Raw genomic sequence first — 144,179 nt, 5'->3', positions numbered from 1 at the left:
TTTTCTGGTCCAGGCTGGCTTTGAACTGAGATCCTCACGTCTTAGCCTTCTGAGTAGCTAGGATTACACATGTAAGCCACCAGCACCCAGCTTGTCTCAATCATTTTTAAAATAATATCGTCTTTGGAATTTTTACTCATTCATTAGGAAGGATGATATTATGTCATTTGCAAGGAAATGAATGGACCTGGGAAAAAATATGTTAAATGAAGTCAGTCACAAAGAGACAAAGGACACATATTTTTCTTTTGTATGTGGAAGATAGACCTAAATTATAAATATGTATATGTAAACTATATGGGGTCATATTCATATATATACAAATGAATTACTGAAGTATCTGCAGGGGTAGATTCCAATGGTGTAACTCCTTTGAACATTAACTTTACAGTTTAAAAAGGTACATGTGTTTAGAGAGTAAAGTCAAGGTAACAGGGTAGATGGATGGAGAGAGGAAGAGTAGGTAAAATGAAATAATAATCATACATTATGTGTGTGCAGAATATACACCATGCATACATGTAAAAATGGAACTAGGAAAACTGAAGGGATGACTGGGGTTGGGAGAGATGGGGAGAATAATGAAAGAAATGATGTTAATCAAGCTGCATTGTATTCACAAGCTGACATGTTAAATCAAAACCCCTTTGTACAACTATAAACAATAAGATAATAAAATAGTTCTTTAAGGATATTCAAAACAAAAACAAAAAAAACAGATATTCAAAATGAATATTTTTAAAGAGAAAAATCTTCTAAATTCATTGAAGAAGTCTAGTGTCACCCTTGTAACAAAACCAGACTACCAATCTAGGATACAATAATGTAAGGAAATTACAGGTCAATATCCCTGATGAATGTGAATATGGAAATCATTAATAAACTATGAGCAAACCAATTTAATAAGCTATCAAAAAGGCAATTCACCACAATCAAGAGAGATTCCTCCAAGGAAGGCATGGATGGTTCAATAAATGTTAACTAATAAATGCAATACATCACATTAACAGAAGCAAGCACAAAATCATATGATCGCTCTAAGAGATGTAGGAAATGGCTTTGATAAAATTCAACATTCCCTTGAAGTAAAAACTTAACCCCTTAGGTATAGCAGAAATATATCACAACATAATAAAAGAAATGAGATACACTGTACATGTATAATTATAGAATTAGTCTTATTTCTAAGATGTTTCTATTTAACTTGTATTTAAAATAGCCTTTTCATTCTCTCTCAAGTACTTACATAACTGGATTTGAACTGTAAAATAGTGGAATTGGCCTCAGAGAAAAGAAATGTACTGAAAGTCAGAGGGGATTTTTTAAAGTGTCATTTCCTACAAATAAAAAGTATGTAGTTACCCATTTTGTCATATAATTTAGCTTCTGATCCCATGATCTTGACGTTAGAGCATTATCTTAAAGTTTCAGCATGTTTCAAATTTTTCCTAAACAAGATACTTAAACAGCTTTGTATTCCTGTTTTTGCTGAAGTAGGCCCTATTGTCAAGAACAAGTTTACTCTATATTATTTATTTCTAAAGTTGAAGCAGCTGGGAGAGGTATATACATGTTTTCTTGAACGTTATTTAAATAGAAACCCCTGCTTCGGCTTTTTCCCCCCCATCTATGAAGCACATGGTGAATAGTTTGTTTTCTTAGCCATTTGGAATAGAAAGTAGGCTTTGAATCTTTTGACATCATTTCTCATGAACAATAGTCCCTGAACAGCTTTCTAAAGAAATGAGGTATGCAGAGTTATGTAGAGCTCAACTAGAGACTTTTTTTTAAAGATATGAAAAATGAGGCACTTGGGCAGGGGATCAAGAATTTGGCAAACAAAGGTTATATTGTTTTTCTGTGTGGTATGTAATAGAAATGGTCTGTATAGAAAGGAGTTACCACAGCAGGCCTGACTTCTATCCTCTGAAAGGCCTCCTTACATAAAGCTGCCTGTTATCTGACTGGGAACTTTGGTTTCTGGAAGGATTCCCTCTTAACCCCAGACTGATAAAAATGTCCCACTGTGCTTGAATTGTACAAATAGTGTGGCTGATCCTTAGCATCTGCTTTCCTTCTGGGAGGTTGGAATTCAGGTGCCAGGCAGAGGATGTTTACATAATCAGCTACCAGTTTAAAAAAAAAAAAATCCTGAGGATTGAGTTTATATAGCATGTTCTCCTGGTGGGCTACATCCAGCAAGAGTTGGCAAACCTATTTCTAAGAGATCTGTCTGTGGGATTCTCTAGGAGAGGACTCTTAAAAGCCAATGTCTGATTTTCCCAAGACTTCATCCTCTGTGCTTTTTTTCCTTTTGCTGGCTGCACCTTGCTGCCTCTTGTGTGAATAAATCAGAATCTTGAGTCTAGCAACTACATGTTGAATCCTGTACCCTACAAGTAAATCACTAAACATTAGAGGTGATCGTGGGGGGCTCCTATCCAACTTACTATTATTATTAAACATCTTCAGCCAGGTGCCTGATTCTCATGTCTATAACATTATCTACTCAACAGGATTTGAAACCAGTTCAAGCAGACAAATCTGGGAGACTCATCTCCAGTTACCTAGGGGGAAAAAGAAAGAAAAGAAGTGGGCTTAACTAGACAGGCACCAACCTTGAGCAGGAAAAAAAGCTTAGCAAGAATGAATGCAAGGCTCACTCATGTAATCATACCTACTCAGGAAGTTCAATTCGAAGTCAGTCAGGGCAGAAAAGTCCATGAGACTTTTATTTCCAATCAACTACTCAGAAAAAGTAGAAGTGGCATTGTGGGTCAAGTGGTAGAGTGCTACCACTCTACCAAAGAGGTTCAGGGAAAATGCTCAGGTCCTGAGTTCAAGCCCCAGGACTGAAAAAAATGATAATAATGAATAATAAGAATGAATACGGGGCCAGGAGTTTGGTCTAGTGGTAGAGTGCTTGCCTAGCATGCATGAAGACCCGGGTTCAATTCCTCGGTACCACATACATAGAAAAAAGCCGGAAATGGTGCTGAGGCTCAAGTGGTAGAGCTCTAGCCTTGAGAAAGTCCAAGGACAGTGCTCAGGCCCTGAGCTCAAACCCAGGACTGGCAAAAAAAAAAAAAAAAAAAAAAAGAATGAATACAAGGGCTTGAGTTCAAGTTCCAACATCAGCATAAACAAAACTTCATTTTATTACATAATATTATCTTTTACTACATGCCCAAGGATGACTTAGGTACAGACTCTAAGAATCCTGTGAACTAATGCAGTGATTCTTACCCAAGAGATGGACATGTGTATATATGTTTATAAATGCACAAATCCATATACACATACACAATCATTGTCTTTCAAGAGACATTTGGCAGTGTGTGGCATTTCTTTTGATTGTTGGTCTGCCAGGACAATGTACTGTTATCAAGTATGTAGAAGGTACAACGCTGGTTTCCCATGCTATAAAGAAATAGAACAAACTTCCTCTACCAGCATCCACCCCACAATTCCCTTGACGAGGTTGTTGCTGTTGTTGTTTCTAAGTCTGAGACCAAAACTCTAACTTGTTACCTGCTGCTTCCACTCATTGGCTAGTGCTCTGCCACCTGAGCAATGCCTGGAACCTGTATATCAGGTTTAGGGAGCAATGTAAAGGCCTCATAAAATGAGTTTGGAAGGAATCCCTCCTATTCAATTCTTTGGAATAGTTTGAGAATAATTGGTATTAATTCTTTAAAAGCCTAGTTAAAAAAATAAAGCAGTAATGACATATGGCTCTGGACATTTTGGGGGATTTTATTATTGATATATTCTGGTTATTTTGGGGGTATTTTTAATATTCTCTTGATTCAATTATGGTATATTATACATGTCTGGAAATTTGTTTATTTCTGCTGAATATTTCAGCTTGTTAGCGTATAGTTTTTCAAAATAAACCACAAAGATACAGTTGTAGCATCTTCTTTCCATACCCAATACCATTTGTGTTGACCCTGTCTCTCAGGTTACTGTTACTACTGGTAGTTTAGCTAAAATGTTTTATGCATTTTATTCATCTTTTTATAAAAACTCTACTTCATTCTTCTTAATTTTTTTTCTTTTTTGTTGATCATGAGGCTTCAACTCAGAACCTGGGAGCTCTTTGTGCTCAAGGCAAGTACCCTACCACTTTGAGCTACAGTGCTACTTCCAGTTTTCTGGAGGTTAATTAGAGATAAGAATCTCACAGTCTTTCCTGCCCAGGATGGCTCTGAACTGTACCTCAGATCTCAGCCTCTTGAGTAGCTAGAATTTAGGAGTGAGCTCCCAGCTCCCAGCCTTGTTTCATTGATCTTTTATGGAATTGTTATATTATATTTCACATATTTCTTCTCTAATACTCTTTCTTTCCATTAATTTTTGAGTTTTTAAGTCCTTTTAAAACTATATGAACTCATTATACATTTTTTATGTAGGCACACATTGCTATGTATTTCTGTCTTAGTATCGCTTTACTGGACTACATGTTCTGCCAAATAATAATAATAATAATAATAATATCCATTTTTGTCAAATATGACAAATGGGTGACTTTGGGTTCTATTTGTCAGAAATATCCTCTTCTGTTCCCCTGTGTGTGTTTTCTTTTTTTTTTAATTTTTTTATTGTAATTAGTAAAAGGGTTACATGATATTTGCCAGATAGAAGGTGCATTAATTCACATACATTGATACCCTTTCACATGTCTTGGTACCCATTTTGTGTGTGTTTTCTAATGAAATGAGTTTCATGTGGGCAGGATATGTCTTGTTTCTTATCCATTCAGCCTGTCAGTATCTTTTAATCAGAAAATTTACTTTATTTATATTCATAGCCATTATTGAAAACATAAAATTACACCTGTTATTTTTGTTGATTTTCTTATAAGTTGTTTTAAATATGCTTTGCACTTCCTTTCTTGTTCATATTTGTAGTTTGGTCGTTTATTATATTAATAATGTTTAATTGTTTTGCATTTTTTTCTTTGTATTCACTCTTTAAGTGTTCAAAGAAACTCAGATGTTTTCATGATAGTGATTGTCTTTCACTTCAGGACATAGGACTACATGAAGCATCCTTTCTCAGGTTTTTGCTTATCTCAAGAGGCCTTTATTTCTTGAAGGACCTTCCATTCTAAAGGTATCATAATCAAGTTGAACAGTTATTTTCTTTTTTTAATATTTTTATTGTGATTAATAGAAGGGTTACATTATATTCACAAGATAGAAGGTGCATAACTTCACAAAAATTGATACCCTTTCTCATGACATGGTCCCCATTTCCCTCCCACCCTCCCCCCGCTTATCTTGATTTACCCCCTTCCCTATCCAATTTCAAATAACCAATTAAGCACATATAAAATATATCAGATAACAAGATGAAATATTGTAACAATATGAGATAACCAAGGGATGGCAAAAGAGATAACATAGTACATTAAGGATAACAGTCACTCATTATATGGCTTTTGTTTCTTTTTCCTGGAGGTCCTTACATTTAGTGTCATACTATTTGGCCTAATGTCTCTAGATTTTGTTCTACTGTAAATCTCTGCTAGGAGAGCCCAAGGTTCCTACTGATTATGACAAATGAGGGAGACTATTGGGCCTGTGTTCCTTTGAGTTTGGCTTACTTCACTTAATATGATTTTTTTCTAAGTCTTTCCATTTCCTTACAAGTGAGGTGATGTCGTTCTTTCTGACAGCAGCATAGAATTCCATTGTGTATAAATACCACATCTTGTTGATCAACTGAAGGACATCTGGGTTGGTTCCATATCTTTGCTATGGTAAATAGTGCTGCAATGAACATTGTTGTGCTAGTGGATTTAGTATGCCCTTGTTTATGGACGAGAACATAACTAGTAAATTAATTAGGAAGCCTACAGAATGGGAGAAGATCTTCACTAACCATACAACAGACAAAGGTCTCATATCTAAAATATATCAACAGCTCAAAAAATTGAATCACTCCAAAACTAATCTCCAAAGTAACAACCATCCCATTAAAAGATGGGCCAAAGACTTAAAGAGAGTCTTCTCTGCTGAAGAAATAAAAAGGGCCTATAGACACATGAAGAAATGCTCAACATCTCCGGTCATAAAAGAAATGCAAATCCAAACAACTCTAAGATTCCACCTCACTCCAGTTAGAATGGCCAGGATCAGGAAAACGAATAATAACAGATTCTGGAGGGGATGTGGCCAGGAGGGATCACTACTACACTGTTGGTGGGAGTACAAACACGTTCAACCACTGTGGAAAGCAGTATGGCAGTTGCTCAAAAGATTAAATATAGAGCTCCCCTATGACCTAGCAATTCCACTACTTGGCATGGACAGTTATTTTCTTATTAGGAGTTAGAATAAGTTATTCCATTATCTCTTGGCAATCCACACAATGGCCTATGCCTCTCATTCCCAGACTTGGAAGGTGAGGTAAGGGGATTATTTCAAGCTGTTGGCTGGGAGTTTGGCCTAGTGGTAGAGTGCTTGCCTGGCTTACATGAAGACCAGGGTTCAATTCCTAGTTACTACATACATAGAAAAAAGCTGGAAGTGTTTCTGAGTGGTAGAGCTCTAGCCTTGAGAAAGTCCAAGGACAGTGCTCAGGCCCTGAGCTTAAGCCCAGGACTGGCAAAAAAAAAAGTTCAAGCTGGAAACAATGGCTCACACCTGTAATCCTGACCACTCAAGAGACTAAGATCTGAGAATCAAGGTTCAAAGCCAGCCTTGGCACAAAAGGACATGAGACTCATCTCCAATTAACCTCTAGAAAACGGGAAGTGGGGCTTCGCTCAAGGGTAGGGCAGTAGTCTTGAGCTGATGCGCTCAGGGACAGCACCCAGGCCAAGTTCAAGGCCCATGACCCACCCCACCCCCCCACCCCCCCAAAAAAAAGAGTTCAAGACTAGCCAGGTGAATATGGTGAGACCCTGTATATAAAAATAAGTAAGTAAACGAAAAGAGTTCCCTCATTGTTGGAAATACACTGTTCATTTAATACTCACTGTTTAATAATACCCATTGTCCATTGAGAATTGTTGCACTTTCCATTCTGAACGAGTATCCTTTTTTTTTTTTTTTTTTGCTAGTCCTGGGCTTGAGCTCAGGGCCTGGGCATTTTCCTTGGGTTTTCTCAAGGCTGGAGCTCCACCACTTGAGCCTCAGCACCATTTCTGGCTTTTTCTATGTATGTGGTACCGAGGAACAGAACCCAAGTCTTCATGCATGCTAGGCAAGCACTCTACCCCTAGGCCAAACTCTTGGCCTGAACACGTATATTTACCCCAGCAAAAAGGAGGGTTCTTCCCCTACAGTGTGGCAGGGGGTTGGATATATTGTTTTTCTTCCTATGCTTTTGTCCCATGAATCTAAATCTTACAAGGTTCCAGTCTCCTCTTCCCCTACCATAACTCATTCCAAACTGCAGCTTTGCACCTGTTACTTGATTGTTTTGCGGGGTAAGGAACAGATAAGTTCTGGTTATCCCCATATAGTTATCTTAAAAACCTCACATCTATTAATGAAATGGTTTGTGTTGGTAGCTTTTTGAAAATGGATGAAGGGATAGCAGGCTAAAAAAAAAAAAACAATGAATATACATGAAGCATGGAAGTGATTTGTGTGGAATTCCCTTATCAGGGGTACCCCCAATTGTATATCCAATGAAGCCATGGAAGTCAGCCACAGTATTCTCTATGTGGGAGGCCAGTTTATGTAGCTAGAAGAAGGAACACACACACACACACACACACACACACACACACACACTTTCAGCATGGAGTATTTTGCATGTTCTGGACTGAAGCTGGTAGAGGGAGAGATGGGATGGAAATGAGCCAGAAGACTGAATTGCACACATGTTAGAACTGAAGGTGCTGCTGGCAAGCTGTAAGTTATGAGAGCCATTTATAAGACAGTCTATAATTGCTAGAGGAATTTCTGTGTTAATCATCAGGAGACAGATCCAATAAATAAAAATCAGTGCCAGCTAAAACTCTTCCCCCTGCCTTCCCAAGTCGATTATTAGCTATTCTCTGCAGAAGATCGAGGAATGATAGCAACTTAATTAGCTATTTTTCCATTTCAGAAAACCCATATTGCTTTGATTCAAGTATGTCTGTATAAGTTATCCAGAGATGTATCTTGAATGTAGATCTTAAAAATATTAAAGCCAGCCCCTTTGGTTTAAATAGAGTGACAAAAAATACCCATATTTTGAGATTTTTATCTAAAAAATAAATAAATAAATTCTGAGTTTGGAAGATACCTTAGTGATAGAGTGTTAGCCTAGCATGAATGAAGCCCTGGGTTCAATTCCCTGGTACCATATACACAGAAAAGGCCAGAAGTGGTGCTATGATTCAGGTGGTAGAGTGCTTGCCTTGAGAAAGCTCAAGCACAATGCCGAGGCCCTGATTTCAAGCCTTAGGACCTGCAAAAAACAAAAACAAAAAACAAAAAAGCCCACTATAATAAGCATTGTAGAGATATTCAGAGTGTACCTAAACAAGTGTTTTGCCCCCAGGAATTTTATATTCTAAGAAGAACGAATTGTGGCTACTTAAAAAACTAAAAAGCAAGATATATAGAAGTTACTGCCCTACTCCTTCAGCCACAGCACCACTTCCTGTTTTCTAGTGATTAATTGGAGATGAGTCTCACCGTCTTTAGTGGTGGCTTTGAACCTCGATCCTCTGATCTCAGCCTCCTGAGTAGCTAGGATTACAGTATGAGCTCTCTATATATTTTTAAGGTCAGGGCCAGCTCTACCTTGACCAACTTAAAATATAGCTAAAAATTAGTCTTAACTTTTCAGAAGTTATGAAGGAAAACAGACCCCAAATAATTCCATGTCATGGATCTGTTATCCAAAAGAATGGATATCTCACTGGAGGTGTTGAAGAGCTACACTTTCTACAGAGAAAAGTTTAATCCCTGCACATCTTCTGTGACACATGGACAGCATAGAGTGTGGGCTCCCATGAACCTTAACATAATCTTCCAGGCTGCCTGGTTTTATCTTTTCTATAACGAATGATTTGCTTCCATACCTGAGACTAGAAACACTAGCACTTTGTCATCTTCTTGCAGCAGATCTTTTCAATTCCCTGCAACCCTACCCTTCCTCTCTCCTTTTAAAAATTCAAGAGTTTACTTGAGCAGTTTTAACTCAATAAACACTTAACAATGGAACCCTTGCTGTGAGGAATGTTTAGACTCCAGGCTGACCCAAAATTCCCACTAAAACCAATTGTGGCTGGAATTGATTTAGTGTATTGTTTTCCTTTGAATTGATCTATTTTCACTGCCTGTGCATCTTGCCTTCCACCAGCTTCCTCCTCTTCTGACTTCTCTGCTGCTTCTGGTCCTCCCTCTCCCTTCCTCTACTGTTCAGTATGGCTCTGGGAGCCAAAACACAACTTAAGTTTCAGTATGGAAAATTTATTTTATAGACTTCATTGGGAAAAATAACCCATACACAAACACAAAGAAATCACAATTGTAATTGTTCCTTATTATGTCAGACAACTTTTCATGGATTTATAAAGAAAAAGGAAATTTTTTTAAGAGGTGCTGGGAACATGGCTTAGTGGTAGAGTACGCGCCTAGCATGCATAAAGTCCTGGGTTAGTTTCCTCTGTACAATATGAACAGAAAAGCCTGGAAGTGGTGCTTCCAGATCCAGTGGTAAAGTACTAGCCTTGAGCAAAAGACACTCAGGGCCAGGGCCCAGGCTCTGAGTTCAAGCCACGGGACTGGCTTGAAGAAAAAGTAAATAAATAAAACAAAGAAATCAAGAGAAGAGAATCAGGAGGAAAGCTTTACTTTGCTGGATGACTTCGAGGTTTCAGTCCATGGTACACTGGTTTCATGGTGTGCCTTGGTAAGGCAGCTCATGGTGGCAGAGTACGGAGAGAACTACTCATTCAGTAAAAGTCGGGAGCAGGGACAGACAGACAGGAGAGGGAGGCAGGAGGAGGAGAAAAGAATGAGTGAGGAAGGGAGAACACATGGATCTGGAGACAAGACAGTTCCACTTCCCAGGACCTACTTCCTCCAACTATGCTCCATTTCCTAGTAGCCCGTTCCACAGTGGACCCATCACTAATGGATGATTCCATTGATTCAGTTAGCTGTATCAGGATCCAATGACCTCTCAGGAGCAACACTAGCTGGGGAATAAGCCTTCAGTAAAAGCTTTCTGTGAATGTGGAGCTGTGGCTCACAGTGGCAGAATGCTAGCCTTGAAGCACAAAAGCTCAGGGACAGCACCTGGTTTCCCTAGTTCAAGCTCCACAACCTACAAAAAGACAAAAGGAAAAAAAGAGTTTTTTTATAAGGATATTTTACATAACCACTCACCTTCCTGGTTTCAGCCTGGCGCAGAAGAGAAAGAGAACATATGTACTTGCTCTCTTTCATCTTGTAGGACCTAGGTCTGCATATGTTGCCTCCTGCAAACAAAAGGCCTCTTTAATATGATCATTATCTCCTATGAAATTATTAGAGACATCCTGTTAGTCTGGGAGATGTTATCTATACCACAGCATAAATAACCCTTTGTTCCTATGCACATTTTTCTTCCCTTTTCCAGCCATCCCTTGGCCAATGCAGTATAACTCAAAGCAATGAATCTTTAAGTCATCCTCAAGTGACTCCAAGTTCTAGCTGGGCTGGGGGGGACAGGTGTGTGGGAAATGGAGACGCCTGATAGATGGCTTTTTCATCTTGTACTGTTTTTATATCATTCAGATATGAAGCAGGATGGATGGGTGTATGATCAGATGACTGGGGATTCAAAAATTATCTGTTAGCTTTCTCAGGACTATTAAAGAGAAAGAGACCCCAAAAGGTCTTCCTGCTTTGCAGGAAGAGGAAGGGTTGGCAGACGAGATGTATAGATTAAATAGGCAACTGGCTTATTTTTACTTACAACACAATCAAATTAGAGATTAAGACATGACCATATGTAAATTAGGACATATGAGAATGATATTTGCTATTGCCTATTTTTAATCTAATGACTTAACTTAGCTAAGAGGTTGCTGCACACTAGAAATTCTGTAACTTATGAGACAAAAACCTGTCAAATTCTCCTCAAAATGAAAACAGGAGCTGGAAAAGCAAAAATTAGATCTAAAAGCAGCAGGTCAAGAGCTCAAAGATTGAAAATGTATAACCAGAAGGGGGAGAGGAATTCTAGAAATTACTTTCTTTTGAGAAAAGTGATGGAGCAATTACATGAAGTTACTGTGAGAAAAATTGTGATTGGATATTGTCAGGTGCTGATTATAATTGATAAAACAATGGTGTAAAAATCCATTTTATTCCTTCCTCCTCCCCTCACTTTCTGCCTTCCTCTTTCCTTTTTTAATTCCCTTATACTGAGGATCAAACTCAAGGCCTGTGGATGCTCTTTTTTAAAGATATGTAGATTGGAAAATTACACGACAATATAAAATGATGCTAAGCAAAATGAACTCCAAGATATGAAAACAAGAGGGTTGTCATTGTTTTTTACTTTGGTACCCTGTGTCTTATATATACATTTATGCAATTTGGGGAGGGGCAGTGATACAAAAGACACGATGTTACAAACGAACTTTACATGGGGGAGGGGGGAGAGAAGAGGGGAGGCACGGGAAGGAAAGAGGGAGAAAAATCCAGGAAGGAAATAACAATGTTTGACAAGAAAAGTACTCCTTACCTTACTAATGTAGCACAGCTCCCAAGCCCAGAGTTCAAGCCCCACAACCGACAAGAAAAAGAAAAGAAAAAGCAAATAGATGACAAGAGATCTGGTGCTTCGTAAGCCTGTAATCCTAGCTACTGAGAAAGCTAAATCTGAGGATGGTAGTTTGAAGCCAGCCCAGCCAGGGAAGTCCATGAGACTCAATCTCTCAGCCACCAAGAAGATGGAAGTGGACTTGTGGCTCAAGAGGTAGAGCATGAGCCTTCAATGAAAAAGCTAAAGAGCAGTGCCCAGGCGCTGAGTTCAAGCCCCAGGACCCACAGCAAAAAAAAAGAGGAAAAACAAAAAATGAGAAGAGCTTGCTCAACAGCACTTGGCTGATTTGGGGTTTATCTCTTTGCAGTGCTAGCATTTTGTTTTTAAGAAAATGTTAATTACGTTCAGATGTTGATCATTTGGGGAACTTCAATCTGACGGAAAGCCACTAAGCATAGGAGAGATTTCTATTTCCTTATTCCCTGAACTTTCTATCTTCCTAAAGGAGTATCTATTAATATCTTTCTTTCTTCAGAAGACTGTCGTGAAAACAGACTTTTTTTTTTAAGAATCACATCCATTTGATCATAATTTGTTTTCTCCTCATCTCCTCTTCCCCCCTCCCAGAGAGCAGAGTTGTGTTTTTGGAAGTATTTTACATTAATTATTTTTTTTATCTAGACTTAATCCCTTATAAAAGCAGGAAGTGCCTGTATGCTCAAACAAATATGCATTTGAATGCACAATTGATTAGCCAATTTTCAAATAATTAACTTTTTCAGAGTTTGCATGTGCATTTGTTGCTCATTTGACCATATAATAATTCATTAGCCTTAATTATAATAAATTGAACCTTGAAATCCTGCATGCATATTTTAATACAATGACAACATTTTATATCACATTTTATATTTTAGTCAAATAGACAAGCATCCAAGAAACAAAATGAATTTTTAAGGTGGGGGGCATTTTACTCCTTTGGAAGTCAACATTTTGATTAATGAAGTGTAACAATTGTTTTTAATGTATTTATTTGATGGTGCATTCAGCAAAATTAATCCTGATAGATGAAATGTGTTTATAGTGCTGCTTACAAAATGAATGGTGTCTCTAAACTAATAGAGTTATAAATGAACAGAAGGAACAAATGAAGGAGACTTTAAAAATGAGTCAAGGAAAATAAATGCCAGATTAAAATACAATTTAGTATGTCTAGAGAGCCTATGGGAGTTCAGCTGCCAAAAAAAAAAAAACAATTAAACAACAATAACAACAAAAGTTGACTTATGGACTAAGTAAGCAGCTGAAATGTTTAATGCTATTGAGTCTTTGCAGTGGAAGGTCTTGGAGTTGGGCTTTTTTCCTGTCATGAGGTGCATAGATCTGAAAAGTGGGAGCAGAAACCATGTCGTATGGATCATCTCAAACTTAAGTCAGCCAGATGTGATGGTGTGCACCAGAGATCCGAGAACTTAGAAGGCTGACCGGAAGGACTGGGAGTTTTAGGCTAGTGAGACTCTATCTCAATAAAAGGGTGGAGGGACACAAAGGTACAGTGCATTTGATCATAGAAAATAATATTCATCAAGGGCCGGGAGTTTGGTCTAGTGGTAGAGTGCTTGCCTAGCATGCACAAAGACAGGGGTTCTATTTCTTGGTACCACGTACATAGGAAAAGCCAAAAGGGGTGCTGTGGCACAAGTGGTAGAGGCTCTAGCCTTGAGAAAGCCCAAGGACAGTGCTCAGGTCCTGAGTTCAAGCCCCAGGACTGGCAAATCATCATCATCATCATCATCATCATCATCATCATCATCATCATCATCATCAAAAGGAACTCCAGGAACTAGAAGCAAGAGGTTTGGGTTTTTTTCTCCTTTGTTGCTATTTTTTGTCTCGTTTGTTCATTTATCTGTTTGGGGGGATAAAGGGAGGAATCACAGAAATGCAGAGACACAGCGGGTGAACAAATGCAGTGTGGTACTCACTAAACATTATGTTGGAAACAAATTATGGAACTTGTGAGTGGGAACAGGAGGGAAAATCTGGGAGAGAGCTGGACAAGGTGTGACATTGTCCAGAAAGAAACATTCTCTTTACCTGACTTATGTAACTGTAACCCCATTGTACATCAGTTTTATAATAACAATTTTAATATTTTAACAAAAAGGGGAAGGGGAGGATATGGAACAAAATTTGACTCTGAAGTTAGGGTGTTAAGTATCAAAGGAATAAAGGAATCCATGGATTATAACTTGGAAAGTTCATTTTTTTTTGAGAAAGTCTCAGAATGAACCCACGCTGCCCTGAAACTCATGATGCTCCTGCCACCAACCCTGAGCACAAAGTTTTCGCTCATGAGCTGCCATGCATAACAAACATATCCATGGGCTACCAGAGTCCCATAAAAGGAGAAAGCTTGAGAAAATCTGCAACACACTCTTTTGTGAGAATAAGTACTAATATATTTATTGGTAGGGATTGCCTGCCAGGGAAGAGGGAGGAGAAGCCAGATGCTGGGGGCTCCCAGCCATAATCCTAGCTACTCATGAGGCTGAATATGGTTCAAAGCCAGCCCCGGCAAGAAAGTCCATGAGACTTTTATTTCCAGTTAACCACCAGAAAACCAGAAGTGGAGCTGTGACTCAGGGATAGAATGTTAGCCTTGAGCAAAAGTGCCCAGACCCTAAGTTCAAGAGAGAGAAAAGGAAGGAAGTGGTATCCTGGGTGTCCTCAAATTATACTCCATAAGTGGTACTTACTCAATGCACCATTAAGGCAAATTCCCCTTGTAAAATGCAATGCTTACATACATTCTCAAGCTTAGAGATCTCAGCTGTGTGGTTTAACCTATAATGTTTCTCATTAGTTTACCAAGCATAAGTTTTCTTTCCTAAAGACATAGAAATGGAATTTCCGAGCTCCATGCTATTCCTCACGTCACAAAGCAGGTAAAATCCATTCATTGACTAATGTACCCCAGGTAGTAAATGCCTACCATGTGAGCAGATCTATGAAAAACTGCATAGGGAAAAACAAATGTGACTCAGAAGTATCTGATTAGCATATTGAAGCCAGAAGGGTAGGTATTTGCCCTTTGTATTTCCCAGCCACTGTCTCTAGAAATCAGCAAAGGCTTTACAAATAGATCTAACTTAGTTGTGTCTGACTTTCTCAAACTGCAGAGAATATAATACATAGGGTAAATAACCTGAAACACATTTGAAGTCTTCACTTTGAAGATGTTGGCTTACATTATTTTATTTTTAGCTTTTGTGCTGGTCCTGGGACTTGAGCTTGGGGCCAGAGCATTGTCCTTAGCTTTTTCACTTAAGATCTATGCTCCACCACTTGAGCGAGAGCTCCACTTCCAACATCTTGGTGATTAATTGGAGATAAATGTCTCACAGATCCTCCTGTCCTGGCTGGCTTCAAAACTTGATCCTCAGATCTCAGCCCCCTGAATAGTGACATTTATAGGCATGAACCACTGGCATCCAGCTAGGCCTCAAATTGTAAGGTGATCAATACAACTACTTCATGTGAAGCAGTAAAAATAGAGTATCTTAAAACAGAAGTTCTCTTCCTTCACCCTGACAAGGAAGAGCCCAAAGTACTCAGCAGCAGAGCTTGTAGACACTCCTCAGATCTAAAAGGAGTGTCTGCATGAGTTAGGACAGAGAAAACAGATTTTCTAATCCAAACCTGAAAGCCTATGACTCATCTGAAGCAGAAGTCATTTTAAAAAAAAAAAAAGGTCTAGGCTAGGAATCTGAAATTGTGATGAGCTACAAAGAACAGTCAGAATGATTGGACTGATGAGTCATCTGGCAACTGCTTTTTAGCCAGGAAAGATAATTCATGGTACAGGTAGCCAAGCATAAAGCAATACCAAGAAAGTACAAGATAGAGAGTTCTGGAGTTCTCCAGAATACTAGTGGCAAAGATGAGGTATGTGAGAAACTACCGTTAGGAAACCAGATTGATTAAGAACTTCACTAAGCAAATAAAGACTTAATGAAAAACAAAGCAAAAAACCTATAGTAATGCCAAAGGGAAAAGAAGCCTAACAGAACTGAAAGACAAGAAACTCAATAGGAGAGTTCCAGTTTATCAACTTGTTCTTCTCATGCCACTTTAACTTAGAATAGTTCTATTAGAGATCCCAGTGAAATTCCATTTAGATTTTAATGGTCCCCATTCATTCATTCATTCTACAAAAGTTTGTGGTTAGGAGCTTAGGATACATTAGTGACAAACTGATCCCTGTCCTTGTACAGCATCCGTTCAGATGAGAAGCATAGACAGAAAATAAACAGAAGAGGGTGGGGAGTGCGGTCTAGAGGTGGAGTGCTTGCCTAGCATGCAAAAAGACCTGGGTTCAATCCCTTGGTAACAGATACACAGAAAAAGCCGGAAGTGGAGCTGTGGCTCAAGTGCAGAGCACAAGGACGGTGCCTTGAGAAAGCTCAAGGACAGTGCCCAGGCCTTGAGTTCAAACCCCCAGAACTGGCCAAAAAAAAAGGAAAGGGAAGGAAAAAATGAGAGTACGGTAGGTGATTAATTCATAGAATGTATTATAGGAGATTACAGGAAGAAAACATGAGGAGACACTAGACTTTTGGACAAGATGCAGCTGCTCATGATGCTGAAAGGAAGCTCAGGGAAGACATCATGGAGGTGAGAGTTGACAAAGACTTGACATAACCAGGCTAGCCAAGTGCCTAATAAAGAACAAATGGATCTCATTTGTGGCAAATTTGCCAGGCTGCCAGGGCACTTGCTCTGACTCACACAATACATTCAGTGAGTAAGGTTTTAGTCATATTGTTACTGCTTTGTGATGTTGAGAAGGTGAGAACAGGAACAAAGAAAGGAGAAGCACTGTGCCGGAGAATGCAGTGTGGGGAGGAACGACAGGGAGTCCATCTCATCAGATTAAGGAAAGTTCTGAAATCTTGTGGGCAGAATGAAGTCCAAACCCATCCTAAATGTTCTTCTCTGTAATGAGTTTAAATTATTTAAACCTGACATAAACTCTACATGGTCTCTTTGCTGCCTCTAAAAGCTGCTTTTAACTGGGTCTTTTTCTTCCTCATGTATCTCCATGGTGACTGCCAAAGAGCAATTTCAGCTATAATTTCTGATCCAGGAGAGAAAGTTGTAGTCTTGTTGTTTTCATTCCACCTGTGTATGAGTGTTATTACATTGTATCTCCCTCTCCCTTGAGGTAGTCTCAAAGAAAACGTAACTAAGTAGGTATCATGGAACATTTCTTCAGTTTATTCAATTAAAAATGTCCCTATTTACTCTATTTCACGCAGTGACTGTTGTAATAAGGATACAGAGAAGAGGAATGGAAAGATTGAATGGTGAGGGGATGCTATCCATAACCTATTGTGCCATGCTATGCCACAGCCCAAAATAGAATAACCACATTACAAAAGAACAGCAAAGACTTGTCACCTATTCACATAAGCTAGACAAAAATAAACCTTTTTTGTTTAAGGAATAAAACTTAAGAAAAGTCACATTCTTACTATTCATTATTTCATTATTGTCATTGTCTTTTCCATAAAACCCTAACATCTCCCCTCTCCAACCTCCCCCCACCCCCGAAAAAAGATGCTTGGCCACTCCTTCTGGTTCTCGTAATAAGCCTGTTTCAGTAAATGGCCTAACAACCCACATTTACCAAATCGTCACTGTCCATGAAAGAGGAAGAAGATGGAAACTTCACAAAGTCAATAAAGAAGAACTACTAAAAGCAAAACAATGTGAAGCCTGTGGTAACAACTTAGAATGGATTGAGGTTAATGAAGGTCAAAGTGGCCTCTTGGAAGGATTTTCTGCTATAGATCTACCTGGAGACCTGCCCATCTGATGTTGATAGTGTTATTTTATGAAAAATGGAACTCAGTTGTCACAGAAATATGTACTATCTTCAGCCATATATCTCTTAAGATTATTCTAAGGGCCAGGAGTTTGGCCTGGTGGTAGAGTGCCTGCCTAACATGAACAAAGACCTGGGTTCAATTTCCTCCATACCACATACATAGAAAAAGCCAATGTGGCTCAAGTAGTGGAGCTCTAGCCTTGAGAAAGGCCAAGGACAGTGCTTAGGCCCTGAGTTCAAGTCCCAGGACTGGCAAAAAAAAAAAAAAAGATTATTCTAAAGCCAGGCACCAATGGCTCACATCTGTAATTCCATTTGCTCAGGAGGCTGAGATTTGAGGATTTCACTTCAAAACCAGCTGAGGCAGGAAAGTCTATGAGACCCGCATGGCTAATTAACAACCAAAAAGCTGGAAGGAGATGTAAATATGTAAATTAAATGTACTCATGACACAGTGTCATGTAATGAAAGGTGCATGCATGAATGAAAAGTTACTATTACCATCTTTCCTGCAGTGGGAATTGCAAGCTAGGATCTCTCTTCTACAGAGAGAATTGTAGGTACACAGAAAGGGGAGGAAAAACTAGGTAAATTTCTCCCAGAGTGCTTTCTTCATTTCTTCACCAGATTCATCATTCTAAGGAAGATTTTTATGCTATGTTAGTTTTATTGCTGTGTCTATCCTGTTTCCTTTTCCCAAATGCAATATTCCTGGAATTTATTATATCATTTTTCCAGCCTACCCACAAGTTTTCTGTTTCCTCTGCTCCCTCCACTGTTGAATAACACCTCTTTTCAGATATTAAATTGGCTATCTCTGTCATGGACCAAAGGAGTCCTCAGCTTTTACATATCTTCAAATAAAGGTAAGACACACCAACAAAGCAGCAAAATGACAGGCCCATTGTTTGAGCCCAATGCTGGGACTTCCCCTTGGGTATAAGCTGAGTCACCTTTTTCCTGTTGTCAACTTGAAGGTTGTCCGTTGATGTATGATAGGACTATCTGGCTGATATGTAAAGCCAGGCAAACAGGTTTCCTTCTATTTGTTTGCCTTTCTTTGGACCCTTACCAATTAGAAATTGTCCACTGGCCAAAAGAGATAAGCCATGGTTTATTAAAACTCGGAGTACACTGAATGAACTAATGTCTGACCATTTTCTTCTGTTAAAATGCTATCTGAGGTCCCTGCCTTGTGCAATCTTACTGATTTTCACAGAGGTCTTTGGGGATGTAGATGTACATTTTATTCTTGATATCTGTTCAGTTGACACATGCTTTAAAACCACAGATAGATTTGATTGGCTGGCAAACTGTGAAAACAGGAAGTCAAAAGGATGGACTCAACCGTGAAACAAGCTTAACCAGAACAACTCTGCCTGAAGTGCCAAGATGGGAATGACATTAGGAGAAACAAACAGAATGTAATGATAGTAGCTAGAGAATTCCAACAGAAGGTGTGAGCATCCAGATTGTATTATATCTTCAGTGCCTTGTCACCAATAAAAGGGTTTTCATACTAAATCCACAGTATTATTGTTTGCCAGACTTAAAGTATGCAAATTTAAGAGAGGAATATGATAACATTTGTGAAGTAGGAAATACTTGATGATTCTTTTCTTGTCTGCTGATCATTATTAGCAATGGGTAAAAGAAAAAGAAATATATTCCAAATTACTCCCTTTCATGTGTTCAGCAAATATCTACTAGTTTCTTAGTTTAGAGCTGCCACTGTTACAACTATTAGGGTTTTGAAGGTCAAAACACCTTATATCTTGCCTACAAAACTTTGCACATTGCACCAACATTATTGTGATTTTTGTGAGATTTCCATGCACCTGTCATCCTGTGATATTTATTTCTTCCCCAGCATATTTTCAAAAGAAGGTAATTTATCAGTAGTGTAAAGAAGAAAAGGAAATACTCTCAAATCAATGACGAGGCTGCATACCAATAATATTGTCATAAAATGAATGAGGTAGGTTCTAGACAAATACCAGGAAATACCACATCACTGCCATGTAATGAATTCAGGAAATTTATTGCTTGACATTTTTCAGAAATGTAAGTGGGTTTAAAAAGCACGTGGATATATTTTGAGTCAGGACCATTGTTGTCAGGAGCTAGGGAAGGGCAACGAATGGAAACACTCTGCCTCTGGGAATCCTGTACATCCATCTTTCAAGAATTCCTCTACAAGATACAGTGTGTAAATGATGGCATATGTCATCTATTCCCATAATTGAGTTTTGAACGTATGATCGATATCTCTCAAGGCCTGACTCTGTCAGGGAAAAAAATTAAATATTGTAATGGGACATTTTAATGTCATCTTAGTGGAGAGAGAATAACAGATTAATAATGAAGATGTAACAAAATAGAAGATGGTTGCATGCATATAGTGACCTATTTAACCTTCAAGCACATTTTTTCTTAATTTAAGAGGAAGTACTTTTGAGGCAATTGGTATTCATTTCAGTCAGCTTTAATTAAACACATCTGCTTCTAAACATTTAGAATCAAAGCTGGAGGGAATCATAAAGACAGTCTATGCTAAACTTTTCATCTTACAACAAGGGAAACTGAGTCACCAACTGATTCAGTGATTTAATATAAATGCCAGAGCAGTAATCTGAGAAAGAAGTTAAAGGAAAGAAGAGATTCCAGCTTCCAGAAATTTGCTTCAGTGCCTCTGCATGGGCAGGAGATGACAGGATTACCCAGTTTTCCTGTGGTCCCACAATGTGGCATAACTCCAGTTAGGGAACACTCCACCACTCATAAGAAGGGTTAACTGCCATAACTTTAATTCATGAATCCACCTTAAGAGGCGCTAATGTAGAGGCCAGAAGTGTGGCTTAGTTGTAGAGTGCTTGCCTCGCTCTGGGTTCAATTCATCAGTACCACATTTACAAAAAAGGCCAAAAGTGATGCTGTGGCTCAAGTGGTAGAGTGCTAGCCTTGAGAAAGCTCAAGACAGTGTTCAGGCCCTGAGTTCAAGCACCAGAACTGACACACGCACACAAAAACAAGAAGTGTTAACTTGTCAACACAGCATACCAAAATGCTTACCTTCCAACACCAACACAGCACCCTTCTCTATTGCTTTCTAAAGCTGGAAAGTAAAGAAAAAGTCAAAGTCAAAAGATTCTTCCAAAGAAAAATTCAGAATAGCAGCATAATAATAATAATAATAATAATAATGCAAAATACTCAACTCTGTAATTTCCAAGGCTTTCATTTAACTGTACAGTCAAATAATACTATTATTCATTTCACAGCCATAGATCAATTTGCTCATGTGTGAAACCTCTGATACACAGCCATTTTCTCTTCTGCTGGGTGATCCTGGCTTGAGTTTCCCATGCAATTTGATTTTAAACAATACATTTTTCCAGATGGACTCCAGTTGCTGGGCAGATGGAAATGTTTAAAGAAAAGTCTAAAACCTTTATATTCCTAAATTAGATGATCAGTGACTTAAACAAAAAACAATCCCTATGTAAAAATACATTTCACTCAAATAGTTCATCCATTTCTTGAGTTTTAAAACATTCTCTCAGATGATTGGGAGGGGGTAAGGGGAAGGAAATGGGGACAAAAACATAAGAAGGGGTATCAGTGTGTGAGAAGTAATGTACCTACTAACTGGCTAATGTAACTGTAACCCCTCTATACATTACCTTGATAATAAAAAAATAAAATGAAGAAAAAAAAGGAAAACCAAAAACAATTCTCTCAAGAGGGAAAAGGGCTTTTAAAAAGAAATAATGACATTTAAGTTTATTTAATTAATAAATTGTAGCTACAATGAATACCATAAATATATACCACTTTCTACTTTCACATCCTGAACCAAATCATTCATAAATGAAGCTGCTCTCCCCTCCCCCTCCCCCCTCTCTCTCTCCTTTACTTGATTGGGTAGAATATCCCAACTGCACAGCCAAGTATCTAGATGTGGCATTGGCATGACCAGTGGCCTGGAGACAGGACGCATCTTCTTGTGCATTCTGGACTGTCATTGTGTGTAAGATTTCTAGATGCATATTGTTACCTGCTGATAGATTGCTTGTCATCCCATACTTTCCATTTCAATATCCCCCTCATCCATATTTATGACTTAACCAGTCCCAACAGAAATTAGGTCATAATGGTGGCTCAGCTGGCACCCAGGATCAAGAGTTTCACCTCTACTAGGATTGAATACTATTCCCGAAGCTTCTTTTCAAAAACAACAACAACAAATATAACTCTCCAATACAGATGGCAGGATCTTGCTCCAGAATTTCAAAGACCTGCCTTTAAGGTCTACCCCTGGAAATTACCATAAACTCTAGACTGTACTCAATTTTTGGGGGGGGCGGGTCAGGCGTGCACCTTGAACTCTGGGCCTGGGCGCTGTCCCTGGGATCTTCAGCTCAAGGTCAGCACTCTACCACTTAAGCCTCAGCGCCCCTCTCGGTTTTCTGGTGGTTAATTGGAGTCAAGAGTCTCACGGACTCACCTGCCCCAGCTGGAACCTCGCTCCTCTGACCTCAGCCTCCTGAGTAGCTAGGATTACAGGTGTGAGCCACAGACTCCTGTGGGTTCGGATGGATCATTAGCACAAGCTCAAAGGAAGTAGCAGGAAGTCTTCAGGCGTGTGAGCTGGATAGCTCGCTGAGCGGTTAGAGGTCTACCAGAAAGCACAACTTCTTTCCTTTATAGTAGGGGTGCCAGATACGACAATGGTTGATACTGATCTACGCTATCCCTGATCATCGCATCTCCAAAATCTCCACCCAAATAGCAGATTGCACCAATTCTCTCACGCTCAGGGACTGGCACTCCAAATTCTGAATATTCAAGGATGTGTACAGAACCCAAATTCTCAGGGGACAGGTACACAAATGTCTCCTCCTGTTTCAAAAATCATACTTCGCTATGACATACAAACCCTCAGCATAATTGAATTATGTTCTAAAATCTAAGTGCCAGTGATTGTATGTAGAAATTCCCTTCTTGAATACTTGTTTGTTAAGCATAACATTTGAAATCTGATGTAAAAATCAATGTTAATAAATTCTTTAATTTTTAAAAAAAAATCGTGTTTAGGTTTTCCTTACCACACACACATAAAGGGCTTGCTTTGGTAAAATTATTTCTGGAGCTTCTGGAACTCTACTTACTAAGCCTGTCCTTTGATTGGTCACTACTTCAACTGGTCACTACTTCTTCAGTGCAGAAGATGAGATTTGGGCTCTGTATGAACTGCCTGAATGGTACTCTGGCTCTCCCAAGTACCCTGCTGTTGTTAATGATCCTGGCTCAGTTTCTCATTGTCCCACGGCAGCCATTATTATAGTAAACTAACTTAGGCTTCCCATTCCAATAGCTTTTAACTCGCTTGCAAGGTTGCTCTCCTTTGGTGGATTTCTGTGTGTTATCACTGGTGGAATGTACAGAAATCTGACTGGCCCTCCTTCGGTGAGTATCTGGTCCCAGAGTGGATGGGACTCTTCTCCTGCTGGGTAATAAATGAAACCTTCCATCCCCATCCCCCATCTTACCACCTGATCCATCAGAATGACTGTATCAATTCAGGTCAAACCAGAAGTCCATGCCAAGGTAGGATTATAGTCATAAGATGTTTATTGAGGAAAACTCTCCTATAAGATGTAGGAGAAAGGAGGAAGGGGAAGCTTTCTGACCAGGAGAGCTAACACTTATGCCCCCCCCCCAAAAAAAAAGTTTTAAATTCTGATTCAGGCAATCTGTAACTCTCTATCACCTTTATTTCCACAGCACCTGCTGTTAGAAGAACTGCAATACATAGGAAGATCTCACTCAGGATATACAGAGTTTGGTCCCTAGTAATTGCTAAATGATGTGGTAATTGCAAAGAATGTATATGTAATAAGTAGAGTACCTGAGAGTACTCTGCCCCTACCTCATTAAAACCAGAGCTAAGCATTCTATATCCTTTTTTCTTTTTATTTATTTATTTGTTTGTTTGTTTGTTTTTACCAGTCCTCAGTCCTGAGGCTTGAACTCCAGGCCTGGGCTCTGTCCCTGAGCTTCTTTTGCTCAAGGATAGCACTCTACCACTTGAGCCTCAGCACCACTTCTGGCTTTTTCTGTTTATGTGATACTGAGGAATTGAACCCCAGGCTTCATGCATGCTAGGCAAGCACTCTACCACTAAACCCCATTTCCAGCCTAAGCACTCTACTTCTTAAAACAATACATAGAACACAAGATATACTTCTCTCCTCTAGAGATGATTTCAAAATGTCTTTTCTTTTATAACTATTATTTCTAACTAAAATATATTTCTCCTCTCTTCGGAAAGGAGGAAAATGAGACAGACAGAAGAAGGTAAATGATTATAGCTACTACTGTCTTTACACATTTTTTTTACTTCAAGTTTTGAACTCTTTGGAATAGTAATTATTATCCATATCCTACCTGTGAGAAAACTGAGATCTTTGAAATTAATGTATCCATAGTAACACAATTAATTATTATTTTTCTTTTTATTGTATTTTATTGTCAGGGTGATGTATAGAGGAGCAATAGCTACATGTCAGGTAGTGGGTACATTACTTCTTGAACATTGATACCTCTTCCCATGCTTTTCTCCCACTTTCCTACCCTTATCCCCTCCCAATCATCTTCCTTTCCCTTCCCTTCCCTATTTAAAATAAACAAATTTACAACTACACAATATACCAGGTGCCAAAGTCAGATACAGTAACAACATGAGATAAATCATAAGGGGAAAAAAACAAGAAAATAAATAACATAGGACATTAAAAACAATCATAAAGATAAACCTCTTGTTTCAGTATCACAGTTAATTATAAGAAAGGATCGGGGGCTGGGAGTGTGGCCTAGTGATAGATTGCTTGCAGAATACTCACAAAGCCTTGGGTTTAGTTCCTTGGTACCACATACATAGAAAAAGTGGTGCTGTGGCTCAAGTGACAGCGTTAGACTTAAACCAAAAAAAAAAAAAAATGTTTAAGGTCAGTGCCCAGCCTCTGAGTTCAAGGTCTAGGACTGGCAAAAAAAAAAAAAGGAAGAGAGAGAGAGAAAAAGAGAGGCAGAGAGAGAGAGAGAGAAAGAGAGAGAGAGAGAGAGAGAGAGAGAGAGAGAGAGAGAGAGAGAGAGAGAAAGAGAGAATATCAATTGCACTTTCAAGAACATTATGCACAAAATGGACTTTAATTCAAGAATAAAGGAAATTTGGGGGTTGAAATAACTTGATTCCAAATGTAAAAAGATAATTGCCCCTGTGTTGTAAATTTAGAAATCTACAGTGGATTTTATTCTCCTCACACATTACCACTACCTATTTTTCTCCCCATTGAAATTTTTTTTGAAAAAAAAAATTGCAAAGGTGCCTCAAGTCTTAAAATTCCAGGCCAGGAGTTTAGCATACTGGTAGAGTGCTTGCCTAGCATGTAATGGTTCAATTCCTCAGTACCACATACATAGAAAAAGCTGCAAATAGTGCTGTGGCTCAAGTCATATAGTGCTAGCCTTGAGAAAGCCCAAGGACAGTGCTCAGGTCCTGAGTTCAAGCCCCAGGACTGGCCAAAAAAAAAAGTCTTAAGATTTTATTGCTGAGGACTTACAATGTTTACATTTTTGCTTGGCAAAAACTAAATGCGGGTTACGGACGTCAACAGGAAATTTATTTACTAGGCAGAGACATGACGGACCAGAAGCATAAATGTAAAGAGGAAACAAATTGGGGAAGCAGGTAGTAAAAATTAACATCAGGATCCATGACCTTGGCAGTGACCTTTTAATTATCTGGTTGTGAATAGCACAAGCTTAGAAGACAGACCCGTATTGGTTTTGAATCTTGCCTATGACATTAGGCCCTGCTACTTTGGATAAAGTTACCTGACCTCATAAGCCATGACTTTCTTTATATGGAAAGCAGAGATAAGGACTGTATTGTCATGAAAATTAAAAGCAAACACAGTGGAAAGCAGTTAGCACATGGCCAGCATGTGATAAATACACATTAAACAGGAACTCATCTTCATTTTTATTTGTCCTGTGTGTGCAACTAGCTGCTTCCTGTGTCTGAGCTGAGTGATAACATTCAGAAATCATCATTTCAAAGGGCTTTTATATGCCTTCAGCTCCTTTCATCTCATGGAGTAAAGCCATAGAAAATATTCTTCGTGTGTGTGTGTGTGTGTGTGTGTGTGTGTGTGTGTGTGTGTGTGTGTATGTGTGTGTGTGTAATATGTAGGACTGGGCTTGAACTCAAGCCCTCATGTTCTCACTTGGCTTTTTTGCTCAGGACTGGCATTGTACCACATAAGCCACCTTCAATTCTGGCTTTTTGCAGATTAATTAGCAATAACAGTTGTATGGATTTTCTTCCCAAGATTGGCTTTGAACCCCAGTCTTCAAATCTCAGTCCCCCAAATAGCTAGCCACCAGTCCATGGCTTCTTTTTTTCCTTTGTAATTTATTTACATTAATATAAGTGAGAACATATCTAATGGCCTAGTAAGTTAAAATCTAGGTTTTCATTTCTAGGATTCCTGGATTTTAACTGGCTCCCATTATTTCTTTCTTGTGGCCAAATATTATTTGTTGGCAATATAAATCAGTGCTGTTAAGATATTCGTCTTCCAGCAAATGTTTGTTTCATTTTGAAAATGACTCTCAAAATTTCTAAATGTGAATTTTAAAGTCTATGTGTTGATAACACAAAACAGATTGTAAATGTTACAGGAAGCAATTGAGTCAAATAAATCCAACGAGATTGCCAGAAGCTTAGTATTAGGGGTGTTCCCCTTCTCATTCTGGCTTAATGTTAGGACCGCGCTGGTTCACAAGCTTTGCTAATAACAGAACAGTTGTTTGCACTGATTTGTTACTGGCATTGATAGGCAGACAGCAACACTTTCATCTAAAATCCAACCCCCAAATTCTTTCAATTCTGCCAATGAATTTGCTGGATCTACAAAGAATAGTTCTAGAGGATCTGTCCAAATAATAAGAAATAGGAACATCCAAGCACAGTCATTAATTCTAAATCCAGAACCAGTGGCTTGTGCAACTGGAAAGAAATAATATGAGCCATTTTAACTCAAGGAATCCTAGAAAATGAGACCTAGATTCTGTGAAGATTTTACTTATGACTTTGTAAATAGGAGTTGGCTCTCTGTGCCACAAGGTCTTTTGAATGACTATTATATGTACTGTCATCTATATTAATATAATTTTTTTAAAGAGGACAAGCAGGGCTGGGAGTTTGGCCTAGTGATAGAGTGCTTGCCTAGCTTGCACAAAGACCCAGGTTCGATTCCTCGGTACCACATACATAGAAAAAAGCCAGGAGTGGTGCTGAGGCTCAAGTGGTAGAGCTCTAGCCTTGAGAAAGTTCAAGGGCAGTGCTCAGGCCCTGAGCGCAAGCCCAGGACTGGCAAAAAAAAAAAAAAAAGAGGCCACGCACCAGTGACTAGTAATTTGTAATCCTAGCTATCAGTAGGCTGAGATTTGGGGATTGTAGTCTGAAGCCAGCTCAGGCAGGAAGGTCTATGAGTCTCTTCTCTCCAACTAGCCACCAAAAAGCCAAAAGCAGAGCTGGGGTTCAACTGGTAGAACACCAGTCTTGAGAAAAGCTAAGCAACAGGCCCTAGGCCCTGAGTTCAAACCCCCAGTACTGGCTTGAACAGTAGGTAGGTAGGTAGGCAGGCAGATGGACAAGTTGGTAGATTGGTAGGCAAGCAGGTAGGCAAACAGAAAGGAAGACAGGTAGATAGGGCATATTCACTGAAATCATGCGTTGATTTTTCTCTTGGTAAGTGTTGTCATCTACTGAGAGGTTTGTGTTTTAACAAATTCTCTGAATTAATAATAGTACACGATTTTAAAACTTGGTCACTGTGAAAGGAAAATGGGTGCTGAAAGATTTGAAACATATCTGATATTTCCTTCACACACACATACACACACACACACATATTTGATGCAGAAATGTGTGTGTGTGTGTGTGTGTGTGTGTGTGTGTGTTAATCAAATAGCATCTGCGTGCCTATTCAGAGATGTCTGCATTCAAGGCTAAGTGTGAACAACAAAAGCTTCCACAGTAGTGGCGGCTGCATTATTTTCTCAGAACTTGCCATTATGTTTCTGGTCAGAGACTGAGGTTTGGTACAGAGAACAGAGCTTTTAAATATCTGGTGAATGGATATATATGAGGCTGGGAAGCTTTGGACTGTAGAGAGAGAAAAAAAGTGATGCTTTAAAAATAGTCACATTTCTTTTGTGTCCTGTAATTATCAGTGCATGACAAATCTTTTTCTTTCTTTAATGCTGTTCATGTGGACAAGAGGAAATACTTTCCACCTTTCTCAGAAGTCAAAATTTTCCTGTTCAATCCATTTCTTGAATATATATATATATATATAGTATCTATAATAATGATCCTGAAACATCACTTTCAAAGGAGAGTAAAAAGTCATTAATTTATCCATGAAGTACTATTACATGTTTGCTGTGTAAGCAGCTAATATTGAGTAAAATGGTGATTTTTCCATAGTTCCTACTGTGAAAAAGGTTGGGGGGGTGACACATTATAAAAGTGATCAAATGTCAGCATAAGAATAATCAGCACAACTGGGTGCCAGTGGCCCATGCCTCTGATCCTTGCTACTCAGAAGGCTGAGACCTGAGAGCTGAGGTCCAAAGACAACCTGGGCAGAAAAGTTCCCATGAGACTCATCTTCAATTAGCCACCAGAAAACTGGAAGTGACTCTGTGGCTCAGTGTCAGAGCACTAGTCTTGAACTGAACTGCTCAGGGACAGTGCCCAGGCCAAGAGTTCAAGCCCCCTAATCGACTAAATAATAATCAGCCTTGGAGGGGGGAGAGACAGAGACAGAGACAGAGAAATACATAAAAGTAGAAAAGTAGCCTGAACAGAGCCAAATTCTAGCAATGATGAGAGAATCCAAAAAAATTATACATTCTTCTGGGTTTCCATTTTCTCATCTGTAAGATAGCAATGATGAAATCACACACACACACACACACACACACACACACACACAGAATTGTTATGGACAGCAAATGGGAAAATGGGAAAGGTTTTGCAAATGACACACATCCTAAATGCATCAGGAACAGAAGGGGAGAGAGCAAGATAAATGGCTGAATGATGATATTGAGAATGACTATTGTCAATATTTTATTGTCAGGGTAATGTATAGAGGGGTTATGGTTACATTTGTCAGGTAGTAGATGCATTAATTCTCCCACATTGGTACCCTTCTGATGTTTTTGTCCCTGTTTCCTCCCCCTACCTCCTCCCTTAAATCGTGATTTTTATTTATTTTTTTCATAAAATTGTGATTTTTAAATGTAGCTATTGGTATTATTATTGTTGTTGAAAACAGTGAATAGTGCCTTAAAATACTGAAAAGCAGAATACAGCATATATTCTGTTCTTATGCTCTAGACTAGAAGAAATTAGACACACACCTCCTATAATCTCATAGGAAAAAAAAGTGGAACATAGATGCACACCTGTAATCCTACCTAATTAGACGGCTAACATCAGAGAATTGCAGTTCAAAGCCAGCCCAAGTAGAAAATCCATGAGACTTTTATCTCCAAATAACCACCAAAATCTGGTAGTGGGGATATGACTCAAGTAGTAGAGCACCAGACTTGAATGAAAAGGCCAAGCAAGGGCACAAGGCCCTTAATGTAGGCTCAGTACTAGCACAAAAAAGACAGGGGAGGGAGGGAAGAGGAAGGAAAATGCAAAGTCTACTCTGAGTGAAGTAGACTCCAAACTGTATCTTCGGAGGATATAATTCATTGGAAGAAATTCCATGGATTTTTTAATTAAAGGCCTTTTTTTTTTAATTGAAAAAGGTAGGTAATCTTATTCTTGGGGCCGGGAGTTTGGCCTAGTGGTAGAGTGCTTGCCTAGCATGCACGAAGACCCAGGTTCAATTCCTTGGTACCACATACATAGAAAACAATCTGGTAGTGGAGGTGTGGCTCAAGTAGTAGAGCATTAGCTTTGAGAAAAGTCCAAGGACAGTGCTCAGGCCCTGAGTTCAAGCCCCATGATTGGAAAAAAAAATGAATCTTATTCTTCATAAAGCTTGCAGGGTTTCATATGACCCTTGCCCATAGAACAGGACAGCCATGTGAAACTGACAAAGATGTGTTTCTTTTCCCATGGCTGAGCCATCCATGTTGATGGATAGCCTTACATAACTGCACCAAAGGCAACATTCATTTCTGTAGCCTTGCTACAAAATACTGTCTGTTCCCAAAATGCTTTCTATTGTTGAGGAAACTAACCATTTTTTTTAATAGGCTCCTTCAAAAGCTATAGGAAATGCGGATGGGAAAGCTGTTGTACATTTTTGGTTTCTGAAAACAACATCCCATGAAAATATATATACTTTTAACCCTCCATGCTGTGAATCTACAACTTTTCATACCATCTGGGTGAACTGTGTGGTGAGAAGACGAGTCAGGTGGTGCTCGCTTGTAATGATCCAGAAGCATGGCAGTGATGGGAGAAACATGCAGCTAATATATATACAGAGGCGATCAGATTCCCCCCTCCACTGGTGGCTGGTTGTTTACTCCACTTAGATAAGCTAAACGCCCCAGAATCTTCTTCTCTGGATAGTCCTGGTTTGTGTGAACTACAAGAGACACACACATATAATATAGGAGGAGAAGTGGATCAGCAATCCATATGCTCAGATACTCAGGGAGAGGAACAAAAAGGAGGTACAAGTAGGACTCAGTTTGTCCTGTTTATCCATTTCACATCCTACTTAATTACCAATTGGTCTATGTGCCAATTACATCAGAAAATCCCCAGATAAATATGGATGTTTGAGCTTCAAAGAAGGAGCAAGACACAGACTTCTATCCTAGTGCCAATTTTACTATAAAATATGAATGTAATCGGTTTACCGCAGGCTCTTAACTTACCCATTCTAGAACTGCTTTAAGTTATATTCACTTGTCAAAATGACCCATTTAAAAGCATTTGCGGGGCCTGGAGTTCAGCCTAGTGGTAGAGTGTTTGCCTAGCATGCACAAAGACTGGGGTTTGATTCCTCAGTACCACATACATAGAAAAATGCCAGAAGTAGTGCTATGGCTCAAGTAATAGACTTCTAGCCTTGAGAAAACCCAAGGACAGTGCTCAGATCCTGAGCCCAAGCCCAGGACTGACAAAAAAATACAAACAAACAAAGTTATTCGCTGTACAGGGAAAAAAACATGAACTATAAATATTCTTACTGATTCTCTTTCCTCTGCTAGTGTTATAACTCTTTTTTATTGTAAAGGTGATGTACAGATGGGTTGCAACTCTTTTTTATTTGGGGGGGGTGCTTGAACACTGGGCCTGGGCGCTGTCCCTCAACTCTTCAGCTCAAAACTACGGCCCTCCCCTGGAGCCACAGTGCCACTTCCGGTTTTCTAGTGGTTAATTGGAGATAAAACCTCTCATTAGACCTTGGAATTGGGGCTGGGAGTTTGGCCTAGTGGTAGAGTGCTTGCCTAGCATGCATGAAGCCCTGGGTTTGATTCCTCAGTACCACATACACATAAAAGGACAGAAGTGGCACTGTGACTCAAGTGGTAGAATGCTAGCCTTGAGAAAGCTAAAGGACAGTGCCCAGGCCCTGAGTTCAAGCCCCAGGATTGGTAACAACAATAACTGGGAATCATACATTGGTCTTTATGTATATGTAGGGCTAGAGTTCACCCCATCTAGCTATGTCAGAAAAATCCCAAGCTGAAAACTTAATTGAAAAATAAACTGTATTTGGCATAAGTAAATATAGAAACTTTCCAAAGGAAAGCACCTTAGACCTAACACATAAAAGTTTCTCCAAATAAACTTCTGAGTAACAAGAGATCTGAACTATGATCCTCACATCTCTGCCTCCTAAGTAGCTTGGGTTACTGGCATGAACCACTGGCACCAAGCTTCAAAAGTGAGTTTTGAATTCAAATGTATGCTTCCCTTGAGGAACGAGCTATTCCATAAATTAAATAATTTGTCTCGAGAGTGGGAAAAGGAGGTTTCACACCTTAATTAGGAATTCCTTCTAGACTACCAATGGCCTCCCCAGTTCTACTGAATTTGTCAGGGACATTGTCTTTTCCTATCAACCTAAATTGGCATTTGCAGCCACTTTCCTAGAAATAAAGAATGCAATGCTGTGCTTCATTTTGAATACCCACTGGTCTTGAACTCAAGTTGAAGTGTGAATGGAGTATTGTTTAAAGGTTGATAAACTTCATGAGACATTACAGACAGCAATCAATCTGAAAAACCTTGAATAGAACTTGGCTTCATGGCTGACAGTACCATAGTCAGGTTTCAGTTTAGTAATGTTGTTGGGCATTTGCAACTTTAAATGCCTTTTGTATCATGTGTACAACATAGAGCTTTTGTTATTTAACAAAACCTGGAACTTATCTATAGGTGGAGAGTGACCTTACCCAGAATGGGAAAGGAAACTTGCCTTTCCATCTACTGATGCCAACAGGAAAATTCAGATAGTTGTGTGATCACACAAGCAGAATCACACGTATCAGGGAGCAATCTAAAGTGATATCCAGGCAGGCACCAGTGCTAGCCTTGAGCAAAAGAAGCTTAGGGACAGTGCCCAGGCCCTGAGTTCAAGCCATAGGACTGACAAAAAAAATCCTGGGTCTGAGAATATGGCCTAGTGGTAGAGTACAAATCCTAATTAATCAGGAGGCTGAGAGCTAAAAATCCCAGTTTCAAGCCAACCCAGACGGGAATGTCTGTAAGATTCTTTTTACCACATAACCAACAAAAAGCCAGAAGTGGTAGAATTCCATCTTTGAGCTAAAAAGCTAAGGGACACCCAAGCTCTGAGTTCAAGCCTCAGCACTAGCACTAAATGCATGCATGCATAAATTCATATATGGATACATATGTACATGCACATACATGCATAATACATACAGTAAAGTAATGGCCAGAGTTAGAAAGTTACCTTCTTTTCTGTATCTGTGAAATTTGGGGAGATTTCAGGAAGAGAAGAGAAAGAGGAGAATGGAAGAGGAGGAGGAAAAGGAGGAGGAGGAGAGGAGAGAAAAAGGAAAAGGTAAAGGAATAGAGGAAGAGAAAAGAGGAGGAGATGGGGAGAAAAGAAGAGGAGAGAAAGGGAAAATGAACAGGGAGGAGGAAAAAAAGACCAAGAGAAGAAAAGGAGCAAGAGATGATGGGAGAAGGAGGAGAGATTGGGGAGGAGGAGGAGAGAAGAAGGAGGAGGAGAGGGAGGAGGAGGAGGAGGAGGGGGAGGAGCAGGAGGAGAGAAAGGAGAGGAGGAGGAGAGAAAGGGGAGGAGGGGGAGAGAAAGGGGAGGAGGGGGAGAGAAAGAGGAGGAGGGGGAGAGAAAGAGGAGGAGGGGGGGAGGAGGAGGAGGAGGAAGAAGAAAGAAGAGAATCCAGTAAGGCGCACAAAGCAAAGGTTAGGAAGGAAAGCAAAGTACAAGCCCAAACTTTCTCCACAGCCCTCATGGCTTTGTCCAGGAAGCACACGTAGTTAAGAGGTAAACTTTCCTGAAAATCAGGCTGTGTCAAGACAGAGCCAAGTTTACAATCCCTCCCCACAACCAGACTAGGAAATGGAACTTCCTCCATTTTGTCCTCAGGTGAACTCCCAAGGTCCATGGCTCAGGCTGTGAGTCACAGTGTGGTTGGGTGATAGGTGTCTGCTCCCCCTCTTCTGTGGTAGCACAGGTTCAAACTCCTGCCTGCCTGCAATGAAGGAGAAAATCAATGCAACAATGTGTCCGGATGATGCAAAGCTGGCAGCCAGCAAACACAGAAAATGCATTGGGCTCCTTGGCTTTTCCAGGTTTATTGTTTTAATGTTCTTGCTGTACAGAAAATTGGCCTCCCTTGAATTAAGAGAAATCCAACATTTGCTTGCTTGTCTTAAATTTGATCTCTTTGTTTCCATTTTAATGTGTCCTGGGAAGTTTCCTGTGAACATGTAAACAACCTTTGTGTTGATTTTAATCACTTTTTTCCTCCTGCTTCCAGACACTAGACTACCCCAGCCTTCACATGCATCTAGTAGTTGAAGCAGAACACAATCAAGTTATTATCTTAGTTACATTCAGTAACTTTAATTACATTCAGTAAAAGGAGGTAATGGATTATAAAGGGGGAGGGATTTCTGAAAACAGCCGTGGAGATTCCTACTAAATGACTAAAGAACTAACTCTTCAGGAAAAAAATCCGTCAATGGAACTAATCATGGAAAGAAACCTTTTGGGTAGAAGGGCAGAGTGGCCCACACCACTCTAGCTGTCTTGAGGCTGAGGGCAGAAAGAACACGATTTGAGGCCAGGCAAGGCTAAAAGTTCATGGAAACCTCATCTCAACCAATAAAAATCTGGATACAGGGGCCGGGAGTTTGGCCTAGTGGTAGAGTGCTTGCTTAGCATGCACAAAGACCAGGGTTCGATTTTTGGTAACACATACTTAGAAAAAGCCGGAAGTTGTGCTGAGGCTCAAATGGTAGAGCTCCAGCCTTGAGAAAAATCCAAGGACAGTGCTCAGGCCCTGAGCTCAAGCCCAGGACTGGCACAAAAAAAAAAAAATCTGAGTACAGTGGTATATCCCTATCATCCTGGCTAAACAAGAAATACCAATAGGAGGATTATGGTCCAGGCCCACTGGGACTAACATATAACTGAAATCAAGATGAGGGGTGGGGGAGGGGGGGAAGGGAAATGGGGACCATGACATGTGAAAGGGTATCAATGTGTAACCCTTCTATTAATTACAATGAAAAATATATTTTAAAAAATGCTCTAGATCATGTGCCTCCATAGCTAGCACAAAGCTCTTATTTCAAATCCCTACACCAACAAAGGAAGGAAGGAAGGAAGGAAGGAAGGATGGAAGGAAGGAGAAAGAAAGAGAAAGAAAATGAGAGAAAGAAAGAGAAAGAAAATGAGAGAAAGAAAGAAAGAAAGAAAGAAAGATTCTTTGGCGTGATTACCTCATGGTATTCTTTGGGGCGATTACCTAGTCAAGAATTTTCCATTCCTGTTAGTCCTAAATACTGAATCCCTGCTTCTCAGTGATCATCTTTAGTGTATCACCTCTTTTTATCTTATGTACTAATGAACTGTAATACTGGGCATAGTGATTCTTGCCTGTAATCTGAGCACTCTGGGGGACAGTCTAGGCTATGGTACAAAACTCTGTTTAAATAAATGATAGAAAAAGACATAGATATAGGATAGGAGAGAAATACGAAAAGAAAACCAAACCAGAGTCAAAGCAGAAGCTTAGTGGAGACTTGCCTAACATGTACAAGGCTCTTGGTTCCTTCCCCAGAATATAGAACAAAACAAGCAAGCAAAATCATTGTGCTTGGGCTTCCATTACTTACTGCCTTACCATACATGTAGTGCACGTTTCTTGGAACTTAGTTGGCTGAGTTTCTCTACTTACAGATGTGAGCCAGCCTCCTCTGAGAATGTTCTCCTTTATTTTCTGTGACATCCTGGTTCTGATGCCAGTGTGGTTTTACATTGTCTTTAATAAGCTCATCCAGGTTCTTCTTTGCACCTCATCTCCTCATCCTGTTCACAGCTGGAACTCGACCCTAAGCCTTTCTCTTCCACCCTTACCTCTCGTTCACTTGTCCACCTTATTCTGGTAGCAGTTATTGCCTTCAGATGGCTGCTTTTCAGTCCTTCTTTGTTCTGCCCGGAGGACCTGATCCTATAGCTGCTGACTTCCTCCCAATGACGCAAGACTAACCCACAAGGGGAGAGACAGTGAGAAACGTATGTTCTGGACTCCGACCATCTGATGTGCAATGCTGGGAGATAGTCTGTGCGTAGGGCACTGGCCTCAATAAAGGACTTTCCCAGGCCCTTCCTCCTTCCCTTTTTTGCCCTATTTGGCCACTGATGACTGTGGGAGCATTTCCCAAACTAAATACCCAAGTTCTCCTTTTTCATCAGACTTTATTTTCAGCCCAGTTTTAGGTTCAGAGCAAAATTAAACAGGAGATACAGAGAGATCCCAAACACTAAATACCCCCATCTTTGCATATCCGGCCCCTGCCCATTATCAACATCTTACACCAAAGAAGTACATTTCTTCTGGTTGATGAGCTTGCATTGACACAACGGGGTCCATCATTTACTGGCCTGCATTCTTTGCATTGTGTCCTAGGGGTTTGGATAGATTTATGACATGCATGACTATGGTTGCATCATCCGGAGTATCTTCACGCCCTGAGGATTTTTATGTTCTTCCACCTGTTCATTCCTTCCTCACATTAACCCACACAACAACACTCCTACTATTGTCTTGTTTACACCTCCAAAAAGTCATTAGTTAGGAGCCAGGAATGTGGCTTAGTGGTAATGTGCTTGCCTAGCATGCACGAAGCCCTTGGTTCAATTCCACAGTACCACATAAACAGAAAAAGCCAGAAGTGGCTCTGTGGCTCAAATGGTCCGGGACTAGCCTTGAGAAAGCTCAAGGATAATGCCTAGGCCCTGAATTCAACCCACAGAACTGGCAAAAGGATAAAGAAAGAAACAGATATCCCCAATAATGCAGATAAACAATATAGTGATCATACCTGGCATTCTGTTCCACTCTATTTTAATATTCTCATCTTCAGTGGATATGACAAAGCACAAGGAAAAGCAAAAAAATGTATGTAATGACCAATATAGGCAAGCAATCATAACTTTAGGATTAGTGGAATTTACTGACTTAATTCTTTTTTTTTTTTTTTTTTTTTGCCAGTCCTTGGGTTTGAACTCAGGGCCTGAGCTCTGTCCCTGAGATTTCTCAAGACTAGAGCTCTACCACTTAAGCCACAGCACCATTTCTGGCTTTTTCTGTGCATGTGGTACAGAAGAATGGAACCCAGGGCTTCATGCTTGCTAGGCAAGCACTCTACCACTAGGCCAAATTCCCAGCCATGACTTAATGATTAAGTGTCTTAAAAGCCTTGAAAAACTAGAGTACAGAATAGGAATAGAATACCAAGCCCAGATCTGCTGTCATACGAGTGTACATTGTGAAGATCAGAAAGGTTCCATAGGGAAAGGTCAAAGGCATCACCTAATCCTCCATTTAGACAGCAGTTTTTGTCACAGGTGAGGAGCCCTCATGTGAAGCCATGTGAAAAAACAAGTCATGTAACCTCAAGTGCTCTTCTAAGCTGAAGACATTGCCATTGTAGGAAAGCAGTCAAATCCTAAAAGTTCATGGGGGATGTCTGGCTATATTCACTGAATAAGACTGAACCTCTACCTTCTCCAGTCTGGATGACATAAACACCTTCCCCTACTAAAGATCTTGTGAAGAGTTCACCTGAGCCAATAATGCCTAGCAAGACAAGATGTTCTCCTTAAGATCTATCATCAGCTTCCATTATAGTTCCAAGACAATGACTATAGTCATAAATTAGTATTTACTGAGTGGACAAACACAATCCCTGCTCCAGAAGGAAATATCTTATTCCCAGAACATGTATAACTACTTATACACTCTGGCAGAAATTGGCTTACATAGTAGAGCATTAGCCTTCAGAAAACCCAAGGGCAGTGCCCAGGCCCTGAGTTCAAGCCCCAGGACTGGCAAAATAATAATAATATTTTTTCAACCATGTTCAACCATTATCTCTCCTTCCTAAGAAATCTGTACAGTAGACTGTGAAGTTGAATGAGTACTGATTATTCATTCTTTAGTTTTGTAGATGAAAAGCCCTGCTTCTTTGGAAGTTCATGCTCTTCTTACTATCAGAACCACAAGAGTTGTCTCCTGCCAGTGTGGACAAGAGCTGTTACATTGTGGTATCTATTGGGTAACAACGAGAGAAAGAAAAATGGGAACCTTCAAATGCAAATTAAGCTGTGGTTTTTTTAAAAATTAAAATTTAAAAAATAATAAGCTAATCTGGAGACTCTCTTTCCCTGAGGTAGCAGTGTGACACCTTGAATTTAGAAGAAAAAAAAGGAATATTTTGACAGATATGACAGTTCTCATATCTCTTAGGCAAAGATGATAGAGAGTTGATAGACTTGGACAAATCTCCTTCAACAGAAACTTCTAGATGGTTATGTCTGTTTTAACTATCACATAGCCTTTGGATAATCTCTAGACTTTTCTAACATCCAAAGGATGAAAACGATGTCAAAGAGAAAGCATGGGGACCAGGAGCATGGTCTAGTGGTAGAGTGCTTGCTTGCCATGCATGAAGCTCTGGCTTTGATTCCTCAGTACCATATACACAGAAAAAGCCTGAAGTGGTGCTGTGGCTCAAGTGGTAAAGTGCTAATCTTGAGCACAAAGGTCAGGGAGAGTGCCCAGGCTCTGAGTTCCAGCCCAGGATTGGCAAAAAAAAGAAAAAAATTGTACATTTTTTCCTAGAATACATATTTAGTGCCCTAGTTCTCTCATCATTTAAAATACTATATTAAACAATGTAATCATTAGGACTGTGGGAGATTCTTTTCAAGAAAATTATGTAAACTTATGATCAGATGTGTTACTTTAAGAGTCCTATAGAATATATGTTTGCAAGGAAGTAAAAGATTAAATGTTGATCCTCCTTAAACCAAAATTACAAGGAATTCACTGTCTTATTCCTCTTTCCCATATTCTCATTACAATAATAATTAGTAGTAGTAGTAGTGTAGTATTTGCCAGTCCTGGGGCTTGAAACTCAGGGCCTGAGCACTACCCTTGGGCTTTCTCAAGGCTAGTGCTGTGGCTACCACTTGAGCCACAGCACCACTTCCAGCTTTTCTATTTATGTGGTACCGAGGAATATAGAACCCAGGTTTTTGTGCATGCTAGGCAAGCACTCTACCACTAGGCCAAACTCCCAGCCTCTTCATATTCCCATTATTTACATCTCCTGAGGACTCTGAAATCTTTTGAGTAATCCACACTGTGTTGTTTATGTAGAGAAGCCAATCTAACCATGACAATTGAACCAAACCTCTGAGAGGAGTGGGTCCAATTTTCTTATCTGGCCATGATCAAGAAGGTGAGAGTGAACCAAGAAAACTACTGTGCTTAATTGGTTATTTGAAATTAGATAGGGAAGAGGGGAAATCAAGATAATCGGGGGGAGGGTGGGAGGGAAATGGGGACCATGTCATGAGAAAGGGTATCAATGTTTGTGAAGTTATGTACCTTCTATCTGGTGAATATAATGTAACCCTTCTATTAATCACAATAAAAAAAGAAATAACCAGAAATAATAGTGTTTAAGAAAGAAGATCCAGGAGACAGATCAGATTCTAGATTACTCACCAGGCAATCCTGAGCATTTGTAGTGAATAAGGTCGTGTTTAGGCACAGTAGAACTACTTGCACTCAAGAAGTTTACACTTCATGTGATGGATTAAAGGGGAGTGTAAACAAACTATAAAAAACTGGAAAATGGCCGGGTGCAGTGGCTCACACCTGTAATCCTAGCTACTCAAGAGGCTGAGATCTGAGGATCACAGTTCAAAGCCAGCCTAGACATGAAAGTCCATGAGACTCTTATCTCCAATTAACCACTGAAAAACTGGAAGTGACACTGTGTCTCAAGGAGTAGGGAAGTATCCTTGAGCTGAAGAGCTTAGAGTCAATGTCCAGGCCCAGGGGTATGGCAATATTCTTGAGCTGAAGAGTTCAGGGACAGTGCCCAAGTCCAGAGTTCAAACCCCACAACTGACCAAAAAAAATATCTGGAGAATGCATACAAAATAGGGTTCTATTAAAGCACAGTTGTTGATACTCTGTAAACTAAAAAATACATCATTGCAGCAAGGTCTATTCTTTTTCAGTTCTCATTAGTTCCACTGAGAAGGAAGGTCTTGAACTTTCAACACTTCATTAACAGAAAGGAGAAACTGGCAGGCACCATTGCAAACAATGTCACACTGTATTTCCATTTTCAGAAACACCAGCCAATGACATCCAAGCAGCATTTCCTGAGAGCCAATCAGGGCTCATGAAAGCTTACAATCTTGTTGTCAAGAATGCCATTAGACATTTGATGGTAGCCTTAGGTTAATTACAAAGTGAGTATCTCATTTATTACTAAATGCTGGAGCTGTTGCCCTTGCCATGAGGGAAGGCAGTACTGAATTACTTAGTCCACATGTACTGGTTGGCACTCAGTGATGCCAGCTATTTGACAGGTCAGCCTGACCTGGATTATGCCATAGAAGGCCACAGGGGCAGCTGTGAAAGCAAATCTAGGATCTTAGCCCAAGGCTAATGCTAAGAATTCTGTGCACACTTAAGAAATTCCAGCATCATATGACTGAAGATGGTTTCCCTCTGAATCTTAGAAGTAAACATGTCTTTCCAGGTTTGATTGATAAATGTCTTATTGTAGAGTAATATTTTTCTAGAAATAAGTATTTCCAAGTTTCAAGATCTTGAACAATGCGATGTTGCAGTAAAAGACTACTACTAGCTTGGTACCTGGGATTTATATACCTAATCCTAGTTACACAGAAGGCTGAGATACACAGATTAAGGTTCAAAGCCATCCCTGGCAGGCTATGACTCTCAACACACTTCCTATCATCCAATTATTATTTATAATACTAGCACATTTTAAGAACCTTTTTGGAATATACAGAATTAAATATTCTAATTTCTGTTGTGGGGAATGTGGCTTTTTTTTAGCATGCAGAAAGCCCTCAGTTCAACTTCTCAGTAGCACATAAACAGAAAAAGCAAGAAGTGGCACTGTGGCTCAGTGGTAGAGTGCTAGCCTTGAACAAGTGAAGTTCAAGGACAGTCCCCAGACTCTGAGTTCAAGCCCCAGGACTGAAAAAACAATTCAAGTTCTATAATGAAATTCACACTAACTTTAAAATAGTAACTGTTGTGAAAAGTTCCTTTTTTTAATAAACTGCCTGATCAAATTACAATTATTATTTAGAAACAGAGATTGGCCAGGTGTTGGTGACTGATGCATAGAATCATAATCATGGTTCAAAGCCAGTTTAGGCACAAAAGTCTGTGAGACCCTCATCTCCAATTAATCACCAGAAAATCAGAAGTGGTGCTGTGGCTCAAAGTGGTAGAAGACTAGCCTTGAGATGAAGAGCTCAGGGACAGCATCCAGGCCCAGAGTCCAAGCCCCAGGACTGATTTAAAAAAAGAAAATGAGTTTCTCATCACCAATTTCAGGCTAGTTCTCATTGCTGAGTGTGGTGACAGCTAAGCAGTAAGTGGCTCTGTTAACCTTGATCTATGCCACCACCACCTACAAGCTTTTCCTGAACTTAATGGTCAGAGTTCACTTCCTTCTTTGGGAGAGGAGAGACTCTTCTTTCCCTTCATCTCTATTTCTTTCCTGGAGTTCTATTTTTCCTTCTTTCACTTATGTATGAGATGAGAGTATCTTCTTAGCATTTTTCACGTAACACGAATACTCTGCCACTTCAGCCACAGCTCCACTTTGTCTCTTTTGCTGGTTAATTTAATAACCTGGCAAGCTTAGTTGCCAAAGTCTGGTTTTGTTTTTGTGAAAATGCTTAACCTGCTCGACTACCTGCCTGTGGTGTGATCCTGTCTTTGTGGCTATTGATTGTGGGCATCATAAGGTGACATCAAGCAGTGTGTAGTTATGATCACCTACATGTGGTGTTTGAAAGCTCAGCCCACTGAAGTTCAGGGCTGTTCTCTATTGGCCCTAAAGTAGGGAGTAGCCATTGCACTGCTATTAAAATGACTCCTAGCTTGGTTCACTGAGTGCTGGTGATTCTATCGATAGAGGGTTCAGGGCCCCCCAAGGTGGCTGGGAAATTACAGTTACTTGAAGATAGGAGTCTCAGCTTTAAACTGTGATCCTCACCACTCAGTCTGCTAGCTAGGATTACAGGAGTGAGTTATCTGCACCCAACATCACTCTTGGCTCTCTAGAGGAAAGCCCGTTAGAATTTTCTATCTTCATATATATCCTGCTCTCTTATGCCCTTGTGACTCATAGTTGTTTTGTTTTTCTCCCCATTAAGAGATTTCTCACCAGGTACTGGGTTTTATGCTACTGAGGAGGCTGAAATCTGAAGGTTGTGATGTGCAAACTGGGCAAGAAAGTCCTTGAGATTCCTATGTCCAATTAATTAAAGGAAAATGGGAAGTGGAGTGGAGCCTCAACGTAGTAGAGAGCTAGCCTTGAGCAGAAAAGCTCAGGAGCAGTGTCTAATGGGTCTGAAATCATTGTTCACTAAGATGTTCTCTAAGTGACTTTTCCACGTGAAGTCTTTTCCTGAGGCTGCAAGTGTGAGTTCAACACCTTTTCCCACAGCATACTAGCACACTTCCCTTCCCAACATGTAAATTGTTTTGGCAATTGCCCATTCACCTGTCCATGTTTCTCACTAAAAGAAGAGCTGTGGGGCCGGGAGTTTGGCCTAGTGGTTAAAGTGCTTGCCTAGCATGCACGAAGACCCGGGTTCGATTCCTTGGTACCACATACATAGAAAAAATGCCGGAAGTGGTGCTGAGGCTCAAGTGGTAGAGCTCTAGCCTTGAGAAAGTCCAAGGACAGTGCTCAGGCCCTGAGCTCAAGCCCAGGACTGGCAAAAAAAAAAAAAAAAAAAAAGAGCTGTGAGGGGAGAGGAACCCAGCCTGCTTCCTGTGATCATCCTGAATGAGAGAATACGTGAATAGGGGGCATATCAACTGAGAATTCTTCCATGTGTTATCACTTCAGAAATGTCACTTTAAATCTAGACTAAGACCAAGAAAACTGAGCATGGAAACTCCATCTCTACCGCAAAACAAAAGTGAAGAGCAGACACGCCACTCTCGTCCCCCCTGCTGAAGGATGTCACTTTGTGGTATTTGTAGATGCTTCTGCGCTGTGAGATTTCCTGAGCCCAGCCCTTATGATCAGTGAGCAGTTTATGATTGTGGATATACACACTGACGAATCTGCTTTTGGTCAATATGGGAACTGAAACCCACGTGACAATCCATTTCTCAACACATCACCATAAAGCGTGATAAATTAAACATTCAGAATGGAGCCACAAGTCTCCAATGGAAAATGAGACTCAATAGTCTGCAATTCTAAAGTGTTTGATGTTTCATCGGGGCTCTGATTAGACTAGTTTTCATTTATTGCAAGTCCTTTGTTAAACTATCTTCTTCTTCCAATTCATAATATATTATACCTTTTTTAAAGAAGGTTTTTGTTTTGTTTTGTCAGTCCTGGACTTGGGCTCAGGGCCTGACCACTGTCCCTGGATTTTCTCAAGTCTAGGGCTCTACCTCTTGAGCCACAGCACCTCTTCTGGCTACATATGTGGTACCAAGGAATCGAACCCGGGTCTTCATGCATGCTAGGCAAGCACTCTACTACTAGGCCAAACTCCTGGCCCAAGAAGTTTTTTTTATTATTATGGGAGCAGAGGATCACAATAGGTCAAAAGCTGTATACCTATGGCCATATAGGATGAGGCTAAGCATAATGAACTCCAGGATATAGAAATAAGAGGTTCATCTTTATGGTTGTTGTTCTTAATGTACTATGTGAAGTTATTTCTTTTCTCTTTTTTTCCCCTTTATGGTTTATCCCCTGTTGTTACTGATTTTGGTACCTGGTGTGTTCTATATACATTTATTTGTTTATTTAAAATAGGGAAAGGAAGGGGGAAAACAAGATGATGAGACAAAGGACAAAGGGAGAACCAATGTAATAGTGATATGCACAAGACAATGTGTTGGAAATTAACTTTACAAATTGGGAGAGGGAGAAGGGGGGAAGTGGAGAATAATATGGGAAGGGGTAACAATGTTCAAGAAGTAATGTACTCACTACCTGACAAATGTACATCACCCTGACAATAAAATAAAAATTTTATCCTTAAATAATCATATGAAAAGGTTTTACTTCAATATGTTAACGTGTGTGTCCAATGCATTATGCTTATGTCATTCCTTCCATCATGCCCCCTTCCACCATAGTACATATAAAGAAATTCAGAACATCCCAACTAGACTGGGAACCAGTGGTAAATGCCTATAATCCTAGCCACTCAACAAGTTGAGACCTAATGATGAAAGGTCAAACCTAGTTCAAGCAAAACAATCCATGCGACTCTTGTCCAATTAATGAGCATAGAGACAGAAGTACGTACACACACACACACACACACACACGCTAAAGAAAAATAGGGAGAATGAAGGAAGGCAACAATAATAATAAATACATTAAGCATACTTTTCGTAGGTAGTAAAACATTGTAGCATTGACTCCTGGGCTCATAGGAAGAAGTAACATAGTATCAACCTAAGATACCATGTCACTATGAGAGCTTCTTTGGCTCCACGAAGGGAAGTCATTAAAGCTGGCTTCTTTGTTTTCATTTGGTTTGTGGGAAGACTGCTAAAAGGATTTTAGTATGAGAGACCATTATCTACTCTCCAAACAATTTTTTTAGTCTCTGTGGCATATGCATGCATGTGTTACATGTGTGTTCCTTAACACAGTCCCCTAAATTCAGTAAGGCAGGGATCATAATAGTCTTACTTGCATTAAAGATTACTGTTGAGACAGGATTGAAACTCAGGGGCACTTGATGAGTACATGAAAAAGAAGAGAGAGAGGGGCTGCGAGTTTGGCCTAGTGGTAGAGTGCTTGCCCAGCATACACGAAGACCTGGGTTCGATTCCTCAGTACCACATACATAGAAAAAAAAAAGCCGGAAGTGGCAAGTGGTAGAGTGCTAGCCTTGAGTAAAATAAAGTCCAAGGACAGTGCTCAGACCCTGAGCTCAAGCCCAGGACTGGCCAAAAAAAAAAAAGAGAGAGAAAAAAAGGAGTCTTACACTACCCTGAAAATGAACTATATGTCTTGTGAGAGGGAAAACCTGGGAGAGAACAAAGGAAGGGTGCCATTGTCCCGAAAGGAATGTACTTTTAACCTGACTCTTAACACCTCTGTACCTTACCTTTATAGTAACAAGAATCTTTTCAAAGGAGTCTTTTGGGGCTTGGAGTTTGGCCTAGTGGTAGAGTTCTTGCCTAAAATGCACAAAGACCTGGGCTCAATTCCTAGGTACCACATACATAGAAAAAGGCAGAAATGGTCCTGTGGCTCAAGTGGTAGAGCTCTAACCTTCAGAAAGCCCAAGGACAGTGCCCAGGCCCTGAGTTCAAGCCCCAGGACTGGCAAGGGAAAAAAAGTCTTTTAGTGGGCTGTTGTTATTAGCAGAATCTAAACTACGATTCTGCACACTGCCACACATACTAAGAGCAAGAGTCACATTTTCAGTAAGTACAGTCAACATACTTTCATTAGTTTCTCTTTCTGAGTTTTTAATTTGTGGTGCTAAGACTAGAACCCAGGGCTTCAGACATGATAGGAAATTGTTCTCTATATGTAACTCATCATGTGTTTCTATTTTGGCAGGTGTCTGGGCTTTGAACTCAGAGCCTCACACTCGCTGACTGTTCATGGCTAATGCTCTCCCACATGAGCTACACGTTTGGCCATGCTGGTTTATTGGATGTAGATTCTCACTCTCTTTTCTGCCTGGGCTTACTTTCGACCTCAGTCCTCCAACCCTCAGCCTCTGCAATAGAAAGAATTACAGGTATGAGCTACTAGCATCTTGCTCAAAATTCTACTTTGTTTTTCCTTTCTCAAATTATTGTCTGGAGAGACTCTTCTAGTTTTTATTCTCTGGTAAACAGTGCTTATTGACATTACAGGATTTAAAGAGATCCAGGTAAAAATCTTTCCTTAAAATAAACCATTGTAACCCAACCTATGACCCCAACCTGTGCTAAACACCCTCTTTCCAACAGACCTCACTTCCAGACATTGTTCCACCCAGTATAAGCAAAGCTGATGACCTAAAACTGGGGCAAATGAAAGCTTAGAGACTCTCTGTGAAATGCTTTGGGGGTAGTGTGGTTTACTGCTTTAATTTATGTGTACATATGCTTCTTTGTACCTTCTTTCCTAACAATATTCTCAGGAACCTATGGCTTGTGGCCACTGTTGGAATCTAATCTCTTCTCTCGGGGAGAAGCATCATTGTGAAAGGCTAAGCGGTCAGCTGGCCATCAACCCATGTTCTTACAAGCAGGCCTAATTACTGACAGATCAAGAGGGGCATTGAAATGTATGAGATAAAATGAGAAAACAATTAAAGAGGTTGATAGTTCACTCCTGGGTAAGGAGCTACTTGCCCTCTCATGCTCCCATGGGCTCTGATTGGCACTGAGTCAAACCTCATTAGATCTTTACACTTAGCTCTCTAGAAGATGTGTGATACACTTAGAAGTTAGGAAAGAAATTGGATATCAAACAATACCACTTCCTTTTGTACTCCAGTAAGGGTATCTGTAGGAAAGGAAATAATTTAGCTCATGGGGACAGACTGACTAAAATTACTTTAGTCTGTATATAGCTCTTCTTTCAAGAAAAAAATCAACAATCATATTTTCCCAATGCCACATAATACATTCATTAACTATATAGCCTGACATTATTTTGGAGAAAGAAATTATGCTCAATTGCTAGAATTACAGAAATGGTTTTAAAAGTTTAGGGAAAAAATCAATCAAATCCTAGCAACCCAGGAGGCTGAGATCTGAGCAACACTATTCTAAGCTAATCTAGGCAGGAAAGGTTGTGAGACTTGTGTCTCCCATTAACCAACAAAATCCAGAAGAGGAGCTGTGGCTAAACTGGCAGAGGACTGACTAGCTTTGTGCTAAAAAGATAGCAGACAGTAGCCAGTCCTAGAAATCAAGCCCCAACATGGGCACAAAACAAATAAACACCTCAATCAATAGAATTTTCCCATGAGAACACACATCTTACCACATTCCTCACAAATTGGACTCAGACAACTTCCAACATTCTTTATCCTGCCCTGCCTTAGGATATCAGACATTTCACTCACCTTTCCTCTTCATCCAGGTAAGCCATCTTTTACCTGCTAATTACTTATCTCTTCCTTGCAGATTATTTTCAAGAGCTTGTTTTAACCATCACGCCAGGATTCAAAATGATTGAATAAAGCTGAAAAACCCCAAAGAGGGTCATATGCACTTTTGCTAGATCTTTGCCAAAGATAAGAGGGCCTCGTCATATTATAGAGATACACAGTTTGGGCTTTTCCCCGGGAATGGTCTGTAAATGAACACAGTGCGCCTATTAGCTCTGAAGAGTATGTCTGAACTCAAAGTGCGTTAATTACCCTTCACACCAATCTATCCCAGTGAGTCCTGTGCACTTTAGGAATCGTCTTCAAGTCCTTTGATCATGGTATTACTCTAGCCCCATCCCAGACCCACAAGAATTTTTCACAGGCTGCTGAGGTGAGAGCCTTCCCAATTGGAATGGAGGATCTGCGCATACACCATTTGAGCGTACATGGTCCCCCAAAGACCCAGGGCCTTCCAGCGATTTCAGTAGATGGCGCTCTTTCCACCTATCAACTTTATTGCTTGGTGAAAGGAAAATGGAAGTCAGAAGCTGATCAAAGGTCCCTGGCTAAAATGATATTCACTCCCTTGGTAATTTCTGACCACAGCAAGGACCATAAACAGCACCTGGCTACATTCCTAGAAAGATATTTTTTCTCCTTTCTCCTTTCTCCTTTCTCCATTCTCCTTTCTCCTTTTTCCATTCTCCTTTCTCCTTTCTCCTTTCTCCCTCCCTCCCTCCCTCTCTGTCTCTGTCTCTCTCTGTCTCTGTCTCTGTCTCTGTCTCTCTCTGTCTCTCTCTGTCTCTCTCTGTCTCTCTCTTTCTCTCTCTCTTTCCCTCTCTCTCTCTCTTTTCCTCTCTCTCTCTCTCCCTCTGCCTCCCAGGAAAATTATGGGACCCTCCCCACCCCTTTTCCCAGAATTGCTGACACAAGTACAATGTTGAATTTGCTCATCAGGAAGGATGAAGAAAGTGTATGCAGTGTGCATGCCTATAATTCCAGCGTTAAGGAGGCTGAGGCAGGAGGACCAAAAGCTAGAACCAGCCTGGAAGACATGTGAGACCTTGCTCTTAAAAGATATTTTAAAAAGAACAAAGCAGAGATTTGCAATAGAGCAAAACCTTGATACATAAGACCATATAGTATGAAGCTAATTGAAAGGACCTCCAGGATATTGAAACAAAAGCCATATAATGAATGATTGTTGTCCTTAATGTACTATGTTATCTCTCATCTCTTTTGCTGTCCCTTGGTTATATCATATTGTTACAGTATCTCACTTTGTTATCTGATATATTGGATATATTTGTATTTGTTTATTTGGAATTGGATAGGGAAGGGGGCAAAACCAACATGGGGGGTGAGGGGGAGGGTAATGAGGACCAAGACATGTGAAAGGGTATCAATGTATATGAATTAATGCACCTTCTATCTGGCAAATATCATGTAACCCTTTTATTAATTACAATAAAAAATATTAAAAAAGAACAAAGCAGGCAGGAGAAAAGGAAGGTAGGAAGGAAGGAAGGAAGGAAGACAAAATAAAGCCAGATATCAGTTACACACACACATACACACACACACACACACACACACACACACACACTGATGTTATTACTTAAAATATAGTCATTAACTGGGAACTGGTGGCTCATGCCTGTAAAACTAACTACTCAGAAGTCTGAAGTCTGAGATCTGAGGAGAGTGGTACAAACACAGCTAGGCAGGAAAGGTCTTCAGACTCTTATCTCCAATAAACCACCTAAAACTGGAAGTGGAGCTGTGGTTCAGAGTGGTATAATATTAGCCTTGAGGGGAAAAAAAGCTCAAGGATTAGTGTCCAAGTCTTTAGTTCAAGCCCTATTATATATATAATATATATTTATATATAATATAAATTTATAATATATATTTATATATAATTAATCTGAATTTTGAAGAGAGGATTCTTTTCTTTTTTTTTCACCAGTCCTGTGGCTGGACTCAGAGGCTGGATACTGTCCCTGAGCTTCTTTTGGTCAAGGCTAGCACTTACCACTTGAGCCACAGTGCTACTTCCAACTTTTTCTATGTATATGGTACTGAGTAATCAAACCCAAGGCTTCAAGCATGCTAGGCAAGCACTGTACCACTAAGCCATATTCCCAAAGAGAGGATTCTTGTGTCATCAAATAGTAATAATAGTGAGGAAAACTGAGATGAACCTAAATGTGTATATATAGCTGGCTTTCTACTACTGAAGTTTTAATTAAAGTTGAAAACTTGGAGATAGGCACCAGTGGCTCTTGCCCATAACCTTAACTACTCAAGAAGTTGAGATCTGATTATCGGGCTTAAAGGCAGCCTAGGAAAACAAATCCACTAGATTCTTACTTACAATAAATCAGCAAAAGCCAGAATAGAGATGTGGCTCAAATGGTAGAGGACCAGCCTTAAGCATGAAAGGTAAAACAAGAGCATGAGGACCGGAGTTCAAGACACAGTACCCCCCCAAAAAAAGTTTTTAAAAAATTAGCCTTTCATGGGGACCATGACATGAGAAAGGGTATCAATGTGTGGGAATTAAGGCACCATTTATCTGGCAAATACCATGTAACCCTTCTATTAATTACAATAAAAAATATATTTAAAAAAATTAGCCTTTCAAAGTAAAGTAAGATTTTTTTAACTAAGTTAACTAAATTTGGATCCAAATGAAAAGAGGGTTAATGAAATCAGATTTTATGAGGAGAAAAGATATTCCCTAAATTATGGGAGGCTGACTTATCTTGTGGAAGAATTTCCATAGTATGTGTTCCAGTCATGAGCCCAGTATTTTCTTTATAATGTTTGTGGCAATACCATAACAGAGTTAGACTTTTGAGTTATATCTCATATTTCACTTTAAATTGGTATACATTTAAAAGCTCTTGATATACTATTACACCATTTATATCTGTTCCTTAAAATTTTCCAAATTAGTTCAGGAGAAGGGGCTCAAGTAGTAAATCATTTGGCAAGAAAACACAAAGCCCTTAGTTCAAACAACATACTGCCCCCATCCATTTTTTTCTCCCAAAATTATATAGAAAGTAAAAAGAGCTTGGACTGGGAATGTGGCTTAGTGGTAAAAATGCTTGCCTAGCATGCATGAACCTCTGGGTTTGATTCCTCAGCACTACACAACCAGAAAAACCTGGAAGTGGTGCTGTGGCTCAATTGGTAAAGTTCTAACCTTGAACAAAAGAAGCTCAGGGACAGTGTCCCAGGATTGGCAAAATAACAACAACAACAACCACAATAATAATAATGAATGAGCTGATCTATCTTTTATTATAGGCATGAACCTGGAATCTTAGCCTCTCAGGTGGCTGAGATATGAGAATTATAATTTGAAGGCAGCACAGGCAAGAAAGCCTATGAGATTCTTTTCTTCAATAAACTACCAAAACAAGTGAAGCTGTGGCTCAAGTGGTAGAATGCTAGCATTGAGCAAAAGAAGCTCAGGATGGAGCCCAGGCCCTGAGTTCAAATCCCAGGACTAGCACCAAAATCAATCAATCAAATAAGTACATGAAAAAGTAAATACAAATAATATTAAGAAAAGACACTCGGTGACTCAGGCCTGTAATCCTAGCTACTCAGGAAGCTAAGATCTGAGGATAGAAGTTTAGCAGGAAAAGTTCCAAAGATTTACCTCCAATTAACCACCAGGAAATGGGAAGTGGCACTGTGGTTCAAAGCAGTGGCCTTGAGGAGAAAAGCACAGTCAGTACTCAGACCCTGAGTTCAAGCCCCACCATTGGAGACTATTTAGGTCCTCATAATATACTTCCTGGCTTTAGACAACGATAGTTATGACAGTAATTCATGTCATAATGGAAGAGTTGAGTCCTGTCTTATTCCCCAGGGTCAAACAAAGCCCCAGGTACATGCTCACGCCCTAATCTACTGGCAGGTCATTCCGATCTTGGTCCCCAGGGGATAATAGCCCCCAGGTGCAGCATTCCACTGTGGGCCTGGCCGCAGACATTGCTCTGGGCCCCTAACAGACCACCACCCATCTTTTAATGTTTGCTTCCTTGTTAAGCTCTATATAAGCCTACTCCAAAATCCAGTCCCTAGCACAACCTCCAATCCCGCGGGAAGGTCCGTGCCCCTCGCTGTTCCCAACAGTCTTTGTCTGTAGACAATCCAGTCCAGCCTATTCCTTTTCCTTTCTCCTCCATTTTCCTTACAATAGCTAAAGGGTTTTATCCAAGTATTTCATGTATCAAAGATTTCTTTGAATAGAGTTGAGCGTGTGGCCTAGTGGTAGAATGCTTGTCTAGCATGCACGAAGCCCTACGTTCAATTCCTAGGTACCACATACACAGAAAAACTTTGAAGGTATGGTGTGATTCAAGTGACAGAGTGCTAACCTTGAGAAATCTCAAGGACAGTGCCCAGGCTCAAAGACAGTACCCAGACTCAAGGACAGAGCCCAGGCCCTGAGTCCAAACCCTAGAACTGGCACAAAAAAAAACCCAACTTTAAATTAGCATTTTATCTATGCTAATATAAATAAGCACTTTCTCCTGATGTCCAGTGATGTCATCAAACAAAAGAAAGAAGAAAGCTTCCTGAAATTCATTGTCTTCTGAGTATGCAGGGCATTTTTAAAAAATGAAGTTACATGTTAGATACATACTTCCAGAGATGGAAAACAACAGACCATAATTTAATGCTTTTGTTAAACCACCATGTTTCTTTCTTTCAATACAATATGTAACTATTCTTTCTGTTCAAAGAAAAATAACCAGATTCTTAAAGCAAATGTCCTCTTCTGCAGTTAGGGAGGAAATAGAGCACACTCTATTTTTTATTGTTTATATATGTATGCATGCATGCATGCGTGTGTGTGTGTGTGTGTGTGTGTGTGTGTGTGTGTGTGTGTAATTTTTAAGGCACTGTAAAGCAAGTTGCTGCAGCTCTTTTTTTTTTTTTTTTCCCAGTCCTGGGCTTGAGCTCAGGGCCTGTGCACTGTCCTTGGATTTTTCTCAAGGCTAGAGCTCTACCACTTGAGCCTCAGCACCACTTCCTGCTTTTTCTAAGTATGTGATACCAAGGAATTGAACCCGGGTCTTCGTGCATGCTAGGCAAGCACTCTACCATTAGGCCAAACTCCCGGCCCTGCTATCAGCTTTTTAATGGACAGCAGCAGACAGGAGACAGGAAACTGCCCCCACCATAAGAGGCTTAGAGACTGAGCAACTGAGTTAGAGCAGCCAATCAAGTCAGTGTTCTTCCATGGACTAGCCTGTGGGACTTTTTCTATTAGTCTTTTTTCTCTGTTAGGGGAGCAAAGATTTCTTTTTGGAAGCAATGCTTTTATTTGTAGTTTGATGGTGGGGGGAATAAAAGATAAAGAATTTTCTAACAACTGACTGTGGTTAAAACTGAAAATTATTTTTAAAGCATAGATTATCCACACCTATAGGAAAAGGGATCTTAAAAATGCATATTTTAAAAAGCTGTCTCTGAACTACTCATACAAATGTGAACTCATATCCAGTAAACAACTGATTATATACACTAGATTCTACTTTTGTCATAGGAATAAGAACTAAGATTATTTTTTAGATTAAAAAACCACCCAAATCTGACAAATATTGCATCATATTTGAGGACCTTTAGAATTTTACTTCTCTTTGCTGGGGAGAAGTCACAGTACCCAACAAGAATAACTTATTTTCTTTTAAATTAGTAAACGTCATGGTGGTTAAGGGTAGAGTGGAATGCAAAGACAGAACTTGGCACAAAGATGTTTAGAGTCTGTTGCAAAACCAACTGCAAGTCAAGTATGATTCCAGATAGACAAGAACCACCTGTTACAGTGGAAACGGGGAGAGAAAGGGGGACAGGGAGGAGACAGAGTCAGAGAAAGAGACAGAGAGAGAGTTGTTTTGGGTTTTTGTTTGTGCTGGTCCTGGGATTGAACTCAGGGCCTGGGCACTGTCATTAAGCTTTTAAGCCTTTTTTTTTTTTTTTTTTGCTAGTGCTCTATCATTTGAGTCATATTTCCACTTCTGGCTTTTTGCTAGTTAATTGGAAATAAGAGTCTCATGGATTTTCCTGGCCAGGCTTTGAACCATGATCATCAGCTCTAATCCTCCTAAGATAGCTGCTAGGATTACAGGTGTAATCTTAGCTAGTACCTAGCTAAGAGAAAGGTTGAGACTTTGTATGCCTGTGTGTGTGTGTGTGTGTGTGTGTGTGTGTGTGTGTGCATGAACACTCATGCACATGTGCTAATACTGGAGCTTGAACTCAAGACCTGGGGACTGTTCCTGTGTTGCTGCTGCTGCTTCTCCTTTTTCTTCTCCTTGCTCCTCCTCCTTTCTCTCCTCCTCCTCCCCCACCCTTTCTCATCCCTCCTCCTCCTCCTCTTCTTCTTCTTCTTCTTCTTCTTCTTCTTCTTCTTCTTCTTCTTCTTCTTCTTCTTCTTCTTCTCCCAGTCCTGGTGCTTTAACTCAGGGCCTGGGCACTGTTCTTGAGCTTTCTCAAGGCTAGTGCTTTAGCTCTTGAGCCACAGCACCACTTCAGACTTTTTCTGTGTATGTGGTAGTGAGGAATCTGAACCCAGGGCTCTGTGAGTTCTAGACAAGCACTCTACCACTAGACCATACTCCCAGATCCCTGAGCTTCTTTTGCTCAAGTCTAGCATTCTACCACTTGGGCCACAGCACCATTTCTAAGTTTTTCTGTGTGTGTGATACTGAAGAATCGAACCCAGGGCTTCATGCATGCGAAGCAAGCATGCTATCACTAAGCGCCATTCCCAGCCCTAAGAGAATTGTTTATAAAGATGAACTCAGAAGAGAATCTTACAAATAATTCTAAACTAAATTAACCAAAAGATTATAGTTGTTTCTATCAAATACACTTAGCTCTGGCAAATTTCAAGTATTAGGCATTGACAGTCACACAATTATGTATATATTTCTGGAGTCAGTCAAGAAAAATGACTAGAGATAGAAGATTTACTACTGAGCCTGAGTAATAAACTATCTAGAGTCTTTCCTGGAATCTGGGTCCTGGCAACACTTTCTGTGTGCAAGGGTCTGCATTGGATAAAGAACTAAAATAGGGCACTGGAGAACATAAAGTCACACAGTAAGAGGGAGAGTCAAGATTCACTCAGTCCAACTCCACAACTGAGCTGTCAGTAACTTTGTAATCCTGTCCACTATATAAATGGATGTTGTGATATTTGGAGAACTTTTCTCCTTAGAACTGGGGGAAAAATCTTTTTAAAAAAAATTGATTGACCCCCAACAATAAAATACAATTTTAAAAAATGGATTGTTTGCACCAGGTGCCAGTGGCTCCTCGCTACTCAGGAGGCTGAGATCTGAGGATCACAGTTCAAAGTCAGCCTGAGGAACTAAAGACCCTGGGACTCTTATCTCCAATTAACCACCAAAAAAATGGAAGTGGCACTGTGGCTCGATGTGATAGAGTGCTAGCCTTGAGCTGAAGCACTCAGGAACAGCACACAGGCCCAGAGAGTTCAAGCCCTATGATCGACGCAAAAAAAAAAAAAAAAAAAAAAAAAGATTGTAATCAGGTGTGGTAGTTCACACCCGCAACCCTACCTACTCAGAAGGGTGAGAACTGAGGATCAAGGTTCAAAGCCAGCATGGGCACTAAAGAATGTGAGACTCATCTCCAATTAATCACTGGAAAATAGGAAGTGGGACTGAGGCTCAAGGGATGGGGTGGATTCTTAAGCTGAAGAGCTCAGGGACAATGCCCAGGCCCACAGTTCAAGCCCTAAGAGTGAGAAAGCTCAAAGGATAGCATCGAGGCCCTGAATTAGCACACAGGCATGCTTGTGTATACACACACACACACACACACACACACACACACACGTGTGCTTGCATGCCCACGCACCCACCCATACATACACACTCACAAAGTTCATTAATTGGGCCAAGAGTTTTGCCTAGTGGTAGAGTGCTTGCCTAGTATGCACGAAGATCCAAGTTCAATTCCTCAGTACCACACACAGAAAAGCTAAAAGTGATGCTGTGGCTCAAGTGATAGAGTACTAGCCTTGAGAAAGCCTAAATACGGTGATCAGACCCTGAGTACAAGCCTCAGGACTGGCAAAAAAAATTCATTAATAAAGGACAAGGGAAGAGGAAAGGGGAAGGCCAAGGGAAGGGGGCTTAAGTATTGAGTGTTAATTGTTAAGCAGAATACAAGGCTCTGCTACTGAAAAAAAAAAGGAAAAAGAAAGAAAAGAAAGCATTAAAATTATTAAGACCTTAATAGCACATTTGTAGTGAAGAACTACAAGAGATGAGAATTTAAGTCCAGATAAAATGCTTTAGCTAAGAACGGTTTTGTTTAGTGAAAAAGTCCAGCCCCCAATCAGATAGCTCATTGTTTCCAAGCTAAATAAACAATGTTTCATTACAAAGTACTTGAAAAGGTCTTCACAGTAACAATGTAGCATAGAAAGGGAGTCTTTTAATAAACACTTTACAAAGGAAAAAGTTTGATTTCATGAAATTAGAAGAAGGCCTGTTTTTCTTTTGTTTATATGTGTTTTGTATGTGTATGTTTGTGTGTACCAGTAATAAAGCTTGAACACTGGGCCTGGCCACTATCCCTTAGCTTTTTTTTTTTTTGCCAGTCCTGGGCTTAGACTCAGGGCCTGAGCACTATCCTTGGGTTTTTTTTCTCAAGGTTAGGGCTCAACCACTTGAACCACAGAACCACTTCTGGCTTTTTTTTTTTTATCTATGTATGTGGTAGCAAGGAATCGAACCTGGGTCTTCGTGCATGCTAGGCAAGCACTCTTACCATTAGGCCAAACTCCCGGCTCCTGTCCCTTAGCTTTTTGACTCCAGGGCTGGGACTCTACTTCTTGAGCCACAGATCTATTTTCAGCATTTTGCTGACTAATTGGAAGAAAGAGTCAGGAACATTCTTGCTTAGGCTGGCTTCAAACTGTGATCCTCAATTTTGGCCTCCCGAGTAGCTAAAATTGTAGAGATGAGCCACCAACACACGGCCTTTTTCTTTCTTTTATTAGTATATTTTTAGTAAGTAGTTGTGCAAAGGTGTTTCATTTCTACAAGTCAGAGTACAATGCATATCAATCAATGTCATCCCTTAAAATCTGCAGCCCCATCTTTCCCACTTTACCTTAAAAAAAAAAAAAGAATTCTTGCTATGTTACCTAAACCGCTCCAGAATTCCTGGATTCAAGTGATTCTCTGTGAACCTTCTCCTGTGTGAACCTTTTATTTAGACTTGTACAAGGGTATTTCACACAGCCACATTCTAGGCCTCATTTATTCTCCTTCCTTCCTTCCTTCCTTCCTTCCTTCCTTCCTTCCTTCCTTCCTTCCTTCCTTCTGCCTGTCTGCCTTTCTTCCTTTTCTTTCTTTTTTCTTTTTTCTTTCTGTCCTGGGGCTTGAACCGAGGGCCTGAGCCGTTTTGCTCAATGCTAGCCTTCTAACACTTAAGCCACAGCTCCACTTCCAGCAATTTATTTATTTAATTTTTTGGAGATGAGATCTCATAAGACTTTTCTGCCGGGGCTGGCTTTGAACTGTGATCCTCAGAACTCAGCCTACTGAGTAGCTAGCATTACAGGCATTAGACACCAACCAGCACCCTGCAAGGCCTCATTCCTAAAGAAATGAGAGTAGTGCCCTTTCCTATGCATGGTCCAATTAGCGTATAGAGTTATTGAGATTTCCCCCAAGGTGGGGTAGATGCCAAGCACTGCTGGCCGCTAGGCTTCATAGGAACTTTGTTCTTTAGGTCATCTTCCAAACAAAATGGCAATTAGCGGGTAAAGGCGCGTGGATAGCAGAAGCACACTGCTTTGCCAGGGAAAAGAGGTCACGAAAGGGGAGCCAGAGCCCTTGCGCGAGCCCTCCCCGCGGTGTGGGCAGACCCAGGTCAGTGGGTGGGAATGCCCGGCTCTTTAACGCACAGTTTCTGCCATGCCGAATCGCACACGTGGAAATGTCTTGGAAGTAGAGGAACTTACGGGGGACAAGTGGACATGCGAACGTGCAGATGGGTTTCCCTCCAGCGAGCTGGTGCAGGGTCAAGGGTAAGAAGCTCCTCTGGGAAGGGCCAGCTGCCCTGCCCTTCGCCATGCACGTGGCCAAAGTAAACAGAAGGTGAGTCCACTTCCTGACCTGGCCAGTCTTCGGTACGGAGGAGGGGGACCCCTCGGGGGTGCCGGTGGGTGTGGGTGGGAGGGGAGGGTGGGTGCCTGCCTGGAGTGCAGAGGGAGGGAGCGGGAGTGACGTGGGCGCGTGCGTGGATCTCTCTGGACAAGGAAAAAAAGGAAAGGAAGTGATGGAGTGGGGAACCCAGGAAAGTTTCCGCGGGGAACCGGCGCGCTCTCCGCGTCCACGTCCAGGACCCCCGGCTCTGCCGCGGGCTCCGGAGGAGGGAAAGGGGCTCCGGGGCGAGGAGGAGCAGGCCAGCTCGGGATCCCCCCACACCCACCCCACCCCACCCCCACGTCCTCGCTCTAGGTGCTCAGCCGGGCCACCCCGCCTCCTCCCTGCTCCTGCGCTCGATCGCGCGCCCCAGGGCACACAGTCCCCCCAGACGGCCCAGGCACTGATTCCCAGAGAGCAGAAGCTGAGCGCCCTGGGGTGGATCGGGGGGGGGGGGGGAAGAGGAAGAAGAGGAGGAGGAAGAAGAAGAGGAAGAGGAGGAAGAAGGAGGAGGAGGAAGAGGAGGAAGAAGAGGAAGAGAAGGAAGAAGGAGGAGGAGGAGGAAGGAGGACGAAGAGGAGGAGGATCAGGAGGAGGAGGAGGAGAACCAGGAGGAGGAGGACCAAGAGGAGGACCAGAGCCCCCGCGGCCGTGCCAGCAGCGCCAGGCGACAGCCCGGGCGGCCGCCGCCGTGTGCCCAGGCCCCGGCTCGCATGCGAGTCACGTCCGCCCCCTCGGCGGCCGCCCCGAGACGCCGGCCCCGCCGAGTGATGAGAACAGACGTCAAACTGCCTTATGAATATTGATGCGGACGCCGGGCTGCTTTCGTAGAGAAGCAGAAGGAAGCAAGATGGCTGCCCTTTAGGATTTGTTAGAAAGGAGACCCGACTGCAAGGACTGGATCGCTGCAAGGCTGGGGGCCCGGAGCCAGGTCAGAGCGCGCCCCCCTCTCCCTCGCTCCCTCGCCCTGGCTGGGAAACTCTCCTTCTCCCCTCTCCAGCCCACCCCCCTCTCGCTCGCTCGCTCCCTCTCCTGCTCTCCCCCCCGCTCCACTTCTCCCGCCCCACCTCGCTTTCTCTTGGGCTTCCAGGGATTGGGGAGCAGACCTTGTAATGTCACCCACAAATACCCAGAGCGAAGCCTCACCGGGGACTGGAGCTTCTTCAACATGGCTGACAAATAGAGTTTTCATCTCCACCACCGCCAGCCGACCACAAACCCCTTTAAACCTGTACTTCGGGGTTCGCTTCTGTCTCCTGCGAATGCTCGCCCCCCCTCTGCGCCCCCCCAAAAAAACTTACCTTTGGACCTCCAACGAGCTGCTCTCCCCGCCTTTCAAGCTTGAGAAAAGTGATTTTTTAAAAAAAAAAATTTCCTGTGCATTTCTTGTTAAATTAGTTGGGCTGGGGCTTGGGGGGCGACCTGCCACTTTCCCCTTTAAACAACGGCACCCCATGTCCTTCTTGTAAGTCACACGGGGTCTCTAGTGTCTCCCGAACCACCCCCACACAACCCTGAAGGGCTGTTTTTTTTTTTTTCTCCCCTCTTCTTTATTTTTTTTTTCTTTTCCTTTTCTTCCTTTCCTTCTTGCAGTTGGCTTTGGAGTCTGGGTCTGGGGTTGGCGGGGTCCCTTTAGGGGACATCACTCAGCAGATGTCACGGTGAGTGGGATAGGAATACACCCAAGTGGAGTTTCTGGGGTGTGTGGCGTCCCTTCCCCGCCCTCCCCACCACCCCACACCTAAGTCCGCGCTTTTTGTGGGTGGCGCTGAACGAAAAGAGAGGAAAGCAGTTTCTCAGGTTCTCCCCCCCCCAAACAAGATCCGAACCCACTTCCCCCCACCCCCACCCCCCCCAACCCAGGTCCCGCGCTAGGCAGCGCGTGGGCTGTGTCTTGAAGTCTGGGAAATGAGTGTGAGAGAATTCTGTAAGGCAAATCCGTGTCCTGGCTTTGTGCTTCTCCTCCCCGAAATCAGCTCCGGTGTGGGTTCCCTGGTAAGTGACAGGCAGACACAAAGGCAGGCGCAGGCCCGGGAGGGGTGGGCGCGGGGTCGGGGTGCCAGCCGCTCCGAGTTCAGAGAGAGACTGGCTGCTGCGGAGAGCTAGTCCAGAAAAGAAGTGGAGGACAGACGTGTGACTGTCCCATCCGAATTTCTCTTCTGCCTCTTGCTTTCTCTTTTCTTTCAGTCTTTCATCTCCGTGTGTGTGTGTGTGTGTGTGTGTGTGTGTGTGTGTGTGTGTGTCTCCCCCCCCCCTCTCTTCTTGCTCAATCTTTTCCTGGGATTGCCTGTCTAGTGTTGGGAGCTACCGGAGTTTCTATGGAGAGAGTTTTCTACTTAGGAGAATATAAAGTGTGGCCCTGAGAAAGACGTGTTTATTTACTGGCAGTCAGCTTCATGATATGGTTTTAATTATATCGACTGATGGCTTTTTCTCTTGTCCAATAGTTCAGAGTTGAAACGGGATTATTTTCAGGTGGCTTGCTTAAAATTTAGTGAGTTTTTTTTTTTCTTTTTTAATTGCCTGTCTGAATAGAATCCATGCGTGGATTTAAAAAAAAAAATCTCAAATCACACATTGCACTTTTCCCCCATCTCCAGTCAGGGATTATAATGGCAGAATTGAAACACAAAAATGTTTTAGGTAAATGATCCAACACTGGAAAAAGAATATATGTGAAGGAAGTTGGGATTTACTGGGGAAAGATACTGATTGGGTCTGATGTGCTGCTAAGGGTATTGTTGACTGGCTAATGAAGTCATTACATTTGCATTTTAATAGAAAGTTGAGATACTGAAGGTTAGCTGCATGGATGCATGTGTGGTTCATACTCAGTTTGGAACTGAATATAAATTTCTATGTCACAAATCTTAATTTAAAAAAATATTCAGCAGAAATATGTTCATGAAAAATGAGAGTAAATATTTATTGGATGAAAAAGGTAGACAGAAATAAAAGCACCAAAATGGAACAATGCTACACAAATGAGATTTCCAAAACTCTTTGTCGTCACAAGTTCAATTTGTAACTCTACTTTGATTTTTGGCGACGTGGTTTAGGATCGTTTTACTCACTGATAGTGGAGGTACTTTCACATGATGTCATCTCAGAGAATAGCAACAGTTCATTGGTTACTTCTTATTTACCGTAAGTTAAAAGGAAGCACTGAGGCATAGATGCATACATGTTTGCCCAACAAACTCAGAATATTGATCAAAACGAATGAAAGTCACATTTTCTCTTAGATAAAATTATTTCAGTAACTCTGTGATAAAAAAAAAATAAAAGTTTACCATGAAAGATGTAACCCGGGACCTTCATCTACCTTGTCTCCTGCGCCAGTCGGTAGCCCCTGAGTAATCTCCAAATTCCATAGGCCTGATTTGATCAATCGACTTTTAGGAGAGATGATAATAATAATAATAATAATAATAATAATAATAAGCAAGATCCATGACATGTTATTTTTAGACTGTAGCACTGTTTTGATTGCTTTCTTACTGAATTTAATCATCAATAAGGAATTGACTTGGAATGAGAGAAGTCACTTGCTTTGTTTAAATTCATTTATTTACCAAACTCTTTTGAAGGCTTTCATTTCTTTTGGCTTATGCCCGGAACAGGAGGGGCAGTATTTATTTTGTGGCAGTGGCATGTGATCCTGAGTAGTGGCCAGTGAGCACTGATTGCTTGCACGCTTCCTAGACAAGAAATGCACCTGCCACGGACTTGGTTCTTATTGGGCGCTGACTTTGCAGTAGGTGGCAAAGTCTGGAGTTTGTGTTTTGGTTTCACTTGTTGGAGCTAGAAATTCACAACCAGTTTTTCCAAGACTCCACCCACATAGTATTGTAAAGCAAGTGTCACTATTTCCTTATTTGCTGACCTCATTAAGAAGTCCTTTTTATGATCCTTAGATATACCTAGCAGGGAGTGTTTTCTATCATGCAGATTATTAAGTTCTTATGAAATCACCTTGAAATAAAATATCAAGAGGTTGCAGAATGTCAACATTTTAGAATAACGTGTGTGTGTGTGTGTGTGTGTGTGTGTGTGTGTGTGTGTGTGTGCTAGTCCTAGGGCTTGAACTTGGGTGTCAAGGCATTATCCCTTAGCTCCAATTCTATCACTTGAGCCACAGCTCCACTTCTAGCTTTCTTGGTGGCTACTTGGAGATAAGAGTCTGACCAAGTCTGGGCTGATTTTGAATTTCAGTCCTCAGATCTCAACCTCTCAAAATTACAGATGGGAATCATTGGTGCCCAGAAAAAAAATACCTCATGTTTTAGAAAATGTTGCTAGATCTGCTTTTTAATGCCATAATTGTTTCTAATGCAATTTCACTTGCTATTGCTTTAATACAATTGCATAATCTTAATGTAGCTATATTATATTGCTAGATGGAGTCTACATGTTTTATAAATAACTAGGTAAACTATATTGATTATCATTGTTTTCTAACATGGTGATTGGCAAAAACTTTTAGACCAATTGCCAGTATTGGTTCATGAAAATAATGTTTTCTCAACAAGACACCATCCTTGCCTAGTAACTCTTAAAGACAGCAATGACACCCACACCAAAAGCAAGAGAATATCTCCCAAGTCAACTTCAGAGTTGGGACCTCCAACTGTGGGAAAGTGAGGATGCCAAGTAGAACTGGTGGTTATCTTGGAAACTGTGCTGCAAAACACAAACGCCAGTGATTTTGCCAAACACACAGCATTTACTTGGTCTAGAGCTCCAATTTCAACTCACTGCCAAAACATAGTGACTAGTGTGATGTTATTGAGTGGATTAAACACCACATCCATTAGTGGGTATACAGTAGGAAAGAAGGCTTCTCCAAGGGGTGGAGATAAAGAGGATGTGAACCAGTGACCACAAGCAAAAAAAAAAATCAATAAAAATAAAAGAGAGCTGGGAATATGGCTTAGTGGTAGAGTACTTGCCTAGCATAAACTCTGGTTCAATTCCTCAGTGCCACATAAACAGAAAAAGCCAGAGATGGCGCTGTGGCTCAAGTGGTAAAGTGCCAGCCTTGAGCAAAAGGAGCTCAGGGACAGTTCCCAAGTCCTAAATTCAAGCCTCCAGGACTGGCAAAAAAAAAAAAAACAAATTTAAACAAACCAGATGTCCATCACCTCATGAATGACTTGACAAATTGTGGTGTATTCCATACAGTGGAATATTATTAAGCATTAATAAGGGATCAAGTACTGATAAATATTATGATGACTGCTGACAATGTTATATTGAATTTTGAAAACAATACCAAAAAATTACCTAATAGATACAGAGTTGCTTTATAGAGTGATAAAAATCTTCTAGATCTAGATACTCAGGATTGTAGAACTCTATTAATATACTAAAGGAGACCAAAGTGTAGCTTTTTAAAGGAAGAGTTTATTGTATGTGAATTTTATCTTTATAAAGATGTTATAAAAGTGTGCATTGAGGGCCTGGACTTTGGCCTAGTGGTAGAGTGCTTGCCTAGCATGCATGAAGACCCAGGTTCAATTCCTCAGTACCACATACATAGAAAAAAGCCAGAAGTGGTGCTGAGCCTCAAGTGGTAGAGCTCTAGCCTTGAGAAAGTCCAAGGACAGTGCTCACACCCTGAGTTCAAGTGCCAGGACTGGCAAAAAAAAAAAAAAAAGTGTGCATGATTCGTCTGGGAATGTGGCTTAGTGGTAGAGTACTTGCCTAGCATGTATGAAGCCCTGGGTTTGATTCTTCAGTACCACATATACAGAAAAAACCAGAAGTGGCACTATGGCTCAAATGGTGCTAACTTTGAGCCATAATGCTAACTTTGAGCAAAAAGAAGCTCAGGGACAGTACCCAGGCCCTAAGTTCAAGCCCCAGGACTGGTAAAAAAAAAAAAAGTTAAACCAAAATGTGTATGATTCCCAGGCACCAGTGGCTCATTCCTATAATCCTAACAAGCCAAAGGAGCTTAGATCTGAGGATCAAGATTCAAAGCTAGCCCAGACAGGCAAATCCAATTCCTAACTCCATTTAACTCCCCAAAGGCCAGAAGTGGAGTTGAACTGTAAGTGGTAAGATACCACCCTTGAGCTACAACATGAGGGGTAATGTCTGTCTAGGCTCAGAGTTTACACCCACATACTGGCACACGCACATAATAAATGTGTATGGTTGATACAGTTATTTAATTTTCAGGAAGTATCTCATATTTAATATACTGTGTTGAAATCAAGTGGGAACAGCATATCTGTCTAGAACTATGGCCCTAGAGATTATTAGCAATTAAATGTCTCCCTCTCATAAATGAGGATAGTTTATTGCATAAAAGTTGACTATCATGTATAATTTCAGAAAAGAGCCTGCAGAAATTAATATAGGGTGATTCAATGTTCAATAGTCAGTCATCAGGCAGTGAATGAGGTGAGCTGTGGAACATGGCTTTAATATAGACTTGTAAGAACTTTTCTCAACTATCCTCACTTACCTACTGTACCTTCCAATTAGAGATATAACCCAAGTATTGAAAGGGGTGTCTGTAAACATTGACATTCTTGTTTAAACTCCTGCCAACTGTTGTTAAGTCTAGATTCCCTCCATTGTATCTACACAATCTAGAGGAAATCACAGGCAGACTATTTCAGTGTTTCACAAACTACCAAACAAAGCTTTTTGCCTGTTAAAATTTCCTCAGTGAAACAAAAGGACAGTTGGGAAATGACAAAGTTTCAGGACTTTGATTTTGTTCATTCATTATTGTCCTGTTTCAGTTTTTAAAGAGTGTAATTCTATTTCTTTTCTTTTTCTTTCATCTGTTGTGGGGTTTGAACTCTGGGCCTGGGCTTGCTGTCCTTGGGCTCCTTTTGTTCAGAGCTAGCACTCTTGCTACATGAGCCACAGCTCCACTCTCAGCTTTTTCCTATTTAATTGAACATAAGAGTCTTTCAGATTTTTCTTGCCTGAGTTGGCTTCAAACTGCATGATCCTCGGGTCTCAGCATCCTCAGTTGCTAGTATTTCAAGCGTTAGCCACCAGCAACAGGCCTGTTCAGATTTTTAACTTTGCTTTTTCTTTTTTTATGGGTCATGTGGCTTGAACTCGGCCTGGACGCTGTCCCTTCTTCAGCTGAAGGCTACCACCCTACCCCTGAGCCAAGCCCCACTTCCCATTTTCTAGAGGTTAATTGGAGATAAGGCTCAGGTCCTTTGGTACCCAGGCTGGCTCTCCACCTTGATCCTCAGATCTCAGCCTCCTGAGTAGTTCGGATTATAGGCGCGAGCCACCAAGCAGCTAACTTTGCTTTTTATAATCAGTAATTTCTGGAAGATATAGCTTATTCAAGACATTGGTCATTACCTTTTGTTGATAAGACTACTGCTGTCTTAGAATTGCCTGTAGTCAGTCAGGCATACACATACTCAGGCAGTCTGCCATTCGTTTGTCACATGTGGGAAGATTGTGAGTTTGAGGATAAAGCCTGGGCTACATAGGAAAAGCATGTCTCAAACAAACACAATATTCTATGCATGGTATTGATGTTTTTCTTTTATTACTTGCACTATTTTGAGCTTTGCCACTATTTGTTCTGTGCACATTCCTAAGTAAAGATGACCTTAATTAGAGCTGCCAGCCCTCATTAGCCATTGCTGAAAACTGCTTTATCAAATCACTTATGGTCCTGGCAGAGTATTACATTTAGTGTCTGCAGCTAGGCCGTACTTTAATGGACACATTCATGAAACTTGAAAATGGGTTCTTAATCTTAGCACTTTCCCCCAATATTAGTATATTTTTGTCTTCATAAATAAAAGCAAAACAGTGGTTTAAACAATTATAATGAAAGCAGATGGTATGAAATGATATCTGAGTTATTCTGTTTTTCTTTTGTCTTCATTAAAAAACACACCTTAATTATTAGTGATATGGCTCAATGTAAACCACCTAATATAGTGTTGCCACACCTAGATTCCATCTTTAACCTACTGTCTTTCTTTTCTTTTTTAAAATAATATACTGTCTTGTTCCCATTAATTAATTTTTTTAATCTGCTTCTTTCAGCACTTTTGTTTGAAGTCTCTTCCTTTGAAGTTATAGAATTTTCATATTTGCCATTGGCTATAAAGTTCTCTTAGTTCTTTTATAACCTTTCATGATTTTTGTATTAAAGGATCATTTTTAACCACCCTCTAATTAGGGTGATTAGATGATTATTAGCTTTTTGTTTGTTTGCCTGCATACATTATAGAAGAAAAAGAATCCTCTTGCTATAAATAAAATGGCTGGTTGTTTGTAAAATTAGAGAACATCTTTGAAAGTAAGTTCAGTTAATATATCAATTCTGAGTACTCCTACTTTCATGTATGGAATATAACTGTTAAAGAAAGAAAACTGTAAGTAAATATTGTTTAGTGCAGAACAGATTTCTCAACTTAATAATACCACATAAATTGCCTTAGTAAAAGCTGAAGCTGCTATATCTTACTAGTAAATGACACAGTATAAAATTAAGTTCATAGTCCAGATTTTATGTATCATTACACCAATATAGTCAAATAAATGCTTACTTTTGCCCTAAGAAATTATATTACCTATAAGTTGATCTTAAACCAGGTTAAAAATTTAAATTTAGAAACTTCTACCACATTATAGTTTCTAACAAAACACTGGAAGAAAGCCAAAGCATTCTGCTGATGGCTCATCTTATTAATGGCTGTGATTTAATGATGGGTAACTACTAAAAATCAAAATTGGGATGTGTGTTTGGCTACTAACTTTGGGAATTAGGTTTTTGTTCTTTTGAAACAATGTTTACTCGTTTTGTGTTGTTATTTCTTTTGCCAGTCATGGGGCTTGAACTCAGGGCTTGGGCACTGTCTGTGGGCTTCTATTGCTTATGGCTAGCACTGTACCATTTGAGCAACTGCACCACTTTTTTGTTTGTTTGTTAGTTTGTTTATCTGGTACTGAGGAATCGAACCCAGGGCTTTATGCATGGTAGGCAAGCACTCTACCACTAAGTCACATTCCCAGCCCCAATATTCACTCTTAAAATGCAATCATTATGTGAAATAGGAAATTATAGAGATATAAAAACGTTTCTACATGTCATTTAAAACATTTTTACAGGATGTGTCTTTCAAATGTAAAAGATATTGGATATGCCATTTTATTTATTTGTTTATTTGCTTTTTTCTTTTGAAAAATTATCTAAGTAATTGAGTCAGTATTTTATGCTTATAATCCTAGCTACCAAAGAGGCTGTTCAAAGTGAGCCTGGTGAGGAAAGCCAGTGAGAATCTTATCTCCAATTAACTATCAAAAAGCCTCAAGTGGGGGCCGGGAGTTTGGCCTAGTGGTAGAGTGCTTGCCTACCATGCACAAAGACCCGGGTTCGATTCCTCGGTACCACATACATAGAAAAAAGCCGGAAGTGGTGCTGAGGCTCTAGCCTTGAGAAAGACCAAGGACAGTGCTCAGGCGCTAAGCTCAAGCCCAGGACTGGCAAAAAAAAAAAAAGCCTCAAGTGTTAGAGGGCTAGACTGGAGTAAAAGAGGCTCAAGTACAGTACCCAGGCCTTGAGATCAAGTCTCAGGACCAGAACAACAACAGCAACAACAAAATGATCTGCACAGTTGTAGAAAGTGTTTTCAATTTAATACCATAGTCTGTAAGTACAGTGTATCTTGTCATGACTATGGCACTGGGGTTTGAACTTAGGTCCTTGAGCTCTTGCTTACCTTTTTCTGCTCAATGTTGTTGTTCTACCATTTACCCACACCTCTACTTCTAGCTCTGCTAGTTAATTGGAGATAACAGTCTCTCAGCTATTTCTTCCCAGGCTGGCTTTGTACCATGATGGGCAGATCTCAGTCTTCTGAGTAGCTAGAATTACAGACTGGAGACTGTAATAACTTACTTAGCTCTGAATAAGTAAGAATTTTAACAAGACAATGAGTTTAACTTTCTACTGATAGCATTGTCTCAGTAATCAATTTTGTTATAATTCACTATACTTTAAATTATCCTGAATTTATGGGACTCTTTCCATATTTTAGGCTTAAAAATTTACTGTTGACATTGCCATTTTTCTCTAATATTGGTAAGAATTCAGCCCTCTTGAGGAATGGGGTTTACCTGTTTCTCATTCACAAACAAATAGATGAAGAGGAAAAATCTCAAGTAGGAAGTCCCATAGATTGATAATCTACTCAAGAGGCTGAGATCTGAGGATCCTAGTGCAAAGCCAGCCTGCGAAGACAAATCTAACAGACTCTTACCTCCGATTAACTGGCAAAACGCTGGAAGTCTAAGTGTGCTGAGTGGCAGAGACTAGCCTACAAAACTCAGTTGTTTTTCTTTTCCTGTAAGCAGTGCTAAATCTATTGTATTGTAATGTTGTCTAGATGAAAAATGTGACAGTAAACTATTTGGGTACTTAGTGTGTACCTTAGTGGCTATGCATCTCACCTGATATGCTCATGATCATGTAGTGAGCACAATGTCTTGGGAGGGGAGATGGTAACAAGTGTATGTGAGGCTGAGAAACTTACCCTAAATTGAACTGGGCATATCAGTTAAGTGGAGAGGAGAAGGGGAAGGGGAAAGGGAAGGGGAAAGGGAAGGGGAAAGAAAAGGGAAGAGGGGGAAAGGGAGGGAAAGAAATCGAAAGAGGGAAAAAGTAAGGAAGGAACAGAGAGAGGGAAGGGGAATGGGAGAGAAATCAAAAGAGAAAAAAGAAAGGAAGGACAAAAGAGAAAGGGAAATGAAAAGGAAAGGAAGAAAGGTAACAGACAAATGTGGACTTTTTCTCTTCTACTTCCTCTCATATATATCATATATTATATATCAATATATTTATAATCAAAGGAAAGAAGAAAAAAATCCCCTAGAGAGATAATTCCTTGGCATCCATATGCACATTTTTAGGGACCAAGAAGCAAGTTTCTCTTTGGCACTTGATGCTTTCTTATCTTCAGATTGCATGCTGTCTCATCAACATTTGACACGTGGCTTCTGTGCGCATGGCTTGGCTATTTACAAACACCACCCAGGATTCCAGAGACTCTGATGTAACATCTAGGGAGGCAGTCAGCTCTGTCCGGGGCGGAGTATCAACAGTTTAATTCAGTCAGGGAGCCCTTGTTTGGCTCCAATAGGGTCATGAAAGATCAAGGTGTCTAAGTCAGGACTTACCTAATATGGAGTTTTTCTACCAAACCCTAAAGGCTGTGCCATCATAGAGAATTCACTTCTTTGCTTCCTGCAGTTAACAGAAGCTCTTAGGGGGGCAGATTATTCCTTAGTTCTGATTGTGATTTGTATTACCATGAAAACAATGTCTGGTATGCCTGCATTCAACCTCACGCATGTTCACCGCCCTCCCCTAGAAGCAAGAGAATTTATGATCCTATTTCATAATGTAGGCAACACTTAATTTATTCACTGTCTGAATTGCATCCTTTTTCTCTTCCTGCACCCAAAGCCTTTAACTAACCCTCCTCTCTAATTCAACATCCACATGTAGGATTAAAACATTAAAACAAAACTTGTTTCTATACTTGGGGATTTGAGCTTTCTTTTCCCAGATTGATTTTTAGACCTTTACCAATTACCAATTTACACTTACCAATTAAAGAAGGTTATGGTTTGTTCTTTTTTTAAATAAGGCAACCAAAAATAAGGTATATGTGTGACTGTATGGAAAAATCACAAAGTAACTCCTTTATAAGATTAATGTTGCTAATAATAAAAGTCAAAAGATATCAAGCACCAAGAATGTGAGTTTCTAACTTTATATATTGCATATATGTTTGCTGATGTTACTCATTAGTTGTAAAAGAGATTGGTTAGAATGTTTAAAATGTAAGCAGATGTTGAGTGGTTTGTGTATCACATCCAAGGGTCATTATAGGTAAATGACCTCATTGATTAGCCAAGATTAGTTTTCTGGCCTAACAGAGAATTAAAATTAGATCAAAGGAAGAACTTGTAGCTAATTGCAAAGTTGACTTGTTTGAACTATTATTTTTTCTTTTTCCTTTTGCCAGTCCTGGGACTTGAAATATAGGCCTGGAACCGTCTCTGAGCTTTTTCTCAAGGCAAGCTCCCTTCCACTTGAGCCACAGCACCACTTCTGGCTTTTTGAAGTAGTTTATTGAAGATAGAGTCTCACAAGGACTTTCCTAGCCAGGCTGGCTTCAAACTACCATCTCATATCTCATTTTCCTGAGTAGCTAGGGTTCCAGGCATGAGCCATTGGCATCTGGCTTGTTTTATATTTTTTGTAAGGTAACTAATGATGCTGCCATTTTAAAATAGAAAAAAGAATTAGTCTTTGAAATGTGGTACTTTAGGGCTGGGAATGTCCTTAGCAGTAGACTGTTTACCTAGAATATGAGCCCTGGGTTCAATTCCTCAGTGCCACATAAGCAGAAAAAACTAGAGATGGTGTTGTGGCTCAAATGGTACAGTACTAACCTTGAGCCAAAAAGCATCTCAGGAATAGTGCCCAGGTCCTGAGTTTCAAGCCCCAGGACTGCAGGCAGGCAGGCAGGCAGGCAGGCAGGCAGGAAGGAAGGAAGGAAGGAGGGAGGGAGGGATGGAGGGAGGGAGAGAGAGAGAGGAAGGATACTCTAAAGGAAAGGAATTAATTTTCTTAAAGGATTTCTCCAAGAGATAAATCAGATAGATATATTTTGTCTCAGGAAATGTTTGGTATTAGAGAATAGTAAATGGAATAATTTACAGATGATATGCACAAATCCGTTACTTACATGTGAGACTTAAATTGAGTTTGTCCATTTAACAACCAAATCTGTTCTCATTTGGAAGAAATTGCCAAAATGACTCATTTAGCCAATGCAATGAAATCTAAGAATGGGTGTTTTTCATCAAGAGAAAAAAGAAAAAGCAAATCCTTTCTGCATTTGAAGAGGTAGAATTTATTATGAGTTACTATCAGTGTTAATATCATTCCTAATGTATTTAAGATGTGTTCAAACTATGTAGCAGGCTTTACCAAAATCTTTTTATTTTCTTTTCATTGTTTTTAGCTAAAGATGATGCATTTATCTTAACTGCTCTAAACCCAAGTAGTGAAAGCTTGTGTAAAATTGCCTATAGTTCTTTTCTTATACATAGCGATATCTGAACACTTCCAGGCTTTCTTATATTATTAAAGCTAACTTATATTAGAACATTCATATTTTCATATTCTCCCCTTAGTCTTTTGATGAGCAAAAAGTCATATGACTCTATGCTGAAAATGCCCAGAAATTGATTAAGGCCATAAGTGAATCAGTTTTCACACACACACAGGAAGAGGTGTGGGGGGAATTCAAAACTAACTTTTGTTTGATGATACTTTAGTTTCCTTTGGTAGGGCCAGCATGGTGCATTAAGCATCAGTTTATTTGCTACACTGGCAGTTGTCTATATGATAAAATATCAAAATGGTATGTTGAATTCAAGATACATAAAGGGTAAAGTGGAAATTTGAGGCTGTTTATCCCTTTTCAGTGTGTGTGTGTGTGTGTGTGTGTGTGTGTGTGTGTGTGTATGCGTGTGTGTTGAACTTTTAAAAATTTTCAAAGAGCTTGAAGATGCACAGAATGTGTAGAGTCTTTGTGTGAACTGTGTTGTATGGTCTGTGTAGAAAATGGCTCAGGGAACCAAATAAAGTTGGCTTTGTGATTTGATGATGATGAGATTGGGTCCTCTAGACATTCTGGTTATTAGACCATCCCATGAGATTTTTTTTTTTTTTTTTGCCAGTCCTGGGCTTGAGGTCAGGTCTGAGCACTGTCCTTGGACTTTCTCAAGGCTAGAGCTCTACCACTTGAGCCTCAGCACCACTTCCGGCTTTTTTCTATGTATGTGATACTGAGGAATCGAACCCCGGTCTTAGTGCATGCTTGGCAAGCACTCAACCACTAGGCCAAACTCCCGGCCCCCATGAGATTTTTAACACAGTGTTTCCATGTGTATTTCTTCTCAAATTCAGACTCCTAGTGTTTGAGCAATGGAGGGAGAATTCTGTGCCCCCCCCAAACTGTTTAGTGACTGGTTCTTTGGGTTTTTTACTACAGAATAAGAAAAAATAGACTGTAGTAAATTTGATTGGAGATGGTTGGGGTGGGGAGGGGGGAGTACTAGCCGCTTAAGGCAGATCTTTTTTACCCCCTTTGTTTATTTTAAACTCCTCATTACTGCTTGAAAGTATGTACTTTGAACTTAAAATCATTGCATATAAACAGGACTGTGAGTAAGCAGTTTAGTATTCATGCACTAGAGGTGACAAAGCCTTGAAAATTGTCACTCTTCTAACCAGCTGACCCAAGCTCTTTTAGGCAATCATCTAGTTACTTAGCCATCTTTAATATTTCATAGGAATAGGTAGTTGGAGTTAGAACAACATTTTCTCTTGCTGGCCAAAAAAAAAAAAAAGTTACTAGCCAAGCATTAGCTAAATGTATACTGGCTGAAATATATACTTCTAATAGTTCTGTTGTTGTTGTTGTTCTTTTTGTTGTTATTTGCCAGTCCTGGGGCTTGAACTCAGGGCTTGGGCACTGTACTTGGACACTTTTTGCTCAAGGCTAGCCCTCTGCCACTTGAGCACAGTGCCACTTCCTGCTTTTTTTCTGTGTATGTGGTTCCCTTGGAATTGAACCCAGGGCTTTGTGCATGCTAGACAAGCACTCTACCATTAGGCTACACTCCCAGCTCTGGTGCCTTTAAGTTTTTTTTTTTTCTTTTTGGGGGTGGGAGGGGTGTGGGATTGATCATGGGGCTAGAACTCTGGGCCTGGGTGCTGTCCTTGAACTCTTCAGCTCAAGGCTATCACACTACCCCTGGGCCTGGGCATTGTCCCTGAGCTCTTCAGCTCAAAGCTACTACCCTACCCCTTGAGCCACAGCCCCACTTTCCACTTTCTAGTGGTTAATTGGAGATAAGAGTGTCCTGCACTTTAGTGCCTGGGCTGGCTTTGAACCAGGATGCTCAGATCTCAGCCTCCTGAGTAGGTAGATTACAGGTGTGAGCCACAGCACCTGGCTATATACCTCTTAACTTTTTTTTAAGGAATATAAAACTTTTTGTTGACCACTGTTCACCATTATTTACAATAAAGTAAACAATATACAGTTGAGTAACATTCTACAAAGTTGTTTTTCTGGCTTTTGTGGAACCAGTAACCCAATACTGAAAAAAAATGAGCCTACATGTTAGGAATGAGTTAGGGTAAAGAAAAAGCATGCAGGTCAACAATTATAAAATTTTGTTCACTCATTTAGGCCAGCAGGTCCTAAATAGTCGAAATCTCTAACTAGTTGATTTTACATTTCCATGAGCAGAGTCTTAGTTCATGATCTATGAGCTTTTAGTACACAGATTCTAATACTCTGTAAAGAAATGTTCATTACACAAACTTTTAATGAGAGGAAATCAAAATTTATCTTAGTTGTCTCATCTGGGTGAGGCAAGCTGTTGATAGAGACGCTTTTCCTTTCAAGACATTTTGCAAACGTATTGCATTTGCTGTCTATGGCAGAGGCAGGAGGACCTAAAGTTGAGGCTAGCCTGGCTACCTAGTAAGTTCAAGGCCAGTCTGAGCTGCCTAGTGACCCTGTCTTAAACAACAACAAAATAAAACAAGGGCCAAGGATGTAACACAGTGATACATCACTGGGTCTGATACCCAACACCTCTAAACAAGCAAAATCTCCGAAACAAACAACTACCTATGTAGGTATTTTGTTCCACACACACAAACACACACAAAAAATTGAGGATGGTCCTTCAACATAGCAGCTAAAGACAAGTTGTTCTGATTAAGTAATGGCCAGAAAAAGTTGCCTTATTAAAAAAAAAATCTGTTCTGAATACAGAGGAAATATGCCATGGTATTAAATATTCTTTTCTGATAAAGGAGGCAACTACAGAAAGCCTTAATTATATTTGTTCAAAGTAACCAGTGCTATTGAGGGGGGAAAAAAAACAAACAAACTCAACAACTCCCAATACTACTTTCAAAACCAACATTTCAAACTAGATTTTCATTAGAATGTAGTTGTTTCACACCATTAATTAAAAAACCAAGACTCAGATTATATATATATATATGTATATGTATAAATATATATAAAAAACAATGCAAACAATTATTGAGCTTCATCTTCTGGACAAGAATGCCAAGTTAGTCTCTCTTCATAAAAACCAATTACAATCTGAGGACACTTCATATTTGCCTCTTTTGCCAGCACCAAGTCAGCTTCATCTGAATCTTTCCATTTCATGAGAAACATCAATTCTCCACTGCTGTCTGTGGCACCAATTATTTGTTCAGGATCTAGACCTCTAGCGAAGCCCCTTGGTTTGTCAGCAGTATCCCTTTTTCTTTGATTTGCTGTCATCAGATTCACGGTCTGATAAAGACTTTCTTTTTGTACCATCCTTTTCTTTACCAGCTTTTTGAGAATGAAGAAATGCTTTAATTAATTCTGTACAATCTAAATTTTCTTCAGGTTCCCAAGTGTTATCAGCATCTGTAAATCCCTTCCACTTCAGGAAATATTCCACCTTCCCATTCACTATACATCGGTCCAGTACTTTTTCCACAACAAATTCTTCAGGCTCTGCTTCTTCAACTTTTTTACTTTTTCCGTTCTGTTTTTTTTGCAATGGAGTTTTGTTTGAGGCCATTTTTAATTGTAGACTTGATGAGCTATTACTCAGATGCTCCCAGCCACGGTCGTGCAGCAGCAGCGTCTCCCTGTACTTCTAACTTTTTAAAAAATTAAACAATGGCAGGTTGGGCTGTCCTTTGTTTCTACCATGTGCAATGTTGATTTAGAATTCTTCACACTTGCCTTCTCTCTCAGCTTTCAGTAAACTCTGTATACTGCACTCTTACTCCATATTGCTTGCATGTACAGCCTTCAGAGAGCTGGAAATGTAGGTCAGTAGAACACTTACATAGCATGAATCATAGATGATGTTTTCTTTTTTATGCCTGTACTGGGGCTCGAACTCAAGGTCTGGGTGTTGTCCTAGGATTTTTTGCTCAAGGCCTAGTGCTCTACCACTGAGCCACAGCTCCATTTTCAGCTTTTTGGTGGTTAATAGAAGAGTCTCAGGTGCTTTCTTGCCCTGGCTGGCTTTAAATCACAATCCTTGCATCTTAGCTTCATGAGTAGCCACTGGCAGCCAGAACAAAGAAAAGCACTGATTATTAATAATTATTCAGGAGGCTGAGATCTGAGAATTATGATTTAAAGCAAGCCTGGGCGGACAAATCTGAGAGACTCTTAATTCCAATTAATGAGCAAAAAGCCTGAAGTGGAGGTGTAACTCAAGTAACAGAGTGCCAGCCTTGATAAAAGTATCTAAGATACTGTGCTCAGACGTTTAAGTTCAAGTCCCAGGTCTGTTAGAAAAAATTTAAAGAAGAAGAAGAAAAAAAAAGGTAAGTAGAGTAGTTGGCAGAAGATATACAAGCAATAGTAGGCTTAATTCAACTGCCCTTCTTCCAGTGACCATAATATTTCAAAGGCAACAAGTCAGAGTCTATCCTTTTCCTTATTCAACTTGGAAATACTTTGTCTGGTTTTATTCGAGGATTTTCTTCCTTTATCTCTTCATTTGAGAAATGAGAGCTTGTAATCAAGCTTGTAGTCAGCTGTTAACTTAGATGATTAATGTTTCCTCTGACCTGCTTTCTGATAATGTATGACTTCATTCGTGGCAGTCGAGCTGTCTTGTGTCCCCTGACCTGGCATAAACCTAGATTGTTGAGTCACTGCAATGGCACTTGTTGGAGAAAAGATTGACATACCCTGGAAGACAGGCCAGGGAGAAATTCTCTACAGCAGCTGAGCAGACCTGCCTCAGTGTGTCCTTCCATCAAGTTCCATAATACTGTTCATCACTCCTCAGAAGAGAGACATTTTTGAGATACTCTCAGTATCTGGCTTTTAACATCTGCTGAGTTGCGATCCTAATGGTTGTTCATTTGTTTGCCCCCTTTTTCTTTAGATGGTTTGTTCTGAGAGGTTCTAATAGTTCATGGCTGCCCAGTCTTACTAGAGCTCTTTTTTAGAAATGATGCTTTCATGGGGCCAGGAGTGTGGCCTACTGGTGGAGTGCTTGCCTAGCATGTATGAAGACTAGGTTTGATTCCTCGGTACCACATACATAGAAAAAGCTGGAAAGTGGTGCTGTGGCTCAAATGGTAGAGCTCTAGCCTTGAGAAAGCCCTGAGCTCAAGCCCCTGCACTGGCAAAAAAAAAAAAAAAATGCTTTCCCTGTCTGCAAGTGAAAGAAATTAGGTGCTATATTTTTCAGTTATTACCCACAGATACTAATAACATTTCTAATATTGAGTGTGTGTGTGTGTGTGTGTGTGTGTGTGTGTGTGTTCAGAACTTAACTTTGGACTTAGTGCTTACTAGGCAAGTAGTCTTTCCAATTAGCTTAATTCCTCCCACCTCATGCTTGTGCTCTTTTGAATTTGAGTCAACTTGAGACCAAGACCTTTTCCAGACCACTTCATCAGTTTCTTCCACTTACTTTCATGTATCCTCCTCACCTACAATCTTCCACATTCTCCTAAATACTGCCCTTTTACCTTTCTATGAACTCTGTCTTTCATATTTTCTCCTCTATGCTAAAGTGTCTTTTCTTTACCTCTCCTTCTAGAAAAGCCAGTTTAAAAATAAATCCTCTGACTCAATAAATCATAATTATGCACACATGTCTTCCTACCTGTTAGGTTTTTCAAGACCATGATAAGTTTTCTATTCCCCAGTTCTCCCTTGTGAATTATGATTTCAATACTCTTTGACCTTTTCTTATGATTATCTCTGTAGTTACTCTTTCTTTAGCCAAAATTAATATTCTTAGAGAAGATATCCACTTCCTGGAAATTGAGTGGTGACTTTTACTTTGCCATGTGTGTCAAAGCACCACAGCCCAAATGGTGACATACTCTTCCATTTCATGGAAACTGCAGGAGAACAGCCAGCTCTTATTTTAGTTCCTACAACAGAGATTGCTAGGTAACTTTAATCCCTTTCAACAAAGGATCATCCCCAACAACTAAAACCCTGCTTTCTCTAGATTGAGGGTTCCTGCTTTGAAGATATGCCAAATAAAAATGATTGAAAACATTTTTAATGTACAGTGATATAGAGACCATATCCAACACCCAAACCAGTGCATTGTCGTAATTCTCATATACTGCCATATTTTCTTCTTGTTGGATATATGTGTGTATCCATCCATACATATACATGTGAACATACACACTCTACATACATATCTATGCACAGCATATATATAAATGTATCCAAAGTAGTGTGTTTCTTCTTTTTCTTTCTTTTTTTTTTCTTTTTCTTGTCCTAGCACTGGGACTTAAAATCTCATTGATCTGGGTACTGTACCTTAGTTTTTTCTGCTTAAGACTGAAGCTCTGTCATTTGAAGCACACCTTCACTGTGGCTTTAGTAGTTAGTCAGAGATGAGAGACCCTTGGGGGTTTCTTTTCCTGGTAGGAATCAAAGCTTAATCAATAGATCTCAGCCTCTGGAGTAGCTCTGATAGTCAGTCACATGACTCTTTTTTTTTTAAGTCTAGAAAAATTTATTAGGAAAGAAATACACTTTCTATAGATTGAAAGCAAGTCCTGTCTAGAAAGAGAATTACTTAGATTATTTTCTAACCCCTGAGCAGGTCTTTATTGATTTGTAAAAGACTTAGAGCCTTTTTTTGCCCTAGGGCAGACCTAATCTCTGCCCTGGGGTTTGTAGAATTAACATATGACCTATAGGACTTAGTTTACTTGCTTAGGGTAGGTGAGTTAAGGATCTGTAGCTACTGGAACTGTTTGTTGCTTCACCTTTTATGCTGCGAAGAAGTTAATTCTTTGGTGAGTTGAACATTCCAAAGAAGCTCTGGTTGTAACATTGCAATGACCTTGGAAGGCCACTTGGCCTGTTGGAAAGTTTAATTGTGGTGTTTTCTTTCTGAGACCCAGTGAACTCTTATTTTAGGTTCCTTTGCATTTACCATCATTCCTATCTAATTGCTACCTTTCTTCCCCTTCCTCTAGGATGCAAGATGCTGAATCTTTCAAGGACTAGTAAAGCAGTCTTTAGCTACTTTCTACTAGCCCTCGGTGAGGAGTTGATTGTGCTTGGTGTCTCTGCCCATGGGGAGAACTGGGACTGCTGGATCCAGGTCATGCATGATCCAGGGTTCTGTGTAGAAGGGTACATCCTTTGGAGATGGTAAAGTGGGTCTTGGGTGTAAAGAGGAAGAGCCGAGCTTAAGCCACTGTTTCTTGATTCATAAAAAGTCAAGCCAAGTATTGGTGGCTTTCTTTCCTCGACAGTGGTGAACTTCCTTTGTAACCTGCTCTGACTGGCTCTCCCTTGTTCAATGACATCTTATCTCCTGCATCATCATTTTCTCTCTCCACTGTATTTTTCCACTAATGTACAAGCATGTCGCTGTCTTCCCTACCTTAAAAATTATTCCTGGCTGGGTGCTGGTGACTCCTACCTGTAACCCTAGCTAGTCTGGTGGCTTCTATCTGAGGATCTCAGTTCCAAGCCAGTTGAAATAGGAAAGTCTGTGAGTGTCTTATCTCCAGTTAACCACCAAGAAGCCCAAAGTGGAGAGGTGTGGCTCAAGTGGTAGAATACTAACCTTGAGTAAATAGCTCTCCTAAAGTGCATGGTTCTGATTGCAAGTCCCATGACCACCAGCCCCAAACAAACAACAAAAGGAAATCTAATGCAATAATGATCATTAATTTCATGAGACTTATTGTAACTTTGTTTATGAGTAATAATTTGGATTTCTCAATCATTTGCATGACTTTCAAATGCTAACTATGATTAAATTGGGGCTTAGTGGTAGAGTGCTTGCCTAGCATGCATGAAACCTTGGATTCAATGCCTCAGAACCACGTACACAGAAAAAAAAAAAACAGAAGGGAAGCTGTGTCTCAAGTGGTAGAGCACTAACCTTGAGCAAAAGAAGCTTAGGGACAGTACTCAGGCCCTGAGTTCAAGCTCCAGAATTGACCAAAAAAAAAAAAGAAGAAGGCTGGGAGTTTGGCCTAGTGGTTAAAGTGCTTGCCTAGCATGCAGGAAGACCTGGGTTTGATTCCTCGGTACCACATACATAGAAAAAAGCCAGAAGTGGTGCTGAGGCTCAAGTGGTAGAGCTCTAGCCTTGAGAAAGTCCAAGGACAGTGCTCAAGCCCTGAGCTCAAGCCCAGGACTGGCAAAAAAAAAAAAAAAAAAGACACAAACACACACACACCCTTTCGAGATAAGTTTTTATTGTGGATCATAGGCCAGCCTTTATTATAAGATCTTCCTGCCTCATCCTTCTCTGTGGTGGGATTATAGGTATGACCTGCCATGCATAGCTGAATTTGTAGCTTTTTATACTTACTGGAGCAATATATTTAGTATTTTCTTGTCTTAAGAAGAAATGATACTTAAGTTTGTTTTGGTCACTAGTCATACTTCCTTCTATGCAAGTTTATTAACAAATTATTTTGTATTATTTTCATTTTGAAGATTTTTAAACAGATGTATATTAGCATTATTGGTTGTTCAAGGAGGCTTTCATGATAGCATTTCCATATATGTATACAATGTACCCAATCAACCTCACCCCCTTCTTGGTCCTAAAATACTTTCTACTGGTTTTACTGTTCTGTTTGCATACATACATATACAATGTTCATCTGTAGTCTCCCTCATTCAGTATCACCATTCTCCCTTTTCCTGTGAATATGCACACCCAAGAGACTCTTTTCCTCTTATCTCCTTTTTTTTCTTTTTTTTTTTTTGTGAGTCATGGGATTTGAACTCAGCCTGGGCGATGTTCCTTAGCTCTGCAGCTCAAGACTACAGCCCTACCCTTGAGCCAAGCCACACTTCCTGTTTTCTAGAGGTTAATAAGAGTCTCAGGTCCTTTTGTGCCTGGGCTGGCTTTGAACCTTGATCCTCAGATCTCAGCCTCTTGAGTAGCTAGAATTATAGGCTTGGCTGTCATTCTTTTTTTAAGCGTATACTAATTGTGCCAAGAGGGGTCCACCATGGTACGTATTTGTAAAATACATGAATTAATTGATATGCCCATACTGCAATGTAAGCTCAAGGCCCTGGACTCTCTCTTGGCTTTTTGGCTCAAGGCTAGCATTCAGTCACTTGACCCACAGCTCTACTTTCAGCCTTTTGCCATTTGGAGATAAAAGTATCTTGGATACTTTATATAACCTAGGCTGGCTTCAAACCACAATCCTCAGGTCTCACCCTTCTGAGTAGCTGGGATTACAAACATGAGCCACCAATGCCTGGTTATATTTTAATCAAAACTATAGCCTTTATTGTACTCTCTTGGCAAGTATTTGAAAGTTTAGCCACATACTTCCATTTTAATCTAAATTCTTTTGTATACTTTTCTGTGTAAGTTTCAAGAATTTTTTAAAAATGTTTTATCTTCAGATTTTCTTCCTGCTGCCAGATGTCTTTTATCATGCTACTTTCCAGTTAAACCCACTGAAAAAGCTCCTTTGTCCTTTTTCCGACATGTGCTTCAGGACTCCTTTTCTCCACTCCTGTAGGAATCATGCAAAGAACTAGAGCAGGTACATGAGAGTTTGGCAGTGACAGTGGTCAATGGAGCTGGTAATTCTGCTGACCTACACCACAGTGCTAACTTCACATGACTCCCAGGAGCTCTTCACTCTCCCACAACTGAAATAGCTCTAGGCCTTTAAGTTGCCTCTACTTCCCCTTCCTTCAGCCAAGTTATCCATATTTCACTTTGTCAGATGTTAAATATTTTGGTCATCTTTGATATGTGGGAAAAAAGGGTATCATTCAGTTATTATTAACTGATATTTTGCTAACATGCTTTTATTCATGATAGAAGTATTTTAAAATCATGTACATTTCACTTCCTGTTTTCCAAAATCTGTCATTTGTTTTAAACCAACACAGATTAATATAGGCCCAGGGTTTTCCTATATATTTTGAAAAAAACAGTTTTGTTTTGTTTTGTTTTTGTGGATCATGGGGCTTGAACTAGGCCTGTCCCTGAGCTCTTCAGCTCAAGACTATCACCCTACCCTGGAGCCAAGCCCTACTTCCCATTTTCTAGAAGTTAATTGGAGAAAGGAATCTCAGGACCTTTTGTGCCCAGGCTGGCTTTGAACCTTGATCCTCAGTTCTTAGCCTCCTGAGTATCTAGGATTATAGGCATGAGCCACCAAGCCCAGCTCAATAAATTTTTTTAAACAAAAGTTGCAATGGTATTGATTCAGAAGTAACTGATGCTTTGAAGAAACATGCAGTGGGTACAGTGAAGTAGCAAAGAAGAGAAAGGAGAAAGAGAACCTGGTAGCAATAGCCCCTTTGTCATGCCAGGGTTTGATGGCTTTTGATCAATGAATAGTCCATCATCTTATAAAATTAATTAGTTTCATACCCAAAATAAATGTCCCTGTACAAAACTATGCATAGCTTGTATACATGTAATACTACAGGTTGAGTACCTATAGTATTCAAATTAAATTAGTTATGAGGAAAGTCAATTTCATTGGAGTGTGTGTGTATGTGTGTGTGCGTATGTATATGTATGATAGTGTTGGGACTTAAATTCAGGATGTTTCTCTTATTGTAGCCAGGTGCTGGTAGCTTGTGCCTGTAATTCGAGGAGCCTGAGATATGAGGATTGTAGTTCAAAGCCAGCCCAAGTAGAAAAGTCTGTGAAACTCTTATCTCCAATTAAGTATCAGAAAACAGGAAGTGAAGCTGTGGCTCAAAGTGAGCTCAGAGACAGCACTTAGGCCCAGAATGTAAGCCCCATGTCTGACAAATAAACATACATATACATATACATATATATATATATTAGAAAGTAGATATAACTTTTTTGTTTGGAGATTTTTGTTTATTGATTGATTGGTACTTTTGAGACAGGTCTTGCTTCATAGCCCAGACTAGCTTAGGGGTCATGATTCCTTGGGCCTGGGATTGTGGCTTAGTGATAACAGTGCTTGCCTAGTATGCATGATTCCTCAGTACCACATAAACAGATAAAGCTGGAAGTGGAACTGTAACTCAAATGGTACTGTGCTAGCCTTGAGCAAAAGTGGCTCAGGGACAGTGACAAACCCTTAGTTTAAGCCACAGGACTAGAAAAAAAAAAAGAAAAAAGATTCATGATCCGCCTCAATTAGATTCTTAAGAACTGGAATTATAAACATGTGCCACCCAGCCTGGGTAGATACTACCGTGTGTGTGTGTGTGTGTGTGTGTGTGTGTGTGTGTGTATGCCAATCCTAAGGCATGAACTCATCAGGGCCTGGGTACTATCCCTGAGCTTTTTCACTCAAGGATAGTGCTCTGCCACTGGAGCCACAGCTCCACTTTTGACTTTTTGGTGGTTAATGGGAGATGGTCTTCTAGACTTTCCTACATGGGCTGGCTTTGGACTGTGGCCTCAGCTCTCAGCCTTGCTGAGTATCTATGATTATAGGCATGAGCCATTGGCAGGTAATTAGATATTACCTCTTAAAAACAGTAGATAGTTAATGAAGAATCGATGTAGATTTCACTGGAGGGGAAAAAAAAGTCTTTCTAGAAACTGTACTATCTTCAGTTCTTACATTTCTTGAAGTCTTAATCATTCATTAAAAACTACTTATGTGGGCCAGAAGTGTGGCCTAGTGGTAGATTGCTTGTCTAGCTTGCATGAAGCCCTGGATTCGATTCCTTTATACCACATACATAGAAAAGGCCAGAAGTGGTACTGTGGCTCAAGTGGTAAAACACTAGCCTTGAGAAAGCCCAAGGACAATGCTCAGGCTCAGAGTTCAAGCCCTACAATCGACAAAAAAAAAAAAAGGTTTATGTGTGAGTGAAAGAGCCGCGGAGACCCGCACCCAAGGACGCACACACGGACCACTGGATGCAATGAGCAAGAGGGTTTTATTCGGGCATGCTCGGGCTCCCAGGTACACGTGACCTCGAGATCCGCAAGGTTCGGGTCAGTGGCTGAGAGCCCCGAACTGTCCTGGGGCTGGTTTTTTATAGGTCCACACACTGCGTTACAGCAGAGCCCGCGCTTCTTTAGCCAATAAGTTTAAAGCATTACAACAAGGTCTGTACACAGGCAGCCAATAATTTTAGAACAAACCATACAATTTGACCAATCACCATTTAGATAGTGTTCGTGCTAAGTTGCACATCTCTGGCCCCTGGTATGAGGAAACAATCCTTGGTATTCAGCAAGATGTGAGCTCTTGCTTTGGAGGGTGAGGGGCTCTTGCTGCAATCCATTTTTACTACTAAGGGAAAAGGGTAGGTTTAGGCTTTACACAAGTTTTTGCCCAGTTATGAAAGGCACGGGCATTAGCAAGACATGCTTACAGACCTCCTGGTCGACATAGAAATAGTTTCCAAGCATGATCTTACCTGGAACTTGGTAATAGCCAAAGAATACAAAAGTAAGCTAAGTAACAATCAAAATATGGGAATAGGCTAAATCTCAGGTTTACACCCATCAGGTGGTTGAATGAGATAAGATAAGGATTAGGGAGCTTCCCAAGCTGGGGGAACTAAGGGGAAGTTCTCATTCAATTGTCAAGGAGTAGTTTTATGGCCTGCAGGCTCCAATTCCTTAGTTAGCAAAACACCTGGTTATAAGCATGAGCTAAAACTTAGAATGGCAGTCCTATGATTCTGACTTGGGGTCTTTCATGAGAATGTTTTAAATTCTCAAAACTCATCCCACTAATGGCTCTTCCCTTAGCTCCTTCCTTCATGCTTATCCTGAGACAGGTTTCTCAGAGATGAGTTTTTCATTTAACAATCTAAGTCAGGGGAAAATTTATTGTATTTATTTAGTGCTGGTTCTGGATCTTGAATTCAGGGATTGTCCCTAAGCTTTAAGTTTCTTTTCTTATTGTTATTATAAAGGTGATATACAAAGGGGTTACAGTTAAGTCACCAGTTCATTTCCCTGAGCTATTATTATTACTACTACTACTTCTATTACTCAAATCTAGTGCTCTGCCACTTGGGCTATCAGCTCCATTTCCTATTATTATTGTTGCAGTTGTTGTTGTTGTTGTAGCTAATTGGGGATAAGAGTATCACTGACTTTTCTACCTGGGCTGGCATTGAACCGTAATCCTTAGATTATGAGCCACCAGTGCCTGTCCTATACTGTATTTTTTAATAGCCAACAGTAAAATGGGAACATTCAATTGTAGACATCTGAACTCTTTTGAACTAGTTGTCATCTCTTTTATCATAAATGTACATAGCAGGTATTGGTCCTTCTTGCAAACTGACACACTGGCTTTCCTAGGCTGGCAGATTTCAGCAGCAAACCTCCCAGGATCGTCCATGAGCCCTTGCTCGTGTTGAGCCTGCACCCGAGGAAGCAGGAGATGGGCCCATCAGCCAGCAGGACATGATCCAGGAGGAATCGTGAGGAAGAACAGGACTGCTGGTTAGTCACTGGGGCCATAAACGCTTGTTTGCAATATAAGTATCTTCCTAGTTTTCCGGTTAATCTATCTCTCAACCTTCTGCTCTCAGTTACTCTCACTGGTACCTATAGTTTCTAAATCTAAGACACAAGATCTAGATTTTAAGGTAAATGAAGCTGTTGTTTGTTGTTGTTTATTGTTTTGATTTGAGACTGAGAGTCAACTCGGTATCTGATTCTTGCTTTTACTCATTGGCTGGCACTCTATGACCTGAGCAATGCCTCCTACCCCAGCAATTCTCTATTTTTTTGTGTGTGTTCACTTTTATGTTTATCTGGATTTTTTTTCTTTTTTTTTTTGTGCCGGTCCTGGGACTTGAACTCAGGGTCTGAGCACTGTCCTTGGGCTTTCTCAAGGCTAGAGCCACCACTTGAGCCACAGCAATACTTAACGGCTTTTTCTATTTATGTGGTATAGAGGAATCAAACCCGGGTCTTCGTGCATGCTAGGCAAGCACTCTTACCACTAGGCCAAACTCCCGGCCCTATTTGGATTTTTTTACATGCAAGGAAGGTTTTCATCCTGTTCTGAGTGCCTATAAATTAAAAAAAAAAAAAAAAAAAAAAAAAAAGAATGGAGGGTGGGGGGAGGGAAAGTGAGAGAAAAACATGGGAAGGCATAACAATGTTCAAGAAGTAATGTACCAACTACCTGATGAATGTAACTACAACCCCAACAATAAAATAAATTAAAAAAAAGAATCATCCAAATATAACTAAGCATGGAGAAAAGTAATCTCTATAATCATTGTCATAATATTTTTCACTACAGTTTTTCTTTTGGAGAGGAGTACTAAGGCCTGAACTCAAAAATCTGGAGCTCTTATATATCTGTTTCTGCCTCCGTCTGGTTTTCTACCACTTTGAACCATATCACACCTCCACTTCCTGCTTTTTTATTTTTTATTTTTTGGCTTAATAGGAGATAAGAGTTTGTGAGTTGTCTGGCCAGGCTGGCTTTAGTGATCCTCGAATTCTTAGTAGTTAGCATTTATAGTGTGAGCCACTGGTACCCCGCTCTCTGTACAGTTTTTAACTCACTTCCAATCAGTTTGCCTCAATTTCGTTAAGGACCAAGTGGTATTTCTATGTAGTGGCTGGTCTGACAGGAAGCTTTGGATGAGCCCAGATGGCCAGGTTTCCTGACAATTTGGCATTGGTGTAAGGTGTAGAACGACAGTTTTGGAGAGTCTATAGGATATTTCTTACAACTTTCTTTTTTTTTTTTTGCCAGTCCTAGGGACTTGGGGCCTGGGTACCGTCCCTGAGCTTCTTTTACTCAAGGCTAGCCTTCTACCACTTGAGCCACAGTGCCACTTCTGGCCTTTTCTGTTTATATACTGAGGAATCAAACCCAGGCTTCCTGCATGCTACTCAAGTACTCTACATTCCTGGTCCTCATACAACTTCCTGAAAGTACATAATGTAAGTAGCTTTTAAAACTGATGTTAGCCGGACGCTGTGGCTCACACCTGTAATCTTAGCTACTCAGGAAGCTGAGATGTGAGGATTTCGGTTCAAAGCCAGCTTGGGAATGAAAGTCCATGAGACCTTTATCTCCACTTAAAAAGTAACCACCAGAAAACTGGAAGTGGTGCTGTGATACAAGAGGTAGCGTGCTAGCCTTGAGCTACAAGGCTCAGAGACAGCATGAAGGGCCAGAGTTCAAGCCCCATGACTGACCAAAAAAAAAACAAAATTAGGATTTTTTTTTTTCCTTTTCTTTCTGTCACTCCTGGCAGGTAATTTGGAATCTTGTTTATGTATTCGGCACAACAGATCTTCTAAAAGACTGTGTAGCCCTAATCTCTGCCCTCATTCCCGAGGCCTGAGGGTATAAGGATTCACTCTGTCACTTGACACTTCTTAGAGGCTGACCTAGTGCCGAAAACCCTTTCCAGTGTGTCCTTACTTCAACTCCCAGGATGCTTGGATGAGTTGTCACAGGGCAAAAGCTTCTGCCTAGATTGCCTCCACTCAGAGAATTGTAAGTCACAGTAAGACCACAGGGCAGTTGTAATTTGCAGAATGAAAATTTTCCCCTCGCGTGTTAATATTTTCAGAGTAATCACTGTTACTGAAAATAGACTTCCTCTTTCCCCTCTGATGCTGGAAAGTCTTAGGTAATTATGAATAAAGCATTCTTTACTTTTCCTCCTGCTCTCATCATGGCTTTTCTTTACAATGTGGGTGAGGAAGACTCTGTTCTTGATCTTCTCTGAGAACAGATTTTTTTTTTAAGATGGAATTTTGACCTCTTTAGTGAAATCATAGCAGTACTCAATTAAGTAGTTAAGGAAAGAAATGGAAAAGTTTATGGAAAAATGTACATTAAAATATTCACTGCTTTGGGGGGAAAAAGATTTTTTTTTTACTTTTTTGAAAAGTGTTTTTCTCCTTAAAGCCCTGCTACCTCAAATCTTATTTTACATTTCGTTTTTACAGTTGGAGTAACTCAGCCTAGGGCTGAATTTCAGTAGTAAATAAACCCAGAGCTTATTTTTAGTAAATTTATTAGGGGTGTGTTCTTGGGAAAATTATTTAACTTCTCTAAGCCTTGCTTTATTTGGCAAGGAGTGAAGTAAGTAATAATAGATTATAATAATAATAGGAACATTTAGTGGGTAATGTGTTAAGGCCTGGTACATTGTAAATTCTCAATTTTATGCTAGCATTTGTTTTATTATTAATAATATTTATCACACTACTTAATGTTTATTTCATTTCATTATTTTTTTTTTTATTGTGCAAGAGTAGATGCCAAGGTCTTATGGAAGCACAGCAAATGCTCTATAACTGAACTATGCACCCCACCCCCAGCCCTCTTCTAGAAAACTCTGCCTTTTGGAATGTTAAATTTGAAGTGGAAAATAGAAAAAAGAAAATGTAATTTTTAATGTATTTAGAGACTGGGAATGTGGTACAAGTAGTAGAATGTTTGGCTAGAGAGGAAATTAGGAAGGAAGGAAGGAAGGAAGGAAGGAAGGAAGGAAGCGAGGGAGGGAGGGAAAGGACAAGTAAACAGTATACTTAAAACAATAAAAGTATAAAAGAAAGCTGAGCCAGTGGCTCACACCTGCCATCCTAGCTACTTAGGAGGCTAAGGTCTGAGAATCGTTTGAAGCCAATTTAGGCAGGAAAATTCAGGAGATCTTTATTTCCAGCTAGCAAAAAAGTCCCAAAGTAGTGTTATGGTTCAAGTGGTAGAGCGCCAGCCTTAAGTGAAGAGCTCAAGGAATGGCATCCAGGCTCTGAGTTAAAGCCCCAGTACTGGCACATGCGTGGACACACACACATGAAAAAGCGAAGATAGATTTGAAATATTTTATTTTACTTTATTTATTGTTTTGCCAGTCCTGGGGCTTGAACTCAGGGCCTGGGCACTGTCCTTGGACATATTTTGCTCTGCTACTTCTGGATTTTTCTGTGTATGTAGTACTGAGAAATTGAACCCAGGGCTTTATGCATGAGAGGCAAGCACTCTGCCACTAGGTTACCCTCCCAGCCCAGATTTAATATATTTTAAAGAGAAATCAGGAGGACATAATTGCTAATGGGATGTAAGAAATGAAAGAAGTATCAAAGATTTCTCTTAAAAGTTTAGGATGACCAATCAGGTTTTGTCATGAATGAACTAGAACGTTGGAGCATATGGTGAGTTTGAATTCAAGGTGAATGAAATGACAGCACAATGTAAACAGCTTTAGGGTTACTAAAGATAAAATCCATATAAACAGGATGACAGTGACTCACAACTCTGGAGGCTGAGATCTGAGTGAGGATCAAGATTACAAGCCATCTCCAATCGAAAAGCTGCAACTAAAGTTTAAGTGCTAGAGTACCAGATGTGATCAAAAATTGCCAAATGATAGTGAGAGGACCTATATTCAAGCTCCAGTACTGACACACAAAAATATTATATAATATTTGATATGCTAGCTGAATTAAGGTTTTAGGAATGAATTTATATGATGCATTAAAATTGATGGTTGTAAGCTGGGTGCTGGTGGCTCGTGCCTATAATCCTAGCTACTCAGGACACTGAGATCTGAGGATTTGGCAAGGAAAGAATGTGTGTATTTACAGGCTATGTGGCATATATTAGAAGGTTTGTTTGTCACTAGTAGACATTCTTCTGGTTAGTGTGGTGGTCTCTCTCTCTCCCTCTTTTTCTATCCTCCCTCTCCCTCTCCCTCCTCCTCCTCCTCCTCCTCCTCCTCCTCCTCCTCCTCCTCCTCTTCTTCTCCTTCTCCTTCTCCTTCTCCTTCTCCTTCTCCTTCTCCTCCTTCTCCTTCTCCTTCTCCTTCTCCTTCTCCTCCTTCTCCTTCTCCTTCTCCTTCTCCTTCTCCTTCTCCTTCTCCTTCTCCTTCTCCTTCTTCTTCCTTCTTTCTTCTTCTTCTTCTTCTTCTTCTTCTTCTTCTTCTTCTTCTTCTTCTTCTTCTTCTTCTTCTCTTCCTTCCTCTCTCTGTAGCCTTCTTGAAATCTTTACTTTTCTTGGTTTAATTAATTTTTTTTTCTGCCAGTCCTGGGCTTGAGCTCAGGGTCTGAGCACTGTCCTTGGACTTTCTCAAGGATAGAGCTTTACCACTTGAGCCTCAGCACCACTTCTGGCTTTTTTTCTACATATGTGGTACCGAGGAATTGAACCCGGGTCTTCGTACATGCTAGGCAAGCACTCTACCACTAGGCCAAACTCCCAGCCCCTAATTAATCATTTTTCTCTCACTTGTACTGTTGAAGTTTTAGAATAAGTTGTCTTTCTCTTTCTTCAAGAGTTTGAGAAGAAATGTATTCTTAATGTATTCTTTTTTTGTTTGTCTCTTAGGGGAAGAAAAGGTGACTTTTCTTTTTGGCTTCTAAATTCATTGCCCTATAGGCCACAGATCAAATTCTGTGTTCCTCTGCCTGATATTCTTATTTTGCTCCTAATTACTCTTTAATTTTAAATCACAATCTGTATTTACTAAATGAATACTTCAGAGTTCCTTCCTTAGAAACCATTGTAGGAACTAAAGCCTGCAGACATTGTTCTAACAAGCTTGAACATAGGACTTTTTCCCCCCAAGACAGGGTCTCATTCTTTTGCCCAGGTTGACCTTGAACTCATAGGCTCAAGTGATCCTCCTACCTCAAGTTCTCACATTAGCTAGGATTTCAAGACACACTCCAAAATATCTGGATATCTAATTAGACTCTCTGGGTCGTTCACTATAGTGCTCCTTAAACTACACACTTCAGATTATTTTTCCTGCCATCCTGTTCATGTTTTATTAATTAAATGTAGTTACTTAGCAAGTAAAACAGATGTGTATTTGAGAAATTGTGATTATTTCTTACAGCCTTCATTGCATATGTCAAAGGATAAGGTAAGACAAGCAAAAACCTCAGTCAAAACGATGTCTTATGAGCACACTAAGGGCCAAGCAAGGTTGGTCTCCATAGCTGGTGAATCTCAAGGGACTGGATTAGAGAAAACCACTGACATTCTCAAGGGATTCAGCCGAAACCTGTGGCAATCCCTAACTTTACAAATGGCTCTGCAGCTATTTTTTTTCTTTGCATAATTCTCCATGTATGACATGTCCTTTTGAGTGTAGGACAAATCAGCCAAGCTGAAATAGACTGCACCCTGTGAAAGTCCTTCTCACCACTCTTGTCTTGCAGTTTCCTCATCAAAAAATGAAGTATCTTACCTTCTGTTGATGTCAGAGGATATTTTAGGCAAAAGGGAGAATTGGTGAAATCACCAAGAAAAGAAAGTTGTAATGCAAATAAAACTCCAGAAACGTTTACTCATCACTGGCCATGTTAATCTGACCAGATATTTCTCTCACAACATGAAACCAGCTTTTCTTTTAGCTTATGTACTAGTAAGAAAATAAGGGAGCCAGGCACGGTGGCTCACACCAGTAACCCTAGCTACTCAGGAGGCCGAGATATGACTATCCCAGTTGAAAACCAGCCCTGGCACTAAAGACCTGAGACTTTTTATCTCCAATTAATCACTAGAAAACAGGAAATGGGGCTGTAGCCTTGAGCTGAAGAGCTCAGGACAGAGCCCTGTCCCAGTTCAAGCCTTATGACCCACCCCCCCCAAAGAAAAAGAAAAAGAAAGAAGACAATTAGGAAACATGTCATGATTGGTTTTATAGGAGAATCCATAATCACATAGTTAATGTGTTTGTTTCTAATAATTTTGTCATTTGCAACCAGTTTTTGAATCCTGATGAGACTCTTGACATTTTCTTGAAAAGCCTTAGTATTTACTAAAAAGTTAAAAATTTGCATTCTCACATACACTAGCATACAAATGTTTATTCATAATTACCAACAACTTGGAAATCACCAAGATATCCTTGGTAATAATAATCAACTAGCATATTTATTTTTTAAAAGTTTTAATGTGCAACAAGGTGAGGGGCGTGGGTGGGGGGAGGGAAATGGGGACCAAGACATGAGAAGGGGAATCAATGTATGTGAAGTAATGCACCTTCTATCTGGTAAATATAATGTAATCCTTCTATTGATTACAATAAAAAATATATGAGAAAAAAAGTTTTAATGTGCTGGGCACAGTGGCTCATGCCTGTAATCCTAACTACTCAGGAGGCTGAGATTTGAGGATCATGCATGGTTCAAAGCCAGGCCAGGCACGAAAAACCCAGAAACTCTTATCTCCAGTTAACCACCAGAAAACAGGAAGTGGTGCTGAGTCTCTAGGGGTAGGGCGGTAGCTTTGAGCTGAAGAGCTCAGGGACAACGCCCAGGCCCAGGGATAGGGCAGTAGCCTTGAGCTGTGGAGCTCAGGAACAGCTCCCAGGCAGAGTTCAAGCTGCATGACCCACCAAAAAAAAAAAAAAAAGACTAGGTGCTTCCTCTTCCTGATTTGCTCCAGCCCCATCTTCCCATCAACATGAGGTCACTGCCCGAGGCCCTTGCATGATCTTCAAAATGAACATTTCCTCTGCCACACTAGAGCCTTTGCAGTTGCTGTAGTTCTGCTGGCTCCCCTCTTTCCTAGTGACACTGCTGGAGATTTCTCCCATCCTAGCTTGTGCTTTTCTGCTCCACAAACTGAAGTCCCCAGGACACACACCCCATCTTATTCCTAACAGTGTCTGGCTACATGCTAAGCAGTCAGGCAGCTCACTGTGTGACCTCTTTTTTTTTTTTTTTCTCCTCTTCTTTCTCTTTTGTCTCCACTGGCCCTTTCTTAAAATAGACACCACACCTGCCCATTGAAGAGGCAGCCTCTGTGTGTGGTAGGGACAGCTGGGGTATTAGAAAGTCAATACCAAAACTGGAGAAGGTCATGTGCAGTTAACCTATGTCAGAGCTCAAACCATAGAGGTACTTGATGGAAACTAACACTTGTGGAATTTCAGAGTTGTCACAATTGAGATGTGTATAGTTTTGATCATCTGGCGAGACTTTAGGAAATCATACAGTGTGCTAATTCCAATGGTAATGAGGAATATAAACATTTCACTGTAGCAACATTATGGGTGATACTTCATGTCTGTCTTGATTCTTCCCTTCCTGTCTCCAACTGCCCAGTGCTGGAGACTGAACCTACTTTTGAATTTTGTTGTTGTTGGTCCTAGGGCTTGAATTCTAGGCCTAGGCACTGTCCCTGAGCTCTTTATCTCAACATTGGCCACTTTGAACCACAGCACTACTTCCAGTTTTCTGGTAGTGAACTGGAGATAAGGGTCTCAGGGACTTTTGGAGTTTCATGCACTGGCTGGCTTTGAACCACAATCCTCAAATCCCAGTCTCCTGAGTAGCAAAGATTATAGGTGTGAGCTATGGGTGCCTGGCTTTTTTTGATTTTTGTTTTTTTTTTTGTTTTTTTTTTTGCTCTAACCTACTACATGCTTTATTAATTACATTTTCTAGCTTATTTTCCTAAATTATTGAGTTGGAAGACTATTTATTTTGCCAACATTGAGGCTTGAAATCAGGGCCTGGGCACTCTCCTTGAGCTTTTGGTTCCAAGTTAGTACTCTAGCACTTTTGAGCCACAGCTCCTCCATAGTTAATAGGACATAGAAGTTTCACTGCTTTTCTGGCTTGGGCGGGCTTCTAACTGAGATCTTATCTTCCTGAATAGCTAAGATTACAGGCTTGAGCCTTCTTGGTAGTAACAAAACAAGGAGTGGCAGGGAATAGCTAGTCTTTGGAAGTTAAAGTTTTGAATGGTTCTTGGTCTATAACTAGTTCAAAGATTTAGCTGCAGGCTGCGAATCTTTCTCTGTCCTTTAGAATAGATTTTGAGTGCCCCAAACCAATTCCATTCCATTTTAATTTGTTTTGGGAGGTATTCAGGGGGTTTTGTTTTGGTTTTTCTGCTGGTCCTGGGGTTTGAACTCTGGGCCTGGGCGCTGTCCCTGAGCTCTTCAGCCCAAGGCTGGGCTTACCTCTGGGCCTGGGCTTTGTCCATAAACTCTTCTGCTCCATGCTACTGCCCTAATCCCTGAGCCACGGCCCTTTTCTAGTGATTATTTGGCATCTCACTGTCTTTAGTGCCTGGGGCGGATGACTTTAAACCTTGATCCTCAGATCTCAGCCTCCTGAGTAGCTAGGATTACAGGTGTGAACCAGCAGTACCCAGCAGTACTCTGTCTGGGTTTTGCTTCTTCTAATATTGCTATTTTGTAGAAATTTGCTAGTAATTTTATTTGCCTTACATTCCCCCTTTCTTTCAGTAATTAAAAAAAATGTTACCACTAATCTGTTGTTTCAAAGAATGTTCATGGCAGCTCCCACCTAGACTCCTCGAAGGCTGTGGATCTAACCCAGGACATCTCACATAGTAGGCAGGCATTCTACCAGTCAGCTCCAGCCCAGCCAAGAACAAACTTTTACCTAGTAGGATGACCCATACAATCTGCATTTATTTCTGGCACACTAAGAAAATTATTTGTGAAGCCTTTCTTTTTTTTTGCCAGTCCTGAGGCTTGAACTCAGGGCCTGGGCATTGTCCCTGAGCTTTTTTTTGCTCAGGCTAGCACTCTACCACTAGAGCCACAGAGCCACTTCTGTCTTTTCCTCTTTATATGATACTGAAGAATTGAGATGAGGGCACTCTACCGCTAAGCCATATTCTCAGCCTCTGTTTATTCCTTCTTTCTCTTTTTCATTTCATTCTTTCTTCCTTCTTTTCTTTTGTCAGTTATGGGGCTTGAACTCTAAGCCTGGGCACTGTCCCTGAGTTCTTCAGCACCATTCTTCTACCCCTTGAGCCACAGCACCACTTCTAGTTTTCTAGTAGTTAATTAGAGATAAGAGTCTCTCGGACTTTGGTGCTATGATCCTACTTCCCATTTTCTAGTGATTAATTGGAGATATGAGTCTCAAGTCCTTTAGTGCCCAGCTGGCTTTGAACCTCGATCCTCAGATCTCAACCTCCTGAGTAGCTAGGATTATAGGCATAAGACACCGCACCCAGTGCCTGGTTCTTTCTTTCTTTCTTTCTTTCTTTCTTTCTTTCTTTCTTTCTTTCTTTCTTTCTCTTTCTTTTGTTCGTTCTTTCTTTCTTTCTTCCTTTTTTTTCTTTTTGAGTCACATGTTTATTTCTTTTTCTTTTTTGCCAGTCCTGGGCTTGAGCTGAGGGCCTGAGCACTGTCCTTGGACTTTCTCAAGGCTAGAGCTCTACCACTTGAGCCTCAGCACCACTTCCGGCTTTTTTCTATGTATGTGGTACCAAGGAATCGAACCCGGGTCCTCATGCATGCTAGGCAAGCACTTTAACCACTAGGCCAAACTCCCTGCCCCACATGTTTATTCCTTTTAGCTGAAATTTTTTCTTTTCCTCATGTGTTGTGATTTGACATACTCTTCTGGTCTTCATAATTTTCTCTCCATGAGGTATAACACTAAAATCCTTTGCTGGGTAGCTCAAGGACATTCTCCTGGCCTGGGGGAGGAATGTAGCCAGAACATTCTTGGGAGAACCTAAAAGACAGGCTTTCCTGGTTTCCCCCACCCAGTTAATTAAGATTAGATTAACTCCAAGTTTCTATAAAACCTCTTTGAAGGGTTAGGGTTTGATTTCTATAGCTGAACTGGAAGATCACCATTCAACTCCTGAAAGGTAGGGAAACTCCATCCCCTTCTTTCTGTTTAAGTATTTCCTCAGCTATATTCTCAGCTACCTTCCTCCCTCCCTCCCTCCCTCCCTCCCTCCCTCCCTCCCTCCCTCCCTCCCTCCCTCCCTCCCTCCCTCCCTCCCTCTCTCTCTCTCTCTCTCTCTCTCTCTCTCTCTCTCTCTCTCTCTCTCTCTCTCTCTCTCTCTCTCTCTCTCTCTCTCTCTCTCTCTCTTCCACCAATCCTGGACTTGAATTAAGGGCTTGAGTGCTGTCCTTGGACACATTTTGATTTAAGACTAGACTCTGCCATTTGAGCCACAGCACCACTTCCGCTTTTTCTCTGTATGTGGTACCTGGGAATCAAACCCAGGGCTTCATGTATGTTGGGAGAGCACTCTCCCACTAGGCCACACTCCCGGCCACTTATTATTATTATTATTATTATTATTATTATTATTATTGTCCATTGTAGGGCTTGAACTCTGGGCCTGGGCACGGTCTCTGAGCCACCACACTGCTTTCAGTTTTTCTAGTTAATTGGAGAGTCTCATGCCCAGATCTCAGCTTTCTGAGTAGCTAGGATTGCAGGCATAAGCCACTGGTACTTGTCTTTCCTCCTTATCTTTAATCCTATTCTTTAGGAGAAACCCATAAAGGTATTTCCTGAGGTTCTTTGAGCTGTTCCAGACAATTTAGCTGTTCCAACCTAAAAAGGAAGGATGAGGCATGGAAAGCCTGTGTTCGAGCTGTGCAGTCAGGACACTTAAGTAAAATAAGGTTCAAGTGGCATCTACATGGGGTGGGCATTAGTCGCTGGGCTGAGCTCTCCTCTTGCAGCAATTGAGGCCTTAGCTGGCATAGCCAGAGCCTGAGTTGACTGCCTTGACCCCAGCTTTCTGTCATCTGTTGACTTGCCTGCTTGCTGGTATGGCAGAAATCTTTAATCCTGCAGCCTAACCAAAGACTCCCATGTTGGGTATGTTTTGAGAGCAGGGGAGGAATTTGTTTTCTCAACACCTTTTTATTTTTCCCCTGCCTTTATTTCTCTAGTCCTTGAAGGAAAATTAATGTACCACACCCAATGGAAGTCTGTGACAGAGTCTTAGAATGTTCAAAATACTAACTTAGTGAAGACATTCAGAATATTGTCTAAAGAATTCCCTGTAGTCATTCAAAATATTGCTTAAGAGGTCAGTTCCTACCTTTTCCCTCTGTTCAGTCTCCCCTTCTACCTCTGATTTTTGTTATCCTGGCCTCTAGTTCAGGATTCTAATGTGGGATAGACTGTTTTGTTTTTTTGTTGGTGCCTCAGCTCACAGAGCTGAGGACTTTTCAATCAGTACTAAAATGGAACACTAGCTGGGTGCTGGTGGCTCATGCCTTTAAGCCTAGCTACTCAGGAGGCTGAGATCTGAAGATCATGTTTCAAAGCCAGCTCAGGCAGGAAAGTCTGAGACTCATCTCCAACAAATTACTCAAAAAAAGCAGGAAATGGCACTGTGGTATAAAGTGCTAGTCATAAGCAAAAAAACTAAGGAAAAGCACTCAATCTCTGAGTTCAAGATTCAGTTCTGGCATACACACAGAATAGTAGTAAAAATAAAATAGAGAACTCATCAGTGAATCTGGAAAAAGAAAGGCAAATTAGAAGAGGAAGAAAGAAAAGAGATTAAGAGGAATCTTGCAGTCTCCAGGTATTTGGTGTGCTGAGTTTGCCAGAATAGCTTCCTTCCCCCTACAAGGGAGAGCATGCCACAAAAATATTTCACTCATGGGCCAGGAGTGCTTGCTTAGTATACATGAAGACTTGACCCGGGTTTGATTCCTCAGTACCACATACATAGCAAAAACCAGAAGTGATGCTGTGGCTGGAGTGGCTAGGCTCCAGCATTGAGAAAGCCCAAGGACAGTCCTCAGGCCCTGAGTTCAAGACCCAGGACTGACCAAAAAAAAAAATCATTCAATGTGACACTCCAGCACTGTTGTCTCTAGTGTTTCCTCTTCAGCTTCACATGGAAGAAAGGGTTTCCATTGCTTTGCTCATCTTTCCTGTTGGTTTAAGCCATCCCAACCCCATTCCCTTCAAATAAGATATGCCAAGGCTTTCCTTATTTATGCATTTGGGTCTAGGGCTTGAAATCAGTGCCTTATACTCATCACAGTCTGGTGCTCTACCATTTGAGCCACCTCAAACTGGTTTTATAAGAGATTATGACTGGACTATTAATGCATTATTATTGTTCAGTGGTTGGTTGGTTGAGTTGGGTTGGGTTGGGTTGGTAGCAGTAGTTGCAGCTTGAATTCCGGGGCTGCATTCACTTAGCTTTTTCGCTGAAGGCTAGGGCTCTACAGTTTGGCCTATAGCTCCCCTTCTGGCTTTTTGGTGTTAATTGGAAATGAGTTTTTCTAACCAGGGCTGGCTTTGAACTGAACCGTGATCCTGAGATCTCAACCTCCAGAAAGCTAGAATTACATCCATAAGCTATACCAGCAATAGAAAGCAATGTACTTTGTAGATTGGTTTGTTTTGTATTTCTAGAAATTCTTAAAACCTATCTCTCAAAATTCTCTACTTAGTGCTATTACAGGATAGCCCCCTCACCCCTCATCCCATTTTTTTGTTTTGTTTTCTTTAGTTATTTTAGTCACTTTGAAGAGGAAGATATCTGCTCTAAAGTTCCCAATAGTCTACAAGTGAAGGTTTTTTCATGGACTTGGTAGAAGTAACTTCTTGAATGGCTTTATCATTGGACATTGCTTTCAAGGAATTTAAAAAATAGGAAGCATGCTTTCAAGAAGAGAATAAGGGATCAGGAGTTTGGCCTAGTGGTTAAAGTGCTTGCCTAGCATGCACGAAGACCCAGGTTCAATTCCTCGGTACCACATACATAGAAAAAAGCCAGAAGTGGTGTTGAGGCTCAAGTGATAGAGCTCTAGCCTTGAGAAAGTCCAAGGACAGTTTTCAGGCCCTGAGCTCAAGCCCAGGTCTGGCAAAAAAAAAAAAAAAAAAGAAGAAAGAATAAGTTATCTGCTAGTTTTGTACACACACACACACACACACCATAAATAAGAAAGCCTTTCTTTCTTTCTTTCTTTCTTTCTTTCTTTCTTTCTTTCTTTCTTTCTTTCTTTCTTTCTTTCTTTCTTTTATTTTTTTTTGGCCATTGGTGGAGCTTGAACTCAGGGCCCAGGCACTATACTTGAGTTTCTTTTGTTCAAGAGTATAAGCCACAGCACCACTTCTGGCCTTTTCTGTTTGTGTCACTGAAGAATCAGACTCAGAGCTTCATGAATGCTAGGCAATCACTCTACCACTTGAGCCACATCCCCATCCAATCAGGTCTTTTTTCTGCTGGTCATGGGTATTGAATTCTGGAGCCTGGGTGTTGTCCCTGAGCTCTTCAGCTCAAGGTTATCGCCCTACCCCTTGAGCTACAGCGCCACCTCCAGTTTTCTGGTGGTTAACAGGAGAACTGGGGGTAAGAGTGTCACCGACGTTAGTGCCTGGGCTGCCATTGAACTGCGATCCTCAGCAGATCTGACTATTTTTATAAATGGTTTGGAGTAAACTCATTTGAACTCTTCCAATGAAACTACAGAACTAAAATCAGGAATTAACACATGAGAATTTATAAACATATTTGGAAAGAATCTTCTTAAGATTCTCATGAGCTCTCAAAGCTTATTAGAATTAATGCTATAGGAAATTGTGCTGTAGCTCAAGTGGTATAGTGCTAGCCTTTAACTGAAGAGCTCAAGGACCATGCCCAGGCTTGGGGGGGAGGGGAAATTAATGCTATAAGCACATGAAATGAAGACCAAAATTCATCTTATAAGTCTATAGTTTGGATAATAAATTAATTTACAGGGAATTGTTTTAGCATAAAAATGAAGGCTTTTTAATATAGAAAAGGAGATTCAAGTGAAGAATTAAAACCAGAAGTGCAGAAAATTGATGCAGAGTTCATTGATAGATTTTAAATATGGGTTGTTCTTCTGTGGCTGGAAAGGATAGGGACTGTCTTCCGGTTCATTTGGGTCACAGCTGCAACTTTGAACTTCAGTAATTTCAGAAGTGTCCTACTTCAGTTTCTTCTTTCATGCACTCAGTTTTTACTATGGAAGTCACTATGAGTATCTTAATTATGCGCTTACCTATTAGCAGAAAAATCACAAATCTAAACATTTTTTTTGTATGTGTGCATGTCCTGGGGCTTAGCTCTAGATCGGGGTGCAGTCTTTGAGCTTTTTGGCTCAAAGCTAGGGCTCTACCACTTAAAAACCACAGCCCATGTCTGGCTTTTGAGTAGTTAATTAGAGATAAGAGTCTCATAGGATAGGCATTCTGCCTGGGCTAGCTTCCAACCATGATCCTCAGATCTCAGCCTCCTGGAAATCTAGGATACAGGCAGGAGCCATGGGCATCTGGGCTAAAAAACAATTTTTATTCTATCTTCTTCCCCCACTAACTGATAGAAAATGTCCTTCCAGAACCTTCTTCTCTAAACCACATTTTGAGTTCTGTAAGGAATAAATTTATGTGAATCTCTTGCTTGATTTTTTGTTTATTTTCATGATTTATTATTGGACCAACACTGGTCCTTGAACTCAGGTCCTCAAGCCCTCACTTGGCTTTTTCCCACTCAAGGATGGCAATCTACCACTTGAACCAGGCCTCCACTTGTGGATTTTTGCTGGTTATTTGGAGTCTTTAAGAGTTTCCTGGACTGGGAATATGGCTTAGTGGTAGAGTGCTTGCCAAGCATGCATGAAGCCCTGGGTTCAATTCCTTAACCTTCCAAGTAGCTAGTATAGACATGAGCTACCAGTTCCAGGTTCATTATTTTTTTTGTCTGTGGAGTGACAGGGATACCAAAAGTAGGCTGATTCTAATGGGCAATGATCTCAAGATACTGATTAATACAGATTTATTTTTACCTCTTACGCTTTTAATATTTTTTTAAATTTATGTGGCACCAGGAAATTGAATCCAGGGCCTCATGCATGCTAGAAAAGCACTCTACCACTTGAGCCACATCACCACTTCCAGCTTTTTTCTATGTATGTAGTACCAAGGAATCGAGCCCCGGTCTTCATGCATACTGGGCAACCACTCTACTACTAGGCCAAACTCCCTGCCCCTCTTAGAGCCTTTCTAATCACAGAAAAGTTGCTGAGTATGACTGATTAGGTTGGCATGAAAGAATAAAATAGTGGGTAATCTACCAGTTAATTCCAAAGTTTGGAAGTCACTTTGTGTAAATTCGGTTTCATTACTTTTTAAAAAAAAGTGGTGACCTGCTTTCCACCTCCAAACTGATGGACTGTCAGCAAATGTAATCTCAAAATTCAAAGTGTTTTATCATCAGTCTCAACATCAAATACTGATAATGTTTCACAGTGAAGTGGATAAAAGGACAAAACCTCCCCCGCCCCCTTCCCCGCCCCCCCCCCCCCCCGACTCCAATCCTAGAGCTTGAACTCAGGGCTTCATGCTAAGCAAGCCCTGTACCACTAGGCCATGCTCCCAGCCCTCACTCGACGTTTTCTGACATTTTCTGACATTTTGAGTCTTATTAGTAATAGTCAAAATTTGTATTTGTTCTGTGAGTCGTCTTAAACCATAAAGGGAAGAAAAGTGGTTGTGTGCGTGTGTGTGTGTGTGTGTGTGTGTGTGTGTGTGTGTGTGTGTAACTGAAGAGTGTCACAGATGACTTTCCTACTTGGCCTTGCTTTGAACCATGATCTTCAGATCTCAGCCTCCTGAGTGTCTAGGATTTTATTTAGTTTTTGCCAGTTGTCCTGGGGCTTGAACCCAGGACCTGGAGTAGCTAGGATTACAGACATGGGCCATTAACACCCAGCTTCATACTGACTGTTCAGAGGCTGCCTGAAAAGGCTAGGCAGAGTTCAGCCTTTGGATCTTTTACACTAAAGAATGAGCTACATTGACATCAAAGGTTAAGAGTTCTAAATAGTAAGTACATTCCTGCTGATTGGCTGTGGACTAGAACTGATAATGAGGCATTCCCAACAACTTCACTTTTACTAGATTAGTATGTGTGCCAGGTTGTTCAGCCAAAATGAGAACAGAAAGGTACATGACCACAATTCTTTTTCTCTCTCTCCCCCTCTCTTTCTCTTTCTCTCTTTCTCTCCCTTTCCTTCCTTCCTTCCTTCCTTCCTTCCTTCCTTCCTTCCTTCCTTCCTTCCTTCCTTTTTTCCTTTTCTTCTCTTCTTCCCTTTCTTTTCTCTCTCCTTTTCTTCCCTTCTCCTTCCCTCCCTCCCTCCCTCCCTCCCTTCCTCCCTCCTCCTTTCCTTCCTTCCTTTCTTCCTTCCTTCTTTTTGGCAGCCTTCGCTTGAACTCAGGGCCTGATCCTGAACTCACTGTCCCTAAGCTCTTTAGCTCAAGGCTAGCACCATACCACTTTAACCCACAGCATCACTTCCAGTTTTCTGGTAAATTAGAAGTGACATACTTTCCTGACTAACAGACATCAAGCCACCAGGATCTTCAGGTGTCAGCCTGAAGCTAGTGAGAAGCTAGGATTGTGGGCATGAGCCACCAGGGCCTGGTGGGCCTCTAGAGGTCAAAAGGCCATGTTTACAAGGTTCATTTAGAAAACTGAATGCTCCTCATTTGTGACTGAAATTAAAGTATGTATACAACAAAGTATTTGTTCTTAAAAATATTGAAAAAAAAATCTAAGCTACTGTTCAGTTCTAATGTCAAAGGCTACTTTTTCAAACCTCTTTGGTTTAAGTTTTTGTAGCCACTTCAAATACTTTTATCAGATAGAAGGACTATTGAGTTAGATGCCAACGGTTTGAATAAGTAGAATAGCAAAATACTTTAGTTCTTTTGCTAGTTTAATTTTTGAAGTTAAAGCAAGACATCCATCTGGACATGTCCATCTAAGTTCACAGCAGCGATAACTTTGGCCTCTCCCAATTCACAGCCTCTCAATACCTCAAGATTGCATCTAATTAAACTGTATTATAAAATCTGCATAGGGTTTTTACCCTTGAGAAAAGACTTAAATGATCCGCTATTTTTTTTTTTTACACCGAGAACAGGAAAAGAAATACCACCTACAAAATCAATAGAGAGGAAAGAATAGAAACCCTTCACAAATTTTGAGCCTTATCTGTACAGGCTGATGTGTGGTGAGTATAGCCACATTTGAGCAATTCAGAGAGTCAAATGGTGTTGAGCTAAATTACAGCCCTAAATGCATATTGGTGAAATGAGATGCGGGTCCATTTGCACACTAATGTGCTATTTTTAAGTCATGCATCATGGTATCTTCAAAGAGGACTGTCATAATTATGATGGATTAGACTGCAAAGTCAGTCCTCGATGCAGTAATTGTTTCACAGATGCTGCTGATGCGACTTGAATTCGTAATAAATTATTGTCAGGCAGGAAAAGGCACAGAATTAAATATCAAAGGGAAAGTGTTAGGGCTGAAAACCTGTTTGGGGCTTAGGAAACCAGAATGTTAGCTACCAGCTAAAAGGACAGTATTCAAAACCGAGATGCTTCTTAAATCTGCACATCAGCGATAAAGGTCCTAAGGAGCTAAGTGCCCCCCTTTTCTCTTTTCTTCCCTCTCCCCCCTCTCTCCTTCTCCGTCTCTAAATCTCTTTTTCTCTCTTAGAAAATTGTTCTGTGCCATTAGCTTAAATCATGGAATGGCCATAGATAATGATTGTGTGTTCCTATTTATACTAAATTACTCGAATATAATTTGACCTTTCTATTTTGAAAAAAAAAATCACAGAAAGGGAAACTGGGAGAGCAAAGGAAGGGGTGACATCACCCCCAAAAATTACTCATTGCCTGACTTAGGAAACCGTAACCCCTCTGTTTAAAAATCATGGTATTTCTAGAAAACATTACTGTTTTTGACTGCTTAGAGGGGGAGGATTTGTTTATTTTTGCCAGTCCTGGGACTTGAACTCAGGACAAAGGAGGGAGGATTTATGAGGCATATTAGATTACTGAAGTAAACGGATAAACAACAAAAAAATGGCAAGTTGGGTCTAAATGTGATATTTTGTTTAATTTGCAATTTTATTAGAATTTCTAAAACCACCTATTTGGCCTCTAAGAAAATGCTGAAGTGGCATAGAATGCACCACAAATAGAACCCCACATTTCCAGAAGGCAAAAATAAGGATCCTGGCTCAAAGTTACAAAGAAAGCTAGTGAGACTTTACCTCAACAAATGAGCCAGACATGGTGAAACATGCCTATTTTTCAACTGCTAAAGAAATGAAGATAGAAAGATTGGGAAAATTGAGAAATCTCATTTTAATATCCTATTTCTAAAAGTCAAAAGGGACTGCAGACATGGATCAAGAAGTAGAACATTTGCCTAACAAAAATACAAAAACTGTTTTTATGATTAATTTTGTATGGTGGTGTGTGTAGTGAAGGTTGAACTCAATGTCTTGGACTCTGTCCTTAAACTGCTGCACTGTCCCTAAGCTTTTTTATTTTTTCTTTTTTAAATAAGCTATTCTTATTGGTATGAACTGTGAGAAAAGCACTAGAAAACAGAAACCTGTATATGGAAAGTCAATTACTAAGCAGATGCTCTTGATAGTTGGCTGATAGTTCTTGCAGAGAAAAACTAGAATCATAGAAAAGGCATGATTTTGGTACGAAGTATTGAAAAGGGCTTCCCTAAGCATACCATCTAAACTTTAATTTTTTTTTGTCTTTTATAAACTACATTTTTTGACTTCCAGTCTTTTTTATTGTAATGTATAGAGAGGGGTTACAGTTATATTGGCCAGAGAAGATACATTACTTCTCATACATTGATACCTTTTTCATGTTTTTGTCCCCAGTTCCCTCCCTCCACCCCCTCCCAATCCTCTTGTTTCCCCCCTTTTTCTATTTCAAATAAATGTATATTCAATATACCAGGTAACAAAGTCAGATACAGTAGCAATATGAGATTAGCCAAAGGGCAACAAAAGAGAAGAGAAATAGCATAGTACATGAAGAACAACAATCACATAATATAAAGCTCTTATTTCCATATCCTGGAGATCCTTTTATATAGCCTCATCCTATATGGCCTTATGTATCTAGGTTTTGAGCTATTATAATCCTCTGCTAGGAGAGTCCAAGGTTTGTACTAATTATTACAAATGAGGGAAACCACTGAGTCTATGTTCCTTTGGGTCTGGCTTACTTCACTTAGTAGGATTTTTTCCAAGTATTTCCATTTCCTTACAAATGGGGTGATGTCATTCTTTCTTATGGTAGCATAGAATTCCATTGTGTATAAATACCACATCTTTGTGATTCAATCATCTACTGAGGGGCATCTGGGTTGGTTCCCTATCTTTGCTAATAAACTACACTTTTTAATTCTTTCCCATCCCCTAGGATATTTTGAGTCTCAGATATGTTCAGGTAAAAGAATTTGAAACCCATCAATGCAGGAAAACCACTGCAGGCCAAGTGGAAGAATATACCAGAATTGCATTTTAGAACATTCCTCTTTTTTTTTTTCCCAGTCCTGGGCTTGAGCTCAGGGCCTGAGCACTGTCCTTGGACTTTCTCAAGGCTAGGGCTCTACTACCACTTGAGCCAGAAGCACCACTTGTGGCTTTCTTTCTATGTACCTGGGTCTTCTTGCATGCTAAGCAATCACTACCACTAGGCCAAACTCTCGGCCCCAGAACATTCCTTTTGATAGCCAATTGCAAGAATCCCTAAAGGAGCAAGGGACATAGGAAAGTAGGCTGGGTTAAGGGAAATAATCTCTTTTGTGTAAGTTTGCCAACATAGGTCCCGAGACAAAGCAGAGATCTGAGTGTTAAAAGTTGCAGTGAAGATGATCTGAGGAATATGTAGGGAGAATAAAGAAGAACTTGGCAATAAGTTGAACAAATGAAATGCTTGGGGAAAGAAGGAAAAATAATTTTTCCTTAATTCTTAAAATTTTGACCCCAAAGAATTAGTTGGAAAAGAACTTGGTACTACTTACTACTAAGCTAGAAACTCCCCCCTATCAGCCATTCTGCTCCATGACCATAATGCTCTGAGAGTTGTGTGCTGATGCATCCTATTTGTCTCCATGTTCTTTAGGATTCATTCAGAGGGCAGCCTTGTGGATGGCCCCGAAGCAAGCCCGATGGAAGAGGATAGAACCAACCATGTGGAAGGCAACACACAAAGTCCATTCTTGAGACCATTGCCTTCCCCTGTCTGCCAGGCCAAACCTCTGGCTGTAAAGTTCCAGAATGGAAGCCCAGTAACTGAGAGACCACACCAAGAAGTAAATGGAGACATCAAGTGGCAGTCTTTTAAGAGCTATTATGGAATATCGCATATGAGTGCTAGCCAGAGTAGCTGTACCAGTCCAGATTTTATCAAAGAAGAAGGTCAAGGATATTCCAAGCATTTGCCAAATAGCGGAATAAAACGCACACTTAGTGAACCGTCTCTCTCTGGGCTCCGAAATAAAAACAGGAAATGGGATCAAGATCAACAAGCTAATGGAGAGGGAAATAACTTCGGGGAAAGGCAAGAGAGAAGTCCAGGTAAAAGCAGCAGTCAACCAAATGTCTCCAATTTGAGTGAGAAGAGAGAATCTGTGAGCTCAGTAGCTCTAGAAAATTCAGTGAACAATTCCAGCAGTTTTCTGTCATGTCATTGCAATGGCTCTGAAAATCCAGAGCTTCAGATTCTGAATGAGCAGGAAAGGGAAAATGCTAGCTACCACAACAAGAACGTTGTTTTACTTCTTACCAACCAGGCAGTGCTAATGTCTAATGGTGCTACCAATTCTGCCTCTTCCATGGAAAACACGCAGAGTGAGCTCCTGGAGAAAACACTGTCTCGATATTATCCAGGGTGCATTTCCAGTACAGTACAGACGACCACATCTCACATCAATGCCATTAATAGTCAGGCTACTAATGAGTTGTCCTGTGAGCTCACTCACCCATTGCATACCTCAGGGCAGAACAATTCCCAGACCTCAATCCCTGAGCTGCCACCAGAGCCAGCAGAGGCCTGTGATGTTAAGAAACCCCCGGTGATGTTGGGGAACACTGGTTCCCCCTCCAAACCAGACCACCGCCAACCACAAAAGTCACTCTTCGAGACTGGCTCCTCTCTAGCAGAAAATAGCAACCTCCGAGGAAATCCGAAACTCATCTCTAGTGAAGAGTTGTGTTCGGGTGCCAGCTTCAAGTTGCAAGCTCCTCACAGCAACTCTGAGCAGTATTTAAAGCAAAATGAAATGAATGGTGCTTACGTCAAGCAAAGCTCAGTGTTCACTAAGGATTCCTTTCCTACCACTCCCACACCACCTCAACTGCTTCTTTCCCCCACTCCTCGTCATTCTCCTCTTCCACAGTTTCCTTCAGAAGGAAACAGTGCTCTGAATGATGGCGTTGTGAAAGTAAACCACCACCACCACCACCGGAGCCAAAGTAACATAACGCTTCTACAGGAAGTGGACGTTAAAGATCAACGTTTGATGACAGCATCCCAGAATCCTGATCCCTCTACCACCCTATCCAGCCCTACCCAGTTGCTTCCAGAAGGCCCTCAGCATAATTGTGTCAACAATGGCATCCGGACACCAGGGACAACTGTTCCCTTGGCTTCTGAGAATACAACGATCTCAGAGCATCTCAAACACAACCCAACTCTTGGTAGCCATGGAGATGTAGAGGACCACCACCAGCAGTTGAGGGGATGCAGAGAGGAAGCAATGGGGAAGGATGGAACACGAGCTCATGTGCTCCCAGCACCACACTCTCTGAAACCAGGATGGATTGAACTGAAGACTCCTCACTTTCATCAAGTGCAATCTCATCCGCCATTCCGTGAGGCCTCCCTACAGTGTCAGTCCCCCTGTGCTCATCCAATCACCTCCACACAATACACTGGAAATCCCAACGTAAGTGGGGGACCCCCCAGGCAAGCTTATCCCCAGAAAGTGATGCCACCAGAGCAGAAGTCACAGATGTACCAAGTGGAGACGAATCCAGGGCAGTCTCAAGGTGCATTGGACCAATATCTGCAGTTCCAAAAACTCTCTCCACACGTGCACGGTTGTAAGACAGACTCTTCTCCTGAACTTCACAGGAAGGTACCGTGTGCCTCGAGATTTTATTTTCCCCCAAGAGCTGATCCACTCACAGCTTTGTCCCCACCATTAAAACGGTGCTTGAACCCACAGGTCACAGAGACTGAGCCCTGTTCAAATGCACGACTTAAGCGTCTCAAGAAGGTAGAACAAATGCCACCATCCCAGGATCTACACTTCTCTCAGAACCAGCAGCTGCCACAGCACAAATTACAAGTGAGGAGTAAAGAACCAACCTGTCAGGCTTTCCCTCATCCCCCAGGTAACAACTATCAACAAAGAAAAGGATCGTTCTTTGGCCAAATTCAAGTAGAAGGATGCTTGAGTGGTGAAAATCAATATTCAAAACCCAGCGCGTTCCATGCTCATACTACTCAAGAGAAACTGGAGCAAGTAGAGAATACTAATAGAAATGTCCCTTATGGTCAGATCTTGAAATCAAGTGCAAGCAATCCACATGTAATTCCGGAGAGTAATGAACAAACCAAGCATTCTGAACTCTTTGCAGGAAACAAGACCCCCAACCTGCACCACACACACTATTTTCCAGGTCATGTGACTCCAAAGCAAGAAGTTGCTCACAGGTGCTTTCAAGAACAAGAGCAGAAACCTCCCCAAGCTTCCGTTCTACAGGGATATAAAGGCGGAAACCAAGATACGTCAGGACAACATGCGACACAACAAGCTCAACAAAGGTACTTGATGCATCACCAACCAGAGGCATTCCCTGCTTCTAACCAGGGAGGATGTCACATTCGTGTCAGCCCTCCCCCTAAGGACAGCCAAAAGCACGCTGCCCTCAGGTGGCACCTGCTGCAAAAGCAAGAGCAGCAGCAAGCTCAGCAAGCCCAAGCGGAGGCCTGCCAGAATCAAATGCACAGGCCCATCAAGAGCGAGCCTGGCTCCAAGCCCCATGCCTGTATGCGTGCATCAACACCTCAAGAGAACAAAACTTGGAAAAAGACCCCCAAACAAGAGAGCGGCGAGAATAGCCAGCAGAAGAGTATCCTCGAGACCATGGAACGGCAGGTGAAGCAGTTTCAGGCCAAATCACTCTTTGACCATAAAGCATTTAGTCTCAAGTCACACAAACACGTGAAAGTAGAAATGTCTGGGGCAGTGACAGTCTTAACAACACAAATCAATAATAGCCACACGTCAGCTTCAGAGCAGCAAGCATCTCCTTTAGAAAAAACACCAAGCAAAAGAACAGCTGGCCCTCTTTTCAATAGTTTTGTAGAGTCACCTTCCCAATTATTTGAGGCTCCTATAAAAAATTTATGGAGTGCACCTGCCAAGACTCAGTATGATTTCCCATCGTGCAGATGTGTAGGTAAGTGCCAGACGTGTACTAAAGCACATGGTGTTTATCCAGAATTAGAAAATTTATCTTCAGATATGAGATGATCTTTCTTTTTTAAAATCTTGAGTCTGGGAGCAATTTGAAAAGCCTCATAAAACCTCTAAATCTTACTTTCTCTCTCTAAGTTATAGATCCTTGTGCTGAGCAAGAAAACTTCATTTGCATGTCCACCCCCCCCAAGTTTAAACCATCATGCATGTTCATTTCATTCCCTCAATTCTCACCCTCTAAAATATAAATTAGTTGTTTGAAATTCCTTGATTTAATTCTTTAACTATCTGTAAGGAAAACAGGCAGTTAAAACGAAAAAAACAAAAACCTAACATAAGAAAATGACTGCTCCAGTACAAACTAATGTGGGAACTGTTCTTTTTCTGGAATTTGGATCTGATTTGCTTTAGAAAATTTCTCTATGGGGAAATTATTCTCTTAAGTCTTCTGGGTTGGAGAACTGACAATGCTAAAGCTCAGAGTACTCACTGATCTTTTCTCCATAAATAGTTGAAATGTTGATTTCTATTCATTTTTGTTTCATTTTTTTCTTTTCAATGTTTCATCTCTTTTATTTATTTTTATTTTATTTTTTGTTCTCGTTTTGCCAGTACTGGGACTTGAACTCAGGGCCTCATGCTCTCACTCACCTATTTCATTCCAGGCTGGTGCTCTGCCATTTGAGCCACATCTTCACTTCCAGCTTTTTGCTGATTAATTGGAGATAAGAGTCTCAGATTTGCCTGCCCAGGCTACCTTCACAGTCCTCAGCTTTCAGCCTCCTGAGTAGCTAGGATTACAGACATGAGCCACCGCTACCCAGCTAATATTTCACCTTTTGACAAAATGGTATTACTTTTTTTTTCTTCAAAAGAAATGCCTTTCTGTTAAAATTCCGATGATGTGACCAGTCTGTAATAAGGAAACATTTTGGCTTATGTCTGCAGATGAAGTGTGGGCAGAGGTGATCTTATCTGCAGCTAAGAGCAGGGGTGGAGTCAAAGATAATGAAGAAAGCAAATGTTAAGTTAGCATGGATACTGGCCTCACTACTCTATGCTGTCTCCCTGCTGGAGTGTCTCCCCACCCTCATAGACCGATGGAGGAGACCCCATACTTTCCCTCCTTATGTAGTTACTAAGTCACATTCCTGGGCTAAAGTGCCACACTTGTCATAATATTAAGTAATATTAGGTAAGTCATAGCTTTTATTCCTTTCTCTTCATCTTAATACTACCTCGCCCCTCTCCTGTCTTTTGGGTTAACAATTGCTCCCCACCTGACTCAAAGATTTTCTCACATCGCACAAAAAATATCAGTCTAATATGAATACCAGTTTTAATATGAACATCCTTGTATTAAAAATAGAGTAATAAATTGTGGAGGTGAAATATGAGGTAGAAAATTGGACATGGCTGGGTGCCAGTGGCTCACGACTGTGATCCTAGCTATGCTACTCGGGAGTTTGAGATTAGAGGATCAGTTCAAAGCCAGCCAGGCCAGAAAAGTCCATGAGACTCTTATTTCCAGCTAAACACCAGAAGCCAGAAGTGGAGCTGTCACTCAAATGGTAGAGTACCAAACTTGAGCGAAGAAGCCCAGCTTTCAATTCAGATGCAATACTGGCATGACATTTTTAAAAAGGAAATAGAAAATAGACCTTTGACAAACTGAGTGATATTCTTGGGGTGGTATTAGGCAGAGCTTTATTTTTAAGATTTTAACATTCACGGCAAACTGTTAATTAGCTTAAATTATTTTTTCCAGTTTACAAAGTTGAGTTTTTGTACTTGGTATTACATATAATACATTCTAATTCCTTTTTTGGGGGGGTTAATTCCACTTCTTTGGTTTAAAATTATTTCTTATATGCCATGCCTGAAATGTAATTTGGTAATTTTTTTCCAGTGGCCATCATGTACATAATACTTAATCATTTGGCACAATAACTCAGTCCATCAATTTACTCATTTTAAAGAAAAAAATTTTAAATAATTTATAGCCCTTCATGTGCAGATGGGGGTACTTTTTGTGGATGTAGCCTTTATATTTAGTGTAATTGAGGTCTATAATAATAATCTTCTATTATCTCAACAGAGCAAATTATTGAAAAAGATGAAGGTCCTTTTTATACCCATCTAGGAGCAGGTCCTAATGTGGCAGCTATTAGAGAAATCATGGAAGAAAGGTAATTAACGCAAAGGCACAGGGCAGATTAACGTTTATCCCTTTGTATATGTCAGATTTTCCAGCCTTCACACACAAAGCAGTAAACAATTGTAAATGGAGTAATTATTAGTAGCTTAGCTCTTCCAGGCTTGCCAACACTACACACTGCACTATTCACCAGGGAGTCACAATATTTGACAGGACTAATAGTCTCTGAGCTGGCACAGGCTACCAACTCTGAGATGAAGGCTAGAAACAGAAAAACCCAGGCACCAACAAGAGTCATTCAGCCAGTCTGCTAAGTACAGAGGTGCTGGCACGGGCTGCAGAGTTCCCTGCTATGACTTCCCTCTTGAAAGTGTCAAAGGGTGGGAAAGTCATTTAAGAAAGCTGTAAATGTGTAAGTTATCTTCTCTTCTAAACAGAGAGATTGAGGGTGATATGTTAAATAGAAAAGACAGGCCATTTATAGCTGCCCCTTTAAAAGTTTTCTTAAACATCAGTCACAGGAATGCTAGTATTTGCTGGTATCAATAGTTAACTCCTCCAAAAAAGTCTTAGGTATCTACAGCTCTGAGCTTATAATCTTCTAGTGTCTTTAATAGCCTGGATGACTATGGGAAATATACCAGATACTAGGAAGCATTGGGCAGCCAAGGATATCATCGGTACCACTCTTACTGTATTTCCAAATCATACATTTGGAATCAATGTACAGAAATTTCACCAAATCACCCTAGCAGAGAAAGTCAATCTCTCCAAATGACTATTAGCAAATGATCCATACTGTTTAGTTCTAGCACTGGCCTGTATTTTTAAATGGCTGGATACTAATTATTTGTCAAGTCCTTCAAAAAAATGAGATTTAGTTAAATCTATTATGATTCTCTGAGTTCTGAAAAAGAGGTTTAGTAAAGGACAAAAAAAATCAAATAGTGTATGTTTTAAAAGTCTGAATTGAGCAAATTAACAAATTCTGAAATTTTGCACTTTATGAAATTTATATAACCCTATCCCAACATATAAGATATAAGATAGTTTATTCTCTCTATCCAACATATAAGATATAAAATAGTTCATTTCCCAGTATCTTTTGATACTGCCAAAAGTAAGACATCAACGTTTACTATGCAGTTGCTTGGCTTTAGATCTTTTTTTTTTTTTTTAAGGAATAAAATAAACCATTTATTTCCCAGGATGTGGTCATAAGATAAAATTGCACTTAAATGTTCAAATATTTTGATTGTGTCTTGAAGTCATTTTTCTAATGGTGTACATGTGGGTTTCTTTAAGGTTTGGAGAGAAGGGTAAAGCTATTAGAATTGAAAGGGCCGTCTATACCGGTAAAGAAGGCAAAAGTTCTCAGGGATGTCCTATTGCTAAATGGGTAAGTATGACTTGAAAATACCTTTGTTCTTCAATCTTGGGAGTTTTCACTACAGCCCTTAAAATTGGGTTACCACACAGGTTGAAAGGCACCTTTTGGCATAGATTTTCTCATGTACACGGTGTCTTGTAAGAAGGTAGATTCCTAGGAGATGTGTGGAGGCTTATCCTGTTGCCTGCTGAAAGTATCATTCTTGGGTTGTTTAGAAATAGTCCTTAATTATTTGAACATCCTGTTAATCCTTACATTGTGTTTATGCTAACACTGAATTGGAACCTGCATGTCTTTTTTACTTTATTAATTGTACCAAAGGGGTTTCAACCCAACCTATTAACTCCTGAATAAAATGCATCTTGATCAATCTCACCCCTTCATCCTTCTTCCTGCCTTTACATCTCTTTTTCTGATTCCTTGGGTAACAACCCCTTCCCCCAACCCCCAGCAGTAAAGATGACTTTGCAGTTGCCTTAATCGTAGCTCAGAAAAACCAGTGTGTTCTTGTCTGCCACAAGTGACCGTTGTTTGTTTTGGGGCGGGGTGGGGGTGTTTGGGGTGCATGGTGATGCTCGCAGGTGATGCGCAGAGCCAGCCTGGAGGAGAAGCTGCTGTGCTGCGTCCGAGAGCGCGCGGGCCACAGCTGCGAGACGGCCGTGATCGTGATTCTCATCCTGGTGTGGGAAGGGATTCCCACGCCGCTGGCCGACTCCCTCTACTCGGAGCTCACGCAGATGCTGGGGAAGAATGGCGCCCTCACCAATCGCCGCTGTGCCCTCAACGAAGAGTAAGTGGAGCCAGGGGCTCTCCCCTCCCAGGAGTCCAGCCTGTCATGCTACAGCTCTAAGAAGTGACCCAAAGGCCTGACACGTCACTGTGAGGCAATGTAGGGGTTTGCTAATGGGAAAGAAAGGCAGTGATTGCACCTGTGCTTTGAACCCTCAGTTAACTAGAAGTGGGACATGTCTATCCAGCTTCTTTGCTCAAGACTGGCACTCTTCTACTTGAGCCACTGGTCATTATTTTTTCCAGTATAATTTCATTGCTAGTATTAGGGTGTTGCACAGAGGTTATTCTTTCAGAAGTCAGGTAATGAGTATATTAAATACTCTTTTTGGGGGGGTGGGGGGATGTGATGTCTGGCCCTGATTGCTGTCCCTGAGTTTTTCAGCTCAAGGCTGCCACGTTGAGCCATAGCACCACTTCCAGTTTTCTGGTGTTTAATTGGAGATAAGTCTCAAAGACTTTTGTGCCTGGGCTGGCTTTGAACCATGATCTTCAGATCTCAGCCTCCTGTTTAGCTAGGATTACAGGCATGAGTCACCGGCACACGGCTATCTACATTATTTTTTTACAAATATAAAACTTTGGAACAGGATGCAAGATTGTGCCACTAAATGCATGAGTGTATCTTGACTGTTGATGTTTAGCTGGTTGATGGTTAGTTACACTTTATCCACTTTCCAGAAAACTCCATGCCATCACTAGGGGAAAGCTTCCTGCTCTTATATTCCTTCGCCATGAGATCCAAAAATGCAGGAATATATTGCACTGGATATTGCTAAACTGAAGCAATCACAGGATTTTGGCCATAGTTTAAAGCTTTAGTTTTTTGTTTTTGTACACCACACGCTGCATCCATGAAGCCAGCTAAAAAATACATTGCTTCTCGGTCAATGCCATTATCCCTTCCCTGTTTTTTCTCTTCCCATCATCACTCACAAGTTGTGTACTGTAGTCAATTTTCAACATAATATCCAGTGAGTACCACTGCTGCATTATTTATTCATTCTTTGTCCCTGTGTTTCTGTGCCTCCCTTAACCCTCCCAAAGATGTTAACAAAACAAGACAAAAAGAACAGCAACAAAAATCTTCTTTCCATTTCCTGGAGTTCATTTTGATAAATAGTATTTTATGTGATCAGAGGTACATAGGCATTGTGCCTTTGTATTCCGCTCCTATGAATATCTTCTGTTGATCTCACTGTGTGTGAGTACCTGTATAAAATTATGTCCCAGTATATTTTAGTTCTAGCTCCCACATATGAGAAAAACCATGTGCCATTTATCTCTTTGGCTTACTTCACTTAACATGACTTGTTCTAGATCCATCCATTTTCCCACAAGTGACGTTATTCTCGATGTGCTCAAGGCTCGTACTTTATCACTTTGAGCCGCAGCTCTGTTTCTAGTTTTGGGGTGCTTAATACAAGATAGAGTTTCACACATGTTTCTGCCTGGGCTGGCTTCGAACCATGATCCTCAGATGGCAGCCTCCAGTAGATAGGATTGCAATTATGAACCACCAGCTCCTAATGAATCATTATTTATTAATAGTAGGGCTGGGTACCTTCTCAGTAATACTATTATATGAAATAGAATAAGACATACAATGAAATTGTCTTCAGAACTTACTAAATTGGTCTAACTAGTTGGCAAGTACCAAACTGTAAATATGAAGACATTTTAAAAGCCTCCTTGTGTACTTCAGCTTTTCTTTGTCCAAAATTTCAGGGTAAAAGATATGTAATTATTACTTAGTTGATGTGTATAAGCTGGGGTCTCTATGCTTAGAGAAATTGTCCACAATTAAAAATTAAAAAAAAATACTCTACACCTTACACAGACACCAAGCGAAACTTCACCCCAAAATAAGATTGAAGCCTTTTCTAGTCCATCAACAGACTATTTCATGAATGGCAGAAGTGAAAATCAGGACTTCTTTTTTTTTTTTTTTGCCAAGAACAGAATAATTTCAGGTGTATGCTGCTGAGTCAGTGTCGTGTTCAGGGCTGTGTGAACGAACAGCTCCACTGAGCTGTTAGTTTCCTCTGCCCACGCATACCATAACCACCCACCAGGGTCTAGGGAAGAGCCTCTTGTAGTGGGAAAGTTAAAAAAAAACCTGATTTTATGTTTCCTGTGAGCCGCACCAGCTGTTCTTCCTCATAGATTTCCCTTTGAGAATTCTCTTATGACTAAACCTAACCAGCATCCTCCTGGCAAAGTAAAAGTTGTCATCACAAGAGAGCCAAAGCCAGAATTGCTTTCTGCCATGGTGCATGGTGTCAAACATTTGAAGAAATTTTATATTATTAAAAAAAATGACTCATGTCTATAATCCTAGCTATTCAGAAGGCTGAGATCAAGGCTTTGAGCTGTGAAAGCCAGCCTATGAGACTTACCTCCAAATAACACCAAAAATGCCAGCAGGGAAGCTGAGGCTGAAGTTGATAGGATACTACCCTTGAACAAAAGCAGCTGAAAGACAGTGCCTAGGCCCTGCCCTGAGTTCAAGCTGCAGTGCCAGCATCCCTCTCCCCCCCAAAATAAATAAATAAATAAATTTGTAGCATAGAGCAAATGAACGCATTATAGCATCTCTACAAAGTCAATGTTTTGTCAATTGTGTTTCATATATCTGTCCCAAAATTTATCTCCACCCCATCTCATGTTTTAAAGTAAAGCAGAGATGCATGTCTCACCTGTAAAGATTTGACTATGCATCCTAAATGGTAAGGATTTTCCCCAAAGTCAAAACTTACTGTATTGATTTCCAACTTGGACAATTTTAATGTCAGTATTCAGGCTTACACCTGTTAATTTCCTGGACATTTGTGGTTCCAACATATACTTAAAGGAAGATAATGGAAAGTACCCTCACCTTGCATGTGTTGATTGATGGAATTGGACGTATTTCTGGAATTTCATTCTTCAAGGTGTCCCAGTTTAGAATACATGCATGATTCAGAAGTTTCTTTTTATGTGTAATTCTTTCTCTCCACTCCCTTAAAATTGCTTAACTAAAACAATAACTTTCTCTTTCAAATTCCTATATTATAGATTTGGCTGGTTTCATCTTTATCGCTTTTATTTCTTTCTATATTCCATCTCCCGTACATGGAAGTTAGACAGACTGTATATTACTATGTTCTTGCATGGATGAATTCACAGGCAATGCTTTCATAGGTGCTTGAATATTAGGTGCAATCCTAGTTTTTCCATCCAGAGCGAGCCACATATGTCTTGGCTGTAACTGTATTGAAATTGACAGCATTGTTTCTGTTCAGGTATTGTCATCCTGACCCATGAGAATTTTCTATCTAACTGTGGTGAGATACTTCATAATCATTGGTAGTCATGGACTATTATTTAGTTGATTTCTATTTTGATGTTATATGAACAGTAAATTGGAATTATTTTGATAGTTTTCCTTTTCCTGTGTTTTTACTGTCCTACAGTTTGAGGTCAAGGCCTTAACTTACTAAATATATGTAGTTGTTTTTCAGAGAAGGTCATTTTGTATTAGAGTGACTTCAAATCATGATCCCCCTATCTCTGCCTCCCGTATAGCTGGGATTACAATTGTATGCCACTATTTATTTTATTCTAGTACTGCATACATTTTTGAGTAGCTGATTTTATTTTGACATTTAAGTAAGCCATTTAGAATTCACATGGCAACTAAAAGGTCAAGAATTTGAAAACCCTTAATATTCGTGAATGTTTTTATACTAGCTTCAGCTACACAACCTTCATCCTAAACAGAGTTGGATATTGTGTTTTAAAGTCAGTTGAGTTCAGAGTGAGGTCTGACTTTATTCTAAGTTCATTTTATGTACAGTCACCCAGAATGTCTCTCTCTATATATATATATCCAGTCGAGGCCGAGTCTTAAACTTGGTGCTTTGATTTCTCAGGAGAACCTGTGCCTGTCAGGGGGAAAACCCAGAGACCTGTGGTGCCTCCTTTTCTTTTGGTTGTTCATGGAGCATGTACTACAATGGATGTAAGTTTTCCAGAAGCAAGCACCCAAGAAAATTTAAGCTGCTGGGGGATGATCCAAAAGAGGTTGGTTTACTTAACTGCTGTATAGTCTACCTTTTGTATGATCATGGGTGAAGGGAGCTCTTATTCACAGGATTTCCTAGCAGATGAGTAACAGTTTATAAAGCTAACCTCCCCATGCCAAAGTAATAGCTATATCATTTTACATGTTCACTGAAGAATTTTAAGGGCTTGTCTCTTTAGTGTTGAAGGCTAAGTACTGGTTGGTAAATACCTTTTTCCCCCCAGCCATCTTGGAGCATGAACTCTGAGCCTGGGCCCTGTTCCTGAGCTCTTCAGCTTAAGGCTAGTACTCTACCACTTGAATCACAGCAGCACTTGTTTTCTGGTCATCTCTTAGAGTCCTCCAGACTTTTGTGTCTGGGCTGGCTTTGAGCCTCAATCCCACTGATGCCTGGCAGAACAGTCCTATTTTTTTTTTTAGATGTACTTTTTTTAAAATTTTCTTTAAGGAGTTTCTGGTTTAATACAGATTCACAGCATAACATGATATCTCAAACTTCACCAGTCATTGTATAATATCCCACACAGTACTCCCAACTCTTCAAGAAATTAAACAATGTTCTGAAGTGAAGTGATTCTGAAATACAATATTGTTGTTAGAAAAGCAAAGGTATTTGGCTAATGATAACGTAGAAATAACACTGAATTTAAATTATCTAACTCAATGATATTTCTCTTATTCTAGCTGAATTTTTTTTTTTGCCAGTCCTGGGCTTGGGCTCAGGGCCTGAGCACTGTCCTTGGAATTTCTCAAGGCTAGAGCTCTACCACTTGAGCCTCAGCACCACTTCCGGCTTTTTTCTATGTATGTGGTACTGAGGAATCGAACCCGGGTCTTCATGCATGCTAGGCAAGCACTTTAACCACTAGGCCAAACTCCCAGCCCTCTAGCTGAATTTTTGCAATGACAGAAGTGTATAAATGCCCAAATAGTTTTTACTGGTTCACATATATATATATATGTAATTTTAATAATTATTTATATATATGTAGTTTTACTGTTTTTGAAAGAAACTTCAACTTATGATAGACCCAAGAAAAGGTACTTGGCATAATTAAGCAAATATTAAGATGTAATTATTTGATAGAGAAAGGCAGTGTATACTGTGTTTGGGTCCAGTCTTAGAGAATAATATGACTGCTTTCCTCTTGCCTATATGGAGAATGGTTTAGAATTCAATTTGTTGAATTGTTCATTTTGGTACAGGAAGGAAGACTAGAGGCACATTTTCAAAATCTGGCCACTATTCTTGCCCCAAAATACAAGATGCTTGCACCAGATGCATACAATAATCAGGTAAGCTTAAATGAGTGTCCATACTATTTTAATATTCATAATTACACCTAAACCACCCAAGTGTTTTCTTGTTATTGTAAAGGGGATATATAGGATTACAGTTACACAACTAAAATGTTCACATTAATTCTTGTTTTTGACCTTAACTTTTTAGACTTAATTGTTAAAATCATTTCATGTTTTGTTTTGTGTTTATAGGAATCGTACCATCCACAGGAGTTTTTATAATCATTAATGTAGTTAATTTTAATGATGATTTTTTTTAAGTTCTACTATTGTTGTTTGGATAAAGCCAGACTAAGACAATTGTAGTAATCACAGTGAACTTATGTGCCCTCATTTGAGGTTCCAATAGTCTAGGAGCCTGTAAACAGAATTCAAACACTTAATGTCCAGAGCTTGCAATTTTCCTTTTTGTTTGACTCTGACTCTAAGAACTAGTGAGAACACCTTTTTGTCTCTGTTTTTTTTTGTGTGTTAGAGTATCTTAAGTGATTTGGTCAGATACTACTCCATAAAGAGGCAAAAAAAGAAAAGAGAACAGGTTTTCTGTGAAGTCTCCCCTATTAGCATTAAGTGAAAGCCCACCGGTGCATTCTGTGATTATTCAGTGGGGACCTAAAGAAGAGTGATGCAATTTTTGTGTTTTGATAGGAATGTACATATCTGAGAAAATAATCTTTCTTTGTGTGCCAGTCCTGGAGCTTGAGCTCGAAGCCCAAGCACTGTCCCTGAGCTCTTTAGCTCATGTAGCATTGTCACTGGAACAACAGCTCTACTGCTGGCTTCTTTGGTAGTTAATTTGAGGGAAGAGTTGTATCTAGAACCTGAGCCACACACTTATTATAGAACCAAAAAAGAAATCACCTAGAAAATCAAGAGTATTTCAAACCAAATGACAAATGTAATTAAACATGACATTAGAATTTGCAATTTTTCAAGTCAGTATACTATTTATCTACCCAAGAAACTCGGTATAGAAAAGTATTTTAATTCCTACAAGTTAGGATAAACCAGGGGGTGGGGGGGGAGCAGGGAGACTAAGAGGAATCAATGAAATAAAATAAAGAGCATAAACCAGGAAAACAAAAAGATAATTTCATAAGGAACTAAATAGATGGAATGTTGTAGGAATGTTGGCTGAAGATGTAGCTCCCGTGGTAGAGCACTTGGCCTGGCATGTGCCAGCACTGGCCTGGTTTACTTCTCAGTACCTAGGGGATAGGACTAGGAAGAGACAGCTCACCCCAGAGGTGTATGGTAGCACAGATCTGGCAGAGGCCGGAGAATCAAGCGCTCAAAGTCTGTAGGGCAAAGTTAGCAACAAAATTAACAACAGTAAAAAAAATACAGAGTGACTAAACTTGTCTAGCATACTCAAGGTCCTGGATACAGGCAATGCCCTATACTACAACAAGTAAGCAAGGAAAGGAGAATAGACCACAAAAGATCCTTCCACACTAAAAGGAGAAATGTTATCAGCAACTTTGAGTCCAGCAAATTAGATGAGATGGAGAGAGTCCCCAAAGGAGAACTTTGAACAAGGCAGGTTGCCAGCACTCACTACAGGAAAATAGTGGAGACCATGCATAGATCTATGTTCTATTATTATTATTATTATTATTATTATTTTTATTTTTATTGGTCATGGGGCTTGAACTCGCTCGGCCTGGGTGCTATAACACTGAAAACATTATGTAATACCCAAAGGCTGAATGCTTTCACCCTAAGACTAGGAACAAGACACGTGTTGCTTCTCATCACTTCTATTCAACATCCAACTCAAAATTTTACATACTAAAGTGAAAATAAGAAATAGAATTTATGGGACATAGGAAATTTCAGGAATGCTGAGTGTCAGTGGTTGCACGGATAGAAGACACAGAAAAAGATACTATTTAAAAGTCAAATAAGGGGCCGGGAGTTTGGCCTAGTGATTAAAGTGCTTACCTAGCATGCATAAATACCCGGGTTCGATTCCTCGGTACCACATACATAGAAAAAAAAAAGCCAGAAGTGGTGCTGAAGCTCAAGTGGTAGAGCTCTAGCCTTGAGAAATTCCAAGGACAGTGCTCAGGCCCTGAGCTCAAGCCCAGGACTGGCAAAAAAAAAATAAAATAAAAGTCAAATAATATCCCTTAGATATATGCTTCTTAAGATATAGGACTAACAATATAATTTAGTGACACTGCAATAAAAATAAAATCTAAACCATGTACACATTTGGTCTATTTTGTAACATCTCATGTCTGCATATATAAAACATTTCTTTTTATTTTTTTATACTTTAGTTTTTGCCACTCTTAGAACTTGAACTCAGGGGGACTTCTTTGTTCTCAGGGCTGGCACTCTACCACTTGAGCCACAGCTCCACTTCCAGTATTTTGAGTGGTTAATTGTAGATAAGACTCTTAACTACAATTAACCACTGGAGGACTTTCTATCCAGACTGGCCTCCAACCACAATCCTCAGATCTCAGCCTCTTGAGTAGGTAGGACTGTATACAGGAAGGAGCCATGGGTGTCTGGCTTACAAAAATAGAATAGCTTACAATAGTATTTAGAATACCAGGTTCTAGCTAAATGAAACCAAATGCCCTTCATTGTCTCACACGCTTGTATTCTTCTCAGATTGAGTATGAACACAGAGCCCCCGAGTGCCGCCTGGGTCTGGAGGAAGGCCGCCCGTTCTCCGGGGTGACAGCGTGTTTGGACTTCTGTGCTCATGCCCACCGGGACCTACACAACATGCAGAATGGCAGCACCTTGGTAAGAAAGGTTGTCCCTCCTCAGCATGGATGGTATTGGGTTCTCTGAAGGTGTGGCTGGGTGCATGAGTTTCTGTTTGGCAAGGAGATCTTTGGCCTAGCAACAACTCCTTGTGACAGGTTATCCTATTAGCAGAAAACACCTTTGGGAATATGTGGAATTCCTAGTGCGAACCTAAACCATCCTGCATACATGGCCATTTCTAATTGGTTCCCAAGAAAACTCTCTCAACATTCAGGATACCTGGTAGGTGATACTCATTGTAATTCTAGAGGGAAACACAAGGCCTACCAACTGCATTTAAAATCCTCCCTTGTCCATGCATTGAGCATTTACTATGCTACATTCCATATACCTATTATAGATTCTGGGAAATACATAAAATAAGTCATCACTTACCTAGTATAAGTTGGAAAGATAGACCTGTTTCCTTCCAGGAAGGTGATTAAAGTGGAGGTCAGGAGTCAAGGGGGATTTATCTCTGGAGGAAGGTGGAAAGAACCGTTAGATGACTAAATCTGAGTTAGATGACTAAATCTGGACCAATGCTGGCAGCTCACCTGTCATGATGGCTATTGAGAAAGTTCATGAGACTCTCTATCTCACCCCAGAAGTGGGTACACACCGGTCAGGTCCCAGGCCAGCCTGGGCAAATGCAAGATCCTGTATCAAGAGGACTAGCCAAGTTCTCTCCTAGCAAATAGAAAAGCAGCTAAGCCCTGAGTTCAAATCTGTTACCCAGTGTCCCACTCTCCGGAAAAAAGATGCCTCAGAAACATGTCTTGGAAAACTCTGGGTAGCAAATGACAAACACACTATTATCTTATGTTAACAGTTATTTCTATATAGTACTTCTGAGTACATTTCTTTCAAAGGTATCTTCCACTGATTTTATATTACATTAATTTCTCTCATTGTCCCTATTTAACAAAATATCAATACCAAAAGAACTAGTATTTCGGGGCCGGGAGTTTGGCCTAGTGGTTAAAGTGCTTGCCTAGCATGCATGAAGACCCAGGTTCGATTCCTCGGTACCACATACATAGAAAAAAGTCAGAAGTGGTACTGAGGCTCAAGTGGTAGAGCTCTAGCCTTGAGAAAGTCCAAGGACAGTGCTCAGGCCCTGAGCTTAAGCCCAGGACTGGCAAAAAAAAAAAAAAAAAAAAAGAACTAGTATTTCAAAAACTCTCATCGAAACCAATGAGTTTTTTTGTAGTACCACAATGAAAGCACATATAACCATGAGCATATAGAGAGAAATATTAAAAATCACATTAATCAACCATACAGCTATGTCAATACATGTTCAGCTTCTGTTTTGCACTTGGATATCTTGTAGAAGTTCCTTGAATTTCACGGATACAATGTCAGAAGACAGGTTTGAGAGACATGTACAAGGTCTTTGCATTGCTGAATGAGCAGAGAGCAGGGGTAAAGAGGTGTTGACTCTGACCATCAGAGGAAATCATGGTAGCAGAATATCTATCTGTCTTTCTGTCTCCCTCCCTGTCCATTCCTGGGCCTTGAACTCCACCGAGGTACTGTCTGAGTTCCACTAATGCTAACGGTAGGCTAGCGCTCCATCACTCAAGGCTCAGCTTCACTTAAGCTCTTTGGTAGTTCATTGGAGATAAGAATCCTGGGCTTTTCCTACCTGGGCTTATTTGGTTCTCAGATCTCAGCCTCTTCAGTAGCTAGGACTACAGGCGTGAGCCACCTGACCTTTGGCCTCCCACCTGCCCCATAGATCATTCATGTGTGAAAATTGAGAGGGTTCCACAATGAGTCAAGTGTGATCTCTCTCTGGAGTCTGTAATCATTTCCAGTAGACACAGGTGTACAGTAAGTTGCATGTCACCAGTCCTGCCCAACCCACACTATGCTTTGTGACCTGCCTTCACCATCGCTGTCCTGTCACTCTTCTTCGCCAGGTCTGCACTCTCACTAAAGAAGGCAATCGAGAATTTGGAGTAAAACCGGAGGACGAGCAGCTGCACGTACTTCCTCTGTACAAAATCTCCGATGTGGATGAGTTCGGCAGTGTAGAAGCCCAGGAGGAGAAAAAACGAAGCGGTGCTATTGAGGTTCTGACCCACTTTCCTCACAAAGTCCGAATGCTAGCTGAGCCGGCCAAGAGTTGTCGACAGAGGAAACTTGAAGCCAAGAAAGCTGCTGCTGAGAAGCTTTCCAATTCTCTGGAGAACAACTCGAGCAAAAACGAGAAGGAAAAGGCAGCCTCATCACGGACAAAGCAGACTGAAAATGGAGGCCAAGCCAAACATCTGGCAGGTGAGTGCAGGGGTTGAGGTTGGGGGGTTCTGCCAGAGAGTGCTTGCCCTAGCATGTATGAAGCCCTGAGTTTGATTCCTCAGTACCACACAAACAGAAAAAGCCGGAAGTGGTGCTATGGTTCAAGTGCTAGTTTTGAGCAAAAAGAAACCTAGGGACATGCCCAGGGCCTCAGTTCAAACCCCAGGACTGGCCAAAAAAAAAAAAAAAAATTATATGTTATAGTATAGGCTAGCCAAATCCCTAATAGTAAACATGAAATACCATTTGGACACACACAATAAACCAAGAATATAAGATAATTCCTCAATTTTTGGTAGGAGCACTGGAAATCTAGCAAAAACATGTTAAATATTTCCAAATGAAAAATGAAATCCACTGGGGACAAAATACTGTAATGAAAGCATTTACATGTGTCTCAAGAATATAACAAACAATCATGAACATAAGTTCCAAAATATGATTGGCCAGAAAAGGGAGATGTATTTTTAAAGTGTATGTGCCAGTATAGACCATGGCTTGAGTTCAGAGCCATTTGAGTGATACCTCCACTCCAGTCCAGTTTTTCTTCCCTTGGCCCTTAAAGCCCCACCACAATTTTTTGGGGGGGCAGTACTGGGGATGGAACCCAGGAAGTTGTACTTGCTGGGCAAGTGCTTTGCCATTGAGCTACATCCCAGTCCCCCCCTCCCCAATTTTTTTTTTTAACAGAAGTTTAGCTTGTTTGGAACCAACCATGGATTTCCAAGCTCAGAGACTGTTAATTTAGAACCATGTGGTAAAGATAGTTAATAAATACTGCTTTGTGGGATGACTTCCATGAAGCCAGTTGGGTTCACTGCCCGATATGGCTAGATGGGCTGTGAAGTATAATCAGCTTGAACTTTGTCCTTTCTAAGTGGTTTCTTCAGACAGTATTTATTTATTGCCAGTCTAGAGATCCCTGGCTTTTGGCACAGGCCTAGCACTCTAACACACCTCCATTTCTGGCTTGTTTGTTGGTTAATTGGAGATGGGTCTTTCAGATTTGTCTGTTCTGGGTGCCTTTGAACTGCAATCCTCACATGTCTGAGCCACCATCACCTGCCCACCACTGAATGACCCTTTTAAAGTAAGGTCTTGGTGACGCTCAAATCTCTCAGCCTCCTGATTAGCTAGAATTACAAATGTGAGCCACTGGCACCCAGCAAGGTTACATAATGTTAAGTGCACACAGTGAAGTATCTTCACTAGATTTCATAAAATCTCAACCTGGTCTACTTGTTTCTGCTCCTTATTAACCCTCTCTACAGAACTTTTTCGACATTCTGGACCAGTCACCCATCAGAGCCATCAGAGCCACCGACCCCAGCCTTCCCAACCACCACAACCACCTCAGCTGCAGCCACAGCACACCTTGACAAGCAACCCTCAGTCACAATCTGTCAGCTCTTCCTCTGGGTCCAGCCATGTGTACATGAGACGGCCCAATCTCATCAGTCCTTACCCCGGCTCCCCCCACCTGTCAGAGATTTATAGAGGTGCCAACCACATGAATCTCTATTCCACACCACCCCAGGCTTCTAGTTCCTATTTGAGTTCTTCTAGCCCCACGAACCCCTATCCTGGACTTCTAAACCAGAATCACCAGTACCCATCCTTTCCGTGCAATGGTAACGCATCCGTGGACGCCTGCTCCTCCTATCTGGGCTCCTATTCTTCCCTGACTCAACCCATGGATTTATATCGCTATCCGAACCATGACCATCTGTCCAGGCTGAATCTACCCCCCATCCACACGCTCTACCAGCAGAGGTTGGACAACAACAGCCAGAAGTCCTCAGGCTATGGAAACTCCAATCTGCAGGGCAGTACCTCGGACGGTGGTAGCCTGAGACCAAATGTTTGCCAGGTTGGGCTCTTTGCTCCTCCCTTGGCTCCCGGATTACCACCCCCCAGCAGCAATCCAACCCTCGATGGTCAAAGCAGTGAGCCCCAGCCATCTGCCCCCACCACCCCCCGCTACAGCCCTGCCCCGGGCTCCCTGCCCAGCCTGGATCTCCCCCAGCACAACCACAGCGCGCTGGCCCACACCACCAACGGGCTGCGCCAGGACAAGCCTGGAGCTCAGGCCCCGGCTCCTGGGAAAGAGGATAATGAGGAGGTGTGGTCAGACAGCGAGCAGAGCTTTCTGGATCCTGACATCGGGGGTTTGGCCGTGGCTCCAACGCACGGCTCCATCCTCATTGAGTGCGCAAAGCGCGAGCTCCACGCCACGACGCCCCTGAGCAACCCGGACAGGAACAACCCCACCAGGATCTCGCTGGTCTTCTACCAGCACAAGAGTATGAACGAGCCGAAGCACGGCCTGGCGCACTGGGAAGCCAAAATGGCTGAGAAAGCTCGAGAGAAAGAGGAGGAGGGTGAGAAGTACGGCCCCGACCACGCGCCTGCCAAAGCCCACGGCAAGAAAGGGAAGCGCGAGCCCCACGAGCCCCACGAGCCCCCGGCGCCCGCCTTCCGGCGCTTCTTCAAGTCCCTGGTGGAGAAGACCATCTCGGGGACCACGGATTCCGTGGTCACCACCTCTCCCTACGCCTTCACCAGGGTCACGGGGCCCTACAACAGGTTCATGTGAGGGCCCCCCACCCCCACCCGTGGCTAGTGGCCTCGTGTGGACAGACCACAGCCAGTCTGGTGCTTTGTGTTTGCCTGCCTCCCTGACCCGGGCCAGGCAGGGCGAGGGGACAGGGGTCACTTCATTTCCAAGGACTCTCCCAAGTGGTCGTCCACAGATAGTGGCCAGGGGGGAAAAATGCATTCTATGCAAAAAAAAAATATGGTGGACATACCCTTGGCATAATTTCCAATTTTCAAACACTGGTTCTATGGTAGGAGGGGCTCATAGGTAATTGTGATTTCCCTGTAACGACTCACCTTATCTTTGGCCACTTTTTAATAATAAATAAGGTTTTTGCTTAGTGTTGGGGACACAAGAGCTGTCCTATTACCGTTGCGGGAATTTTCACATAGCCTCTGGTGCTGAATATTACCATGTACTGAAATACTGGAATTATGGCTTTTTAACATGCAGTTCTTACTGTACTCTTAATATTAACTTATTTATCAAAAATAGCTACAGGAAGATGTGTTGAGTAGCAGCAAAATACTGAATTTTGTTTGGATGTGCTACAAAATGGTGCTAAGAAAATGGTGTCTTTAATAGTTGAAAACTTAATGCCTTTCTATCATCAAGTTGTTGTCAAATGTACCCTGGTGGTAACCCCCTTGAAAAATTTGGGGTACCTTCAACATTGAAGTTTTTATCAAAAATGACCTGTTCTTACACAAGCTTACTCTGAAAAACAGTGGCCTCTGGATTTTGCTCATCCACTGAGTCCTTATAGGACAATAAATATACACATGTACATAATACACACATACATTTGTAGACGTGTACATAAATGTATATGTCTAATTTTAAGTGGTTTTAGAAGCACTTTGCCTACCTAAGCTTTGGCAACTTGAACAATGCGAAGGTACTGAGACGTTTAAGAAAGAATAAAAAGGTTTACTTTTATTTTGAGATGAAAAGATTTAAAGACAAAAAACATACCCTGAAGCGTACTGGATTCAAAGGAATATGTCAGTCCATAAAACACATGTGTTTTGGTGCTCATTTCCCATATATACAGTGTGATGCAAAATTGTATGGCAGGTTTGTCACTCAAGAAAATGTACTGTTTCCCCACACACACACACCCCAAGTTTTCCATTAGCTATGGGTAATGGTTAGCCACATGCTAAAGGTTTCAGTCAAGCATAGTCAGTGACGCTTGCACAGGTCCCTGGGTCCGTGTGCTCGTCGGAAGGGAATGGCTTCCCACCTTTGTGTGAATTGTGTGGATCATTATGAATGTGTAGAAGATTTGAAGTAGACTGAATAAACAGGGTTAGTTCCATGTGAATCTTGATGGCTACAAAGAAGGCAAAGAAAAATAAAATAATAAATAAAAACAGGCAGCTGGTTTGCTGTGGTGATTAAAAATCATTAATTTGTATAAAGCAGTAAAAAGTTGTATAGTAAATTAAATTGTAAACAAAGCTTTTTTAACACAAGGCTTTAGTATTTTAGTACTGTAAAAAATGTATACATATTTGTGTATGTGTGTATATATAAACATATATACACATAAATACATGAGATGAAAGCAGATTTCACATCACAATGGTGCTACTCAGCTTGCTACAAATATATCATAATGTGAGTGAAGACTTAAAGGTTTGAGTGTCCCTGGTTGTCATATACCTCAATACTAGTGTGACAATAAGATAGGAACTGAGTGGAAGCTTAGCATTGTGTACCATTTTTTTTCCCAAGTCTTTTCTTTTATTGCTTAAATTAAAGCATACTTAAAAAAAATCAATACTTGATTTCTTTTAGCAAGTATAACTTGAACATCAGCCTTTTGTTCTAAAAATTCAGGGATATCTCAGCTCATGTTCTATGCCAATGTCACCTGTGTTTATGTAAAATTGTTTTAGATAAATGTATTCCTTTTTTTTCAGGGATTTAATCTTTATTTCAAATCCCTCTTGTTTTCCTTAAATATGTATTGATGTGAGTAACTAAAGCTAATTTTGTAAATCTGTTGGTTGTTCATTGCAAAGAAAAGCATTTTAAAGTGCTGGGCCTTTTTCTTTCTTCTTCTTTTTTTTTTGCTGTTTCATGGGGAAGAAATTATCACATGAAAATAGAATGCACTGAGCTGATAAAGGGAAAATTGTGTGGCAGAAGTTTGGCAAGTGACTGTTGGGACAAGAAGCCTTTTAATCCTGAATAAAAGTTTTTTTTTTTATTTTTTTTAATCCAACAATGAATACAGCTTCATAGTCTAGTAAAGACCCCCTCCCCATAAACAGGCCCAACATAGAAGAATGGTGTGCAATAGGACTGTAGTCTAAATATATTTTCGCTTATTAGCTTTTCAAACATTCTTAATTTATGCAGTCTTGAGTTTCATTGGTTAGATCTTAAGATTTTTTTAAGTTTTGGCCGTGTATCCAATGTATAAGCTTTTTATTTTGTGTGTCAGTACTGGGGGTTTGAACTCAGGGCCTGGGAGCTGTCTCTTTGGTTTTTTTGTTGGTGGTGGTAGTGATGTTTTTTTGTTGTTGTTTTGTTTTTGCTCAAAGTTGGTGTTTGACCACTCGAGCCACAGCTCCAGTATCTTGTTTGGTTTTTTGTTTTTTTTCTTTTTGGTAAGAGTCTAAGGGACTTTCCTGGCCAGGCTGGCTCTGTATGGAGATTTCCAGCTCTCAGACTCCTGGGCTGCAAGGGTTACAGGAGTGAGCCACCAGAGCCCTGCTCTATAAGCATTGTTTAAATGTATGCTATGCATACACGCCACATGTTTTACATACATTATTTAACTCAAAACATTTGGTGATGGAGGGTTAGCCATCCCTCTGGAATATTTTGGTTTCTGTGTCGTCCACTGTCCTTCGTCAAACTACAGGAAGTGTGGTCCAGATTGTTGGCAAGAGTGGGGTAGGAAGAGAGGAGGCTGAATGGCATTTTGTAAATATCAGATTTATCATTGTAAATATAAAACCTGCCTCAGTCAGAATGAATGGAAAGCAGATCTACGGTTTGCTTCTATACGAATTAATCAGGTTGACTCGATAGCCATACTTGAAAGTGCTTCTGAGAGGTGTCAACGTTACTTGAATGAGTTTTTTTTTTTTTCCATCTTGATGGACACACGGTGATCACTTCTAAAGCTAGTGGTTTAGCTCACCTAGGGAACTTTTGCAGTTTGACACTAAGATAATGAACTTGGACGTGCATTTTTCTATGCTTTATTTTTTTAACTTAGTTTTCATTTCATTTGCAAGAGATGTTTGGTTTATAAAATCTGAGGATGGCTATAAATACTGTAAGTATTGTAATGTTATGAATGCAGGTTATTTGAAAAAAAAGCTGTTTATTATATCATTCCTGATAACGCTATGTGAGTGTTTTTAATAAAATTTATATTTATTTAATGCACTCTTAAATGTTGTGTTGATAACATTTCTCTTTGCTTCCTGGGTGACGACTACCTTGTTGAGGTAAAGAGGGATTTTGTGGGGATTTGGGTGGGATTTTTTAGGGTGGGGTACTATTAGGATTTGAACTAAGAGCTATATATATATACTTGCTATATAGGTGTCACACCACTTGAGCTATAACTCTAGCGTATTTTCCCCCCTTTCTGGTTATTTTTTGAGAATAGGCTCTTTTCACAGGTCTACTATCTCCCCCCTCTTTGGCCCTGGGGCTTGAACACTAAACCTGGGCACTGTCCCTGAGCTTCTTTTGCTCAAGGCTAGCACTCTACCAGTTGAGCCACAGCATCACTTCTGGCTTTATCTGGGTAGTACCATGGAAGTAAACCCAGGGCTCCAGGCATGTTAGGCAAGCACTCTACACCTAAGCCATATTCCCAGGCCTCTCCTCACTTTTTATCCTACTCACTACGGGCACCACATAAATCAGGATGAAGTAGCAAAACTCTGCTGATGTGAGATTGTCTCTTCCCGATGGTAGCTAAGAGCATGCTCATTGATAACAGTCTGGAGGCTTTGCATTCTAGCATTGCTAACATTCTGGACTCTCAGCTTCCCATGGATGCTTTCTGAAGGAAGACTGCCTGGACAAGTATAAGGCACATGAAATGTATCATGTCTTTAGCCAACTCGAAGACTGCTCTCCCTCTGCCATGAGGCCATGCCCTGAGCACTCTGGATGGAATACTTTCTAGAACCACAGATTCTCAGAAGACCCATAACCATGAGAGTCATCCGACCTTTTATCCTTTCCCAAATTAGCAGGAAATTTTTATTTACTTATTTTGTGCCAGTATTGGGGCTTAAATTCAGAACCAGAATGATGGCCTTTGTTTGTTTGTTTGTTTTGCTTAAAGCTCATCCTCTTCTTTTTGAGTCAGAGCTGTACTTTGGCGTGTCTGTGCTTAATTGGAGAGTCTCAATGCCTTTCTTGCCCAGGCTTTGAACTGTGATTCTCAGACCTCAGCAGTACTCAGATAGGTAAATTATAAATGTGAGCCACCAACCTAGAAATATTTTTCATCATCATTATAGGGAATTCCCTTGTTTCCAACTTTTTTTTCTTTTTTTTTTTCTTGCCAGTCCTAGCACTTGAACTCAGGACCTGAGCACTGTCCTTGGACTTTCTCAAGGCTAGAGCTCTACCATGTGAGCCACAGCTCGCACTTCCAGCTTTTTCTATGTTTGTAGTGCTGAGGAATCGAACCTGGGTCTTCGTGCATGCTAAGCAAGCACTCTACCATTATGACAAATTCCTGGCCCATCTCGATGCTATTATACTATAAAAAAGCTCTGGCCTGAAGGAGGGAGACAGCTGGAAAGTGACAGATGAGCAAGGTTTCATAAAGCTTTATTAATCCCTTGCCTCCCTTAGAAGAGACTGCCAGGAACAAAACTGTAGGCAACCGTGCACTGCAGCTGCCCTAACACACAGCATCCCCTGGCTGCTTTCCTTAGTCCCTGGTTGGTATGCTATTTAAAACGAACAACCTTATTTTGGATGATTCTAGCTTACATTTGTTTCCTGCCCAATTCAACCTTCAAAACCCAGGAGATTTAGCCACTTGTTCTTTGACACCAAGAAGCCAGCTCAGTGCAGACTCATGCTAGTGACATCACAGAAGCACCATGGGGTGGCAGTCCTTCCTCCTCAAGTACCACACTCGAGCATCTGTTACTAACAATACTGTGGTTCTCACCCAGAGCATGCCAAGTGGCACTGGAGCATGCATAGCTAGAGGAAGCTTTGCCCAGCTTCCCCCACATCTGGCTCCTGCTTCTGGCAGGGAAGAACTTCATACATTAGTGGCTATGACCCACTACCAAGTAGGCACTGCCAGTAAAGAGGTAGTCGTGGGCCTTGGTCAGTGTTAGAAGAAACCCTGGTTACCACTCCCATGAAGTGCTTGCCACACAGCCAACACAACACAGCCCTTGCTGGGCCTTCACAAGTACCTGAAGATAAAAGGGCTCAAAGTCAGTCGTCACAGCCAAATAAGCTACAGAGAGCTGAGATTACAGTGCTTAGCAAGAATCAAAACAAATATTTCCCTAACAAGTTGACAGCTTAAGACGTATCTTTGGGGCAAGGCAAGAAGAAGACAGTGGATAAAAGTGGTAGATATCTAATCCCTGCCAAGTCTCCTTAGGGGGATCAGTGAGACACAATACAGAACCCAGAAATAAACTCCATTTACGCCAATGGAGGGGCTCCTCGCAGCCTGCGGGTCCAAGTTCAATCTCCTTGTCCAGTCTTGTGATGGGGCCCTGTTTGTGGCACTCAGCTCATATCTTTCTACCCTTCAATTCCCTGTCCTGAGCCCATTTGACAGCCTGGACATAGAGGCTTCTTTTTGTACCAGTATTGGGGTTTGAACTCGGGATCTGGGCACTGCCTCTCAGCCTTTTGGTTCAAGGCTGGCACTCTACCATTTGAAACGCAGCTCTACGTCTGGCTTTTTGGTGGCTAACTGAAGATACGAGACTCATGGCCTTTTTTTTTTTTTTTAAACCAGGATTGGCTTTGAACCACAGTCCTCGAATGTCAGCACCCTGAGTAGCTAGGATTAGAAATGTAAGACTTTTGCACTTGGCTTGGACAATATTCAAATAAATAAAAGGTGAAAGAAATGTAGAGCCAATGAAGAACAGAGTTTAATTTTGACTTAAATACATTCTAGCTCAGTCCTTTGGGAAGTTCCATCAACTTTTGGCACAACTTCTTCCTGTCTACTAGATAGCAGAAACAGCTCATCATTCTCCAGGCTGGATCACAGCAGCTAAGCAAAGCGCAAGAATGTGCTTAGGTAGAAGGAGCTTGACTTTGCAGATAGATCATCAGAGAGGTTCAATTTGTACTCACCAACCAAAAATCATTTTCTGAAACAAGAGGAGTCAGACAAGAAAAAGGATAGCAATGGAGGAAAGAACATTTTAAAAGAGAAAATTAAATCAGCCAAGGAAATAAGCCATGTTTGGTAAGATAATATGATGAAAGTACAGGCTTAGTTGGCACAGATGGCTGTCTCTGTCTTTGCTCCCAAAACTGGATGCAAAAAAAATGAGTTAATATGAGCCTGCAGTGTAGAAATCCTACAGAAATAGAGAAGGCTAAATGTTGTTTCAATGAAAAGCTAAGGCTGGGGCAAGGGGGGTGGAAATCTCATCTTTCTAAATGGTGGTTTAAAACAGCTGGGAACGAAACATTGTAAGTCCTAAGCTGTGGGACTGTTGTCTCTGGAGAAATGTTGCACAGATGTGTCTTACAGTGATGGAAGAATCTTCTTCACTGGAGTCAAATCAAGGTCACCACCTCATAGAAAGAAATGGAGAACATCTGGCAGGATGCTGACCTCCAGCGAGGCCTGGGCCTGTGACCGCTAGGGCCCATAGAAAAACAGAACACAGCCAGAGCCAGATCTTCTTGAATTTATCCTGAGGTCCACATCTGTAATGCAGACAACAGGCCAGGTCAACTGCTGGGCTCCAGAGCCTCAAATTGGCCTTGGGCGAAAAACCCAACCGAGTTACCATATACACGGTTTATAACAACACAGATGCTTTGAAAAGCTCTTATCATTGGTAGGTATATCCACAAGACATCCATCTCTTAGCACCAGCTTCACTCCACCTATTTGTTCTAAATGCCTATTCACTTAGAACACTTAAAGGGATCCTGGGAGAGCTGGGCCCCACTGGCTTATGCCTACCCTCCTAGCTACTCAGGAGACTGAGATCTGAGCATCATGGTTTGAAGCCAGCCTTCACAGATGAATTCAAAAAAACCTCTTATCTCCAATCAGTAAAAAAGCCAGAATTGAAGTTGTGGTTCAAGTAGTAGAGCATCAGTCACGAGTAAATAAACCAAAAAAAAAAAAACAAAAAACAACAAGCAAAAGTACAAGCCCCATAAGGAGAAGGAGAAGCACAGAAACGGAAGGACAAATGGTGAACAAATGCAGCAGTGGTACTCACTATAATCTATGCTGAAAATGAACTAGGTGGAGGCAGGGGATGAGAGGAAAACAACAGAGAGCAAGGCAAGGGCTGACAGAGTTCCAAAAGACAGTTACTCTTTTGTTTGTTTGTTTGTTTGTTTGTTTTGCCAGTCTAGGGTCTGGGACTGTTCTTGGCCTTTTTCAAGGCTCTGTCTTTCTACCACTTCCCACTTCCAGGTTGCTCTGTGTATGTGGTACTGAGGAATGGAACCCAGGGCTTTGTGCATGCTCGGCAAGCACTCTATCACTAGGCCACGCTCCTCGCACGAAGAAATATACTATTTATATGATGCATGTAACTATAACAATAAAAATGTTTGTTAAAAAGTGTTGCCAGGTGCAATGGCTCATGCCTGCAATCCTAGCTACTCAGGAGACTGAGATCTGAGGATCACGGTTCAAAGCCAGCCCAGGCACTAAAGTCAGAGAGACTCATCTCCAATTAATCACTAGAAAACCAGAAGTGGTGCTGTAGCTCAAGAAGTAGGGTGGTAGCCTTGAGCTGAAGAGCTCAGGGACAGTGCCCAGGCTCAGAGTTCAAGCCCCATGGCTGACAAAAAAAATTTTTTTTCAGAAAAAGTGCAAGCCCCTCAGTTCAAGTTCCAATACTGGAACACACACACACACACACACACACACACACACACACGCACACGCATACAGTCCTATGAGAAAAGACCAACAAGATGGTGGGTCAGAAAGTATGAGCTTGGTTGCCTGAGGTATCTGAGTAGAACTCAGGTCTGGATTTGTTCCCTCAACTAGTATATGTCTTTTTAATGATCAACAGGCATCATGCTAAACATATCCATGTTGATAGGCTAAGCCTTCCCATCTGGGTATGTTCTCAGTCTGTCACCAAGTGCAACAAATGATAGATACTGGAAATTATTTCTCTATAAATGTGTGACTGACTAACTCCAAACTATAATGTGTTTTACAATAAAGTTTCCTGTCTTCACTCATGGAAGAATCTCACAAAATACTGAGCACAAAGCCAAACACAGAGGCATACTACTTTAATCTACGGGAAAATTGAAAAGGAGCCAAAGAATCCCATGGATTCAGGAGGTTCGGTAGTGAGATGTGACTGGAGAGGCCAAAGGCAAGAAGTCTGTTACCAAACGGCTATTGTTGTTCTGCTTCTATGTGTAGAAGCTAGCTGCACAGGCCTGCTCCGAACCTGAAAGCTCAGCCATATGTAATTATGACAGATACGCTGATTCATTATAAAATTTCACTAGACTTCTTTTTAGAGGAAGGGGCAAGTACTGGGGTTTAAACCCAAAACCTGGGTATTCTTCCTCAGCTTTTTTTTTTTTTTTTTTTTTTTTTGCACAAGGCTATTGCTCTTCCATTTGAGCCACAGCTCAACTTACAGTTTTTTGCTCATTACTCAGAGGTAAGAATCTCATCGCCTTTCCTGCCCAAACAGCAGTCAAACCTTGATTCTCATATCTCAGCCTCCTGAGTATCTAGGATTGCACGCAGCTGTAACTTTTTAGCCAGTGCCTGACAAAAGAAAGCTTTGAAAAGATAGGAAAATCCTCATTTTTTTCTCTATGGTAACAGTCTCTTCTCCTTCAACCATCCTACAAACATTAATGAACACCTACTATGTGGGTTATAGCTGTACACAAGTCAGTAATCATGCATTTTCTTGCAAAGGAATCTTTTATATTGACAGAGGACACCTGAAAGTTTATATATTAGGTTTTGATTTTCTCATGAGCTGTGGATTTGACAAATATCCTCCCTGCTTTTCACAGAATATTCATGGTTTCCAAAGCCAATCAGGAGAGGAAAAAAATGTGTCCTCGAGAATTTCTCTCATAAAAAACACACATGGATCTGTTGAGTAGTGTCCTTAATCATTTCCTCATAAGATGCATAGTGAAGATGTTTCCCAGCTCCAAACACACCTCTCTAACTCCTCTCTTCTTCTTTCTGGGAGTTTCTCATTGTTTTCATAGTTTCTAAACTCACAAATCTAGAATGCTATCTAAGCACAATTTCAATAGAAAGGGTACTCAAACATCACTTTCCATTCACAACCCAAAAACTATTTCCCAAGAGTTATGAAATCTAATGTGATGAGAGATGGCAACAAAATGGCCACTTAGGAAGCTCCAATTCTGTAACACTTTCAAAACAAACAAAAATCAACCAACCACACAGAAGAAAGGAGAAGGGCACGGTCAATCTGTAGTAGCTTTGGAGAAATAGTGAAAGGCTCACAGCAATAAAGTAAATGCCCAAGAAAGAAAATTTACATCCAAAAATGGAAATAATTTACATCCAAAGAAGAAGTAGAGCTGTGGCTCAAGTGGTAGGGTGCCAGACAAGTAAAAAAAACTAAGGGACAATGCCCAAGCCTGGAGTCCAAAGCCCAGTATTTTTTTCTTTTGATCAGCTATAAGATTTGAACTCTGGGCCTGGGCACTGCCCTTGAGCTCTTCAGCTCTACCACTTGAGCTACAGTGTCATTTCTGGTTTTCTGGTGATTAATTGGAGATAAGAGTCTCATGGACTTTCGTGCCCAGGCTGGCATTGAACCACGATCCTTGGGTATCAACCTCCTGAGTAACTAGGATTAAAGGCTTGAGCCAACAGTATACAACTAAAACCCCAGTATTGCTGCAAGAGAAAAAGAAAATAACAAAAAGAAATTCCAAGTAGCAGGAAATTTCAGAACATTTTAAATTCATCCTTGTCTTCCCACCTCCAAATTAAAGCTCATGCATGGTCTAGAAAAGTCTCCAGATTCCAGTTCCTTCTTATTGAAGTCAGGGGAAGAGAAGGCCTGGATGGCAAAGTTCTACCATATTTAAGGAAAACTGAACGTTTCCACATCTGACTTTTTGCTGAGTACTGGAGATCAGAGTCTCATGAACTTTTCTGTTTGGGCTGGCTATGAACCATCATCCTCAGGTCTCATCCTCTCGAATAACTAGGATTACAAGTGTGAGCTGCCAGCGCCTGGCTGGCTGTCCAGTTTTCGCACTTCCAAGCAGGCACTTGTGTATTTAAGCCTATTAACACTCTTGTGTATTTATGCTGCAGCTGCATTAATGAGCTAGAAAGATCCATTGACTCCCCCCACCCCCCGCCCCCCGCCCAGCCCCTGTTTTTCTGTTTCCTGGCCAAAATAAATAAATCTGAGTTACAAAAGTATGGCTGGGAGGAAAAGACAAAAAAAATAACCTTAAGTTGCAAAGATACTGCTTAGAACAATGAGAATGTATCACACGCAGAGTAGAATTCTTCCTTTGCCCACCAGATCATCTGATTATTTGACTCAGAAAAGCATCATGGAAAACATCATCACACCATGATGCTAGGCAATACCTGAGATCCTTCGCCACGTGGGTGTTGGTGGGTGTGTATCTGGTTCTAAGTAAGCACCAACTGACACACAGCCACCTTGCTCTTCCCTCTGTGTGTTAGAGGGGAGAATTGCTCGCTCTCATGGTAACATTCATAACTAGAACTCAGAAAAGGGAAAAACCCCAGGGCTGTACAGAATCTCTCTCTCTCTCTCTCTCTCTCTCTCTCTCTCTCTCTCTCTCTCTCTCTCTCTCTCTCTCTCTCTCTCTCTCTCTCACACACACACACACACACACACACACACACGCAAATAATTGCTTGTTGAATCTAATCATGAGACCTTTCAGAGAGTCTATCAGCTCTCTGGAGTCACTGTTCACATGAACCATCTGGAACAGAAGGAAGGATGCAAGAGAGCTGGACCTGTCCTCGGAATGTGGTCTCACTAGGAGGTGGTAGAAGGTCCAGTTATGAGTGAAGTTGAAGCATGGTGGAAGAAAGAGAGGAAAGTTCCTCAAAAGTTGACTCTGACTTCTTCTCAGAAGCTTGGCGACGTTCCATCTACCTAAGGGTTTCCTGAAGTTGGTCCTGGAAGTAAAAGAACTTTCTTGAATCAATGTGAGAGAGAAACCTAACTGCAGTTAGCAGTTATAGGAAGCAGATGTGATAAAGTAGAAGAATGGTGTAACTTTTATTTTGGAAAGGTGTCTCATCTCTCCTATATGTTTCCTGACTGACAGTTTACCCCACCACAGTGGAAATATTTAGACTTAATGCATTTACATTATTGTGAATTTGTGTGTGTGTGTGTGTGTGTTTTGTTTTAGCATTTTGTAGTTTCCACACAGGGAAAAATGAAAATATATAAATGGAAAGAGAGTGAACATGGATGAAACATGGACTCGAGGACATAGAAAGCCTCGAGCCATTAAACCAGTAGCTGTCCTTACGTTGGTTCTTTGTAGTGCTGGCTTATGGTTATACAACCAGTGGAAATCATACCAGTGCATAATCGGAGGACTTAAAGGTGATGTTGTACTATCTTGAAATGTTGGAGGGCTTTCCTTTGAGCTTGTATTCTGAAAAGGATGCCTAAGAGGACAATGAGAAATTTCCTTGGATCTGGAATCTGGCTCCTACCACCTCACAGGAATGGAGTCTGGCAGTTTGTTTGTTAAATGTTAAAACCCCCAACTGATTCTAAACAAAATGCAATCTGAAGTTAAAGGAATTGTCTTTAAAAGAGAGAGAGAGAGAGAGAGAGAGAGAGAGAGAGAGAGAGAGAGAGAGAGAGAGAGAATATCAACAGGTAATATAGCCAATTTAGTGATCCAAGGTTCAGCTATTTCTAAAATCCAATTGTTAGTACATAGCAAAAGCAAAATAAATTGTGCCTTGACAAACTGGCTTTATGTATTCAATATTGTCATCCTCATGAACTCTATTATGGTTTCAATATACAAAATATATTTAATATGTATTATTTTGCTGTGTAGACTTGTTCTCCACCAAAATCTATATTACCACAGAATAATTTATTTTTCAAAATTAATCTTAACTTATATTTTCAGTACTATCCATAATAATGCCAAACCCATGAACTGCAAGAACAAAGGTTTACTTAGGTTTTATGAGTTAGATTATTTTTTAGATGACTGTTATTCAAATTAACTTCTACTTGAAGAATCTGAGAAAACAGATATAAATAAGCCCCATTTTACTGACTGGGGATTTCTCTTCTGCCAGTGGAGACAATGTATTGACTGTTCTCAGGTCCATTTTGGTATATACTTAAGGAGCTTGGAATTGAAGTGATTTAAGTTGTCAGTCAGAATCAGTTGTCTTAACAATTCAGTACATGTGCTTTTGATTTTAACTCATGGCTACTGAAATGGTTTATTGTGAAATCAAAAGTGAATATCAAAGAATAAAACCAAATAAACTGCAGACATACCATCTAATAGATGGCAAAAACCTCTAGAGGAAGTATTAAGTTGTTGTTTGAGTTAGTACTAGGGCTTGAACTCAGGACTTTGCAATTTTTTGTAACTTTCTTACTCATGGCTGACACTGTATCATTTAAGCCATGCCTCTAATCTGAGATTTTGCCCTTTATACTCTACAGCAAGATTATCTAAGATTTATTTCCTGCCAGGAACTTATGCCTTATGCCTATCTGATTCAAAGCCAGTTGAGGCAAGAAAGTTCACGAGACCCATCTCCAGTTAACCACCAAAAAGCCAGACAGGAGCTGGAGATGACCTAAAGGACTTGGATACGCACAGCTGCTGGGCTGTCCTGGGAAGTGAGGGGCCTATCCCTTTTGTGAACCTTTAGCAGAAATTACTAATGGAAGGGGAGAGGAAAAGAGCCTTAGCATGTAATCATTAGAGCTGGTTTATACCCCCCCACACACAGCATTTACACTAGAGCCTTACTGTTGTGGCAGTCAGTGGCAGTGAATTAAGAGTTAATCAAAATAATTTAGGGGATCACAGTTAACTCTGGAGAATGAGTCCTGAGCCCTTATCAGAAGCCAGCTGCACATGACACAAGGGAAAGGGGGTGAGGGGGAGGTTAAAGCAGGGCCCTTCAAGTAGAAATCTCCAGGTCCCAGCTGTCACACAGTCTCAATTATCGTCTTTTAGCTTAGTGCAAAGTGGAGGTCGCCCTTCTCCTGGACTCCTCACTCCAGAGCCCCTGCTGCTCCAGGCATTTTAGCAGCTGATTAAATACAGGGTTTAGCTTCTCAGCCTCAGCCACATTGTGGAGTATATCATACAGGAAGTGTGATGAGAACTGGGGAGTGGGCCCTGGGCACAGGCCTTCCTTATCCCCCCCCCGGGTCTCCTGATCCGCCAGCCTCTCTGCATCATTGCCAGAATTCCAGCACAAGGAACAGCAAGAGTGCCACTGCAGGCCACAAGTGTGTTGTCAGAGCCTGTCAGAGCTAATCTGTCAGACAGAGCACCTACCTACCACAAGTGACCCACAGAGGCCAAAACGATGAGAAGGAAAAGAGACCCAGGGGATTTATGTATGTGTCATGGGTTAAACCCCATGGAAACACAACATATGCTCTAGAGTCAGGACTCAGCAGTGATGGCAAGGTATTTGATGAGACAAGAAAATCTAGAAGAATATTCCCCCCCCACCTCTTTCTCTCTCTCTCACCCCCCCTCCCCAATCTGGTATGTTGATGTTTTATTGCAATGTATCACAAACTGAGTTACTGGTAAAATAATTTATTTCTCCTAAAATTAGAAGCTGGGAAGCCAACAGTGAAAGGTACAGGAACAATCAGAGCAATTGAACTCTTGTTTCTGCGCTCTCACATGTGGGACACAACGACCCCTGTGCTTTCATCTGTAAAGGCAACATCCATGTCACTGTGTGTTTGCTCCTACTCAGAACTCAAGTCCTGTGCCTGGGACTCCACAAGTGGCACAGAATACTGTGGTGACCCCAGGACTCCAGCTAGAGCTGGCAGCATTGATTCATGGGGGTTGACATCATGGGTGGGTTCGATTCCTTAGTACCACATACACAGGAAAAGCCCAGAAGTGGGGCTGTGTGTAGCTCAAGTGATAGAATGCTAGCCCTGAGAAAGTTCAAGGACAGTACCCAGGCCCTGAGTTCAAGCCCCAGGACTAACAATAAAAAGAGGGGGCAGCATTTATTTATTCAATCTATGCAGAATACTTTGTAATAGTTGTGCAAGGTCCCAAGAATAAGAGGTCACCTGTGCTCAGGAAGTGCATGACGGCCTGGTGATCGCAGATAAAGGACACCTGGCCATTGGCCGTGAAGATGTGGTAGATCCGAATAGGAGAGGTGCTGAATATAATAATCTGTTTCTGGGGCAGAGTCAAGGAGTGAAGAGAAGGGAAAAGCCAGGCTGTGGGCAAGTGAATACCACTTGTAAGGTGTTTGGTCTTTGTCCTATACTTGACCTAGTACCGCGGAGACATTTGTAGAGAAATGACAGGGTCAGATCAAGGTTTTAAGAATCATGTTTCTGATTTCAGTGTGGATAATGAGTTGGCTTTGGGCACAGTTAGCAGTGAGATGTGTGGGAGAGAGACAGAGCAAAAATCTACTCAATAATCTAGATAAATACACAACCTTGAGCTAAATAAGTTCCCAAGGACACAGAGAGAAGAGAAGCAATTCCAAAGTTCTGCTACAGGAGACCTTCACTTTTACAAAAGATTTGTCCTTGAAAATCCTGAATCATGAATATGGCAATGTTTATAAAAGTGTCTGTCCCTCAAACCACTTTCTACTTCCATTTAGAGATTGCTATCCTGACACCTTCTTTTCCCTCTTTCCCCACTTATTTTTATCTTACCAAATATTGGGATTTAAACTCAGGGTACCAGGCTAACTCAGCCTGCTTCTCTGGTGCTGTGTACTTGAGTCAGGCTTCCAGCCTCACACTGTGATAGGTTTCTGGAGGACTGTCACAGACTTTTCTTTCCAGACTATCCTGAAGTGTCAGTTCTCCAGATCTCAGCTTCCTGTGTAGCTAGAATTACAGAGAACGCTGGTGCCCAGCTCCTGCACATAACTTCAACACATTCCACGAAGGTCATCTCACCAGGCTGAAATGGGTGACCGTGACCAGATTATGTGTGTAAATAGTCTTCTTAGCCTGCTTCCTCTTTCATCTCATCTCTGTCATTAGCCACTGACAGCATATGTAAGTCCTTTAGAGAATCCTATTTCAGAAGAAATGGGTTTTGTTTGTTTGTTTGTTTTTTGTGGTTCCCTGAACTCAGGGCCTGGGTGCTATCCGTGACTTCTTTGTGTTCAAGGCTAGCACTCTACAGCTGAGCCACAGTGCCACTTCCAGCTTTTTCTGTGTGTGTTGTACTGAGGAATTGAACTCAGGGCTTCATGCAAAGGCAAACACTCTATCACTAGACCACACTCCCAGCCCTGAAATGTTTTTTGTTTTGTTTTGTTTTTTGTTTTTGTTTTTGTCACTGCATTTGCTATGGCAAGGAGAGAATCAAAGTTCCTTTGTGTGGAGGCAGGACATTCCTTTCTTACTGGAAAAGCAATGACTCACCCCTGTGTATCACTCCAAAGTCAGCCCTACACTGAGTTTTGCTGCTGGGTTAATGTAATAATTCGTTTCTTTTCATTTCATTTCTTTTTTCTTTATTTGCTAGTCCTGGCTTAAACTCAAGGCCTGAGCACTGTCCTTAGGCTTTCCTCAAAATTAGAGCTCTACCACTTGAATCACAGCAGCACTTCCAGCTTTTTCTCTGTATGTGGTACTGAGGAATCGAATCCGGGTCTTTGAGCATGCTAGGCAAGCACTCTACCATGAAGCCAAACTCCCAGCCCCCTTAATGGAATAATTCTGTAATCTGCACTAGTTCTGTTCTGTAGGACACATGTTAGCAATACAATAGAATTCAAAGTACTGCTGGTATTAGTTTTATTCATTTAATAGTCATGGGAGTCGTTCTTTCTGACAGCAGCATAGAATTCCATTGTGTATAAATACCACATCTTGTTGATCCACTCATCAACTGAGGGGCGTCTGGGTTGGTTCCATATCTTTGCTATGGTAAATAGTGCAGTAGCATTATTTTTAATACCTCAAGCCTGGGAAATAGACAATCATTGCATAACTGGCCAATGGATAAATAAAATGTAGTATAACCATTCTATACAAGTGTATTCAGCAACTTAAATTACTACCACAATGTGAATGAGCATCAAATTTATTAAAAAGGCTATGTGCAAAGATTATATATATTCCCTAAATATAGTTTTCCTATATATATGTACACATACATATTCCCTTCAGTGAAATATTTTTTAAACATGCTTACTGTGTGCAAAACCAGTGATTGCATGAAAGTACAGATTGTTGAAGAACTTATCTCTACATAGACAATCTTAGAGGCAATAAAAATGTTCTAAAACTGAATGGTCATATTATTCACCTGTATAAATTCCAAATACGTTACATTGTGTACATTCTTACTTATAATATTTAAATTTTACTTTACTCCTAAGATATGATAGAGTTCCTACCCTTAGGAAGAACTTTCTTGATCTTCTAGTCACTATTACCCTAAAAGGTGAACATAGACAAAACCTAGAGTGAAGCTTTATCCTACCACCAAGAATAACCCCAGTCTGGCACTTTCACTTTTCTGAACAACTAAATGATGAATTTCCTGGTAGTTTCAGCATACACCATGATGAACAGAAAACAAAATGAGAACCTTGAAGGAAAGACAAGATTAATACAGCCTGAAAGGAAGAATGATTATAAGTAAAATAAGAAAAAGCATACACGGGAAGGATCAGAATTGCACTGAGAAGGCCAATCAGTTTGTTTTAGCTGAAACATATGGACGTAGGAAATCTTTTTTTTTTTTTTTTGCCCGTCTGGGGCTTGAACTCAGGGCCTGAACAAATGTCCTTGGATACTTTTTGCTCAAGGCTAGCTCTCTGCCATTTGAGCCACAGCACCACATACAGCATTTTCAGAGTATGTAGAACTGAGTAATCGAACCCAGAGCTTTGTGAATTTTAGGTGAGCTCTCTACCTGTGTGCTAGGCTCCCAGCCCCAAAGTAGGAAATCTTTCAGTGACAACACTAGGAGATTTTTCATTTTGTTGTTTGCTCGTTTTATTTTGTTGAGACAGATTTTTACAGTCTTGCCCAGGCTGGCTTTCAAGTGTGAATCCTCCTGTCTCTGCCTCTAGAAAGCTAAGATTACAAGTGTGTGACACCAGCCCAGAAGAGAACAGTAGGATTCTTAATATTGTTGGATCTCCACAGGTAGAATCTGTAATGATCATTATCATTTTCTTCATCATTCAGCAAATGTCCATTGAGAACTCACTATAAACCATGTAAGATAATAGGGATAAAATTGAGCATATATATGCTACCTGGATCAGGCATGAACATTTAAAAAATGATAAAATTATATTTTAAAAGGGCACATTATCTCATATAATACAATTTCTGGAGTGTTTGCTTTGCTTTGTGTTTTGTATTTTTGCTCTCTTTCTTGTTATATAAAGAAATTAACAGGAGAAATTCAAATTGTCTTTTCTCCATTCTGCAACATCTCTATGTCAGAAACTAGAGGAATGAAGGAAGTTGATCATAACCCTGAAAAAAAAATAGTCATGGGAGAATATCAGTTGATGAAGGAATAAAGGAACAAGAAAACGTTTATGCAAAGTTTACAAATATTTACAAAAACAAACATTATGAAGCTCAGAACGTTGCCTTGTAGTTTTAGCATAAAATCATAGAAAAATTCACAGTTGTTTTAGATCATGCATTATTCTCAGGTTTACACTGCCTCACAGTTTTAGAGTCTTTTGCTGGTAATAAATGTGCTTATGCTGACAGTGGCTAGGTAGGAGGCAAAGTGCTTTTTCAGTTCTTGGAATCTTTTCCAGTTAATATCCTGAAAACATGTGGATTTCCAGAGCACTGTGTTATTTCCCCAAAAAAATCAAGCATTTTCATGTGTGCAAGATGTCATTTAATGTTTCCGGGACTCAGACAAATTGAGCATTAACCTCTAGCATAGAAATAAAGGTTATCCTCCGCTATAAAAACGTGAGAGGCGGTCATCTCTCTCTTACTGGTCACAACCCCACTCAGCAGGATCAACATAACTGCCAACAAACTGGTTGTTTGCTTGTTTAAAGGACCAGGGTTGAGGTTTTCTCCAGATGACACACATGGTTTAGAAGCAAGAGTTCCTTGAGATGCAAATCGGGTAAGTGAGACTTGTAAGGCTGAGGTCTTGCTCCTGATAATGTGGCCTTCCAAGCAGTAGCAGCAGCAGCAGCAGCAGCAGCAGCATCCCCTGAGCTTGCTGGAAATGCAGATGCCCAATTAAAGCAGAATCTGTATACAAAAGTGTCATCAGGGGAGCTGCAGGGGCACTGGAGTTCTGAGGAGCAGTGTGCTGCTCAGAGCTTGCTTGGGCACGGCTAGTAACACTGCATTTCATTTTAAGGAATCCTGTTTCCATTAGTCTATAAATGACAACTATCTTGTTGCTATTTATATTAGTTACTGGAATGTATACTTTTATTTTTTGGCCAGTCCTGGGGCTTGAACTCAGGGCCTGAACACTGTCCTTGGGCTTTCTCAAGGCTAGAGTTCTACCACTTGAGCCACAGAACCACTTCCAGCCTTTTTCTGTGTATGTAGTACCAAGGAATTGAGCCTGGGTCTTCATGCATACTAGGCAAGCAATCTACCACTAGGCCAAACTCCTGGCCTCACTTCCAGCATTTTCTATGTATGTTGTACAGAGGAATCAAATCAGCCACTCGTGCCTGGCTGAAATGTATACTTCTAATATAGTTCTAATAGTTCTGTTATTATTACTATCATCATCATCATCATTATCATCATCATCATTATTATTTTGCCAGTCTTGGGGCTGTGCACTGTCCTTGGACACTTTTTGCAAGGCTAGCATTCTGCCACTGGAGCCACAGCGCCACTTCTGGCTTTTTCTGTGTATGTGGTATCGAGGAATTGAACTCAGGGCTTCTCGCATGCTAGGCAAGCACTCTACCTGTAGGCTACACTCTGGTCCCCTTGTTTGCATTCTTACATGCAAACTTTTAGGAAACGAACTGTCTTTGAAATGGAGAGAGGAAAATAGGAAAAGAGATGGACTTAGAAAGGTAGTCTATCGATAATCATGCAGATCTCAGAAACAAAGATCTATGATCTACTCACAGGCTGAACTCAACTGTACATTAAGGCATATGGGAGTGGAATGTTTGGTTTTCTTGCATAGGCTGGATGGAGCCCATTCAAGGTCCATATATATGGATACATATATATATTCAAGGTCCATATATATATATATATATATATATATGGAGAGAGAGAGAGAGAGAGAGAGAGAGAGAGAGAGAGAGAGAGAAAGAGAGAAAGAGAGAGAGAGGGAGAGAGAGAGGGAGAGAGAGAGTTTGCCAATCCTGAGACTTGAGCATTGTCCTTGGCTTTCTCAAGGCCAGAGCTCTATC

The 144,179-nt window shown here is 40.8% G+C and overlaps 1 protein-coding gene and 1 pseudogene across 1 annotated transcript; one reads left to right on the top strand and one right to left on the bottom strand.

Annotated features, from left to right (window-relative positions):
* The first annotated feature begins 57,366 nt into the window (after positions 1-57,366).
* On the top strand, positions 57,367-127,712 carry Tet2 (tet methylcytosine dioxygenase 2). The gene is made up of 12 exons (XM_090356730.1): positions 57,367-57,756; positions 76,921-76,986; positions 83,211-83,354; positions 103,596-106,942; positions 109,061-109,151; positions 110,426-110,519; positions 111,092-111,300; positions 115,214-115,364; positions 116,572-116,661; positions 119,293-119,430; positions 121,362-121,719; positions 123,012-127,712. Exons 4-12 carry the CDS (start codon positions 103,642-103,644, stop codon positions 124,334-124,336), a joined length of 5,757 nt encoding a protein of 1,918 aa, XP_090212856.1. The 5' UTR covers positions 57,367-57,756; positions 76,921-76,986; positions 83,211-83,354; positions 103,596-103,641; the 3' UTR covers positions 124,337-127,712.
* On the bottom strand, positions 72,949-73,514 carry LOC150047328 (chromobox protein homolog 3 pseudogene; annotated as a pseudogene).
* Positions 127,713-144,179: the final 16,467 nt, after the last annotated feature.

Source organism: Megascapheus bottae, chromosome 23 (genome assembly GCF_031878675.1).
Source record: "Megascapheus bottae isolate mThoBot1 chromosome 23, mThoBot2.hap1, whole genome shotgun sequence".
In the NCBI taxonomy this organism is placed as follows: Eukaryota; Metazoa; Chordata; class Mammalia; order Rodentia; family Geomyidae; genus Megascapheus; species Megascapheus bottae.
Note: the sequence above shows the minus strand (reverse complement) of the source record. Positions and strands in the feature narration are given on the sequence as shown.

What these genes read in the sequence shown, in the direction of transcription:
- Tet2 (XM_090356730.1), top strand. Translation starts at nt 103,642, where the DNA reads ATGGAAGAGGATAGAACCAACCATGTGGAAGGCAACACACAAAGTCCA. An exon ending in GATGTCCTATTGCTAAATGG is followed by an intron (nt 110,520 to 111,091) that starts GTAAGTATGACT and finishes TGATGCTCGCAG; the next exon opens with GTGATGCGCAGAGCCAGCCT. An exon ending in TGCAGAATGGCAGCACCTTG is followed by an intron (nt 119,431 to 121,361) that starts GTAAGAAAGGTT and finishes CTTCTTCGCCAG; the next exon opens with GTCTGCACTCTCACTAAAGA.